Below are 144,179 nucleotides of genomic sequence, written 5' to 3'. Positions count from 1 at the left end.
ATCAAATGGCAGTAGAGGGAGAGAAAGCATTGTCTCCAGGTATCCAGAACATTTTGATGCTGCGTCAGTAGAATATTCTTCAGAAAATTTCTCAAGAAAATTTAGAAGGTTTTCATAGTTCTTTAAGATCTGTTGCACACTGGAGGCTCTCAACGTTCACCGATTAGGGCAAAGTGGTCGCAGTCCAGTGTGGCCAGCCTTCTCATTCACATCAATAATATTCATAAATATTTGAATTCTTTTAGGGGATTCCCAAACAGTCTTTAACAAGTCGTTGGCTAAATTCATTATGTATCTGATTAATATATGTATAATAGTAAATAATAATTATATACTTAGTATTTAGTAATAAGTCACGTGTTTTGCTGTCTCCGGCCATAGCCCCACCCCCCAAAGTTGATGGTTTAGCGGTCTCAGCCCCCCAAAGTTGATGGTCTAGAACATTTCTAATGTGTGTTTAAAGTTAAGTTCATGCGGCACAATTCAGAGTAAACTTTACAAGAAAAAAAATTATTACTCTTAAGCAAAATTATTCGGGGGGCTCTGCCCCCACATCATTAACATTGGGGGGGCTCGAGCCCCCCTAAGCCCCATGGAGTCGACGCCTATGCATGGCGCCCTGTGAAATTATTTGCGTCATATTAAATCAATATTGTTTTCAGTTTGTAAAAATTGGATCTAAAAATGTTCTTGCTCGCTTCGCTAGCAATATACTTCTTTTCTGTAATGTATTTAAATAATATATGTTGTGTATATATATATTGAATAAACTTTGAATACGTACACAATTTAGCGTTAGCATGTTGCATATGTATTTTTTTATTTTATGATTTTATGTCGCTCTATGTTGCATATGTGTAAAACATATCTTGTACGTACATGAAAGTTATACATGTACAAAAGATTTATCTTCGGAATGCAATTACCAGTCATTTTCTGCCATTCAAAAATACAGTTTGTGTGCTTGTTTTTCATTATTAGCTAATGTGAAATTGAACGTGTTGGAAAAATATTTCATAGTTTGTTCCAAACATATGCTTTAGCACCGACTTTACCCCCTTTTTGCGTAGTTTATGAGGATAATAATACTACTAATTCTTGATACTACTACTACTAATAATAATAAGAATAATAAGAATAATAATAGTAGTAGTAGTAGTAATGTAATTATTATTATTATTATTACTATTATTATTATTATTATTATTATTATTATTATTATTATTGGTACGTTTATCCTGGTACAGTACTTGCCCCTCCCCAGACAAAAAATTGTGGTTGCGCCTCTGATGGTGATATCTCGAGCTGCACATCAATGATCTCTCTCTTATTTACATTGATTTTCTACCTCTTGTGTTAATCGCTACGATGATGAGCTGATGAAAATGTTAGAGACAACAATACACCTTAACCAGAATGTTAACCTCGGATCACTTGTTACCGAAAACCTGGTTGGCCAGGCTCGGGGAAGCTTGGTTCAAGGTCGTTTCCAGAGTTCGTTGTTTTTGCAGGAAGAGCAACGGGAACAAAGTTGTGTTTGTGTTTGGTATCGGCTAGTAATTCCATTTTTCAACTGATCACTCTCCACTTCGGTATCGAGAGAAGCAACTGAAGAAAGTGGACTTTCACATTTAACCAAACTGTTGAAATTTCGGAAGTAGAGTTTTGCAGTCTAATATTCTAGGTTCAAATCCTGGTCAAGCACCCTCATAGTTCATAGGTTTATGATTTTATAAGCCTTGTAATCAAGAGATCCCGAGATCGATTCCCCTTGGTGGCACGTTTGACTAATTCGTATCCCACCGTAAATTGTAGTCCTCGTTCTAATCTCTACATTTAGTGGTGTTACAAGAAATGTTCATACTATAAGCAAATCCTTTGAGAAATACACGACATTCAAGAAGTATTACCCATATTCAATGATACAGACCGGAACTAACAAAGTTTGATTGGATTGGATTTTTGTTACTTAGACTTGCTTTCTGCCAATTTGGCTAATCGTGACAATGAGTTCACTGGTAGCCGACATCCGTGGCGAAATGGTAATGAAGTAAAATAAATCACATCAATCAATCGGACCACTGCTTTCACCACCACGTAGGCCGGCTCATATTTGAAGCACTAATGCAAATTTGAGCTTGTAAAATATATATATATATATATATATATATATATATATATATATATATATATATATATATATATATATATATATATATATATATAATTGCCTGTATTGAGAATAAGAACAATTAAAAAACCCTGGAATCGAATTCATCTTCGGAGCTTCCTGATTTTTCGTCTAAATGCTTGGAAATAATTGATAGGGTCAAGTCCTGTAATACGGCCAGTCTTGTAAAATGGCCAGAAATTATATTTTGTACTGCTGTGCCTCGACGACTGAAGAGACATCTGTTCGGGTACTACCGAACTGTTAGTGAGAGTTATGGCGACCGTCCTGCGCAGTGAATGTTGATCCCCGTGCTTTGTTCAGCCGCACGCGTGTTTTAATGAAACAACTGTGTCTGAAGGTGCATGAAGAACAGCCATATTGTTTTTTGTGATTTGAATTCTTACGTAGCATTAGTGTTAGATGTGTGTTGTAAACGGGAGCGTCCTGTGTCGGAAATATGTGCTCATTGTAGTATACAAAGGCACTGTGTGAATGAAATAGGTGCTGCCATCTATGAGCCACAAACGGAACTGTGTATTTTTACATAGTCTTGTGTATAATGGCCACGCTTATGCAGCAGTTATGCCCTATCCTTCAATACCCAGAAAGAGAGCTACAGCAAGATGCCAAAGAGCAGCAGTCCTGACGTCACCAGACCACATAAGGAAGATGTCAGAGAAGAAAGTGGATAAATTAAAGAAAAAAAAGTAACAGAAAGCAGAAAGGGTTCGATAAAGTTACCCAACAAAAATCAAAATATGGAGATAACGATTCACATTGCACTTACTGTAACAGGTTTTACGGCGATGATCATGGAGGTGAAACATGGGTTTCTTGTACTCACTGTGGGAACTGGTGTCACGAGGAATGTGCACATGCTGAAAATGTGGACATTTTCGTGTGTAAAGACTGTAGTACTCATTGAGAACATCACATGTAATACCTTGGCCATATTGAAGGACTGCGGTGGAGGCACATATTGGTTCGGATCCCACGATAAACTGTAGGTCCAGTCCCGATTAGCCTTACTGTGCATAAAGTGGACTTAAAACACAAAATCAATCAGTATTGAAGGACTGTTTTGTAAAATGACCAATTTACTGTTTTTGTGAATATATTAATATTAGTGTGTGTAGAAAAATTTCAACATAAACCATTTTTCATGATTTATTACTTACTGTATTGCCTTTCATATTAAACCTAATTCAAGGTATTTTCGATTTTAATTTACCATGTATTGTGGAAAGAAAATTTACATGGCCTTATTCCAGGACTTGACCCAATCATTTCACTGCAATACAGTAAACGCACTACAAAGCAGGGTTGTTGAAGGTCCACGAATTTTAAATAAATTCAATTCCGGTCCAGGAGAGAAAATCAGCAAGCGTAAATAGGTTCTGGTAAGTAATGAACCTTTTTATGTGTAAAGTATTTCAATTCGGTCCAAGAAATTATATCCAGATGAATTTAAATACGGTCCAGGAACCTTTTTCCCGGATGAATTTAAATTAGTGGGATCGGAACGATGAAAAATATTTCACTTCCGGCGGAGAACGTGCCTTTTCGAGGGCGGATACTAAATTAATTCCCGGACCAAAAAGGCCCCAGACCCCAAGTTTTTAAGCCCTCGTTTGTCTGTAATGGCCTCTTTTAAATGGCGGTCATGACGAAGATTCTAAACCTGAAACCTGTTAGTTTATTGCAGTTATTTATCATTCATGACATCTTATTTTCACCTAATTTGCAGTTTATGACTGTATTATGATAATAAGAAATTAGAAGACCCACTTTATCAAATAATATTAGATATGTCGGTCAATATGGCCGCGAAAAGTATAAAAATAACAATTCCAGCTATTTCATCATGTTTTGGATCAAACCTTATGCTTTGGATGTGCCAGAACTCAACGGTAGCATCGAAAATAGTGTCAGACTAAACCCATGAAATAAAAATAGTTCAATTTTTGACAATCTGTATATGTACAGGGTGTTTCAAAAGTCTTGGACACCACAGGACAGCTGCGTTATTAGTGCAGATCGCGAAAAATGGAATGAGGGGAAAGTTGTTGGAAATATGAGATTGTCTATATAATGGGCTTGAATTTTCAACGTAGCATGCACCGTTGAGGCAGTTCGCTGGTACGAGCCTCAATGAGAACTGGCATTGCCTTGTTGCCACATGCTTCGTCCTTAAGGGGGGATTTACGTTATCGCAACACCATACTGTACTTGGTAAATTGAGAATGATGACGCAAAATTAGTGGCAAAGTAAGAACTGTGTGTGTGCGTGTGTGTGTGTGTGTGTGTGTGTGTGCAGAAACACACACGCACACATACGCACAAGCACACAACTACAAAATCTGTAATTGTGGCTAATGTAATCTGAAATAGAGGTTGTTCATTAGGGCATAGTGATATGAACAGAGGATAAAATTTCAAAACGAAAAGGGATCTTCATTTTTCCCTTCTAATCAAGGTACAGGGTGGTTCATAGGTCTTGTTACCCCCATAATTTTACATAACCTGATAATAATACAACTTTATAATAATACAATATAATATAATGAAGTGTAAGGGAGCCATTCATTCCATATGTCGTGTGACACCAACAATTTTACATAATTTTATATTATGATAATAACAATATAACAATTTGTAAGACGTATGGATTCACCGTCAACCAGGATGTTGTTCACGCATCCAGAAGGTCAGTATAACCACCATTATTTTCATGGCACAAAATGACACGGCGCCATGATCTGTGTGAGATTTTACGAAGCAAATGTTTCGTGATTGTTGTCTGAAAGGCTGCCCTAATAGCGTCCTTTAATTGTTCTGTTGTTTGGTATCGTTGTTGTGATACCTTTTCCTTAATAATGCCCCAGAGGGCATTGTCACAAGACGAGAGATCAGGGCTTATGGGAGGCCAATCCAGAGGCGCCGGATAATGTACCGATCCGCGTCCTATCCACCTATTGGGAAACACTTCACTTAAATATTCCCTGACAGCGATGGCATAGTGGGGCGGTGCTCCATCCTGTTGAAACCAGGAACGTCGCAGGAGATTCATTCTTTGGAGCTGTGGAACAAGAAATGCCCGCAACATGGCGAGATAGGAGTGTTGATTGACTACGCCATCGAAGAAATAGGGACCTATCAAGTGTTTAGCGGACATAACGACCCAGAGCATCACATGTGGGGGGTTGTTTTCCATCTCTTCGTAATAATACGGATTTTCCTTGGACCAGAAATACACATTCCTTGCACGTGCACTTCGATATATTGCGCATTCATCGGAGAAGAAAAGGTCAGCCCGCTGCGGGAGTGTCGGAAATACCTCCAACATTCTTCCACATGCTGCATGTCGTCTACGCATGTCATCATCACTGAGCTCGTTGACGCTAGCTGGTTTAAAAGATTTCAATCCAAGATCCTTCTTCATGTGCCGTAACATTGTTGTTTTCGGGATTCCAAGCTCAGCAGACCGTTTGCGCAGTGACTTCTGTGGTGACCGAAGCACAGATGCCTCCACTCCTGCACATGTGTTCTGTCTTTTGGTTGATGCACCAGGCCTCGGTTTGTCCTTGATACATCCCAACATAAACAGTTTCTTTTCCCAACGCAGTATTGTCACTTTTGGTGGTGCATTTATTTGGAATCGTCTTGTGAAATCTCGTCGCACATCCTCCATGGTCTTGCCGGTATGTGGACTTTCATGGGCCCAAACACTGACAACAAGGTGCTCTTCAACATCGTAGGAGCTTGTGTCAGCCATCTCTGCAAAAGAAACACTGAATTAGAGATAACAAGATATTGATTCGGGAGGTGGGGGGGGTAACAAGACATATGTAGATCACCACCCTGTAGATCACCACTAAAATATATTTGTGCTCAGACAATATCTTCTGTTGGCGCAAACCGGAAATACCAACAATAATTACGAATAAGAGGGTAACGGTCCACGCAAACTTCGCCTTCGGTGTCCTAGGTTCGCCGTATCGAGTAAGTTGTGTGTCTCAATGAATAAGGAAAGACATCTGGTACCGTTCATCAAAAGGAAAGAGGCAGTGGAGTGGACATTAATTAATTCTCAAACTATTTTCATCTTCGTACTTAAGCGACTTGCACCAGTTCCAAAATTCACACATACATAATACATGGATGCGTTGGTAAGACACTTCATGACTTTTCTAAAAAGAAAGAGCTTTATTTATAAAGTACAATTTAAAACTTTACTTTCATGGCAATATATATTTATCTCTCGAAAAATAAATTAAGCTAACTCGTGCATTCTTCGTAATTTCCTTGTCGAATTAGTGTTATTCCCCACGCCAATCTTCTGTCAATCAATTACGTTTTCCCTGATTTATTTACAAATATCATTTTGTTGATTCCACGGGGTGGAAACACATGAAAACGTTTCATTTGTTCTGACCCATAAAACGATTTAGAGCACAAAAAACCTGAACAGTAGACCTTACTCTTCCGCATATTCCCCATGCTTTAAACGACTTCAACATAACGTATCGTATTTAGACTAGTTCTTGAAAGTCCCACCAGATGGCATATCGGTTAATTTTAATAGCAAATAGCTGTGCATAAACCGGACTTTAAAATCAAATCAAAGTCGACGTCCATTCTTGGTTGATTCATCACCATTAGCAAGCTCTCATCTTCCAATGGAAGCAGAGGTGTTGAGATGTAACCTTCAACACAGACAAGATGTAGTTGTCGAAGGGGAGGAACAGCAGTTTAGTGACGTGACAGAGCTTGTTCTAGAAGATAACAAGAAATTGTGGGCGAGAGTATCCATTTCCACAGTCCGCAATGGAAGAATCCGCCAGCTTCCGAAGAAAATGCATCATAAACTGAGAGAATTTTGGGGAAGTTAAACTACGAGAATTGAGGCTCCAGAGGATGAAACAGTTTCTGAAGAAAGTGGAGTCATTTTAAACGTATACAGAGAGGAAGTTTTTTTTTTTTTACACTTCATCATGCAAATGTGAGAACTATACTAAGTGTCGTGAAATTTCTGAAAATAGAGTGTGACTTCTTACAAGATCAGAGATCCAAGAGACTGCTGCACATGATAGAAACAAATGCTAAGAGCATCCAGAAGAACTTGATGGCACTGCAAGGCATCGTGAGTCCGTAGCCAGAATTGATCTCCAGGGAGGGGGGGTTGACGGTTTATGAGGGAGGGCTTTGTAAATCAAGTCCACTTTTCAAAAGTTTAACTGTGTTAAATGAAGGTAAATTATGTGTGGGGGGGAGGGGGTCATTATGTTACATAAAGTTTAGAAATATCACACAAATACTACATTTTTCTATACTATGATTTAAAATATCACTCGAAGTGTTAATTGGCTGCTACTGAAATCATCCCTTACTACACATTCCATACTACGTTCGATGATACAGATATTTATATTACACAAGACAAGATGGACAATATTCAATCATAGGGCCTACCGTACATTCCACTCCCTGGCCGAAACAATAAAACTCCCCTTCGTTCCCAAACCTTGGGAGCTGTTAATCTTTGACGCAGATGCGGAGGGAATTTTCATAATGACGTCAAAGTCACAGATTTCTGTATAAATGGGAGGTCGCAACAGGGGCAACGAAGGTACAGATAAAGAAGCTCCCCCCTGAAGAAACTTTCTTAAGTCTAGAGAAGAGAATCTCCTAAATACAATACTTGTCGCTACTTAAGACTTCTTCTTATAAATAAGATGAACGAATGTACATAATAGCTGCTGTTCATGCTCCCTGAATATAACCTTCATCAAAGTTGTGACGAACATAATATTTGCTGTCTACATTTTCACTTTTCACTGAAAACAAATTACACAAAATAGTTTTGCCTAATATCAAGGGGGCTGACCTCAATGACAGAGGGGGCTGACGGTAGTTCCAGGGGGGCTCAGCCCCCCCCCCCTCTGGCCACTGCCTGGCTACGGGCCTGGAGTGAGAAACAAAGGACTTAAAAATACGTGTGAGCAGGGTACTCGTTTTTATCAACGGCAAGTACAGTGTCTCTCAAAAGTTTTAGGACAACGACATTTTAAATTAGACAACCAAATTTGCACAAGGCGTTGGGGGGTTGCGTGTAGAGTTAGGCTCAATTTCAGGGTTGCCACATGCACAATAGATATTTGTGAAATACGCGAAAGAAATGAAAAGAAGTATTTTTGTATAAAATGATTAAAAATATCAATATTATATCGCAAATGACGAATTTCTTTCTAAAAGAAAGAAACTAGATTTTCTTGTATTTCATCGCTGATGAGCCTAAGGAAAGGATAAGGGGTTAGAGGAAACGAAAGACGACAAAGGAGAGGAGAAAGAGAAAGCGAAAGGAGAAGAGGAAAAGTAGAGGAGAGAAGAAAGAGAGGATAGACGAGGAGAGGAGAAGTAGTGAGAAGAAAGGAAAATCGAGGAGGATGAGCTAAATGGAACAAAGAAGAGAGGATGAAACCAAGAGGAGAGGAGAGGAGGAGACGAGAAGAGGGGAGTGGAGAGCAGAGTAAAAGAGAGTGAATGGGAAGAATGAAAAGAAGAGGAGAAGAGTGCAGTGGAGTCGGAAATCTAAGACAGGAAAGGAGATAAGAGGAGTGGGATGGAGAAAAGATGCGAGAAAAATAGAGACCGTGATATGAGATAAAAGCAGAGGAGAAGGAGGGGAGAGAAGAATAAGAAAGAGAAGAGAAAATGAAAGAGAATGGAAACGAAAGGAGAGAAGAGGTAGTTGGAGAAAATATCGTCTCGGCGTCAAGAATTGATGCATTGATCAAATTATAGACATGAAACAAAACACTCAATAACGTTTTGAAACATATTGGAGAATGTATTAGATCGGTGCCATATGCCTATTGGCTGAGTTCAGAGCAAGATGAAATCTTTCACGTAAGATCATTGATTTTACCTGCGATTATAAAATTAATATATCCTGAATTGCCACAAATATAAAGAGTTATTTCATTAATATTTGTCAATGTCTTTAAACGAGTACAGAATTATCGTTAGAGTATCATAATTCATGATCTTATACATGAAAATATCCAATTGAACGTGTGTCAATTCATTTATTTGTTTTTTTTTTTATATATACATTCCAGATGCAGAACAATGTAGCCACTTTACACTGCTATTACAAATAATTTTACCATGCTCTTGTTTAATAGAAGGGGAAATATGTTTTCTAGTGTGGAGGATCGAACCTTTGACCGCAATCAATGCTTTCAAGGACTCGAACCAATACACTACGCCCTTCGTTTCCCTTGAAGCAACAATTCTTAATCATTCTCTCGCCTCAATATTGTAAACGTTATCTTGCAAAAGAAAAGTTCAATACTCTGATATACATAGCTCTGTACTTCTAGAATTACTTTATACACATGCATTTTACTCTGAATTTCTTTCTGCGTATTAGTATATCTAAGCTTGTGAATAATTTATTTTTAATTTCATAACGGTTACATGAACATTTACGAAATAGTTCCATACAACTTGGAATCTAGTAAATAGATACTTTCAAGTCTTCAAATTAGTTTTAGACTACTAGATTTTTGCAAGGGAATTGTATATGTGATCCGTATCCAGTCATTCATTGCTGAAGCAAACGTTTTAAAACTCTGTGGAATTTTCATTCTGAGATAAGTTTCTTTACTTGTTACATATATGCGAACTACACTCTGTCCCACTTATCTCTGGAGCAGGTGAACGAAAACAAGTCTCTGAGCAGCGATGAACACGTGAGAGGAACGGGATTGCGTGGAGGGAGAAAAGCCACTGCAGTTACCAGCCTTCCCAGCAGAGTGCACTGTTTCGCTCTGTCCAGTCGATCCCCCCCTTCTCCCCTTTCGTTTCTGCTATGCGCGGCTTTGCTCCAGAGATGCTGGGATAGGACACAATTAATTGTTTTCGCAAAAAGTATCTCTGTGTGCCACACATTTCATTCTTACTCACATGAAAAAATGTCAATTTGCATTCAGGGCTAGTTTCCCAGTTACAAACTCTTTTGTCCTCGATGAGAAGTTTAGTATAAATAGGCATTTTGTTTATAACTTTGAAATTGAGGTCTAAGGCTAAAATCCTCAAATTTTGGGCTTAAACTCGTAATCTAAGAGGTTTGAAGATCCGTCCTCTTCTTTGTGCGTGACCTTTTTTATTTCTTTCTCTATTCATTATTCATCCTCATCGTCGCGATTAGCCAAAAGTAAAATAAGAAATGTCCCCCTCCTTGACTGTGCGGTCTAAAGCGATGTGCTTTGGACTCCGAATGCGGGACGTTATGGGTTCGAGTCCGCCTGTGTTCAGTCTTTGGGTTCTCGGCCTGGGTATAAGACCGGTAGCAACCCACCATCGTGAGGAAATTGGGGAGCTACGAGTGAGTAGCGTAATCGGGTCTGGGAAATCTCCTACGTATAACGGCTGGGGTTCGACGTGCTGATCCCACGTCACCCCATTACCGGTTGAAGAACTCCACACCTCTAGGTAGGACTGTGGGAGGGAGACTGGCAGTCGGGAGATAGGTCAAGGCCCTTCGAGGATTGTCGAGCCATGGATTATTATTATTATTATTAAAATAAGAAAATACAAAGGAATGAAGGAAAATATATTTTTATCTATAATAAAGCAACCATTCAGTTTTATTTTGTTCTTCATGGATCTATTGCCACCACTACGCTGTAATCCCGATAAGTATCTTACATGTTACAGGTTAAAGCACGTGTTACTATTCGAATACTTATTTAATAAGCTTTATGTTTGTCAGGAATTATGACTTAAACTTATGCATGTTGAGCTAGTGCCCACCTAGCAGCCTCTGATGAAATCTAACATTCTTCAGGTTCTTTGTAAAATTCGACTCTGGTCACTTGTAACTTGTTGAGTGCAGACGTTGTGCATCGACGCACAGTGTTTTGCGATAAGAAGCGGCCTTGAATATAGCGTGAGTCACTTTGAACGCGAGCTATGCTACCAAGCTTGCCTGCCTTTGAAACCAAAGCCATTTTTTTCACCGTTTCCGAACGCGATTCCTATTGTAGAAGTATATATTGTCTCAAAAGAGCAAGAAAGGAAATTCGACCAATGTTGCACCGTCGTTTTCTAAACATAGAACTATAATGAATTTTCAATGGCGCTCGGACAATTTGAACTGTTTTGTAATCTCTCTCCCTCTCTCTCTCTCTCTCTCTCTCTCTCTTGTGTGTATGTGTGTGTATATATATATATATATATATATATATATATATATATATATATATATACATTATATCTAATTTTGTGTCTGGCCCCTTCCTCAAAGAAATCCTGGATACGTGCCTGGTCTACGTCAATGACAGAAATGCAAGCAATATTTTTATTTATTTTTAACCCAATTAAAGGAATGTGTTAGAATTTAAAAGAAATTAGAAAGAGTGGAACTACTGTTTCTCTATCTTAAAAATTGTTGTTCTTCGATGAAGAAAAATAAGAAGCATTTAGTCCAGCACCTTAACATAGTGTCCCACGAGTATGTCTTGACAAACACTGTCAAATGTGATGTGATTTCATGAATAAAATTTTTCCCCTGTCTACGTGTAACATTTCTCACATTTGGCAGTTCGCAAAAATTTTTGCAAACGGTGTAATTATTTCGTGTTACCTTGCGTAACAGCAAATGCATTTCATAAGACTGTTCTGGACACGAGACTTGCGTCAGTAAACAAGGATTTCGTCTGTTACAGTATCACAGGAAGAGAGCATCGTTCTGCAATGTTCAAGGATCTAGGTATTTTCCATTCCCATTCATAATATCTAATCACAATAATAAGTTAGAAGAAATAACTCGTATTTTCACAACTACTAATATTCTAGTTTTTAATCATCACATCAAATTATTTCTCGAAGATAGCTGCTATTGATTGATTGATTTACTGTTTTAAGTCCACTTTATGCACAGTAAGGCTAATCGGGACTGGACCTACAGTTTAAAGTGGGATCCGAACCACTATGTGACTCCACCGGGAATCGAACCCTTGACCCCTTGATTACAAGGCAACGCGGAAAGAATTTACAATACCGGACCCTTCTGTAATTTCTATGCTACGTCTTATACTCACGAAATAATTAGCCGTGATGATTTATCTCAGGTCAACATGTTTGGGTGAGGTGAAGAAATTGTTCATTAACGTGTAGAAGTTGTAAAATAAGCTTTTCAATTCTCGCAATGACTCTCCGTATACAAGTATGGGAGCCATATTTGGAGATATGAACAATTGACGTTCGCAATTAGTTACGCTGTCTACAGCGTTGCCACACTGTTGATTTCATACTTGGAGAGCATGGAAATGCGTCGAGGATGACGAAGACGACAGTGACAGTGACAATCACGATGTAGAAGAACATGTGGAATGTGGACTGATTAGATTACAGGTAAGTTTGGCAACACTGCATCGATCTTAAAATTGCAGGATACGAAAATGGCGTCTTCGATGATGAACGTTTGCCGTTAAAGTGCTACGAAAATAAGATTTTTTATCGGTTCGTTTTCACAATTAGCGCACAATCTTTCATGGATAGCTCCACTAACCATTCTCGGTAAGGTTAGGTTAGGTTAGGTTAGGCAAACATAGTTAAAATTTGGGGTCGTAAAACCATGCACGGGTAGACCCACACACCATTGACGGATAGCCCCATGAACCATTCACGGTGGTTAGATTAGGTTGAGTTAGGCAAGGCAAGCATAATTAAAATCAGGAATGTGTATTTATTTTTTTTAAGTATTGGAAACACAAAATTTTCCTGTAAATAATGAGCAATCGTGCCTATCGCGGACCACTCAATTTCGCCTATTTTGCAATTTCTACACGTGACCCCCAAATTTTAATTTCAAATTCGTGATTAGGAGGCCTCAAGTAGTGAGTATGCGAAATATTACAAAAATCGGGGATTGGTCCGGTATTGTAAATTCTGCGCCATCGGGGAGGCTGATAGCTGCTATACTATAAGAAAGCAAGTCAAAAATTAAAGTAAAAGTTTAACTAAATGTATACCAAACGACATTTACAATATTGGAAGGACAGAATACTTAATAATTGATGCTTCAACGAAAGGTATAAACGTGGTGTAGTGGCTAGTATTCTCGATTGGGTTGCTAGCGGTCCTAGGATCGATCCTCCTTACGAAGTGTTCTCTTTTGTTTCGATTCTCATTTTATTAAACAACATCATAGTGGCATTATTTGTAATAGCAGTGTATAGTGGCTACATTGTTCTGCATCTGGAATGTATATATAAAAAAAACAAATAATTGAATTGACACACGTTCAAAGGGATATTTTCATGTATAAGATCATGCATTATGACACTCTAACGATAATTCTGTACTCGTTTAATGACATTGACAAATATTAACTCTTTATATTTGTGGCAATTCAGAATATACTAATTTTATTGTTTGCACATTACATGTAGGAGGAGAGATGCATTTACATTTCACGTTCGTCAGCTCCTTCTACCTGGTTAAAGGAGCGACAGCTTGTAGGGTAATGGTTAAGGATTGTCAACCTGCTGGTCGTAGGTTCAAACCCCTCCGGTGGCAGAAAATTGTCGTAAGTTTTAGACATATCCCATTGTGTTCATTGACCACGCTGTGTGAAACTGAATGATTCAGTTTGGAATTAACGATGGGGGAGGGGAAATATTAAATTACAACATCTTCATTTCAACGAAGCGAGAAGTGGAGAAAAATTGGATAATTCTTATAAATGTTAAAATTACATTCATGTTTTTAGTGGTATAATCGCAGGTAAAATCAATGATCTTACGTGAAAGATTTCATCTTAGTAGTGTAAAATACTATAGGATAAGGACAACAAATGAAGAGCCCATTTGATTAACAGACCCGATTTGGCTACACTTAAAACTATGTCAAGATGCCCATATGGGTCAATTGCCCCAAGTGTGCTATGCTGTCAATCACAAGAATCCTGAATCCTAGTGTACAAATGAAGAACCCTCAATAGATTAATTTGGCTACACTTAAAATTATGTCAAGTTGTCCATATGATCTTATTGCTTACAGTGTGCTATGCTGTCAAAATTCCAAGAATCCCGAATTCTAGTGTACAAATGAAGAAGCCTCAACAGATTGATTTGGCCATGTGTGCAAAAGCTGAATCTGTGAGATTGTTGTCCATAAGCTTGTCAAAAATATGCCCCTCTTGATATTGTTTTGGCCACACTTAAAACTAAGCCAAAAATGCTCATGTAGGTGCCTCTAACAACTTACAGATCTAATACAATACAGGATTACCTTGGACAAAGGCAGGCTGCAAATTGAACTGTTAGCTGCTTCCTTCCTAATCTTTGATCGGTTTTATGCCCGGGGCAGTAATTACTTAGCTCAGAAATACTTCAGTCTGTCAGACAGTTTCGATCGGGGGGATCGATGCATTGCTTGGCCTGGAAATAAATTATGTAGGCTTGGGACTTTCATTCCATTTTGCTGGCACGCATGGGAGATAATCTACACAGAAAAATAAGCTGAAAGGGGGCATTATTGATATTTCTGTGTAATAGGGAAAATTCTTACTAAAAGGACATTACCCCGTTGCATGATAGCATGCAGGCCTGACACATGCTACTGACTCCAATTCACTGGAAGAACAAGAAACTTTAATTGATATTTCTGTGTAATAGGGAAAATTCTTACTAAAAGGACATTACCCCGTTGCATGAGAGCATGCAGACCTGACTCCAATTCCACAAGTCTATGCTCTGAAATAATATATACACACGTGAGACTTTGAGAATATTCACTGCAAATCCAAAGTTGGATTTTGACTGTATTAGCTGATATCCAGCTCATAGCTCCCGGGTCTGATACCTGGTAGAGTGTGGGCCTAGCCCCATGGCTTATATGCCTTGTAATCAAGAGCTCCCGGGTCTGATACCTAATAGAGTGTGTGGGCCTCCCTGATGGCAAAGTGTTGGTATTATTGCCTTGTAATCAAGAGGCTCCCGGTTTTGAGGCCTGGTAGAGTGTGTGAGATTGAAATACATGTGGCAGAATAATATCCCCACACGTGAGACTTTGAGAATATTCACTGCAGATTTGAAAGTCCAACTTTGACTGTATTTAGCTGATATCCAGCTGATAGCTCCCGGGGTTTGATACCTGGTAGAGTGTGTTATACAACAGCATAATAGAGCAAAACTACTCTATATTGGGGATCACCAGAGCCTAGTTATTGCTGTTGTCTGGGTATAAAAGCACCAGCTCAGCCACTAACTGCTGTTATAATTGTTTTGGCATACTATCCATAGTTCTGTTTTTTTTGGACCAAGAAATTTTATATAAATAAACAATAAAAATGCCAAACTTGAAATATTGCAATCAGTGTAATAAAATATATCTAGTTCTAATTGGGCTAGGCACCGGCATAATTGTGATCCTAAGAAATGCAGAACACCCACAAAAATATGCCCAAGATGCCATAAAATATTAAGCAAAGCATATTACAATAGGCATAAGTGTACTTGTTATGTACAGTCATCAACATTGCCCTCACAGCAATCTACATCTGGTCTGAAAAGGAAGCTTGAAACACCTGTTAATGCTAGAGCAGCAAAGCAGCGGCGCTGTCCCCCTGTTCATAGCAGTTTTGCTGGCCAACTAAGGGATCACTGTTTTGTATCAGAGCCAAGATGTGATATTAAGAATTTTTTGAACAGTATAAATTCTGATGTGCAGGCTATTCTAAATGCACAAAATGGCTCTTATAAGCTGTCCCTCAAATTGTTTACACAATATAAGAAACCAAATGGCACAAAATTTACACAGCCCCACATAACAGAAACTGTAGCTATATATTCAAATACAAATTCAGACAAAATAATAAGCAGTTTGATAGATCAATTGAATATTAAACACTCTGAATTTGCTGCAAAAGAATCGGGTTGGAGCCTATGTGGATCTTCACACAAGTTATATATTAATATTTCTAAATTCAGCCCACTACAAGGTTCTACATATCTGCCATTACCTGCCAATATCAAAAACAAAAAAGCCGTGGTTAACATAGAAAATAATGATGAGAAATGTTTTCTGTGGTGTATTTTAGCTGCTTTGTTTCCAGTTTTAAGGCATCCTGAGAGAATAACTTATTATAAACAACATGAACACGATTTTGATGATGCTATGGAGGGCTTAGAATATCCAATGTCTGTTCAGAATATTGATAAATTTGGAAAAAAAAGGCCAGAGATAACAATGGTAGGCAATTATCTATTAATATATTTATTTGTTCTACTGGCCGTGGCAATTGCTTGATAGATCCTCTCAGAATCAATACACTTGATGATGATTCTGCTGTTCCGATTGATCTGCTCTTAATTGAAGAGGATGGCATATATCATTACACTCTGATACATAGTCTTGAAGCTTTAGTCAGAAAACAACTAGACAAATCTAAGACAATATTCAAGTTGTGTAGAAGATGTTTGACTGTATTTGATGGTCAAAAAATAATAAATGGGGTGCTAGAAACAAGTTAATTGAACATTTAAAATACTGTGGCAACCATAAACCTGTTCATATGGTTATGCCTAAGCCAAATGAAAATGCCAAATTCAAAAAATTTGAAGCATTGTTGGAACATCCAGCATATATAGTCTGTGATTGTGAATCAAACCTCAAACCCCTTGCATTATGCAGCCCAGATCCTGATGAATCTTCAATTACATCATACCAGTTACATGAGCCTTCTAGTTTTTATTATGTTGTTGTACAGTATGGTGTTGTTAGTGTAGAATATTTATACATGGGACCAGATGCCATCAAAGAATTTGCACACAGAATAGAAAATGAATGCCATGACATAGCATCTAATGTCTTATTAAAATCAAAACCTATGTTGCCTTTAACAGAGGATCAGATTGAAGATTTCAACAATGCAGAAAAATGCCCGGTATGTGATTCTGAATTTTCAGATACAAATATCAAGGTGCATCACCATTCTCATACAGATGGTAAATTCTTAATGGCCCTGTGTAATAGCTGTAATATTAAGATCCAGAGACCAAAATTTGTCCCCATATTTTGCCATGGTGCATCTAATTATGATTTTCATCATCTGATCAGGTACGAGGGGTTTGACAAGCAGAATTTAAATATTTTAGCAGAAAATGATGAGAAATATATAGCTATTAGCAAGATAATTAAAGTTAATGGTGTTCCCATTCACTTAAGATTTCTTGATTCCTACAGAATTCTGTCCGCTAGCTTGGCTACACTGGCCAATCAATAATCTGATGATCAATTCAAAATCACATGTGCTTTGTTTCCAAATCAGGACCTGAAATTAATTAGGCGGAAGGGTGTATACCCATATGACTATGTTACAGATTTTTCTAAATTTGATAAGTGTGCTCTGCCACCACAACAAGCGTTCTACAGTAAACTCAGGGCATCTGGAATTACTGATGAAGATTATCACCATGCCCAGTTGATGTGGAACAATTTAAAATGCCAGACATTTGGTGATTATCATAAGGCATATTTAAAACTTGATGTGACTCTCTTAGCTGATATACTTCAGGCATTTAGAAAATCTTCCATAGAAAATTATAAACTGGATCCAATGTATTTCTACAGTGCTCCAGGCCTAGCATGGTCTGCAATGTTTTTAAACACTAAAATGCAGTTGGATCTGATCCAAGATCAAGATATGTATCTGTTTATGGAGCAATGTATAAGAGGAGGTATGGTGCAATGTTCTCAGAGATCTGCCAGAGCAAATAACAAGTATATTCCCAATTATGATCCAGCACTGCCATCAAATTATATACTGTATGTAGATGCCAACAGCCTGTATGGTTATGCTATGATGGATAAATTGCCATATGCAGGGCTTGAGTGGGTTGAAGATTTCAATATTGAAGATCTTCAGGATATTGATGACAGTGACTATGGCCTGTTCTTAGAAGTTGATCTGACAATTCCTGATGATTTACACAACAAATTTTCTGATCTGCCCCCAATTCCTGAGGTTAAGTGTTCACCTGGCTCTAAACAGAAGAAGCTAATGATGACTCTAGAGCCAAAACAGGGTTATGTCATATATTACAAAAACCTTCAGTTCCTATTGCATCATGGTGTTCAAGTGACCAAGGTTGGCAAAGTCTTCAAAGGTTCAGGCACTCAAGATGGTTGAAGCCATACATTGATACAAACACCGAGCTTCGAACATCTGCGGTAAGCAAATTTGATAAGACCTTGTTTAAATTGATGGTCAATTCAGTGTATGGCAAAACCATAGAAAATGTCAAAAAACATACTGATGTTAAATTAATTACTGACCCCAGCCTGAGCAAAAAATTGATAGCAAAGCCTAATTTCAACTACAGAAGAATTTATGATGGCAATATGGCACTCTTCAACATGAAAAAAACAAAGATTAAGTTTGATAAGCCTATTTATGTAGGGGCTGTGATATTAGAATGGCCAAATTACACATGCTAAAGCTCTATTATGATGTGCTGAAGCCTTTTTATGGTGATTGTGTAAAACTGATGTACAGTGTCTCTCAAAAGTTTTAGGACAACGACATTATAAAGTAGGCAACCCAATTTACACAAGCCGTTGGTGGGTTGCGTGCAGAGTTAGGCTCAATTTCAGGGTTGCCACATGCACAATAGATATTTATAAAATACGCGAAAGAAATATAAACAAGTATTATTGTATAAAATTATTAAAAATATCACTATTATATCGCAAATGACAAAATTCTTTCTGAAAGAAAAAAATAGGTTTTCTAGTATTTCATCGCTGATGAGTCTACAGTAAGGAAAAGAGGTGAGAGGAAACGAAAGGTTACAAAAGAGAGGAGAAAGAGAAAGCGAAAGGAGAAGAGGAAAAGTAGAGGAGAGAAGAAAGATAGGACAGACGAGGAGAGGAGATGTAGTGAGGAGAATGGAAAAAGATTCGAGGAGAGATGAGGAAAAAAGAACAAAGAAGAGAAAAGAGGAGGAAAACGAGAGGAGAGGAAAGGAGGAGACGAGAAGACGGAAGTGGAGAGTAGAGTAAAGGAGAGAAAAAAAAAGAACGAAAAAAGAGAGAATAGTGCAGTGGAGTCGGAAATGTAAGACAGGAAAGGAGATAAGAGGTGTGGAGAAGAGTGGGATGGAGATAAGATGCGAGAAAAGTAGGGAAGGCGATATGAGATAAAAGCAGAACGGAAAGAGGGGAGAGAAGAAGGAGAAGGAACTGGAGAGAAGAGGTAGTTGCAGAAAATATCGTCTGAGCGTCAAGAATAGATGCATTGGTCAAATTATCGACATGAAACATTCAATAACATTTTGAAATGTACTGGAGAATATATTAGATCGGTGCGAAATGCCTTTTGGCTGAGTTCAGAGCAAATTAAAATCTTCCATGTAAGATCTTTGATTTTACCTGCGATTACACCACTAAAAAAATGAATGTAATTTTTAACATTTATAAGAAATATTCAATTTTTCTCCACTTCTCGGTCTGTTGAAATGGAGATTTTGTAATTCAATATTTCCCCTCCCCCCATCGTTAATTCCAAACTGAATCATTCCGTTTCACACGGCGTGAACAATGAACACAATGGGATATGTCTAAAACTTACGAAAATTTTCTGCCACCGGAAGGGTTTGAACCTACGACCATCAGATTGACAATCCTGAACGGTAGCCACTACCCTACAAGCTTTAGCTCCTTAAACCAGGTAGAAGAACCACTACACCACGCCTTTACCTTCGAATGAAACAACAATTTTTTTTAAGTATTCTGTCCCTCCAATATTGTAAATGTCGTTTGGTATACGTGTAGTTGAACTTTTACTTTACTTTTGATTTGCTTTCTTGTAGTATAACCGATATATTCGAGAAATAATTTTCGAAGTGATTAAAAACAAGAATATTGCTAGTTGTGAAAATGCGAGTTATTTCTTCTAACTTATTATTTTGATTAGACATTACTAATGGAAAATAACTAGAGGCTTGAACATTACAGGACGATGTTCTTTTCCTGTGATACTGTAACAGACAAAATGCTTGTTTACTGATGCAAGTCTTGTGTCCAGAACAGTCTTATGAAATGTATTTGCTGTTGCGTAAGATAACACGAAATAATTACACCGTGTGCGAACTACCAAATCTGTGCAACGTTATATGTAAACAGGCGGAAAATTTTATTCATAAAATCACTTCACATTTGACAGTGTTAGTTAAGAGAGACTCGTGGGACACTGTGTTAAGGTGCTGGACTAAATCCTTCTAATTTTTCTTCCTCGAAGAACAACAATTACTAAGGAAGAGCAACAGTGATGATCTTTCTTATTTCTTTTAAATGCTTAGACTTTCCATTAATTGGGTTAAAAATAAATAAGAATATTGCTTGCATTTCTGTCATTGACGTAGATCAGAGAGAGACAGACAGACAGACATGACAAAATAGTTCATATAGTGCGAGCGCCATTAAAAAGTCATGATAATTCTATGTTGCGTACTTAGAATTATTCATACAATAAAGAACATGTCTAATTGTGAGTTAACAAAAAAACAATAATAAAGATACATTTTCGCATCACGATTGCAGTTCGAAAAAGTCGGGACAGGGATTGAAAGTAACGCACTGTCCTGACTAAATCGGTGAATCGGACGTCTGGTAGCCTTGCATCAATGATTATAAAACTAATACCACCCAATATTGCAGCTTGAAGACTTTTGCGCAAGAAACAGATTCATTTATGCAAGAGCAAAATTGAAATTTTTATTCATTTAAAAAATCGACGATGTTATTTTCGTATTTCTTTATTTATATGTTCACATTTAAATATTTTAGGGTTCGAGGGGGAAGCATGGCCCACATGGCCCCTCCCCTGGGTACTGACCTTACGTAGACAGTGGAAGAGAAATTTTGGAGAACCTTTCTATTAAATTTAGTATTTACATTCACCTTATGCTCAGATAGGTTAAACCGTTTATTGACAATCGTGAACTTTTCGTTTAATAGATAATATTTGGTTTTAAACTACGGGAGAACATTGGTCGAATTTCCTTTCTTGCTCTTTTGAGAGAATATATACTTCTACAATAGCAATCGCGTTCGGAAACCGTGAAAAAAATGACTTGGTTTTCAAAGGCAGACAAGCTTGGTAGTCTAGCTTGCTCGCGATCAAAGTGACTCACTCACGCTATTCAAGGCCGCTTCTTATCGCAAAACACTGTGCTTGGATGCACAGTGTCTGCACCCAGCACGTTACAAGTGACCCGAGTCGAATTTTAAAGAGAATCTGAAGAATGGTAGATTTCATCAGAGGCGGCTAGGTAGGCACCAGCTCAACATGCAATATCTTAAGTAATAATTCCTGACAAAGAAAAAACCTTATTGAATAATTATTGGGATAATAATACTTGTATCCGCTCCTTTTTAACAATGTAACCTCGAAGACAATCTGTATTCCATTTATTTATATTGGCAACTTGGTCAACCGGAGGTTATTTTATCGCCTTCGATAATCGAATTGTCTGATCGATTATTTTCTGTTTACCCAGGAACATGCCCCTTAGGAGATTTCCGAGACCGGGTTACGCTACTCACTCGTAGCTCCCCAATTTTTTCACGATGGTGGGTTGTCACCGGTCCCGTACACAGGCCGAGAACCTAGAGAGTGAGCATAGGCGGACTCGAATCCATGCCGTCCTGTAGTCGGAGGCCACGGAGGAGGACTTTTCTTATTTTGGATAATCGCGACGATGAGGATGAATAATGAATATAAAAATAAAGAAGGTCACGCACAAAGTAGAGGACGATCTTCAACCTCTTAAGTGACGAGTTCAAGCACCAAATATGAGGATTTCAACCTTACACGACCTCAATTTCAAAATTATAAACAAAATGCCTACTTACACTAAACTTCTCATTAAGGCCAAAATAGTTTGTAACTGTGAAACTACCCCTGAATACAAATTGACATTTTTTTTCCATGGGAGTAAGAATTAAATGTGTGGTATACAGAGATAGATGATACCTTTTGTGAAACAATTAACTGTACCCTGTCCCAGCATCTCTGGAGCAAAGCCGCGCATAGCGGAAGAGAAGTGGAGAGAGGGGAGAGGGGATCGAGTGGACAGAGCGAATCAGTGCACGCTGCTGGGAAGGCTGGTAACTGCAGTGGCTTTCCTCCCTCCACGCAATCCCATTCCTCTCACGTGTTCATCGCTGCTCAGAGACTTGTTTTCGTTCACCTGCTCCAGAGATAAGTGGGACAGAGTGTAGTTCGCATACATGTAGCAAGTAAAGAAACTTATCCCAGAATGAAAATTCCACATAGTTTTAAAACGTTTGTTTAAGCAATGAATAACTGGAAACGGATCACACATAATTTCCTTGTCAAAATCTAGTGGTCGAAAATTAATTTCAAGACATTTCATATCTATTCATCATATTCCAAGTTATAAGGAACTATTTCGTAGATGTTCATGAAACCGTTATAAAATTACAAATAAAATATATTCACAAGCTTAGATATACTAATACGAAGAAAGTAATCCAGAGTTAAATTTCAAATGCATGTGTATAAAGTAATTCTAGAAGTACAGAGCTATATCTGAGTATTTAACTTCTTTTTTGCAGACAACGTTTACAATAGTGAGGCGAAAGAATAATTAGGAACAGTAGCTCCAAGAAAACAAAGGGCGTAGTGTATTGGTTAGAGTTCTTGAAAGCATTGCGGTCCCACGTTCGATCCTCCATACTAGATCCCTTCTATTAAACAAGAGCATGGTAACATTATTTGTAATAGCAGTATATAGTGGCTACATTGTTCTGCATATGGAATTTATAAAAAAAAGTAAACAAATAAATGAATTGACACGCGTTCAAGGGGATATTTTTATATGTAACATCATGGATTATGATACTCTAACGATAATTGTGTACTGCTTCAAAGACATTGACAAATATTAATGAAATAACTACTTATATGTGTGGCAATTCAGGACATGCTAATTTTACCCCTTTTCCCACTTGAGTTCAATGGAAGGATGTGTAAAAATTTCAATTTTGCTCTTATATAAATCAATCTGTTTCTTGCGCAAAAGTCTTCAAGCTGCAATATTGGGTGGTTTTAGTTTTATAATCATTGATGCAAGGCTACCAGACGTCCGATTCACCGATTTAGTCAGGACAGTGCGTTACTTTCAATCCCTGTCCCGACTTTTTCGAACTGCAATCGTGATGCGAAAATGTATCTTTATTATTGTTTTTTTGTTAACTCACAATTAGACATGTTCTTTATTGTATGAATAATTCTAAGTACGCAACATAGAATTATCATGACTTTTTAATGGCGCTCGCACTATATGAACTATTTTGTCATGTCTGTCTGTCTGTCTCTCTCTGATCTACGTCAATGACAGAAATGCAAGCAATATTCTTATTTATTTTTAACCCAATTAATGGAAAGTCTAAGCATTTAAAAGAAATAAGAAAGATCATCACTGTTGCTCTTCCTTAGTAATTGTTGTTCTTCGAGGAAGAAAAATTAGAAGGATTTAGTCCAGCACCTTAACACAGTGTCCCACGAGTCTCTCTTAACTAACACTGTCAAATGTGAAGTGATTTTATGAATAAAATTTTCCGCCTGTTTACGTATATCGTTGCACAGATTTGGTAGTTCGCACACGGTGTAATTATTTCGTGTTATCTTACGCAACAGCAAATACATTTCATAAGACTGTTTTGGACACAAGACTTGCATCAGTAAACAAGCATTTTGTCTGTTACAGTATCACAGGAAAAGAACATCGTCCTGTAATGTTCAAGCCTCTAGTTATTTTCCATTAGTAATGTCTAATCAAAATAATAAGTTAGAAGAAATAACTCGCATTTTCACAACTAGCAATATTCTTGTTTTTAATCACTTCGAAAATTATTTCTCGAATATATCGGTTATACTACAAGAAAGCAAATCAAAAGTAAAGTAAAAGTTCAACTACACGTATACCAAACGACATTTACAATATTGGAGGGACAGAATACTTAAAAAAAATTGTTGTTTCATTCGAAGGTAAAGGCGTGGTGTAGTGGTTCTTCTACCTGGTTTAAGGAGCTAAAGCTTGTAGGGTAGTGGCTACCGTTCAGGATTGTCAATCTGATGGTCGTAGGTTCAAACCCTTCCGGTGGCAGAAAATTTTCGTAAGTTTTAGACATATCCCATTGTGTTCATTGTTCACGCCGTGTGAAACGGAATGATTCAGTTTGGAATTAACGATGGGGGGAGGGGAAATATTGAATTACAAAATCTCCATTTCAACGGACCGAGAAGTGGAGAAAAATTGAATAATTCTTATAAATATTAAAAATTACATTCATTTTTTTAGTGGTGTAATCGCAGGTGAAATCAAAGATCTTACATGGAAGATTTTAATTTGCTCTGAACTCAGCCAAAAGGCATTTCGCACCGATCTAATATATTCTCCAGTACATTTCAAAATGTTATTGAATGTTTCATGTCGATAATTTGACCAATGCATCCATTCTTGACGCTCAGACGATATTTTCTGCAACTACCTCTTCTCTCCAGTTCCTTCTCCTTCTTCTCTCCCCTCTTTCCGTTCTGCTTTTATCTCATATCGCCTTACCTACTTTTCTCGCATCTTATCTCCATCCCACTCTTCTCCACACCTCTTATCTCCTTTCCTGTCTTACATTTCCGACTCCACTGCACTATTCTCTCTTTTTCGTTCTTCTCTTTTTCTCTCCTTTACTCTACTCTCCCCTTCCGTCTTCTCGTCTCCTCCTTTCCTCTCCTCTCGTTTTCCTCCTCTTTTCTCTTCTTTGTTCTTTTTTCCTCATCTCTCCTCGAATCTTTTTCCATTCTCCTCACTACATCTCCTCTCCTCGTCTGTCCTATCTTTCTTCTCTCCTCTACTTTTCCTCTTCTCCTTTCGCTTTCTCTTTCTCCTCTCTTTTGTAACCTTTCGTTTCCTCTCACCTCTTTTCCTTACTGTAGACTCATCAGCGATGAAATACTAGAAAACCTATTTTTTTCTTTCAGAAAGAATTTTGTCATTTGCGATATAATAGTGATATTTTTAATAATTTTATACAATAATACTTGTTTATATTTCTTTCGCGTATTTTATAAATATATATTGTGCATGTGGCAACCCTGAAATTGAGCCTAACTCTGCACGCAACCCACCAACGGCTTGTGTAAATTGGGTTGCCTACTTTAAAATGTCGTTGAGACACTGTACATGGACACAGATAGTTTTATTCTTGATATTCAGACAGAAGATGTTTATCAAGATATGTCACAGCCTGCATTGCTTGAATATTTTGATACCAGTGAACGTACAAAGATTCAACCCCACAACAAAAAGGTGCCTGGCAAGTTAAAAGATGAGACACTTGGTGATGTTATTGTGGCATTTGCTGGGTTAAGGGCCAAGATGTACAGTTTTGAAACATGTAGTGGTGCTGTTGCCAAAAAAGCCAAGGGCATTGGCAGAGTAACTGTGGACAAAGAGCTCCAATTTAAAGATTATGAAGATTGTCTCAAATCACAGAGTTTAATCAGAACATCAGAATGCAGAATTCAGAGTGTCGATCACTTGTTGACTACCAATATTGTAAGAAAAGTGGCTCTGGACCCACATGATGATAAGAGATGTATTTTGTCATGTGGCATACATACTCTACCATGGGGGGCATTGTGACTTGAGAAGTGGTAATCAATGCCCAATTACAGAGCATGATTTGAAATAAATAAACATGCCAATGAACTTATTTGGGTTCAAAAAACAGGCTATTATGGACCTGCCAACACCAGCACCCTCTTCTGATATACAATCTATGATATCTAAACTAAGTGGTTTGTTAATTATTCATCTGAACAGCATACTTACAGATGTTGATGATAAAACAGGTAAAACATTATACATATTTAATAATAATTTAAATCATTACCAATTACCTGTAGGTGGTCAATTACAATTTATTACAACTCCCGAGGGCAATGTCAAAGATTCAGTAGGGAGAAATATTTATAGAATTAAGCACTCAAACATGATTTCTGGCACTGTATATACTGTTTCTGCTGGTGATTGTTTATATAATGAGGTCCCAGGATCCTATGACAAGCTTACACCTTTTTTTATAGAATTAAGAATTAGATATTTTATAAAAAATAACCACTAAAACAAAAATGCCTAATGATATATTTGGCCATACAAGGCATGAAGATCACAGTGATGAGATTCTGATGCTTGATGTCAGAGTCAAAAAATTAAGAAGTGATTTACAAGCTTTACAAACCACACTGAATGCCAGTCTTCAACTAGAGATTACAAATTTACAATCACAATGCATGGACCCTCTTCTTAAAATTGATTCAGAACTCAAATTGCTGCTTCAAAAATATACTGACTTGGCTACATTAGATAATTTTCAAAATTTAGAGGAGGCTGTAGCAGCTCTTCAAGCCAAATTTAAGACTCAGGCTACCAACTCTGAGCAATTGAAACAACAATTAGAAGAACAGATTAATAATGTCCAGACACAGCTCCAAACAATTGTCAAAAGCATAAAGTCACAAGAAGATTTTGATCTAGTAATTTCCACTCTAAAGGAACAGATTCAATCACTACAGATACCTAATCTGGACCCCTTGAACAATGCCATAGCCGAGGTTAAAGAAAAAATTGAGACACTTGAAAATTTTATGAACAACCTACCTATGAGTGCTATAACTCGTAGTGTTGCCAACATCAAGCTGCAACTTGAAACATATGAAGATTTTGGAAAAATTCAGAGTACCATAACCCACCTTGAGGGTACCATAGCAGCAGTGCAAAGTGATTTGACAAATGTACAAGAAACTCTAGAATCTCGCCTGCCTGGTATTGTAGACACCCTTGTCAGTGTTCAGCAACAGATCATCAAACTTGAAAACCTCAACACTGAATCTGAGCTATCTCATTTTCATCACTTGATCGATGATATCCAAACAAAGCTTGAAATTTTACAACAATCCACACCTACTCAGGCAGACATAACCCTGCTTCAAGATGCTATGCGTAGTGTGGCTGATGCTTCTGAATTAAATGATGTGAAATTGGCACTTGAATCTTTGCAGAATACTGTAGCAAATCTGCCTACATCACAGGAACTTAAAAATATTAAGAGAGCTGTCAATCGCATATTGAAATCAGAAGATATCAAGAATATCCAGACAGAGATCAAACAACTTACTCAGACAGTGGCCACTCTACCAACTAATCAACATATTAATGAACTTTATGCTTTGTTTGAGGATATCAGAAGACAAGTCCATGATCTTACTGCTCAAAATTCAAAATTGGCAGTTGTTGAAAATCTACAGCAAATTGTAGCCAACATCAAGCAACAGCTAGGGACCATGGAATCCAACCAAGCAAATGCTCTGTCGGTTTTTGCCACCCAGCTTCAAGAAATTGTGCAACAATACAAGAAATTTGCAGTGGACATAAGAATTAAAGCAGGGCACGATGAGATTGTTAGGACTATCAATGAGCATCTTGAATCTGTAACAAATAGATTGCTTACAGCAGAAAAAGAAATAACTGGCCTAATCGAGAATCCTAAATATACAGTAATCCTTGAATTGTACAGTATCCCCAACAAAGAATATGATTCACCATTTACACCAGGTGGCAAAATATATACGCTGTCCCCTGCACAATTTTATTACCAGTTTTTTTTGTTGGGGGCACACTTAGACCAATCAAGATCAAATATTGGCTACAACCACAGGCACACCACTACCCTACCTTATCAATAACTAATGCTGACAACAAACCAAAGGTCACCAGTGTAGAGTTAGAGGATTTTACAGACCCCAATACATTAGAAACATCTTATGCTGAAGATGATGGTTCTCTGGAATTTAATATACAAATAGGAGACAAATTATATTTAGAAAATCCTGTAGTATCAGCTGCTGAACACCCCATAGTTGCAATATTCTTGTTTACATACTATGTCTAGACAAATTATTGTTGATGAATTACACAGAGAAGCCAGACATAATTTTAAGAGACTGCCAGTAGTCACAAAAGGCATAGATGATTTATGGCAGTGTGACTTGGTTGAGATGGCAAGTGGACAGCTGAAAAACTTAGACAAGATCAGCAAGGGCTACAAGTATCTACTCACTGTCATAGACACATTTTCAAAATATGCCTGGGCTGTGTCACTCAAATCTAAGACTGGAGCATGTGTTACAGAAGCCTTCAGGACAATCATCAATCAGAGTGGAAGATCACCGCGCTATCTACAAACAGATAATGGCAAAGAATTCTATAATTTGGTGTTCCAACAATTTATTAAAAGCCAGTCAATACAACATTACTCGAGTTACAGTGATCTCAAGGCCTCAATTGTAGAAAGATTCAACAAAACCCTAAAAAATCATATGTATAAACAATTTACCCTTCAAGGTAATTATAAATGGCTTACAATCCTACCAGAACTTTTAGATAGATATAACAACTCGGTCCATTCCACAATCAACATGAAACCCTCTGAGGTAACTTAATCTGATGTGCAAAAATTGATCAGTACTGTTTATTATCCTAGATACCAGCCAACAACAAGAAAAGCCAAATACAAGGTAGGTGATCAGGTAAGAATCAGCAAATATAAGCACATATTCAAAAGAGGCTTTACCAGAAACTGGAGCACTGAATTATTTACAGTGGATCAAGTTAAACCTGGGACCCGTAACACATATATAATAAAAGACCATCGAGGAGAAATTCTCAAAGGCAGGTTCTATGAAGAAGAACTCAACAAAACTAAACAGCCTGACACATATCTTATAGAAAAAATCATCCGCAGAAAAGGAAAAAAGATATTGGTGAAATGGCTAGGTCTCCCAGAACACAGCTGGATCGAGGCAGACAAAGTGATACTATGAACACCTGGGATGTTATAAAGAGACTACCAGAGCCTGAACAGCAGAATAAGAGAAATGGAAAGCTGCTGCCTGATAATATTAGATGTCTCATTGTTGGGCCATCGGCTTGTGGTAAAACTACACTAATGATTGATAATTTTTTATTGGCACCCAACTGGTTAGACTGGAAAAACAGGCACTTGTATGTTTTCTCTAAGAGCTTGGAACAATTAAAATATCAGCAGCTGATGAAGCTATATGATGGACTGGATATAGCCACTTTTGAATCAGATATTAAGCCACTCCATGATTGTCTTGATAACTCTGTTGTTGTGTTTGATGACATTATACTGGATAATCAAAACAAGGTTAGAAATTTTTTTACACAGGGCCGACACAAAAATATAGATTGCTTCTACCTGGCACAGACTTTTTCTAAAATACCGAAGCAGCTGATCCGAGACAACAGCAATTTTATATGTGTGTTTCATCAAGATCATACCAACCTCAAACACATACATGATGAATATGTAGGTGGGGACTTGAGCTACAATGATTTTTCCAAGTTTTGCAGTAGGTGCTGGAACCAGGACAGCTATGGGTTTGTCACAATTGATATGACAAGGAAACCCAATAGTGGTAAATACAGAAATAAAATCAACAATTTTCTAGACATTGAGGCATATATAAATAACCATGAAAAGGCCAATCATTGATGATCTTAAATTAAGAGATTATCTTGTGAAAAGATTTAAGGGATTGAAATCAGAGAACCGAGGAATCTATGAACAACACAAGCAAACAGAACAGCCTATTATTGATGCTATTAGTGAATTAGGTAAAAATATCAAAACTGTTACAGAGCAAAATCAAAATTTGATCACAGAGCTTGTACCTGTAGCTGCTAGGAACATATTAGATTATCCAATCACCCCACATTCTAGTATTCATACTCCTAGTCCTGTTGCTCCTCGAAGAATTGAAGCTACTCAGGATCCTATTGAATTGGGTCTTCTTGCTCAAAAATATTTAAGCACACCTAAAGACAACAAAGATGAGGTGTTTGGTTTATATGCTGACACAGAGCATGATGGTAGCATCATACATAGAATTGGTAATTTTAGAGTAACATTTATGGGAGATGATCTAATTGTATATTCAGAATCTCATCTTGGAGAAAGAGGTGCTTTTGTTAAGTATCCTGGCACACCTGGATTGTGGGAACTGATGACTCGGAAGAGACCTGGCAGCTATACAGATCAAGATTATGAGCATTACAAAGAAATATTAATAAAATCAGATGCTCTATTCGAGAACAATGATCCCACACAAAAAAGAGTCAAGTCTAGCAGTGGAGCAAAATACAACAACTTAATCAAGCCCATATGGTCACAGATCAAGACTGGTAGTGGAATCAAACATTACAACACCCTGCCTAAAGAATTTGTGTGGGTTGATGATGTCAGGAAACTTGTAGATAGGTTGCTGGTCATAGCTGGGGAAGAAAATGCTGGCAACCACAATTTTTACAATGAAAAAGTTGGAATTATGGACATGATAAGCACAAAATTGTCTAATTTTATAGTGAATGACACTAAGGGCATTGGATATCTTATAAAAATTATTAATACTCTACCCCCCAAATTTTGGAATATTTCTGAGGGTCGAGGGCTGGTTAATGACATCATAAACAAGCTGCCATTTGAACTACACATACCAGGCTATCAGCATTGTGGTCCCGGTACAAAATTGGACCATAGATTAAACAGAGGTGACCCTGGTGTTAATCCTCTAGATGCTGCTTGTAGAGACCATGACATAGCATACAACACACATACCGATCTTGAGAAGAGACATGTGGCAGACAAAAAATTAGAAGAGGCTGCATTTGGTAGATTTGTAAGCAAAGATGCTTCTTTGGGTGAGAGAATAGCAGCATTGGGGACCACCATAGCTATGAACACCAAACAAAAACTGGGGTGGGGGTTGTGATAAATTAAATAAATTTAAGCCACTTAATTAAGCTATGTAAACCCAGAATATGTATATAATAAACCTAGGATGAAGGCCAAGGGTGTTATGTATCAGATACCTTATGCAGGTCTTAAATCTCTTAAAACTATTGATAGTCTTGTAACCAGAAAGCAGCGCAAGAAAAAAAATTCTTGTCTTGCCAAGGGCCATGGTATGAAATTATTACTTAGTACCCCTCAATTAAAAAAATTACAGCATTCCAGGAAAAAATTGCATACAGGGGGCTTCATATTTAGTATCCCAGCTATTTTAGCAGCACTTGGTGCTGTTGGGAGCTTGGCTGGGGGATCAGCTGCTATAGCAAAAACAGTAATAGATGCCAAAAAAAATAAGGCAGAATTAGATGAATTGAAGCGCCACAATCTGGCCATGGAGAAACAAGGCAAAGGTCTTAAGAGAGCCATGAATAAGTTTTAAAAAAACAAGAGCCTCTTACAAACCAAGATATTGAAGCTTTAATCAAGCCACTGGGCATCAAACATTTTAGAGGTGTGTACATGTCTGATTCTTTACCAGACCAACCACTCAACAAAGAGTGTGGCATAGTTCATTTGGATAAGTACAAAAATCAGGGCACTCTCTGGATCTACTATCTTAAATATTTAAACAATGAGGCATTTGTGTTTGATTCATTTGGAGGTATTCCACCTGAAAATTTAGTAAAATATCTAAAATAAACTAATCTTTATTACAATAATGCCCGTGTTCAAAATTTCAAAGATGTTAATTGTGGACATCTGTGTTTATCTGTTCTTAGATATCTGTCTCAAATAAATAAACCATCAATTGAAAATTTTCAAAAAGCCTTGTGGTATCTGAAACATCATGGGAGTATTCCATCTCACCAGCCAAAATTCAATATTGAAACTCAGATTACATGATGACATAGTATATCCCAAAACAATAGCTCTCAGAGCATTTTATGTCATGTACTTAATCCCCAATATTACACACCATAACAACAAGATTGCAGTTGGGGATCAAAAAATTGTCATCACTCCAGGGCAGTATAATCTGTCTACTTTAAATGCTCAGTTACCCAGAGGTATAGTATTAACTCAAAATTCTGACACTCACAGAGTAGAGATTGTGTCTGCTACAGAGACAGTGGATCTGGGTACTATAGGAGAATAGTTAGGATTTGAGAACAACACAAAACTTGTACCAGCCATTAAACACACTGCTATTAATATACCTAAATTCTTAGCTATAGAAACTCTAAATATTCACTGTAATGTGGCCGAGGGCATGATCACCAAATCAGATGGCATAGGCACTCACAAACAAACTGGGATCATTGCAACATTCAAACCTAACTCTGAATTTATGGAACCGATCATCTACACTCCATCACCAACATTATATTTTCCTGTGTGCCATAATAGAATAGATTATATTGAGTTGATGGTCACTAATGAAAAAGAAGAATTAGTTGATTTTGCTGGAACCACAACAACTGCTATCATAGAAATTAATATTTAAATAAAAATACATACAAAAAAATGGAAAATATTGAGAGTTATGAGCTAGAATCATTCCCCCCAAACAGGAGGACCTTTGCAAATTTAAATCAACCCAACACAGAGATTGAGGTTGACCTTGATGTAGGGGATGGCTTTATACACTCTCACAGAGCAGATCTATACATCAAATTTGATGTTGTAAAGCTCGATGGTACAGATTATCCTGCTAACTCAAATATAAGATTGGTAGACAATTTTGTGCCACATCTGTTCTCTGAAATTGAGATCAGAAAACATGGTGTTGTTATAAACAGAGTAGATTACCCTGGTATTACTTCTACAGCTTTGGCCACACTAAAATTATCCAAGACCGAGGCTTCTTACTACAAAATAGGTGGATTTGAGGCTGGTGATAAAATAATATCTAAGAGCCACACTGTGCTGTTTCCTATGCGCCTGTTGCCAGGATTCTTCTCAGATTACAAAGATATTATGTGGCTGGGTGGTTTAAGAATTACATTTAGAAGAGCTGCCAATGATAATAATGCTTTGATGAGGTACAGTACATTAAACTCTACTGGGGCAGCTCTGCCTAATACCCTACCTGATGAAGACAAATGCCTTATTCAGACTATGGAGCTAAGAATCCCGGTTGTTGAATATGAGGCCAGCTATGCTCTTAAATACAAAGCAGATATCCTAAAAAATCCACAGGTGCCTTTACAATTTTATACATATCAATGTGTGCAGAAGCCTGCCACTGGAAGCTATTATGAATTTGATGCTACAAACTCATTCTCTAGTATACAATATGACATGCCAGATTTTGTGGTGGTACTGTTTCAAACTGGAAGACACAATAATCCGGAAAAAAATTCAAGTAAATTTGATAACTGCAACATCAAAAACATATATCTTAAAAATGGCAGAAATGAGGTGTTCCCCAGAGAAAATTATAATTTAAACATGTCCAAGGATGATTTCCTCAAATTATACGAGGCATTTACAGCATACAAAAGGGTTACAACCGGGAATACAGACATGTATTACTCACCAGATGAATTCAAAACACAGAGACCCATGTTTGTCATCAACACCTCAAAAAGAAAACAATTTGTGGTTAATGACAGGACAAACATTAAAATTATCTGTGAATTCCATGATACACTTCCTGCCGACACCATATGTAGTGTTATTCTTATAGGTGAAAAATCATATGTTTGTGATGTAAGAAATGAGAGAGTCACAGAGCAATTCTAGAAAGCCTCTGCATATTAATTCTCTGAACTTAAACCGGAAGTGGACCGGAAGTGGACCGGAAGTAAATATGTGTGGGTGTGGGTGTATGTGGGTGGCTCTTTGGCTTAGTTTTAAGTGTGGCCAAAACAATATCAAGAGGGGCATATTTTTGACAAGCTTATGGACAACAATCTCACAGATTCAGCTTTTGCACACATGGCCAAATCAATCTGTTGAGGCTTCTTCATTTGTACACTAGAATTCGGGATTCTTGGGATTTTGACAGCATAGCACACTGTAAGCAATAAGATCATATGGACAACTTGACATAATTTTAAGTGTAGCCAAATTAATCTATTGAGGGTTCTTCATTTGTACACTAGGATTCAGGATTCTTGTGACTGACAGCATAGCACTTGGGGCAATTGACCCATATGGGCATCTTGACATAGTTTTAAGTGTAGTCAAATCGGGTCTGTTAATCAAATGGACTCTTCATTTGTTGTCCTTATCCTATAGTATTTTACACTACTCATCTTGCTCTGAACTCAGCCAAAAGGCATATGGCACCGATCTAATACATTCTCCAATATTTTTCAAAACGTTATTGAATGTTTTGTTTCATGTCGATAATTTGATCAATGCATCAATTGTTGACGCCGAGACGATATTTTCTCCAACTACCTCTTCTCTCCTTTCGTTTCCATTCTCTTCTATTTTCTCTTCTCCTTCTTATTCTTCTCTCCCCTCCTTCTCCTCTGCTTTTATCTCATATCACGATCTCTATTTTTCTCGCATCTTGTCTCCATCCCACTCTTCTCCACTCCTCTTATCTCCTTTCCTGTCTTAGATTTCCGACTGCACTGCACTCTTCTCCTCTTCTTTTCATTCTTCCCATTTACTCTCTTTTACTCTGCTCTCCACTCCCCTCTTCTCGTCTCCTCCTCTCCTCTCCTCTCGGTTTCATCCTCTCTTCTTTGCTCCATTTTCCTCATCCTCCTCGATTTTTCCTTTCTTCTCACTACTTCTCCTCTCCTCGTCTATCCTCTCTTTCTTCTCTCCTCTACTTTTCCTCTTCTCCTTTCGCTTTCTCTTTCTCCTCTCCTTTGTCGTCTTTCGTTTCCTCTAACCCCTTATCCTTTCCTTAGGCTCATCAGCGATGAAATACAAGAAAATCTAGTTTCTTTCTTTTAGAAAGAAATTCGTCATTTGCGATATAATATTGATATTTTTAATCATTTTATACAAAAATACTTCTTTTCATTTCTTTCGCGTATTTCACAAATATCTATTGTGCATGTGGCAACCCTGAAATTGAGCCTAACTCTTCACGCAACCCACCAACGTCTTGTGTAAATTGGGTTGCCAGTTTAAAATGTCGTTGTCCTAAAACTTTTGAGAGACACTGTACCTTACTTCCAGGAAGTCACTGTCATTTCGGGAGATGAAGGTGTAGATGATCCAGACTACGTTCCCTCTACGCGGAGAAGACAAAATAAAAACCAAAATTGTTGCGGCGGCGAGGGAGGTTCCATGTACACTCGCCTCAATTAGTAGGACTACTCCGGCAGTTTGTTTCTTTATACAGTATATTTGCAGAAGATACAGTTCAAAATACAAGTGTATGAATATACGTTGTATAAAACACAACTTATTACTAATTTCGCTGACCCTGTACTACATCAGCAACATAGCCACAGCAGCCGTTGTGACAGAAGCCCTACAGGACCACCGGACAGTGACGTAGAGGACACCTCGAAGGTCAGAGAAGCAAGATGTTGGGACAAGGAAAGATAACGTAAACATCAGAGGTTAACGTCCCCAGTTGTCCAGAGTATCTCCTAAAATGGGACTAAAGATTGGATATGGATATCGACGCCCTCCATGCATGTCACTGGCCCTTTTTGTCTGCGTGCCAAAGGCGTCTGGAAGAGAAGCAGCGTGATGACGGAAGATAGCAACCCGTAACACACGAATCATTCCATTTTAATTATTTTTTTCTGCTGGTTTTGGTCCACTCCACTGCCTCCTTCCTTTTGATGAACGGTACCAGATGTATTTCCTTATTCATTGAAACACACAACTTACTCGATACGGCGAACCTAGGACACCGAAGGCGAAGTTTGCGTGGACCGTTACCCTCTTATTCGTCATTATTGTTGATATTTCCGGTTTGCTAAAACAGAAGATATTGCCTGAGCACAAATATATTTTAGTGGCGATCTACCTTGATTAGAAGGGAAAAATTAAGATCCCTTTTCGTTTCGAAATTTTATCCTCTGTTCATATCACTATGCCCTAATGAACAACCTCTATTTCAGATTACATTAGCCACAATTACAGATTTTGTAGTTGTGTGCTTGTGCGTATGTGTGCGTGTATGTTTCTGCACACACACACAGTTCTTACTTTGCCACTAATTTTGCGTCATCATTCTCAATTTACCGAGAACAGTACGGTGTTGCGATAACGTAAATCCCCCCTTAAGGACGAAGCATGTGGCAACAAGGCAATGCCAGTTCTCATTGAGGCTCGTACCAGCGAACTGCCTCAACGGTGCATGCTACGTTGAAAATTCAAGTCCATTATATTGAAAACCTCATATTTCCAACAACTTTCCCCTCATTCCATTTTTCGCGATCTGCACTAATAACGCAGTTGTCCTATGGTGTCAAGATTTTTTAAACACCCTGTACATATACAGATTGTCAAAAATTGAACTATTTTTATTTCATGGGTTTATTCGGACACTATTTTCGATGCTACCGTTGAGTTCTGGCACATCCAAAAGATAAGGTTTGATCCAAAACATGATGAAATAGCTGGAATTGTTATTTTTATACTTTTCGCGGCCAATATGGCCGCCATATCTAATATTATTTGATAAAATGGGTTTTTTTAATTTCTTATTATCATAATACAGTCATAAACTGCAAATTAGGTGAAAATAAGATGTCATGAATGATAAATAACTGCAATAAACTAACAGGTTTCAGGTTTAGAATCTTCGTCATGACCGCCATTTTGAAGACGCCATTACAGACAAACGAGGGCTTAAAAACTTGGGATCTCGGGCGTTTTTGGTCCGGGAATTAATCTAGTATCCGCCCTCGAAAAGGCACATTCTCCGCCGGAAGTGAAATATTCTTCTATTTTTTCCTGCTTTCCCACCGCACTAAATTCTGTTCAGGAACCTTTTATCCGGATCAGTTTAAATAGGGTCCAAGTTCTGTATTGAAATGAAACATCTGTGGGCCGACTTTCCTGAGGAGAGGATACAATGGCCCTACGACTCCATTCCAAACCAAATCGGCGCATGTGTCAAGGCCGAAGGGGGTGCGACATCCTACTCACATGGGGTCAGCAGTATGCCCGTAGTGCACATCAGTGGCGTACGAAAGAGGGGGGTTACGGGTTTTAACCCTCTCCCCCCTTGAGCTTGTGAAATATTATGAAAAATGCTGTGGAAAAAATTTAAATGGCTAATTTATCACAGTCAAAGATCTGAGAAAATACTATTACTACTTCTACTACTACTAATAATAATAATTTGAATTATTATTTCCATGCAGCATGGAGAAAAGCACAGCATTCCAAACACACGCGTCTTTCAGAGTGATGCCTTGAAAATAAACAAGAGTACTTGAAAATAAAATATGAGTGTAACTATGATTTAAAAGAGAAAAAAAAATTTTGTATCTCAGTTGCAACAATGTTCAATACACTGGCATACGCAGGATTTTTTTTTTTTTTCGGGAGGGGCTGGAATAGTAAATGTGGATAGCACATGGCTTCTTTTTGGAGGGCAGGATGCATAATAAAATACTTCGTATTTTTGGAGCTTTTCGGTCTATTAAAATTGTATTCAAAGACAAAAATGGTAATCGGGACTCACTTGAATAAAGGTTTCGCATTTACACATTTTGATTTTTTAAGGTTCTTAACGGATTTTTATTTGAAAATTCTGATTTTCTCAAAATTTCAGAAGGGGCTGGAACACCCCTCTACGTACGCCAGTGTTCAAGGTACATGTATTTTTTTGTGTGTGTGAACAATGAGAATTAACTAAATAAAGTTCTTGGTTCGTTGTAAGAGACTAATGTATAGACAAAGGCTAGGCGGACAAGAATACAGTCATCAGTTCGCCTTCCCATTGTATTGTTTACCGCAGCACGTTTGAATGTCTCTCTTTAAAATGTCTCACCTTGTTGACTAGACAATTATTAAAACGACAATAAGCTTAACTATTGTAAAATGTTTTGTTGGTAAGAACAGCGAGACAATCCAGATGTGAATTATCGGGGACATTTATGCGGGGAAGAAGCCGGAAAAATTCCAACCAATTTCGTGAATCGAATCCGGATCTCCCGCGTGATTGTCTCCTTGGATGAATTCCATACTTTGATTATTTCAATTTATTTTAATATATTTTCTTGATTTTATGGATTTTCTTCACCCTTAAAATGTCTCACCTCGTTGACCAGACAATTATTTCGTAACAAAGAAACAAAAAAATGCTCCCAGAATTTGATAAAAATCGAATGACTAGAAACTAATTTCGTTCCATTGTTTTCATAAATACTACTTCATAGTAGTATTGTTAGTAGTAATTCAGCTAATTAATTAATTATAATTATTATTAATTAATTGTAATTATTATTATTTAATTAAAGTATAATAAAACAATGGTAATGTGAATTTGGAGAAAGTTTTAGAAATAACCCCCCTTGATGAAATCCTGCGTATGTTACTGGTGCACATATGTTGTCCGTTTGATCTGATTTTGTAATCATTGCAATACAGTCACATAACCTGTCAGCAGGTGGAGTTTCATTTTATTTCCACCACTCCTTCTAGGTGCTTCATTAATTTTTATTTTTTGTCGTCGTCATCGTCAATGAGTGTATGATCAGGTAGAGCACATGATTTGATTGTACTTGGTTCCCTTTACTACTTTACCACAATTCAGGAGACAATCGAGCAATAGAACCAAGGATACCTCTCTCTGATGTAGGATCATACATCTTCCTTGGCATCTAGAATGAAAAGAAAAACAGGAAAGAGGTGATCAAATATCGAATATCTGATATATGGCACCCTTGTGTATCTGATATTAGGGCACTGCCTCTTCACACACATATGTGGCACTATGTCACACAAAGGAAACTTCGTAGAACTCTTAAACCAAGAAAAACCTAAATTGGCATCTCACACTTAACATTGTGCATTTCAAATACTAAACTCTTGCTACCCTTTTCAGTCAGAAATCAGGCAAAAATGAGACTTCAAAAACTCCCAACTAGGAAATTCAACATCTTTCACAAAAGAACACTACAATAGCACCCAGTCGTCTCACACAAAAACTGACACTATGGTAACATAAGTCCTATTCTTTACATTTACTGCCACTCAAGTGCAACACTTGTTTGAAAAGAAACGGTGGTATCCAATACTCGAGCTCTACCCAATAATGAAGCTCTTTTCCTTACTCTAATCAATTGTGATGTGTGGTGATATTTTTAGTGTGTGTGTGTCTCTTTGTAGAAATTCATTACAACAACAACATAGAGTACAAGCACGTAGCCAGGGGAAGGACTAAGGGGGGTGAAGCCCCCAAAATCTTACAAATATCAAATTTAAATAGGGTCCTTCGACCCCCCCCCCCCTTCCTGGATATTGACATCGTTCAAGTTTTAAAAGGCAGAAGTTCGTTAATTTTATTAATAACAGAAATAAGGTTATAACCAAAGTAAAAAGTGCATTGGATCCAAAAAATTTAGTAAATAATAGAAGAACGAGGTTATATTTTTATATTCTACCATTTAATCTAAAGAATAAATGGATCCACAGCTTCCAAAATTTATATTTTCCTTTGCGAGTAAAATTTACCCCTAAATTTTAAAGCATTTTTTTTAACGGAACGTGTAAAAGTTAATAACAAACTACAATAACAGTGAATTTCAGTACACTAACTGTACAAAAAGTAAGAAAATATTGGACGACAGTTTTGTTGGATATTCGTGGTGGATCGAGTATCAAAGTATCTCCATTTATATAATAATAAAAAATTTGAATTAAAATTGGTTTATTTTTAATAACTTATAATAGTTATTATTGTAAAATAACAATTATAACCGTTGTAATAATTATTGTCATTATTATTTCTTAGTAGAAAGTATCGTTTTATCAGTAGCCTGCACCCTCTACAAATATTTCTGGCGAAGCCCATGCTAATAAGAGATGATCCCCCCCCAAAAAAAAATTCTGGCTATGGATCTGATGGGAGTATTAACTAGAAATTCATCAGCCTCTGTGGTCGAGTCGTTAATCTGTCATCCTATGACACCTGGTGTCCAAGGTTCAATCCTTGGCAAGAAACAGATTCATGTGTGTCCTATTCTTTATTTCATAATTCTCTTCATTATATTTGTATTTTTCTTATCTAATTTTGTTTTCTGCCACTTTCGGCTAATCATGATGAGGTTGGATGGATGACGATTAGACGAGACTGAAGGTACAATCATGAATAACACCCTTGCCCAGTGTGGGTGTAAGGTACTAAACAGTTTTCTTATTCACTTATACCAGTCTTTTATGAATACCCTGTATACAGATTGGATCCAAACTGACACTTTAGGTTTCACAGATCCAGATAGAGATGCAAACATTAGGACATGAAGTGTATTCAGCCAGGCTTTATCATGCTGTAACAAAGAACTGAACAGGTTTAAAGTTGCTCTGAAACAGATTATAATATGATTTACTGTTGATCCCATGGACATGTAATATTCCAGGATCAGAACTTTTGATTCATGCAGGTGCGTGAGCATAAATTTCTTAGTTCATTTAGGTGAGGAAGATTATCACCACTTTTGGTTGCCTCACAGTCTATTGCTGCAAACAGTGAACCCAGCATTCATCAGTAGCTATCGGTACTACCCTGTGTAGAAAGCCACCTCTTGAGCTTCATAGCATTGTTTTTTTCACAACTTCTATATTATTTTGGTACCCACTTTGGTATCAACTTTGTGGTGCTGGAGCATGTAGTGAATAAATTAGCACATGGAGATATGATTTGCCCTGCCAAATTGTCAATTGTTCCCCACCTATTTTACTATCGGTCACTGCACTGCAGCAATAGCTTCAGGTGTAGTCACAGTGCGAGGCTGGCTGGTAACACATATCATGATGAAGCAAAATACATGCATCACCATACTCCTTCTTCATGCTCTAATGAATATCTGCTGGTTCTTCACCATTACTACCCAAAAATCAGGTAAATAAAATATCTCCTCTCTCATGCATGCTTCCAATGTGGCAGCCTTTTGGCATTGATTTTGCTAACATCATATTTCACCCCAGACTGGCTGGCCTGTGTATACTGGTAATAAGTGTAGGGTGTAAAGTATGTATTGATGAAGGAATTGGGAGAATAAAATTCAAGATCTCCATTTATTAAAATGTCATCCTGAAGCTAGCCAGTTGAATGCTCATTCACCCCAACTTCCAGAGCCAAGTGATAAGAAATTTCCACTCGGTTCTGCACAGTCGGCTAGGCAATGGCCCTTGCCGGTGGTGAGTACACCTCCACTGTAACTTTCCACCTCCACCGAGAGATATCCCAGGTGAACAGCTGGAGGTGCAAAGTCCACCACATCGGGAGGATTATCTGAACGACAAAAAACCCCTGGAGATGGAAAATCGAGGCAGAACACCTCCAAAAACTTTCAGAGAACATTGACGCAGCTTGACAAGAACACACCAAGAGATCGTGACTCTGCAAGGCAGCATCCAGACTACGCTTCCACTACAGCGGTACCAGTCTTACAAGAGAGCAATAAGCCAAGGATCCAGCCCGAGTCTGGAGAATAACGCATAGTGCAATAGACTGCCAAATCACCTGCTGCCTCCTGTCGCAATCTACATCCAGGAAAGCAATCTCTCTGGTGCCTCCCACCATCTCCAGGATGGCAGCTTCCTGCTGATCATCGCCGACAACAGCAGCTCAGGGCCGAGAACACTGAGTAAGGGTGAGTAGCCTTCAGCAGACTATAGCTCCCAATCTCCTTCATCCATACCTCTCAGGGTAGAGGTGGTTCACCGAGTCCTAAATTTGAAATCTGTACCTCATTTCACTGAGCCACGTCCCAGTGTGACTCAATCCTGTGCCTAAGCCCGAAGTCACACTGCAATATAGACAAACATTCTACTACAAGAATTTGGATTTCTATTACAAAATTAAGGATACCATTTTACTCGCCTTCAAACTTTTAGTCGATAATTTGCTTTTGTACTTATTTTGACAAATTGATATCAAACATTTTGCCTCATACAAGCAAGAATACCCATATAATATTGGATGACAAGAAAAGCACATTCTGTTAGGCACAATGCAGTGAAAACTGTAGGTCCAGTTCTGATTAGTCTATCTGAGCACAAACATGGGAGGAAGGATTTAATTTTATCAAATAAGAATGCACCACACTTCTAGTCCTGAGTGTTTTATTATAAAACTACTATACGAAAACACTTTGAAACATATTAGCAACAAACAATGTTTATAAAAACTTTAGAAACTTTTCTGAATTAACATAACATTTTCTGCAGAACACACTAAAACGTTTTAAAACTACTCAGGTACAAATAAATGCATATAACATTTGAAGGAACAAATGCATATAATATTTGAAGGAACAAATGCATATAACATTTGAAGGAACTCTAGTTAAAAAAATATGTAACTTTGGTTATGTATCACAACATTGTAGAAAATATCACACAAGATAAATGCAAGTCTTCCTACCTTCTATATTATTTTGTTCAATTTTTAACTATAACCACATTATGAGATAAAAATACTAATAAAAAACCGGTGACGATTACTTTTCATTCAATACTTCTGAGCAAATAATTTATTTACATTGTCCATGAAAATATTTGAATTTGAGTGAGGAATTAAAAAAAAATGGAATGACTAATCCTTCATACCGGCATTAATGAACACACTTAGCTGCTTCTAGAAGGATCATTTAGAGTACATTTATCAGTGTGTTTATCAGCTCCACTAACGTAGAATTAAATGTTATGAAAGGAAATTGGAAACATGTATGCATCCATGTTAGAATGTAATGGAAAAGGAAATACAATTTATAAAATAATATGTTCTCGAAAGTGCAAATTATTACAAATATATTAATAGAAATTTAAATTTCTAAACTTTCTCGTAATAAAAGGAAAAAATGGATGCATGCAGAACACATGCCAGTTATCTTGAATTAGATGTTACAAATTTGCTCATCATTATGCAACAACAATTGTGCAGACTGGGCATTAGTACTAGAATACCATCACACTGAATACAAATAATCACAGGTACTTTTGAGAATCTTATCACATTCTAACTGGTTCAATCAAACAATTACACAGAGCATATATACACAGAGCAATAGCATTTTCTAAAGTAATTTAAATATATTCAACACTCTTAATACTATGAAGTAAACTCGTCAATTTGACACTGGTATGGCTCTAAATTCCAGAGATAGAATTGTAGCATCATTTAATCATTCTTTTAGGAAAAGATTATATCCTAAAATCATGCAAATTTACAATTTTGCACAGCCACTTTACGGAATAAACATACCAATAAAAAACATCTGGTATCAATTACTTTTCATTCAATACTCCTGAACTAATAATTTCCTCTACATTTTATATGAAAATATTTGGAAATATCGTTAACTACCGATTAAAAAATGAAATGACAAATTCTTCATATTAACATTAATCAGACACTTAGCTGCTTTTAGAGGCATCACACACAGTACACTTAAAATTCCTATTTGATTACTGGTTATCCATTAACATAGAATTAAATGTTATGAAAGGAAATTGGAAACATGTACGCATCCATGTTACAATGCAATAGAGAAGTAATACAATTTATCAAATAATCAGTTTTGAAAGTGCAAATTATTACAAATATATTAATAGAAATAGAAATTTCTGAACTTTCTTGCACAAAGGAATAAAAATGAATGCATTCAGAACAAGTGCCATTTATCTTCAGTTAGATGTTAAAAATTTGCTCATCATTATGCACCAACAATTTTACAGACTAGACATCAGTGTGTGTATATATATATATATACACACACACACACACACACACATTGCACTTAATACAAGTATATCACAGGTACTTTTGAGAATCATATCACATTCTAACGGGTCCAATCAAACAATTACAGAGATATTATACCACTTGCAGAGCAATAACATTGTTTTTACTGGAAGTCTGGATAGTTATGTTAACTCACTTGTTCTTATGTGCACTTTGTTCATATCCTTTCCAATATCTACAGAATTATAAAGTGGAATCACTCTACTGTTGCCATGCAAGGCATCTGACCAAACAAACAAGGCAATACTTTCACTGTCAATATTTCTACTTAGCTTGTTGATGAAAACAACAGACCATTAACATATCATTAGATGTTATGAAAAGAGATTGGAAACATGTGCCCTTCCATGTTACAATGTGATGGACAAAAAAATACAATTAATCAAATAATAAGATTTTGAAAATGCAGATTATTACAAAAATATTAATAGAAATATACATTTCTGAACTTTCTTGTAAAAAAGGAAAAAAACTGACACACACAGATCACAAAGTTTCATAAGTATGCCAGTTATCTTTAGTTACAAGTTAAAAATTTTGCTCATCATTATGCACCAACAATTTTGCAGACTGGATGTCAATACTAACATAACATCACACTTAATACAAGAAATCACAGGTACTTTTGGGAATCATATCACATTCTAACTGACCCAATCAAACAATTACACAGAGCTTATATCGTATGTAAAGCAACAGTTTTTTTTTTCTTTAAAGTAAGTAATTCAATGATATCTGACACACACATACTATGAAGTAAATTCGTCCATTTGACATGGGCATGCCTCTAAATTCTAGAGACACAATTGTTGCATCATTTAATCATTCTTTTAAGGAAAAAATCTATCATAAAATCATGCAATTTTAAATGTTACACACAACCATTTTATGAAATAAACATAGCCTACTAATAAGAAACATCTGGTGACAATTATTTTTCATTCAATACTAATGAACTAATAATTTCATATAGGCTACATTTTATGTGAAAATATTTAGATACATCTACTGAGTTAGTAATTAAAAAATGGATGACTAGTTCTTCATATCAACATTAATCAGACGCTTAGCTGATTTTAGAGGCATCACACACAGTACACTTAACAATTATACTTTTATCACTAGTTATCCATTAACATAGAATTAAATATTATGAAAGGAAATTAGAACATGTGCCCATGCATGTTACAATTCAATGGAAAACTAATACAATTTATCAAATAATCAGTTTTTAAAAATTCAAATTATTACAAAAATATTAATAGAAATATACATTTCTGAACTTCCTTGTAAAAAAGAAAAAATTAATGCATGCAGAACATGTGTCAGTTATCTTGAGTTAGATGTTAAAAATTTGCTCATCAATATGCACCAAAAAATTTGCAGGCTGGACATCAGTACTAGAATACCATCACACTTAATGCAAGAAATCACAGGTACTTCTGGGAATCATATCACATTCTAACTGGTCCAATCAAACAATTACAGAGAGCTTATACTGTTTACAGAGCAATAAAGTTTTTACTGGAAGTCCAGAAAGTAATAGTAACTCACTTGTTTTTACATGCACAAATGTTCAATCCCTTCCTATATATAAATAATTATAAAGTGGAATCACTATACTGTTCCCATATACAAGACACCTGACCATAGAAACAAAACAAAATTTTAACTCAATATTTGTTTTTAGCTTGTTGATGAAAACAACAGACCAATTATCACAAAAACTCTTCTGGTTCCATGCCACAATGCACTCAGTGTTAATCAGATTTCCTTGGCTGCCACTTCCACTTCCTTACGTTCAGACTCCATTAGTTGCTTTGGCATCCGATGCACTGCTCCGTTCTCAGGAGCCAAATCATCTTTGATGACATCGACATCTTCAAATAATTGGTTTTCTGCTGCATTTCCCTTGACATCATCATCTTTCTAAGCCTGTACTGCTGGTTTTGGCAATGGCTTTGATAGATAAATGGAATCAATTACATCAAAATCAGTCCCAGAAGAGCTCCAATCATTATAGTTGAAAATGTCAATGACATAGGAATCCCACGTTGGCAAACCATAATCCTCAATTAGTTTTGTGTGCACAGACCAGAGAACAATAGTTAATTTTTAAAAGTAACTGACAACCAACATTTGAACAGACAAAGGTGACTTCCACCCTGAAATGGATTCAATAGTTTTTCCATTTATGATCCTCTAAAATTAAATTAAAATTAAATCATCTTTGTCACGTGATCCTGTGAGGATGACGTGTCTTGTGTTAATTCGTGCATGTCTGCAGTTAGGAACTAATCCTTGCAAATTAGAATGGTCTTTCATTGAGTCTTCACGACAATATTCGTTAACCCATTTGTCCACTTGTACGCCACAAGAATGTAAACAACACATACTGAACTTAATCCACACATCTAACAGTACAAGCACACCATCAACGTCAGAAAGCCAAACTTTTCGAATTTGAAATTAAGTGCAAATGATAGCAGAAATCTAAGTGTCATGAGTAACACTTTGCATGTAAAAAATATAGCAATAATATGCAGCCACACAGGCCACTCATGTTGCACAGGTGAAGGAGTCACTGATGGTACTAATGTTAGTAGAGGGGGCTTCATAATATTAGATCCCAGTTTTAGTGATGTGGTTTCCTCTTACCACCACCAAACCGAAAACAAGGATCTGGATATCTTAAGCGAGAACACTGAAAGAGAAATAATGAATTATTACAATTCGCATGGTCTCAAACAATAGCCTGTCTTAAAAAGCACTAAGTAATTGCAATTCAATTACATGTTTTAATTTTCTTAATACAGGATGTCATTAAAATTGTGACTGTGCAGACCACAGAAATGTATAGAGGACATCAAAATAAACATCCAGTCTTGGTACTCTATTCCAAAGGAATTATGGCAGGTAGAAAAGAAAGGATACTTGTTTTTCCACGATTTTTCAAATCATTGGGTTACTGGATGAGTTCCTTACTAAATATTACAACACATAATGTGGTCAGTAGTACATAACTTTTCACAGATTATGTGTTCCTTTCAACACTGGAAGCAATGTCACAGATGAGATTAAATGTTGTGTTGGGTTATAAGCATACAGGAAATAAAATAGCCTATTTGGAATATTTGAAGTGCTGAAGTGGCAACAATGGTACTAAAACCTATTGTTTGTTTTAATGTCCTGTGTGTTTCTGTGGTCTGTGAGTGCCAATTAAATGACACCCTGTATAAACAAGGTGTCACTCAACCCACAATTTCAATTTTCCAATGTTACATGTATTTCATCACAGAACTATAATGGGAATTTCACAATGAAGCAACAAGTAACATGTGTTGCACTGTCAGGAATGATCAACCAATCAAATGCAGGTTAATGCACCACGTCAAGTTGCGGCAGTATGAACCATTGGTATTCATTGATTCAGTCTCAAGTGACAGGTGTTGTGTGTAGCTTGTCACTTTGGTGTGAAATCTCCCCAAGGATAGCACCATGGAAGTGTAAAACTACACCTATTAACTATTCATTTTGAGTTTTTGCAATTTTAACCACTGTGTTAAACCTTTAATTACCTACATTTCCGAGGCTGATTCTGCCTCCATCTTCAGGGTAGCACGTTATTTAATAAATGGTAGTTCAGTGCCTGGACACATGATGTGTTTGGGAACAGTGTCTATTATGGAGAATAAAAAATAATAAATTTATCTTTATTTTTATAGTATTATTTAACTATTTACTATTATTTTAAATAAAAAATAATAAATTATTTATAATTTATTTTTTATTATGATTTAATTATTTACTTTTATTTTTTATTATTTATTTTATTTTCCATAATAGACACTGTTTCCAAACACATCATGTGTCCAGGGACTGAACTATGATTTATTAGATAACATGCTACCCTGAAGATGGAGGCAGAATCAGCCTCCGAACCATAGTTAATTAAAGATTTAACACAGTGGTTAAAGTCCAAAAACTCAAAATGAATGAATCACCACTGATCAGCTACAAAGAAGAACCTATTAACTAGTATCATAAAATGTCATGATTTGGTGTTATGTTCATTTTGGATTCCATAATATTATCCCATCAAAACTTACACACTCACACTCCCAATACTATAGTCCAGACAATGGGTCAATTTTCAATACCAAACCCAGGATAATCTACCACTGACTGCAAATCTTATGGACATCTCAGGAAGTTTTCAGATAGAAGTGACATGTGACAAGCTACAAATGACAAGCGAAAAGTGACATGGGGTTTCACACTGTAGTGAAAAGTGATGCAACTCCCTCAGTTTGTAAAAAAAAAAAGACTTCAATGCACATGCAACCAATAGATTCAGGCAACATGAGCCTATTGAGAAACTAACCCAGTCTAAGTGACACACAAGTGAAAAGTGACACATGGAGGCTTGTGTTATTTTGGTACAAAAGGATGCACTGATTTCTGTAGGTTCACTTTCAAATGACAAGTGTCACTTGTCAGTTTGGTCTCAAAGCTCCCATAGTCCATATCAACCCAAAATAAAATCACATTCTTACAACAGCAACAGAAGCAGGTGAAAAAAACGTATGCCATACCACCCCAGTATGGGCTGTGGTGATCTAGTCGGTAGGATATCTGACTGCCATGTGGGAGACCCGGGTTTGATTTTTTCTCAGGATTTTACATTTTCACAAATTTTAAGTTTCTTTCAGCCACAGGTCCCTGATAAATGTACAAAATTACTTCCACTGGAACCGCAAAATCATATCCCTGCTTCTACATTCTCTAATGTTCAATTAGTCTGCTATTATCACTACCCTCAGATCTAAATAACAAAAACAAGAAACAATGTAAAATTATGCATCTTGTTAAAAATGAAGAATGCCATTTGTTACACTTCTTGTACATACCTTACTCTGTGCACGGGCATGGCATGCTGTCAGCATCAACTTTGTCATGGCTTCTATTCTGGTATCAAACTTCGGGTGCTCAGAGGTCCATTCAATTGGGCTTTTTATGTAACGATCTTCCTTGCTCATGTGACGTGCTCTTTTCAACAGCAGCAGGGCTTGATGACCATCGAAGCAGGCCTAGAAATGAGAAAGAAATTACTTAAACTTCATCCGTTTTATTTTCTCACACAAAAAAGTTCCTACAATTTATAGAAAAACTAAACAAAGCATAAATTTACACTTCGAATGCAGCTTTACTAATGCAGAATGAAACTGAAATTAACCTGAGATTACATTCTAAGATTATGTTTATCCTTATTTAACAGGATTCTTGTCTTGGATTATTAAAATTGTTCATTAAAAGAGACCCACATCAAAATAAAAAGTTCTTCATTTGATTTGTATCTTAATCATTCTCAGTATTGAAACTGATTGTCCCAAACAACTGTGTTCTGGATTGTTCACAGCTGAGTACAAAGATGCCAGTACAATGACCAGATAATCCTACTAAAATCACTATATTTTGATATCGACACTTGAATATTACAATATAATTAAGCCTTGTTTAATTCAATATAATTAAGACCCTGATACGGGGTTGAAACGTTACGTGTTAAGTTTTTATCTTAATAAACTGCCTTGGTCAGCAACTTATTGTTTTTGAATATTACAGTACAAAAAAAATTAAATTATTCTGAATGAATTATGTAAGTATCTGAACAAAAGTATGAAACTGTGTGCATGTCTATGATATTCCACATTTTGTATTTAAAAAGATGTACATAAAACTTTTATTTTTAAACAGAATCATTTTGGCAATCGACTTTTACACGAAACTAATCAAATTTTTCATATCTCACCTAAAATCCAAATATGTGCTAGAAAAAGAGAAGAGAAATATGAGTGTTCATATTTTAAAAAATATATTAGTGTTGTTAGTTGACATTATTATTATTAATATCATTGTTGGCACTTGTGTTGGTAAATTTGAAAATACAAAATTGCAGTTCCCACACAAGCCAAAAAAATTATTGATTTTCTAACATTTACAACATACAGCAATACAAAGGAATGCACATGTTTATTTCAACCATACCTTCATGACAGTGTAGATAAGCCCTTTGTTTGAAAGAATTTGTGATCTTTCATGAATTTGAGGAGAAAGTCATGAGCTTCAACCTGATATATTTATGACAATGGGATGACAAAAAAGTCTTCCTGTCTCTAAAAGAAAAGTGTGCTGTTTATCTCATGTTTCAAAACTCAAGGGCATAGGCGCAGACTCCATGGGGTATGGGGGGGCTCAAGCTCCCCCCCACAATGTTAACAATGTGGGGGCAGAGCCCTCAAATCATTTTGCTTAACTCTTTCGTTGCGGAATTCTCTGGCACACAATTTCCCTTGGCCGCGTAATTAAATTTGAAAATATATTTTTTTAACAAAAAATTAGTTTTCACAATTACATTGCATTATATATGAGAGAGAACTTACAAAAGTCATTCCTTGCACTGGAAAACCATTCTGTAGTCCCTTGTGGTATGATATTTTGAAAAAGTTTGAAATTTTGAAAAAAAAAAAACATTTTTTTAGAAACAATAAGTTTACAAACATTTTTTTAGAAACAATAATTTTACAAACATTTTTTAGAAACAATAATTTTACAAAATTACATTGCAAAATATGTTATAGAGAACTTACAAAAGTCATTCCTTGCACTGGCAAACCATTCTGTAGTCCCTGGTGGTATGATATTTTGAAAAATTTTGAAATTCCCGCACATAGATCAATGCTGTTTTGCACTCTGCTCCATGACGGCGGTACAAATTCTTCATCAGACACTACACAATCACTGTCACCACTTGAAGTCTCATAAAAACAGTCGCTATTATTGTCACAACTTAATTCACCTTCTGATTCTGAGTAACAAATAACAGTTGAGTAACATCATTATCAGACAAGTGTTGACGACTTGACGAAGCCATGTTGTTTACAATCGAACATGCATTTGAAACTGACATGTCAGAGCACTCAACGCTCGTATGTCAAAGAATTCTGAACAGAGGCGTAATTAGCGACATCATATGGATAAAAACAAAACTACAAGTTCAAATAGTTCCAAATACTATCAACAGATGTCAGAAAGCTACTAAAAGCGACGTACTGCGGAAATGCGACACCCGCAGCGAGTGGAAGTATGAACTCGCAATAATGCGACTTCCACGGAACAAGGCACCTGGCATGCTGTGCATAAAAGCGACGACCGCAGTGAAAGAGTTAAGAGGATCTAATGTATTATTTTGCTTCTCCTTTAAAGTTTACTCTGAATTGTGCTACATGAACTTAACTTTAAATACACATTTGAAATGTTCTAGACCATCAACTTTGGAGGGCTATGACCAGAGACAGCAAAACACATGACATATTACTATATACTAAGTATATAATTATGAGTATTGTTAAAATTTTTACTAAAAAGAGTTTCAAAAGGCGATGTGCATGAACTAGGGGAGTGGATGGGACATTCGGGCTACAAATGGCTCTCACATGAAATTCAGAACGAGATCATTGATATATTAGGGAGATTGTTTTGCACTCCGTGGTAGCAGATATTAAAAGTCGGGAATATTTTTCTGATGAAACTTGTGACATATCCATCCATGAATAATTGATATTCTGCATTCGAATTGTGAATGAAAATGTTGATATTTTTGAGGAATTCATGGGCTTTTACGAGATTCCGAACACTGAGGCCAAAACTCTTTTTGACGTTGTAAAATAGATTCTGGTGTGTCTGGACTTGACCATACAGAATCTGAGGGAACAGTGTTACGATGATGCCTCTTGTATGAGGGGAAGATTTAAAGGGCTGCAAAAGTTAGTTACAGATGTGCAGCCACAGTCTATTTATGTACACTGTGCAGTGCAGCTCTTAGCTTGAACTTGGCAGTTGAGGACAGCTTGCGTCATCTGTCCTGTATCAGAGACATAATGAATTTAGCCAACGACTTGTTAAAGACTGTTAGGGAATCCCCTAAAGGAATGCAAATATTTAGAAATAATATTGATGTGAACGAGAAGACTCGCCATACTGGACTGCAACCACTTTGCCCTCATCGGTGGATGTTAAGAGCCTCCAGAATCCAACAGATCTTAAAGAACTTTGAAAACCTTCTCAATTTTTATGAGAAATTTCTGAAGAAGATTCTACTAATGCAGCATCAAAATGTGCTGGATACCTGGAGACAATGCTTCACTTCAAGACATTTTTCTTTCTCTTCCTCTACTGCAATGTAATGGGTCCAATAAAAAAGGTAAACTGTGAGATTCAGTCTCCACACATTGGTGCTACAGAGGTGGAATCAAAACTAAAATACTTGACTGACATCTTTCAAGAAAAGCAAATGGGTTTTGAGCAGTTCTGGCAGAAATGCACAGAGAGCAAACCCAGCCTCGTTGATGAGCCAGAACTGACCCGGCAACATCACGTCCCTAAGAGACTTGTAAATCCTGATGCTGCCAAACCTCACAAGTTCTACACTCCAAGAGAGTATTATAAATCAATATACACTGACGTGTGTGACACAGTAAAATCATGTGTTAAACAAAGACATGAATCTACAGGACTACAAAAAGTAACAGCCATAGAAAAAAGAATGCATCTCAGCTTGAACAGTTGCACAACAAACTTTGAGCAAACGCGAGAATTCTTTCGCCAAGATTTGGATGCCGATAGGCTCTCCTTACACCTGTCCATGCTTGATGATATCGCCAAACAGAAGAAAGTGGTTCTAACTACCATGCGTGACATAAGGAAGTTTCTTTTGGAAGACAGCATCCTCCAGGAGTTTCTGCCAGCAGTTACCAAATTCATGATGCTCCTCCGCACTGTGCCAGTGACGACAGTCAAAAAAGTCATTCAGTGCTCTTCGCCGACTGAAGACATATTTGAGATCTACAATGGGGCAGAAGAGACTAAGCAGCTTAGCGTATTCCACATACATCAAACTGTGCTTGATAATTTGGACCTGAGACCGCTCGTTAATGAGTTCATAAGGAATAACTGAAGCAACATGAGTCGCAAGTACATTAGATCTGAAAACTTTATTTCATTATTTGAGGCCACAAGCAACACGCGCTCCTTCAGTTTGAAGCAAAAATATTAAACGTGCATGCGCCACCAACGCCTAGGCGGTATTAAGAAAATGACCCAGCCCGAGCAACACGTGCAGCTTGGCGTGTCGCTTCGGTTTGGAATGTCTCATTTATTTCTGATGGTTGGTTTCCTAGCGACACATCTTTTTTCATGTCTGAAGTCTCTCTTTGTTCGTTCAATGAATTTACATTCCACAAAGTTCTCAACACATATAAACATTTGCAATAGTTACCTTTATGAAACGTGTGAACAATTTTCGCTAATCCGATATGTCACAATTTTGAATTCAAAATTGTATACATACCATTAATAATAACACCACTAATAAAATCACAACAGAAATGCATGTATAATAAACGTAAATATGTTGTATGTATGTTTATTTGGGGACCTCTCAATTACTTCTTTTTTTAAAAAAATTTCTTGCCACTTTTATTGTTGCATCCGAAAGGTGCACTATAAACGAACATTCCACGCTCAAATCCCTACTTCCACCACTGTATCAGCTGTAACTGTGGCACATCCCAAGATGGCGGTTTTACCTCACGCCCTTCCCCTCTCGGCTTCATTCCCCTCACCCAGAAAACAAGCTTGCACTCTCTCTATTCCCTTCTATACTCTAAGTTGCAACCTCAATAACCACTTCTGCCATTTTCAAACATCTAAGTTAAATCAATCTTATCTTTTCATTAGAGTTATTTTTAAAGCACTTTGAGCTCATATTTAATATCAAATTGTACCTTTGCTGCAAGCTTTATCCCAATTTCATCTGCTTCCAATTCGACTTCTCTGCTATTAGGTAGCAGAAAAAGAACAGCTGTCATGTAGGAAGACAGAAGGTAAAACAGTAGGGCAGAAACACGTGGAAAAATTGACCAGAGAACAACATCAGGGTGAAGCAGGATCATCTCGTAAAGACTAAGCTTGCTTAGTTGATCAGCCTAAAAGAAAAAAAAAGACAGTCTCACACATAATTTACAAATTTTACATCTATTCATCTGTTTTACTCACTGTGACAAAATATGCTGGAACTCAGATTTTACAATTTATGAACCATAGGAACAGGTCACTAAAATTTATAGTAGGGATGGCTCATGGTAAAAAGATGGCAACTTTGAAAAATAATTTCTTCAAATAGTAAATTTTATAATTGGTTTAGAAAATTCATCATAGTCGGAAAAACAAAAGTTGGGAGAATGTACAAATAAAATTCTAATTGGTGTTGGTCTTGTGTCATCAAGTGTAACACTAAATCAAAGTTGTGGTTAAGACCTCTTTCAAATGACATACTGCATCATAATGAATATAGTTCTGTATATATCACACACACATGCACACAGTCGATTATGTGTTATCAGAAATCACCACAGCACTCACATCACATTTTTCATTCTTATTGGCATGCCAAAGTCCTTAAATCATAAATAATACAGCTAACTAGCAGTGACAATTTCAAATTACAATGAAATATGAGTCAAATAGGCACACACAAACTTATATAAGGAAAATCAGAAAAAATAGATATACTATACCCTGTCTGAGCTGTGGAGCAGGGCCATGCATTGCGGCAGAGAAGGAGGAGAGAAGTTGAGTGGTGAAAGCGCAACATTGCCAACCCTACGGTCATTACTGTACATGTACGGAAATTTCATGGCATGTATGAATGTACGGTCCAGACCTTGGTCTGTATGCTAAATGTATGGCTCGTCAAAATTTGCACTTTGTTTTATCCCAACTTCAAATGGTGACTGAACGTATTTTCAGTAAAAACAAATCTGATAAAATTGAAGAACAGGAACCTCTTTTCTACATCAACCATTAATTGGTGTATGTTGTTTTTCAGTGCATCAACAGTAATGTACATGCGTGAACTTTGTTTGATTTGTTGTTTTAAGTTCCCTTTATGCACAGAACGAATAATCAGGACTGGACCTACAGTTTCAAGTGGGATCCGAACCAATGTGCCACGTACCTCCACAGTGTATTGAAACCGGGACACCTTGATTACAAGGCAATGACGTTACCTCTACAAATCTGGGAGGCATACATGAACTATAAAAACCAACAGGAAAAATGAAACTGTCTGTGTCAAGAGACGTCATTATATGATACTAAACCTGGGCCCAATTCTTCCGATGCAATATTCCAAGATGATCAAGAGTTGCATCAGCTTTGATTGCTAATGTTTGGTAAGTCAATCTTTTCCATTTACAGAGGCAGTAGTAGCTATGTTTGGTGCCAAAAGTGGGGGCACAAGGATGGTACAGTTTAACCTTGATTTTAAGTATTTCAGGGGACCAAGCTGGAAAAAAACTTAAAATGTGGGAAAATGTAAAATCGAGGAAAATCTTATAACATTTTGCTGTGTTGGGACCATCAAAATTGAATGTATAATGCAAAAAATGTAAGATCTGGGAACATAAAATCAGGGTTCCACTGTATACTTTTCCTTGGCAGACAAGCCACCATACAGATATATATTTACCATTTCACTCCGAGTGCTAATTTCTTGTAATTTTTTTTATTTTGTTCAGATACAATTCTTTGCAGATGTCCCTGATTCATTATACTATACAGACAGTATATGGCAAATTAGAAATTTTAAGTCAATTTATTACAACCACAAATTACAAGATTCGAGGACATCAACTTCGATTCTTCCCATCTAAAATATACCACTTGTCTGTTACGTTATTAGGATGGAGTTTGTCAACATTTTTTGACTATATATCATGTTTCCTTCGAGATTAACTACCATATAATGCTATACAAGTTATTAATTTAATGCTAAAAATATATATATAATCAACCTTGATAAACAGATGCACGTGTGCGGTGTGCACGTAAAGGTGGTGGGGGGAGTAAATATTTCCCTAAGAAATTCTTAAACCAAGCGTATGGACCAGGAGACAAAAATACAGCCCGTTTGCCAAGTGAGTATGGTATTATCATTTTCAAAAGTTGACAATGCTGCCAGAGCAAACCACGAAAAGCTGGTAACTCGTCACCCATTATGCAATCCCATTCCTCTCACTGTTCATTGCTGGAGCAGTCTCGCGTCACTACTTGTGCAGAGACTTGTTCTTCTTTTGCCTGGTCTACAGTTAGCTGGTGCAGGGTATAGATCTAATACCACTTTGAACTGATACTGATGTCACAGATTCACTGGTGCCTGGAATTTACATTTCCAAATTTTTCATTTTATTGCATTATGAATGCAATCTTTAGGGCCACAATAGAAAAATATAATAAATTTTCCTGAAATTTAAAGTTTCCCACCTTGGGCTTCACAGATCTGCCAAAATGAAAAACCCTGGGAAACTTACAAAAGTAGACAGTCATCTGTTTTCTCCTTTTGCTTGCCCTCCATTCATGCCTGTGTGCTCTGAGTTGCCACAGGTTGGCTACTTGATAAAATTCAATTCCCGGTTCTCAAGGTGAACTTTCCAAAAATTCAACGGTAAAAGCAGATGTTTGATCTATTTTAGCTTTATGTATTACCTCCTCTCACCACCCACATACACACACACACACACACACAAATACATTAACAATATAAAGGGTCTGTGAGATTCCAATTTATCCTAGAATTATAATTTAAATCAATTGAACGGCATATATATATTTAAAATATTTAATTTAAGGTATGGAGTTGACATTTGCCATTTCACATACTCAGACTTGAAATACATCTACAAACACAAGTCACAAATTTTACGGGATATATTAACCTATAAAAAAAATTGTTAATTGTATGAAAATTTCAATCTCAAATTTACCTATCAACTTCAAGAAATCTTGCAATAATCTTCCGTCTGTCCAATATGCAGATTGTTCTGCAAAGGACACTAACAAAGCAAATGAACTGAGAGAATTCTGTTTTATTTTCCATGCAGCTTTCTTTTCTTTTCCTTCCTTGATAAAAAAAAAAACCTAAACTGTGCATTAATAAATATGTTAAATTCAATAGGATTTGTATTAATAAAAGTTGCAATTTTTCATGTCTAACGTAGAATTCATGCATAATTTCTGGAGCCAATAATTCATGCATAATTCCCAGAATTCAAGTAATTCCTGGTTAAGTAGCCAACTTGTGATTTTACTTTGACTTTGCTTTCTTAGTTTTGTTTTAAAAACTGCACAATTACACAAAATAAGCATATCCCTTCTAATAGCACATTTATGTCGTTACCAGAATATTAAGTTTATTCCTGTATAAAGGGGTCCATTTTTGCTTCTCAAATATTTACAGCAGAATTAATAAAATTTCTATGAATTGCATAACTCACAGGATAATTCAGAAAGTGTCCCGTTGGTAAATAAACACTAAATTTCGTGTTTAAGAGTCTATTTCGCATTATTTCGTGACAAAACATGGTAGGAAAATGCACCTCACACTTTCAGAAACATGAAAAATTAACATTACAATGTGTTATTTCACATTTTGTGTTTTCATCAAAAACTAAATATGCATGCCTCTACTTAACATATATTCCAGAGATAGACTGAACAAGAGTGGTGCCAATCCATCTCCTTGTTTGAAACCTTGTTTCACTGGAAAGCTTTCTCCCATATGTGCTTGTATCTTCACACATGCTGTTGGTGTTCTGCATAGTCATTTCTACCAATCAAATTAATTTTGCGGGTATTCTGAATGTTCTCAATATGTTTCCAATTTTAGTTCTATTAATGGAGTCATGCTTGTTTAAAATCGACAAAGACTTGTGTTATTTCTATGTTCCCTTCCCAACACTTCTCCAGTATCTGTCTGACTGTATGTGTTTGATCTGTTGTAGACCTGCCTTTTTCTGAAGCCGGCTTGGTACTCTCCCAATGCTTCTACTGCATATGGTTGTTGTCTTTCCCTAAGTATGCTTGTCAATATCTTATATGATATACCCTGTCCCAGCTAACTGTAGAGCAGGGCTGCCCATATCGGCAGAGGAGGAGGAGGAAAATAGTGTGGTGAAAGTGCAGCGTTGCCAACTGTATGGTCCTGACCGTACATGTACGGACGTATGGTGCAGACCTTAGTCTGTACGCTAGATGCACGGCTTGTCAAAATTTGCTCTTGCAGTTTTGTCCCTAATATTTCCCTAAGAAATTCAAAAACCAATTGTACGGACCTTGAGACAAAAATACGGTCAGTTTGCCATGTGGGTTCAGTATTATCCTTTTCAAAAGTTTGCAACGCTGCATAGCAAAGGAGGAAATCAAGACTACTTGCACAGAGACTCGTTCTCGTTTGCATGGTCTACAGTTAGTTGGTACGGAGTTTACACACAGCAAGGATATTCCCTTGTAATTTTTGCACATTTGTTTATCTCCTTTCTTGAATATAGGGCAAATTATACTCTCTTTCCAGTCATCTGGCATATGTTCTAAGCTCCAGACTTTGCATAGGAGTAAGTGTAGGGATTCTAAGAACTTCTTCTCACCGTAATTCCATATGTCTGCTGGTATCCCGTCTTTCCTGGTGTTTTGTTGTTTTTTAGATTCTGAATAGCTTTATGAATTTCTGTTAATGTGGGTGGCTCTTCTGGTTCTTCTTCCCTATTTGGTCTCATTTCTCAGTCCTCATTTTGTAGGTCTGTGTTGTTCAGTAACTGTTCAAAATATTCAGTCCATCTATTTAGTATTTGTTTTTCATTTCCCAGTAATTTTCCATCTCTATCTTTGCAGATGTTTTTTCTTGGTTTAAATCCTTCCCTTATATTCTTTATTTCCTTGCTTGCCATATATGTATTTCTTTGTTTAAAGTCTTGTAATTTTATTTATTTTCTGTTACATGTTTTCTTTTCTTCCTACGGCATATATTATACACTTTTTCCTAGCTCCTCCAGCTTTTGTTTCTTTGCTCTTGTTGGTCTATCTAGATATGACTGATATACTGTATCTGTTTCTTGGTTGGCCCTTTTAAATTCTTCATCAAACCATTCCTTCTTGTACTGCATTGGTCCTAGCACCATCTTTGCTGTTTCCTCAATATTTGATTTCATTTTCTTCCACTTCTGCTTCTGTTGTTTGCATAGTGGTTGTGCCTACTTGTTCTAGATTATGCACCAATTCCTTCTTAAACCTCTCACTATCTTTATTTTCTGTCAGTTTCTTAATATTGTACTTCTGATTCGGTTGTTTTGTTTCTTGGGTGATTTTGTTATTCATCCTCTGAATACTATTTTGACTAGGTAATGGTCTGTTCCACAACTGGCCCCTCTCTATGATCATAAATTTAGAATGCCTGTTGCCCTCCTTCGATCTATCAAAACATGGTCTATTTGGTTGTTGGTTTTCCATCAGGTGATCTACATGTATATTGGGAAACATTGTGGATGCTGTTATCATATTTTACTACTTGCCAGGTCAATGAATCTATGACCATTATCGTTGGAATTTCCATGTAAGCTGTGCCTTCCAATTATTTCTTTATAAATTTCTTTTTTGCCTATCTGTGCGTTCAGTTCCCCCATTATTATATTCACATCACTGGATGGTACACTCTCTATTGTCTTTTCTGGTTTATCATAGAATTCATCTTTTATTAGTTGTTCTTTTTCTTCTGTAGATGCATACAAACTCTCTTTCTTATTTTACATATTCTCTCATCTATAGGTTTAAAATCAATTATATTCTCTTTCATTCTTCTCTCTACTATGAAGGCCACCCCTGCTTCTTTATTTCCTTTCATTTTGCCACTACTGCATATAACATGTGTCTTTGTTTCCCATATGTTATTTGTCCATCAGCTATCTGTATGTTATATTTATTCAGTTGGTCTGTGACTACACTGATGAACAAATTCAAACTTTTTTTTGCTCCTTTGAACAAAAATAGGTGATTATTTATAATTCGACCCCGCTGAATCCAAATCTGAAAGTAGAAATGCTGTATCACCTATCGTTTTCCTTGGATTTTCATTTTTTTTTTAATAAAAATTTAATTCCCTTTGTAATAATACATCGAAATTTGAAATTATTTTTGTTTGCTTGCTCATGAAATAAGATTTAAATATTAAAGTGAATAACTATGAAATATAAAAAAATAAATATATATATATAGGACCGATTTTGACTGTTCAATGAAGAAATTTCATGCAAGAAAAAGGAAAAACATACATTTTTACTCGCATTTTCAAAATTTCTTTATTGAACTCTGCCGTTTGTAACTGCCACCAGAAACCTGTTCTTTGAGGTTCCAACAGTAGTCTGCTCACATGTTCTGTCCCGATTTTCCTGCATATCATTTCTCCATGACAGAAATATCCTGGTGAAATCTCTCGCCGCATTCGTCACTAACTGTGCCCAAGTTAAGGGGGAAAAAGTCCAAATGTGAACGTAAAAAGTGAATTTTCAAGTACATATGCACTGATAACAACACTTCAACAAGTTCTTAACAAGTTCCTTGTAGTTGTCATCTTTCACATTTCCAAGAAAATTACATCATACTTGTCTGAAAGCTAACCAGGCGCATTTTCTCTTTTTTGTTAGCAATTCCACAAAGTTGTCATCATGAATGATCTCACGGATTTGCAGCCCAATAAATATGCCTTCTTTTAACTTACTATCACTGAGTTTATGAAATATTTTTCTCAAGTACCCAAAACCCTCACCGTGTTTATCCAAAGCCTTAACAAAATTTTTCATCAGCCCTAACTTTATATGCAACGGTGGTAACAAAATCTTGTCTTTCTTAAGTAGAGGGTGATTCCTAACACTCTTTTCTCCAGGACTTAAGTTTTTTCGTATGGGCCAATCCACAATGTTGTAATGTTTATCTTCTGCCCAGTTGTCCCATTCGCAAAGAAAGCAACAAAATTTTGTAAACCCAGATTGCATGCTTAACAGTATACCAATCATTTTGAGGTCTCCGCATATCTGCCAACCATATTTTTCATAATTTATCACTCTTAATATTGTATCCATATTTTCATACGTTTCCTTCATGGTGGAAGAATAGGTAAGGGGTACTGATGGGTATATATTCCCATTATGCAACAATACTACTTTTAAACTATTCTTAGATGAATCTAAATATAGTCTCCACTCATTTGGGTTGTGACTCCTACCAAGTTCTTGCGGAAGGCCTTCTTCATCATTGCAGTAAGTTAACTCATTACTAACAGAAAAAAATGTGTCCGTGATTGTTGGTGTTTCTGATATGACACCTTAACACCATCTTGTAATGAATTCCACCCTCGGAGACGAGAACCTAATAATTCCACTTGAACTTTAGAAAGGTTGAGGTCTCTGACTAGATCATTTAGTTCGGATTGGGAAATAAACTGAGGCATATTTGGATCGGTGTTTGAATATGAGGGGCCAGGTTTGTCATCTGGAGAAGCACTGCTTGGTTCTGTTTCATCCACTGTCCATTCTTTAGGAAGCTTAGGAATTGGTATAAAATCATAACTCGTAGGTTTCGTGGCTGAAGGAACAATCAGGATAAAATATAGAATGTTTTGATTTAGAACTATATCCCACTATGTTTGTTAAACAGAAGTAACAATCCGTAGTATGATCTTTCTGTTCTGTCCATATTACAGGGTTTCCGAGGGGCATTGATTTGTGAGTGTCATTAAGCCAACCACGTAAAGTTCGCGAACAATTACAACAAATTTTACCTGGTGCTCAGCTTTTTCCCTTCTCTACTTTACTTCCAAAATACAACTCATATGCTTTTTTCACTATAGGAGTGATAGTATTTCTCTCTGACTTCGGAGTAAATACCCTGCAAACATAACTAAACAAGTTCGGGTTATTCACACATTTGCATGACATGGCGAACTCATTAATTGACTTATAATATATTTCTTTAAAAAACAATTATGAATGCTCTTATCGTTTTGTTAAAATACAACTTACACTTCACTTCACTATACACAATATTACATTCACAATTTCACGAACATACACAAACATAAGATACGGCTACTCGCGAAGCTATCGGAAAGGAAGTTAAGACTCGACTAACCCACAAAAGAACAAATTTTAACAGAGAAACAGGAAATTTCTCTACTGCCAGATGTTTCCTCCACTAAATATTAAGTGCCAGTCATAAACACACAAGGTCGCTGAAAAGTTCTTATCCATTTGCTAGGAACCAAACGTTAAGCCGGATTCGGAGTAGGGTGCGGAGACCTGAAACCATAAAACTATAAAATGTGGGTGTTCTGCAAAAAATTTCGGTGATACAGGAAAACGGATGCGATATTCGTTATCAGCACATCTGAATACATAAAGATCACTTAGTTTTATTTAAAGGAGTATTTCATTGTTTATCAGTGCTATTTTCAGAGTCTCTGGTTAGAGAAGTGTTCTGATGTTCCATGTACCCATCACAATGTCCATATCCTTTCGCCTTGGTCATCTTAGTTTATGTCCATCAGTGGCGAAGAGTGACATTTTTACGAAGTCATTGCAAGATTTGCCAAATGTCAGGGTTGATCTTTTAATGCAATTTAAACTCATCAGGCCCCCACATTGGCAATGTAGGGTGTAATGGTTCAAACTGTACCTGCATATTGCCTCATGTGTGTTTCATTCTTGTTGCAAGAATTGTGCACTTGCTGCTGATACTTGTGGAGAAAAAAACAAATTTTCATGAAAAAGAAGTGATTGGGGGGGGGGGGAATTGCCCCCTCCCCAAATTTATCCAGAATCAAATGGAACTTCACTAATTAGTAAAAGGATTCCTCATGACTCGTGTAGCACTCAAAACATGTATCTCCAAGCATTACCAGAGCCACTGTATGTTCCACAAGTACAAAAAACCAAATGTCACATCCTGGCATTTAAGAGTTAAAAGAAGTGGCTTAGAGTGGTGCCTTGGCTGGCCAAGGATTTCTATAATTCCCAACTTGAATCTGGTGCTCCTTAGTCTACCAAAAAACTTCGCTGATAAATTCCATGGGACAGAATGATGTTATCCACCTCTGCAACAAAAATGGTGCTGCTGCTTCTGCAATTGTTGCTTTCCAGCTGTCCACATTCCCACAGTTCTCCACAACCAATCATCTGGCATGTTTAAATTTTCCTGTACAGAAGAAGGCCCTTGGAGTTTCGGGTCAAAAGATAAACTTACACAAACACACAAAGAAAAGAGCCAGATGAGTGGATAAATAAAAATGGAAGGAAACAGCAAACACCACTAAATTTATAATTACAGCAGAACCTCGATTTTAAGTAAAATGTAAAATCTAGGAAAATGTTACACTTTGCTATGTTGGAACCATCAAAAGTGAATGTACAAATGTGCGGAAATGTAAAATCCGAGAACATAAAATTGGGCTACGCAGTATCTTGTGGTGCAAAAAGGTAATGACCTAACAGGCCATTATGTTTAAATGCTTCATAAAACAAACAATAAAAATGCAAACAACACAACCTCCAAAAAATTTTACCTCCTTCATCACTAAATGCCAGCACACTCAACAAGAGAGTATCCTAAAACTACTTCAAGAAAATTAAATACAATATTTTTTTTTTTCAACTTACTGTGTGACCCTTAATGATGTGGGCAAGTTCATGAGCCAATACAAATGCCAACTGGTGATCATTGCGAATCAATTTAAAGAGGCCCGTGAATACAAAAAAACTTCCATCCTTCAAGAAACAAACAGAAACAAAACATCAGTGAAATGAACATTGAATATTCAAAAGTTCAAACTATATTCAACACTAGGTACATATAAACAAACACATGTGTTTCCTTATTATCAGGTACACAGGCTCATACCCTTTTCAGGGGATAAGTACAATATGCTATGGTACAGCCAGCAACAAAGACGCATGGTGTTATGTGTGTTGCCTAACTCTACGGCGATGTAAGAAAGTCTCTACAAGCGTTCTTTTTACACTCAAGTGAGAAACCTAATATGCAGTGTTTCAAATGTCACGCAATTCTAACTTTGATTGCCTCTAAATCGAAAGATGTGAAACATATTGACACCAGGTATTCTACGTTTTTCTAATACTTTTAATTGCAAATTTGTGCCATAGAGAAACCTCTTGATATTAATTAATGGAAAATTTAGAATATTTTTTTTGTGATACTAATGTCAGGAGAAAGTGAAACTACCACAGAGTTAGGAAATAGCTAATTTCATAATAAAGTGGCCACCTTATGATACCTTGCAACTAATATTGACCTTTTATTTAGATTCAGACACCCAAATTGTCATTTTCTACAACGGTGCAGACTAAGATTGGCCCAATTGTTACTAACATGTGTTTTGCAGAATTTATCTCAAATATTGGGCGTTCAACCTCCTCCTTTCCAGTCGCCGTTCTGAGACACTTTTCCGTACATGTTCAGTTTCATATTTCGGTTTCTGTTCATTATGACAACATTCACCTAGAGCTACCAGCCTCAGTCAATATTTCCTTTCTTTTTTAATAACCATGTTTCAGTTTCCAGAAGGAGATACGAAGGATTGGGCGATGTTTATGTAAACACACAAAAATTATATGAACCATAACTGTTCGTATTTTCTCATTACAAGCAAAATTCAATATATATAAATACAAATGATGAAGGAGACAGTAAACACGGAAGCAGTTATTGAAGGTGGTGTTATGGTTGTTGGTGTGGATGGCAACTGTGAAATCAGAGTTTTGGGTGGAGGAACGGTGATTATTGATCCTTAGGTTCAAGGGGGTGGAGGTTTCGCCTAAGTAGAAGTTGTCTAAGATTTGGCAGATGAGGATTATGGGGCAGGTCTTGCATCTGGGTTTGTTGCACCTGTGAGCTGGGGGAGTGGTGTGGAAGGGGTGGGAGTGTTTCGGACCAAGATGTTTTGGAGGTTGGGGGAGGGGGGCGACAGAAGACGACCCTTGGTTTATCCCAAAAGATGTCCCTGGTGTCAGGATCACTGTGCAGGATGGGGAGGAGGGAGTGGAGGGTATGTCTGATTTTCGTAACGTGGGGGTGGTATTGGGTGATCAGAGTTGGAGGGTTGGTTTTGGGTTGTTTGGTGCGGTTGTGGGAGTTGGCTCTAGTGATTTGTTTGTTGATGAGGGTGGAGGGGTAGCCAAGGTTGGTTAGGGCTTGGTGCAGGCATAGGTTGTACTTTTGGCAGGATGAGGGGGATGAGTTGAGGCGCTGGCCTCAGAGCAAGGGAAAATGGGATGGCTTTTTTGGAGTGGTAGGGGTGTGAGCTGGAGTAGTGGAGATACTGGAGGTGGTTGGTCAGTTTGATGTGTATGGAAGTTTCCAAGTGGTCTCCCACAAGCAATGTGGATGTCCATATCTAGGAAGGTCACTTGGTCTTTGGAGTGGAACCAGGTGAATTTGAGGGTAGTGAAGTCGTTCAGTTGGTTTAGGAATGTAATGAGGGAGGGTTCGCCATGTGTCCAGAGGAGGAAAATGTAATCTATGAATCTTAGCCAGAGGAGAGGTTTCAGTTGTTCGGAGTCAAGGAATTCCTGTTCCAGCCTGCCCATTAACAGGTTGGCATAAGAGGGGGCCATGCAGGTACCCATAGCACAGCTATAATTATTCTAAATTTCCATATTTATTAATTTGGAGGGGGTTATAGCACAAATTGGCAATTACAAGTATTACAAATACGTATAAACATAAAAATCCAGGTGTATGTATGTTTTACAGATTTTGAAATTGAAGCGATCAAAGTTAGAATTGCGTGATGTTTGAAACACTGCATATTAGGTTTCTCACTTGAGTGTAAAAAGAACGTTTCGTAACAACCTTCTCATAACACCGTAGAGTTAGGCAATACACATAATGCCATGCAGGCTAGCGAGCATTTCAGGATCTATGTGTCCCATTATTTTTGCCGGTGGCTGTACATTACACAATCATACAATTAGCTCAAGTTACTTGAAAGAGAGGATCCTAATAATGAAGATTTTTAGCTTAACACTGAAAAGAAATGTTTATCTGTTGCAACGTAGGGTGACTGATCTTTATGAAGTATTATTTGACCAAAGAAGGATTTGGGAGTTTCTGTAAGCAGAAGTATTACTAACAGGGATATGGATTAATGTACTTTCTTGGAAATCTCAATAGAGTGGTGTATAGCAAGTGTGAAAACATTCAAAATGCTATTTACACAGCAACAGATTTGAAACAGCATGACAGAAAATTGACCTTGTGTGAATATAAAACACACAAATGAAATTTGCTGCTGTAACTAGTTCCTCTAATGGGAAAATATACAGAGTATTAAACATTGCAGTATTAACATTGAAATAGCACAATTATTACTAATACCCATGTTATATGGTTCCTGCTGCAGTTACATGTCTTGATAAGAACTTAAGAAAATACATGAATGCCCCTCATTTTCTTCAACTAAGAATATACATTACCTTTCACGGCCAAGGTGGCCACCGAGTGTTGACTAGCATGCCTGGAAGTAAGAGTGCATCTGCCGGCATTTAGACCCACAGCTGCATGCTAACCTTCGCACTGAACATGTCAGCTTCAGTATACAGGTATGTCCAGTTTGCACATGTTTGTGAAGTGCTAAGGTGTTAACAAGTGTTTTAAATTGTTTAGTTTGAATATACATATTACTGGTGCTTTCCAGCAGTCTAATATTGCCACGCAATCCATACAATTTTTAAAAAAAACATATTCGTGTGTGACTCTTATGTCATTACGAATGTGTTTTGCAGCAGAATACCCAGTGTTCCTGTTCCACAAAGAGACAGTGTTCAAAAATTTGTGAACAAATTACGGAAACAGGGTCTATTCTTGGTAAGAAGTGAATGGTAAAATGGCATGTACTTATTGAAGAGAAACTAGACAATGTTGGAGCACGAAATACTCCTCAAAAATCTCTCCGGCATCTTGCACAAGAAAAAAAAATAATAAATAAATAAAAGACATTTTCATAACATCTGATTGGCAACTTACCAAGCTTTTAAATCTAAAGCCATACATTAGAAGAATTGAAAGAAAATATCAGAAGAGAAATTGAAGCAATTTTGGAAGACAAACTGATATGTATTAGTGAAAATTCCCTATAAATATGCCATAAATGTGTGGATGCAGGAGGACATCATTTCTAACACCTCTTGTAACAAGGTACGTGCTCATTTTAATTGTAACTGTGAATGTAATTGTATGAGATTTTTTCATTATACGGATGTTGCATCCAGCAGATGCGATCTTACTTCCCGGTGCTAGATGCCAATCCACATCTTCCTCGGCAATGAAAAGCACTGTAGCATATCTATTCATTGCCTGTGTGTCTTAATTATTTCATGTAGATATAAAAAGCACAAATTCAATATTAGCAGCACAACAGCTTTTTATTAAGTAACAGCTCACTGGCTGTACTATAATTAAGTTAACACTTAACTTTTAGTGGACTGCTGAGAATAGGTATTCCCACAAGGTGGCAACAGCTAAAGAACAGTTTAATGAAAACTACACATGATATTTCAGTTCGGTCTTTCTTGTTCAATTTGTAAGCATGTGAAGGTATGACATACTTGAATCATAAAACAATATATTCAATATTAATATTATTAACAAACAAGAGTTCGAAAATGTCTGTTTTTTCCCTTGCAGTATTATGGAATGGATCTCGTAAATCAGGGGGCAATTCCTCAACCACAGCTTTTCTCTGATGTATTTCACTTTTACATGTAATAATGAGAATAAGAGAGCATGTTTACAATGGGAGACAATTAGGGGGCCAGCAGGCAAAAACCAAAATTTCAAAATTTTCAGAAAATTACAACTTCTGTATATGTTGCATAATTTAGTTTCATTTTTTTAAAAATTGGAGGGCATTAAATGTCTGCAAAGAGGAGTCTTCTCTCATGCTTCCCTGCAAATTTGATCCATCCTGTATCCATATGGCCGATGCTAAAACTAATATTCTGGATTTTTTCCATAAGTTCGCAATACTGCCCCAAGAAGTATCAGCCCATTTTTAACCATTTGGCAGGGATTTCCCCAGTTTAGGCCTTAATGCCAGGAGCATTTTCATGCAGAAAATTTAAAATTCACCAAGATCTTAATAATATTTTTTATCATTGAAATTACGAATGCTAGGGTTACAAATGATACCTCGTTTTGTTCAGTAAAGATTAGGCTATAAGCTTGTAGTCTGACAACCCTAATTTTCCTTTACCAAATAAAAGAAGAAAGTAAAAAATCTCATTTTTTAAATACATTTTAATTTCATCCCCCCCTTCCCTTAAGTAACACCAGAACATGTTGGCTGAAAACTATACCAGTGTATTACCTGATATGTGTTCCATTCTTGTGGCAAGAATTTCACACTTCAAATTACACTTTCAGAGGTGAAAAATATTTTCATATATAATAGCTTTGTATTTTTTCGAAGCGAACTTTAAAATTCTCAACTTTTTCAATGAAAAATATATTTAGGTAACTTCAAATGGTAGAGTTACATATTATAGCTTATTTTCTTCAATATATATAGAGACTACAAGTCTATGTCAAAAACAACTTATTTTCATTTGGCAAATAGAAGAAATTTTGAAAATTTTATTTTCTTTTTATGAAAATTGAACTGTCGAACCTCCATGTAGGCAAAACCAGAACGTGAGATATGTAAAAGATGTGCATTTTTCGCAAGACATTCAAAATTCAGATTAATTTTAATACATTGGATACTATGTTGAAAAATTAGGATTCTTTGACCATAGACCTATAGCCTACTTTGTAGGTCTATGGTCAAAGAATCCTAATTTTTCATTTATCAAGTAGAAGAAAACTATTTTTTTTACTCAATTTAAACCACGTTGGTCCCTACATAGGCAATGCCGGAACATGATTGTTCAAAACGGTACGTATTGCCTGATATGTGTTCCTCTCTCATGGCAAGAATTGCACACTTGCTGCTGATACTTTCAGAGAAAGAAAAATATTCTAATGTAAAATCTGTGTGTTTTCAGCAGGAGATTTAATATTACATCAAGGTTTTAAAATATTTGAGTTACAAATTATATCTTGCTTTCTTCAGAACAATTCTACTCAATTTAAACCACGTTAGTCCCTAAATAGGCAATGCCGGAACATGATTGTTCAAAACGGTACGTATTGCCTGATATGTGTTCCTCTCTCATGGCAAGAATTGCACACTTGCTGCTGATACTTTCAGAGAAAAAGAAATATCCTAATGTAAAATCTGTGTGTTTTCAGCAGGAGATTTAAAATTACATCAAGGTTTTAAAATATTTGAGTTACAAATTATATCTTGTTTTCTTCAGAACAGACTATGTTGTAAGCTTGTGTAAGCACAGGTTCTTCCCAAAATGTGACAACACTCCTTGGAACATCGGTGTCCCAGCTGGTGTTTAAAGTTTAATGAAAATGTGCATGGTTCTAGGAATTGTAAGAATTACTACACACTGCATTTTTTTACATTCGCTTTGATCTATTGTGTCAGCCACAGGGCTGTGCCAAAAAGTTGATTTTTTTTTTATTTCAAAATTCTTGTCCCTTTAGCTTTTGTTATTTGGAGGTTTAACATAAACATTTCAGCTCTGCTAAAAACCCTGTCATTAAAAAAAAATTAAAAAAAGATTTCATCTCTCTACAACAATTAGTTCTCGAGTTATGATTCATTTGTACAGCATGGCAAGTTTGATTGATTGAATTTGGTTATTTTACATCGCTTTTCTGTAACTTTTTGCTAATCACGAACATGGTAAAGAAACAATGTTTTGCAATATTACACAACACAATACAATTTTTGTACCAGAAGATGTAAAAATAATTTGGGCACATCACTTCCAAAGCAAAATGATTCATGTTCCATGGACAATCCATGGAGAGATGGTGTTTTAAGTCCACTTCATGCACAGTAAGGCTAATCGGGACTGGATCTAGAGTTAAAGTGGGATCCAAACAACTATGTGCATCCACCGGGTATCAAACCCAGAACGCCTTGATCACAAGGTGATGATGCAATTACTGCGCCATCGGGGAGGCTCACAATCCATGGAGGCACATGCTACAGAACAACCTCTTTCCTAGACCTCAACATTTTCTCTGCTTATTGTGGTCAGAAATAAAACCTTAACTAATCAAAACACACAGCAGCACACATTTGTTTATGTATAAAATAATGTACTTACTGGCAAAATAAAAGCGTTCCTTGAGTTGGACTCTATAACATAAAATCTCCAGCGACGTGTTCCGGTCATATCCTGATTAATATCTAATAGCTTGTAAGCAACACGGACAACCCTGTTGCGGAGAGCATGTCCACGAGGCAGCACCTTCCCTTGATATTTATGAACAAGCTGTAACAGAAAGATAAATGTTAACATAATAACTAGGGCTAGGATTTTGATGACCTAAAAATTCGTAAAAAATGCCCTTAAAAAGATGCATTTATGACCTAAAAATTGCCAAAAAATGACTAAAAATGACCTAAAAACCGTTAAAAATTCCAAAGTAAAATTTTATTTGCACTTCAAATTACAGCAACTCTAGTATGCAACTTTTGACAAATTATGAGAGGTTACTGTTCAGTTTTGAGTTGCAGTGTGTAACGAATATTTTCTGTAAATTTTCAAAAAGTAATGAATGACGATTGTCAGCTAGCACACTTTTATACATAGAAAAGCTTCTTTCAACATCAACAGAGGTAATAGGGGCATATTTAAAACATACAATGTCACTTGGTTCTAATTCGGTTTCAGAGTCTGGCAATGAAAACGTTTTCCCACACAATACGTCATGAATAGAACATATTATTGTGTATCCTGCATTTTTCCCTAGCACTTTCTGCATCTTTTCTCTCACTTGTATTCCAACAGTACCTGGAACTGCTTCCAAATTATCCTTAAGGACATTAACTTGATCAACCAATGTAGCTCCAATGTCTCGAGTGAAGTTATGGCAGAAGGTAGGAAGCCGAAGTTGGACTTTATATAGCATAATTTTCCCTCCATTTCGGGATCAGCCAAGAGTTCCTGTGCGTGTCTTATACACAATGCTTCACTGCTGTCGAACGAGGTTACAACTTCTTTCACAACTTTATAATTTTCACAATAGTAACCACAAGCCTCTAACCATGTACCCCATCTAGTAAGAATAGGAGCTGGTGGCAAAGGCACATCAGGTGCATGAGACCTAAAAGCTAACACTCATGATGGGGACTTGAGGAAAATCTTCTTAATGTTTGCAATCAGTTGGTCTACATCAGGAAAGTGACTTCGCAGTTCTTCAGCAATACGGTGACATGCATGTGCAAGACATGTTACATGTACCATTTTCGAGTACAGACGTTTCAGATAATTCCCTGCTTTAACCATGTACAGTGCCGCATCTGTTACGAAAAGCAACACCTTGTCATATCGAATGCCGTCGGGCCACAATAACTGCATCGCATTATTGAAAACTTTGCTGATCGTTGAATAATTCACTTTTTCTAGACATTCACAATTTATTAGAAACACTTGAGTAGACTCAGATTCCTGCATCGTACCAATCACTACATTTGCATGTACCGTCCGAGTGAGTCGGTACTTTTGTCAATTAAGTCAATTAACACCCATATTTTTTTACCATGAATTTTCTGCCGAATTTGATCCATTGTTTGGTTGTAGCATTTCTTGACATAATTTTTCCTTAGCGTGGAAGAATCTGGTATCGATTTCCCAGTATGTTTTTCCAAAAATGCTCGAAGTTTAGGATTATTTAGTTTACTTAGAGGAATGTCAGCAGAAATAAAAGCGCCGCACAGTTCTTCAGAAATAACAGAGGATTTGGAGGAACACTCACCCATTAACAATTGCACTGTCCTCTTCTGATCTCGAATTTGCTTCAGAGCTGCCTTGTGTTTCTCGCGGTTGACATGTTGCTCCACCGTGAATTTCTTTTCCACAGCAACTTTTACACCACAAAGCTGACAGAATAATACTGATCCGTCCGTACTGAACGTATTTTCACCATACTGGGACAGAAACTGTTTTAATTTGTACTGTGTACTTTGCTTGGTTTTTGGCATCTTGTCCAATGCTTCGAAAACCTGCTCTACTGAACACTCCACCAAAGTAAATTCTCGCAATAAACAGGAACTTCGACAATGGCCAGATCACACGTTCCATCCATTCACTTTCAAGGAACACAACAATTGGTCTGAGCAGATTAGAAGATAAGATTAGGCAGGGCAACGACTTTCTTCTCCTGGGGCAAAATTGCGAGCTGTTTTGAACTTCTAAACAATTGAATTTCATTGTAAGGAAATCGTTATATTCGTGTTGTTTATTTTCTTCTGAGACGGATGGAAGGTAGCTGCGGTTTCATATATTTTAAATTGTCTAGGGAAGATATGAAAAAAATAGGATATTTATTCATCTTAATCCTTTCACGTTAATGCTGCCCATGTACTCGCAACATACAAGTGCTCTGGAAAACTAAGAAAATAAAAAAAATGACCAAAAAATGACTTAAAATGCCAAAAAATGACTTATACAACCATAATGGCAAAAAATGCAAAAAAAATGCCCCAACAAATAGTGCTTAAAAGTTTCAGCACGACATGAAACATATAAATATTAAAAGATTTGGGTTTCTTATTCACCAGAAAAAAATATGCAATTTCATCAAAATACTAGCCCTAATAATAACATATTCACAACAGCATCAGTTACAACATGATGTGGAGATTTATCTGGAGATATGTTGGGTAATTTTTACATAGTAGAATTGTATAAATAGGGAGGTTAGGGTAGAATACAGTAAGTGCCTCACTTCCAACACAGTACATAACACAAACAATAATGTTAATTCACAAAATCTAACATTATAAAATACATCTTAGCAAAAATTATTACACTCTAAGGTACCAGTGGTGTATTCTGAAAATTTGACATGTTTACTGCTACAATTCTTATTTATTGTATATATTTATTATTCATTCCCTCTTGATTTATTAGATATAACAGAAATAAAACACCAATGCAACAGAAGTCAACAACTTCAAACTTTCCAGCATTTTGATATTTTCATTTCTATTGTCAGAAGGGTGGGATGGAGAATGATCAGTGGCAAAATCAAACCAGTCCTAATTTACTTAAATTCTGGTTTAGAAGTTTGTTTTAATAGTCTGCATAATATATGTATAATGAGCAATTACACATATATTAAAGGTAAATGTGTAGTAATATATAGGCATTTAGGGGTGTGGGGGTTAGGGCCCAACACTTCCTTGATGTCGGCCGAGCTGAGGTTGGTGTGATCAGCACCACGCCCATGGCTATCTTTACTCCCCAGAGTTTCCTCCAGGTACTCACTTTATATGATGCTGGATGGGCACTGGAGCTGCTTGAACAGGTTGAAAAAAGTCCCGGTTCTCTCCCACCGGGTATCAAACCCGGGTGTCTTGCATAGTAGTCAGATGCCCTAACGACTGAGCTACTGCAGCTTCTTAATGTGTAGCAGTATATTTTAAAAAGTTGGCTTACCAGCAGTAAACATGGTAACATGGGGAATATGCCACCGCAGAGCACACAGGTTGCATACATATGAAATTTACAATGTGATATTTAAATGATGATATGTGAATTTCTGCCTGTAAAAACCAGAATAAAAGCCACTGCAAAAATATAACAATAAAATTCTTAGGTTTCACATCCACTTTTCACGAAGGAAATGGAGGGTAACTAAAACCATGAGAGGTTTTCTCACCAGCTGCAGTAAACCAGAAATCATGTGAACAAGGTAGGTGACTCGCACAAATATTTTTATCTCCCTAGTTCCTTCACTATGTGCATGTATGTAAGTATGTACGTGGGTTAAGTCATAAGTCATGGCAACTATTCTTTTTCTCATGAACAGGGGACAACACGAGATAATCTAAGATATATGTTTAAAAGTGTATGGAATGTACTTTCGAAAGAAGATACTAGATGTTGTATGTGAACAAAGGTGGGGTAGTAAGCACGCACCCAAGTTCAGTCGGTGAGTGACAACGTTCGAAAATGGAGGTCATGAAGCAGCCGTAATGTTCGTAAGTTAAAATAGCAGTTCTCCATGGCAGAAATGCATGGGAAGCACTGGGTGTGCATGCCATAATAAAACAAAAGTGAATAACCTGGGTGAATACTTTGAAGGTTGTTGAACAGTGTAGTCTTGTCTACTTGTTGTTCATGCCATAATGAAACACTGTTGTCTAATGTCCTGTGTTCTTTCTATTGTGACTGTCATCTTTTTATAACATTCACAATTAAGTTGTATTAATGATAAAAATCTTTGATAAGAAGAAAGACATTTCATTATCACTGTTACTGTTCTAATTATGTATTATGGGATATAGTGTAATATATACCAATTCGTAAGTACATTTCTGTATTTTTCTTTCATAAAACAAATAATATATTGGTACTAGTTGCTGATACAAAACTAACAGCAACAATTATGGCGACCTTCAGCCAGGATTTGTGAATATATAGTATGGAAGTTATCTTTTGATTACTTTAAATAATGGATCGGAAACAACATTCTTACAACTTAAGAACGGCAGTTTTCTTAAGATCCGATGTCGTCGATAGTTTCAGGGAAAATGAAACTATTGAAGAAAATGCTGACCCAATGAAGAATATTATTTGTTGCAGTAACATTGAAGCAGATTCTCGTCTTGTGAAGTGCAATAGCTGCAATAAATGGGAACATTTGGAGTGCAGAGGTTTCACTGTAATGCACTGGGTAATATTTAGTTCTTCTAATGAAAGCTATTTTTGTAAATCTTGTAAACCAGATTTCGAACCTTTTTTGTTAAAATCTTTTACAAGTACAGTGAATCCAAACTTGGACAAGATTATTGCTGCATTTCAAGTAACGGTTACCCAAAGTTTGCAGCAAAATAATGAAAATCTTCAAGAAAAGTTGCAACAGAACATTAGCTGTGAATTGCAACAAAATAATGAAATGTTGCAAAAGGAGTTGCAAAAGGATATGCAACAAAATAATGAAATGTTACAAAAGGAGCTGCAAGAGGATATGCAACAAAATAATGAAATGTTGCAAAAGGAGTTGCAAAAGGATATGCAACAAAATAATGAAATGTTGAACAAGGAGTTGCTAAGGGATATGCAACAAAATAATGAAATGTTACAAAGGGAATTGCAACAAAATAATGAAAATCTGGAAGAGAAGTTTCAAGCCATTCGAAATGAATTACAGCAGCATAATGTTAGGTTTAACGGCTGGCTTGATCATATTGAACATTCGTTACAAGATGTTGCCCACACTTGTCAAAATCTTAGCAGTGAGTTGAGGTGTAAATTGGATGAAGGTATTAGTACAATGCATGTCGAAGTTTCAGTTATTCAAGAACAAATGAAGAGTCATGATGGAAAGTTGGCAAGGTTGGAAGTCTGCAATGAGGAAATTATGGAGAAATTTACCAACATGAGGTTAGGTTTGAAACATTAAATGCGGAATTAGATAGAATGAAGAATTAGATAGAATGAAGGTAGTTCAGACTGCTACATGTAGCTCTGAAACCTTGGTAAATGACCTTAGAGATAGGGTTATTTCTTTGGAGCAAGGCAATGCCATCAGCAACAGTGTTGCTAACGAAACTTTCAATGGAAGACGAGAACTGAGCGAAGAGGATGGAAATAGTAAACAAACTGAGCATGTGGCTTGTCAAACAAATAATGCAAATTCAAATCGAAGATCACGAAATGTTAAATTTCGGGCTAGTGACAAACGTGGTGTTGGTTCTTCGGGTTATGATTCATCTGATATTGATGTACCTGTAATTACTGAACGTAAATCAGGTCAGAACGCTACTTCTTTTGGAACTGATTTTACCTATAGGCTTTCCAATACATCTTATTTGTGGGATCCTCCATCACGTAACGAATCACCTGCTCATTTCACTACACATCCGTTGGCCAATAGGGACTTCGCACTTTCGGAGAATGCATATAGAGTGCATTACAATGAACCTTGTTCTACTAACCATTATGGTTATGAAGTCCTCTGAATGCCAGTTTTCATAATGAAACTCAGTGTTGTACAACGAAAGCTTATTCAAATAATCCAATTTCACAAATGTATTTTCAGCATACACCTTCATGTGAGAAGCCATTATATACTGTAGCTGGTAATACAAATACTACAACTTCAATGAGTCCGATGTTTTGTAATCAAAATTACATTCCCAGAAATGACATTTTGAATGATCCAATTAACATTGCTTCTAAGAATTCTGAGTCTCCAAATTTTTAATCAAACCAGTTTTGTAAACCTGCACGTGCAGAATGTAATACAAATATTTCTGCAAGAAACCCATTTGGAGAATGCCCGGGTAAAGTTATTCATGTAAATGAGCTAAGCCAGTTACCACGTTTTGGAGGTGACGTCTCAAAACAATCAGCTAGGGAGTTTATAGACCAGCTAACAACAATGTTAAATTTGATTGGTGTATATTCTCAATATCGCCTGCAAGTTATTCACAAATGTTTCTACAATACTGCAGCTTATTGGTTCAATAGTGAAAGACGGAATTTCTCATCATATGATGATTTTGTGTGCAAGTTTCTTGAACAATTTGCTTCGAATGATTTGTTAGAAAGCCAACTGGCAGTTTTGCATTCTCGTAAATACAACACATCTTCTGGTTTATCATTAGAAGCGTACGCATTGAAGGTATATTCATCTTATTGCAACCTTGTAGAAAAGCCTAAACAAGCTGAGATAATAAGAGTAATTCTGAAGCAATTGCCGGAAACAGTTTCTAAGAATGTGGGTTGTCACGAAATTTCCAACCTTAAACAATTAACACAAAAACTCAAGACAATAGACTTATATTCTAGTGATAAAACCAAATCTTTGTCACTACCTGGTGATTATATAAGTGGGGAGTACAACTCGAATAGGTTCGAAAAATCTAGGCATTTTGTAAGGCAAGTGTCTATGGAAAATAAGTCATGCAGTGATTCATCTACCCAAACAGTAGCTTCAGAGAGACTTATGGGCCAACCAGCTGCTAGGAATCCCAGAAACAACTATAGGCAATCTGGAGCTAACCAAGAGAGCTATTGGCGACAAGGTAACGATCGAAGTTTGTACTTTCATAATAACAATCAAAGAACAAACACTCAAAGGAACGCTAGTAATGGCAATAATACAGATGCACCTAGATACAACAGGAATAGAAGATTTCAAAGTCCGACCAATACAGAATTCCGAGGTGACTCCATTATCACTAACTCAGATATTTAAGCAAGGAACAATGGAAATTTCCGAAATGGAATGAATTGCAATGACATTAGTTTAAATCAAGAATGTTCCTCAGTAACTAATGTTACTAGTGGGAGCCCTCCGAGAACATTAAACAACTAAGGCGGGGAAATGCCCTCCAATTCACCATGCCAAAGGATGACCGCATGGAGCTTACTTGTAATTATGATCCTTACCTTTTGCATGTAAAGTCTTGTCTTGGTGACTTTAATAGAGTTAAATATTTAGGCATTGATAAAGAAGATGTTTTACCTGTTGCATTTTTGCTGGAGTGGTTTGATTCAGAGCCTGAGTGGACTGTTACAGATAAAGGAACTCCTACACCTTTACTTGAAGCACCAGAAATACAGGGAAGAATTTGTGACTTGTTTCTTAATTGTTTAATTGACACTGGTAGTCAATGTAATTTGTTAGATTACAAGGTTTGGATCACTCTAAGTTCTTTATTGCCAAGTATAAAGCTGGAACCAATAGAAGGAATTCAGTTGGCTTGTTTCGCTGGTGAGCAACGTATAAAAGTTGTAGGTTTTAAATATGTCATTATGCAGTTGGAAGATGAAGTTTTCCACGTGGGTTTATATGTAGTTAAACAATTACATGCCGATTTGATCTTGGGAGCACCATTTTTGTGGCAGTACACGGCTATAATTAATTATCGTATGTCTACTGTTGAACTAATTCATTCAAGTGGTAAGGAAGTATCAGCTCCTTTTGTTCCGAATTCCACAAATAATACTTGCTCGCAAAATTCCATAATTGAATCTTGTAAAATTTGAACATTTGAATCTTCTCATGTTAATGATTCTGCTTATCTATCTTCCGAAGAAGACAGCCATAAGGAAGTTTATGGCAACGAATATTGTGAAGCTGAAGTTAATCATTTAATTTATTGCTCAAATACCAAATGTATCATTTAATATTTGGGTTACTTACAAATGTTGCTTTAAAGGAAGTAAAGAACAATTTTGTGACCTTGGTGTCTTTAGATGGACAACAGAAAGTTTAGACACAATTTACAAAATATCAAACCCTTCCACTGTTCATTGGAGAAGAAACACGAGTTGTTGTTGAATGTTAACAAATAGGTACGCGCAATGGTAACAACGTAGTTTCGAATTGATTGTCATTCTTTGAAAGATTTGTTATAGTATTAAATGTTGTTTTGAATGTTGAATATTTTAAAGTTATGTAACTGTTCGATGTGCATATTTAAGATCTTGTATCTTTTTAAGCCACCAAAGTATGATGTCTATATTTTCTTCACCCCAGGAGGGGAGGTTATTGTGACTCATCTTTTTATAACATTCACAATTAAGTTGTATTAATGATAAAAATCTTTGATAAGAAGAAAGACATATCATTATCACTGTTACTGTTCTAATTATGTATTATGGGATATACTGTAATATATATACCAATTCGTAAGTAGATTTCTGTATTTTTCTTTCATAAAACAAATAATATATTGGTACTAGTTGCTGATACAAAACTAACAGCAACACTCTTCCGTACAAGAGTCTCCTGCATCCAGACTTCATCTAGTGGCTTCATTCGAAGGTACATTCAATGCACTTCAAACATATATCTGAGATTTTTCGAGTTGCCCCTGTTCGCAAGGAAAAAAAAATAGTTGCCATAACGTATGACTTACGTATGCATTTGTGTGTGTGTGCATATAGGGGAGACCGGGGTAGCGTGAACCCCTTGAAATGTGTACTGAACGGTGGTGCTTTCTGATGGCAAAAATGTCAGCTGCACATCAGTTAAGACATCATGTACCACAGACGTGGTTTCCATTTCGATTTGTGTTGTTACTATTATCCTATTATCCGTACCAGCTAACTTAGATTATCTCGAAAACGACTCGTTTCCAGACCCATGTTTACTGAGATTTTCTTGCTTCTATTATCATGTACTTTCACCTGTTTCCGTTTGTGCTATTACTTATGAGACATATATATTTATACAGGGAAGTTATTTAAATCTTTTACCGCGAGAGCGTTGGCTGCCCGGTGGCACCGGCAAATTGCGTTACAGGAAGTCCGTAACAGACACCGCTTGTATTGTAATGTTTCCACTTTTCACAATTACAGTTACAATTAATTGAAATAAGCACATACCTTATCGCAAGGATGCTGGAAAAGGTGTCCTCCCAAATACAAATATTTCTGGCACCTTATTTCTGACATCTAATCTTAGATTAGACATCGCTACTTTATCCTCAGGTGTCGCAAGAGTGCCGGCAGCTAATCGGAGGAGTTGTCAGCCACGAGAGGGTGCTTCATACTGCACGAATGCAACACCTGTAGGCAGTGATGCCAACTGCAGGGACATGTCTCTACAGTATAAGGACTCTTCACTATATTTCGCCTGCATAGGGACGTAGGGACAGATTTTGCCAAATGAGGGAAAACGTAGCGACTTTTATCAATCTTGGAAAATAACATTTTATTGTGCAAAGGTGCAAAAGCTTACTCGCCAGTCAGTTGCACTTTCTTCGTGCTCGTTTTGGAATGAATGGATTAGTTTATCTGGATACTTTAGAGAGGAGGAGAAAAAAAAAACTAACTAGCAAATCTCAATCAGAATTTTGGAACATGTTATTGGTTACCAAGAACTTTCAAGGCAAGTTCCTTTTTTTAAACATTTCCACTCTCGCAAAAATAGTACTAACATTGCAACATTCTAATGCGGAAACGGAAAGAATATTTTCAATTTTAAGTGATACAAAAACAAAAAAGAGAAATAAAATGGGACCAGAATTGTTCAAGGCTGCAGGAAATACAGCACATCACCAACCAACATCTATCTCTTCACAGCAGCAGCATGTATGACTTCAAATAACATAATCAACAGTAAATGACTCAACGTTATTCATAAAGGCAAGAATTTACAATACCGGATCCTTCTGTAATTTCCATGCTACGTCTTATACTCACGAAATAATTAGTTGTGATGATTTATCTCAAGTTAACATGTTGGGATGAGGTGAAAAAATTGTTCATTAACGTGTAGAAGTTGTAAAATAAGCTTTTCAATTCTCGCAATGATTCTCCGTATACAAGTATGATAGCCATATTTGTTGATATGAACAATTGACGTTCGCAATTAGTTATGCTGTCTACAGCATTGCCACACTGTTGATTTTATACTTGGAGAGCATGGATCATGTAAGAATGGTGGAAGAGAACAGTAAAAAAAGTTGTTTATGTTATACAGATTGTTAAGTGGAGTGTGCAGGAGGATGGCCATGGGATAATTAATAAACTTATGGATTTCGGTCTTTTGCTCAAAGAAGGTGCTTACATGTGACAGTGACAATCACGATGTAAAAGAACATGTGGAATGTGTACTGATTTGATTACAGGTAAGTTTGGCAACAGTGCATTGATCGTAAAATTGCAGGATACGAAAATGGCGTCTTCGATGATCAACGATTGCCGTTAAAGTGATACAGAAATAAGATTTTTTATTAGTTCGTAATCACAATTAGCGCAAAAACATTCATGGATAGCCCCACTGACCATTCTTGGTAAGGTTAGTTAGGTTAAGCATGGCAAACAGTTAAAATTTGGGGTCGAAAACCATGCACAGGTAGCCTCACAAACCATTGACAGATAGCCCCATGAACCATTCACGGTAAGGTTAGGTTAGGTTAGGCAAACAGTTAAAATTTTGGGGTCGTAGTAATATCAGGAATGTATATTTCGTTTTTTAAGTATTGGAAGCACAAAATCTTCTGGTAAATAATGAGCATTCGTGGACCACTCAATTTCGCATATTTTGCAATTTGTACATGTGACCCCCAAATTTTAACTTGAAATTCGTGATTAGGAGGCCTCAATTAGTGAGTATGCAGAATATTACAAAAATTGTAATATTGTAAATTCGCTCCTTCATTAATTGTGGAAGCACCGAGCAGAAAGATTTGGTATGTAAATGTGTATATTTTATCTTCTGTTTTGCATGCTCATTAGGTGTTGTTTTTTTTAGTCGCTTTACTTGGCATAGGGACATTTTGACTACGTCTGTAGCAGTGGCGTGGCGTGGATTTTTAAAAGTGTTACCGGTTATCAGTAGGACATTTAAGGGAGACTTGGGCGCCTCCCCACCTCATGCCCCCCCCCCCCCCCAAGTCTTCCAAGTAGTTCATATAATATTAATCTGGTACGTATGAAATTCAATACTAGATTTTGGTAAAGTTATTAATCAGGAAAAAAAATGTTGACATAAGGACTAAAGTGAAATCGCAAACATTGGTTGTTGACACAATAATACGTAATTTGATACTTACAGAAACATTGAAGGCTACTTATAGAGCAGATCAATCCGACTTTGAAAATAGTTATATGATGCTGGGATCCCAGGTTCGAAACCTAGCTTGGGCATGGGCGTTTGTGATGTCTATTCATCAATTTAATCATATCATCACTCATCCCCATCTTCGCAAATTAGCCAAAAGCGGCACAAGTGAAGCAAAATCAATCAAATCAAATCAAAAAAACTTCTATGATGCTGTCATAAAGAGAAGTTTTTCATTTGAATTTGAATTTTTGGGTGCGTCATGGTCATGGTCCATGTTATCCACATCTGAATTCGACACTTTTTTTTTTACCCGAAAATAGAGTACATGGCCAAGAAAAGAGTTTCGACAACTGCACACATCCACATAACCACAGATAGTCATTATACCACGAAACACTGAAATGTCGGTCATATCCAGCAGACGACTTGGTTCTTAAATCGTTCAAAATAGGCTTTGGCCTCCCTTTCGCCACAATTTCGATTTTTTCTGCAAAATAACGAACCGAAAGATTGCTTCAAAATATCTTCTATCGCACGATTACACACACTGTCCAGATAGGATGAACCCGCCACTTCGGAACTCGGTGCAAGATTCATTAATTAATTGACAATGCCCGAAAACAACATAAGACGAAAGACACCAGTCACAAAACTCCCACTGCACAGTCCCTCCCACAAACCGTTGTTTACTTTTGTAACACGTGAAGCAAACTCCTTGCCCCCTCCCCTCTCAGCATCGACCCTTCCCCAATATTTCCTTCGGAACCTGCAAGAAGTCCAGTTCTACTAATGTTGCCATCTTAGTTCTTTTGAAACCAGATTTGCCCAAATCGCGAAACTTTTCGTTTCAAATAAGATGTACGTAGAGTAGATGTAGTCTTCATCTGTTTCCTAACTACTCCCACTCCCATGTTTCGCTAAATCCACTGAAATCTCATTTCTGACACCACTACATTTCGTATATTTTACGTCCTTTGCTACCTTTAAGGCTTTCGCTTTATAGGATAATCGTGACGATGAGGATGAATGGTGAATTATTGAAATAAAATTATTATTTCTTTGTGTATGTAATTATTATTTTTTATAATTACGTAAGTAAAATAATAACAACGACCAATGAAATAACCATTTCTTGCTGAGGATTCGAACCTGCGACACCTGACACTTCAGAGCGTGCTAAGATAACAATCGGGAAATTATGCTTGTAAGTATTGTTTTCACACAAAACAGTTCTACCACCTCAGAAACATTGCTTCAATCCGAAATTATTGCATTCCTGCGACAACGTATGTCAATCTCAATCAGTATTATCAACAATTATCACAAATTCCTGTAACCGAAATAATATTATATGTGTGAAATATAGAATTTTAGGTTGACATTTTTAGAAGGACAGCTCACCTCTTGACCATACCCATCCCTCTCCTCTCCTTCTCGCCCATGATGTCGAAGAAGGTCAAAGAGGACTTTCATAATCGCTGATATTTAGTGTAAATACAAAATATCACTTGGTAGTTTGCTTTTGCCACAGTGTGATTTGATTTTTTTAAATTTTGATTTGGCGATTTAAGTCCACTTCATGAACAGTAATGCTAATCGGGACAGTTTAAAGTTGGATCCGAACCACTTGTGCCTCCACCAGGTATCGAACCCAGAATCCCTTGATTATAAGGTGGCGACGCTACCACTGCGCCATCGTTCCCCAGTGAGACTGGACACCTTCAGAATAAGATAGACCCGATTAGGCGACTTAGCTCTTTTCTGTCAATTGGATATGGCAACACTGGTATGTTTCCGGTAAGTATCACCGGCAACTGCGGCGGCTAAACAGTCATGCCATTAACCTGCCTCCTCCTCCCGCCGAAACAGTCTTTGCTGCGACGGAAAGTCTTCCTTGGGTGGGCTCAGGGCCCTTTCCTCATGTTGCCTGTGGAGGGTACCGGATCAGTCCTCCTCTTCGCTTTTGCCGGTGTCAGAAAAAATGTCAGTCTGCAATGTTTACTTTACGACAATATTACCAGTTTATGTACGTAATAATATTTTAAGACGGGTTCTTCAATTCTTTACATTTTGGTGTTACCTGCGGTAACAGTGGCTACATACACGCCACGCCTCTGGTCTGTAGGGACATTGCCGAAAAAAGGTTGGCAACACTGTCGGCTACCAGACGTAGTGAATGCACGCTTTTGTTCACTTCTGTTTGCGTTTATCAGTACGCGTGTTATTTATACTGTGTTATTGAGTTTGTGTGCTATTCAGTGCTAGTGCTTTATTGCATGTTAATTGTTATTCATTCATGAGTTATGCCACTAAACAAATATAGTCTTGAACAAAGAGTTCTTATGTATGATAATTACATGAAAACAAACTCTTGCAGAAAAGTGGTCAGGCCATTACGAGAGACAGGATCATTTGAACCTAAGAAACGTGTTGTATTGCTGTTGAAGGAGGTCATTTTCAACACCTCTGATAACACAGGATATTAGTGAACATCATTACTTTTAAATATCTTTTTACACTTCCGGTTTGCTTTATGTGCCGGGATGCTGTCTTCACTTTCTGTCAACTGAGGATAAAGTAGCGACGTCTAATCTAAGATTAGATGTCAGAAATAAGGTGCCAGAAATATTTGTATTTGGGAGGACTACTTTTCCAGCATCCTTGCGACAAGGTACGTGCTTATTTCAATTGTAATTGTAACTGTAATTGTGAAAAGTGAAAACATTACAAAACAATTGGTTTCTGTTACGGACTTCCTGTAACGCAATTTGCCGATACCTATTGCACGACGGGACCACCAAGCGGCCAACGCTCTCGCAGTAAAATACTTAAATAACCTCCCCGTATATATATCACACATATATGGATAAAAGGATGGAGGGCCACAAGGGCTAAATATAAAGGAAAAAGGAAACACTTGCCAGACAGTGGAAAAAAATCAAATTTTTGCAGCCGCAAGCTGCATCATAGGTGGTAGAAGAAAAGACAGTCCATTATGGTACACATACAAGGTGCATTCAATAAATAACTGGAAAAGTAGTATAAGAAATCTAAAATACGACTGTTGGGCTGAGAAGTTCAAACAGGGCATAACCAGTGTTGAAGATTCTCCACGTCTCTGTCACTGCAGTTACGGAAAGCAATATTGCTCAAGTGGGAGACTTGATATGGGAGAACCAGTGTATTACTGTCAGTGAAATTGCTTCCCAGATGGAAGCATAATGTAAACAGTACCACCTACTTCAACCTTTTGTGTGAAAAAGTGACACCAGCCATTCTGCAGAGATGATGTGGTTTGGTGTCCACTGGTGTGCTTTTGCTCCATGACAATGCGAGACCACACACTGCCAGTGTCACATTGTCTACCATCGAGGACCTAAAGTGAGAATGCTTACCTCATCCTCCATATTTGCCGGATCTCCCACCTTCCGACTTCCACACCTTTGGCCCACTGAAAGATGGACTAAGTGGATCGAGGTTCCAGAATGACGACAAGTCCAGTCAGTGGTGCATGAGTGTCATGCGCGTGTCCAAAAGAATTTCTTCCCTATGGAATCAGTGCCATTATCAAGCACTGGTGTAGGTGCATTAAAACCTAGTACTGCAGTTCTTTTGGTGCTTGTAATAAATATCTGTTACAACATATTTCTGGTTATATATTGAATGAGCCTTGTACATATAAAAATTACAAACAAATTTTATATCAGTGGAGGCAAGTCATAAAATCTAGACTTCCAATCTTTATTTAAGATTCAAAACAAACAACAAAAAAAAACCTGAAACCACAAAAACGTTTTTAAAGAAAATAATGGGAATTTTTTCACTCTCATTCAAAGATTGTAAAGAAGGAAACAAGAAAAAGATTTTGTAAAACATCTTGTGTGGTTTTGAATGTGAAGAGCTAAAGGTTGGAAGGGAGAGGTAGAAAGAGAGAGAGAGTGTGCATGCAGACATGAGGAATATACCAATGTAACTGACTTTGCAAACACCAAATATCAACATGCTTTGCAAAGTTACTACTTACCCTATCAGCCAGTGAACGAGAATAGTCACCCATCCGCACATCGCTCAGAAGCATAAGTCGCAAGCGATTACGCATATGACTCTCCGCAAGTGCTGATAAATAGGACAGGAGCGACACAATGCCAAAACCAACAATAGTCCCTGCAAAAATAAATAAATAAATAAATGTACACAAACACACACATATTTTATATATATACATGTGTATATGCAGCGTGTCCCAAAATGATTATCTGGGTTTCATAGTCATTTCATTTTCATTATATGTGAGGTACAAGGACAAAACTTATGTGGGAGTAAAGAACAACTCAAGAAAAATACCTAGTGTACATTGTAATAATTGAATGTGAACACCTTTCGTAACAGGGCACACATCCATCTGGTAGCCCAATTCTTCCCAAACATGGGTAAGCATACAGATTGAACAGTTGCAACAATCCTGTTCGAAACTTATTAAACCATTGACAAATGTTAATATCGGATGGAGGATCACTTCCAAATAGCTGTCAAAATGCTCACTTAACTGAAACAGCAGAAACACAACTTGCAAATTCAATGACACAAAAGGACATCTGCACAGGAGTTGGCATCTTGTAATTCAACTATACCACTGTGATTGATGGGAAAGTTAGGATATTTTTATGTACAGTAAAACCTCGTTAATCCAGACTAATGGGGGGGGATAAATTGACTGGTTTAACGAAAGTCCGGATTAACTGAAATAACCTAAAAGAACAGTAGGAAGTTCATTAAAACTCCGTTTATAGCAACAAAACACATTTATTATGGTGTATTTAAAGGGTATAGGACTAAATACACTATACAGTACAGTAGGGATATGCTGAAGCCGATTACAGATGTATGAAAATCGGCAGAAATTGACATATCGGCATCGGCAAAAATCCGATATTTAAACCGGTACAGATTATATTAGAGTTTTACCTTCTAATAAGTTTTATATTTTAGCTTTGTAAGATTTATTGACAATTAGGTTATGATTCATCATTATTGTAGAGTTTTGTAATAAAATTATTGCGAACTCTCATTCAGAAGATCAACCTAACTCAAAATCGGAAATAAAACAGTACATTGCTGAACCAGGATCTGCGGTTGTATTGGAAATTCAAAAAAGTATTCAAACCTGAAGCAAGTGCTAAGAAAATACTTGGGCATACTTGCTGCATCAGTATTCAGTGATTGAGTGTTCAGTGTTGCTGAACAGATTTGTGATAAGAGAAGAAGTAGGTTACTTCCTGAAGTGCTTCAAAAACTCTTGTTTCTTCCAACATTAAGAACAGGAATTCATTTTGCATTTCAAAGGACTGCTTGTGTACTAATGTTAAATCTCTTGAGAATCCATGTTCTTAAAAGGTTCGCATAACCACCAGTTGTAGATGCAAATGTACATTTGCATCTCTTGATATTTTTTATGTATGTACATATAATATGCAATAGAAATGTACATAGCAAATTTATTTTTGTCATGCTTTAAATAACATCCCATTTCTGTTTAATAATCTTATGTATCGGAATCGGTTAAATATCGGCATCGGTATCGGTTCCAAAAATTATCGGTGAGTACATCGGCATCGGTAAATTTTCAGCTTCGTCACATCCCTGCAGTACAGTACAAAGTTTGCGGGAAACAGAATTCCATCACATATCTTCTAGCCACATTTAAAACCTTGTTGTTGTTTTTTTCCTGTCGGGATTTAGCAAATCTGGCTTATCGGGTTCCGGGTTAACGAAGTTTTACCGTATTTGTATTTTTCAAGAACACAGTGAAAGCTGCAACAGACAATCAACCAAACATACCACAGTGATCGACAATTTGAATGTGGTTAACTTGTTGGTCAGGCTTGCTATAAGATATGCATAGTTAAATTTAGCAAGCACATCAATAATTTAATACTAAACACAAGAACAAAATAAAATGATCAAATTTTGTAAAATATGAACACTTTTAAAACATACCTACTAGTGTTAGCCACCTTTGTCTCATTTTCTTCAGATATTTTCTTCGAATGGTCACTTCCTGTGTGGGCCATGTTTTTGTAATCTTTGCAAGCACAAAGCCAAAAAATATCACAATGGGCCTGTAGAGGTAAAAAATAAATGAACTCTGCTGAACTGAAGCTGCCACTAGTCTCTTGTTATGATGTATCAGTTTAGATGCTTGTTTCACTACGAAGACACCAAACATACAAATTATTTGGCCATAACTGTAACAGGAAGAATTGAAATGATGCAACAGATGTTTGTCTTTAATGATTCGAGCTGGTATCCATTGGCGCACTGCAGTTTTTAACATAGGCACTTCATTCAATAGATCAATCAACTTACTGATCCTCTGGTCATGATAACTATAACGAGAGGACTTGAAATGAGGAAACAGCTGTTTGTCTTTACTGATTCGAGGTGGTATCCATTGGCGCACTGCAGTTTTCAACATAGGCACTTCTTTCACTACAAGATCATTGAACTTAGAGATCCATTGACCATGATAACTATAAGGAGAAGACCTGAAATGAGGCCATGACTGTTTGTCTGTGTTAGACTGTGCCTGATTGCAATTAGGCATCACTCTTGGCACATTAGAATGGGCTTTTATTGAAAAATACTCATGAGCCCATTTTCTCACTTGTATACCATAAGAACGTACACGAAACATTCTGGGCTTTAAAAGTTCACCTTTAAAAGTTCAAGCACACCAGCAATGCAAGGAAGTGCATTTTGTCATGCTTGAAGTAAAGTACAAATGCAAGTAGCAATTTGAGTGCAGTAAGTAACATTTTGCGTGTAAAGAAAATAGCTATTAAATGCAACCACACAGGCCTCTCACGTCGCTGAGTCACTGATTGTACAGATGTCACTGTGGGAAGATTAGAGCTACTCTGATAGGCCACGGTCCTAATGAGTGAGATTCCTTTTGTAAATCCCGAAATGAAAGATCCACTCAGCCACATCGTTACATCTCAACCTAGAAAGTAAAGAAAACTGTCTTTAGCATTAATACGTTATTGCTGAAGGCAAACATTACATTTTTCCTGAAAAAATACTAAAGGATACAACACTCCTGCAGTCAACTTGATGGCCAAGTGCATTAAGTGGATGACTTTTGATCTTGCCATCAGGCCCGTAGCTAGAGGGGGGGCAAAGGCCCCCCTGAGTGTCTGCTCTGCCCCCCCCCCTGTGAAAAATACAGAAGACAATCCTTCCTGGAATTCTCACTACTCTTTACAATTATATCCTGTATTACTCTAGCAACATAACAAAGACATTTATTGATTTTGTGATTTATGAAGGTGTGGGGGATTCCGTGTAATGTATCAGTATCGGGGGAAAAAATTATCTTCCAGATTCAGATTTTGGGAAATGATCTCGCAATTTTAAGTATCTACAACAGTTGTGACATTTTGAATGTGAATGTGTTTGGATGCTTTTCTTGGATGTGTTGCTATCAAGTTTGAACTGCATAATTTTTTATTTCCCCTGTCTACCTTTTAGTAATAGTGATTCATGTGATAGAGAGACAGAAGCGGATATTTTTTTTTTTTACTTAACTTTGCTTTTCTACCACATCTAGCTAATTGTGACAATGAGTGATGACGGGAAATTGATGAAGACACACACTCAAACAGTGCTACAACCACAGGGGGGGGAGCAGGGGCATTGCACCCCCAAACCAGGGGGGGGGGGGGGCAAACAATGAAGTAAAGAAACATGACTAGCAGAATCTAAGGATAGCAGGACAAATGGACACTCAAGATGAAATTAGTTTTAAAGTGTGTCTTGCATTTTTCATCCAGACAGTTAAAGGGCACTTGCAGGAGGCACAGAGGGGCAATTGCCCCTTCGATATCAAATTTTAAACAAATAAAAGTACATTTCGTAAAATTTTCTTGCTCACTTTGCTCACAAAAGTGGTGCGTGCACATTTGAGAGACAATTTGGCGGATGAATTGATCATGTAATGTATTAAAATAATATATATATATATATATATTAAAGAAACTTTGAATATGTACACAATTTAGTGTCAACATGTTGCACATGTATTTTCTTATTTTACGTTGCTCCATGTTGCATATGTATAAAATATATGTTGCACATGAAAGTTATACATGTCATATGTACAAAAAGAATAATGTTCGTCATGCATATTCTGTCTTTCAAAAATACAGTTTGTGTGCTTGTTTTCCATTATTAGCTAATATGAAATTGAACGTGTTGGAAAAATTATTTCAAATCATTTGTTTAACCCTAGAACACTACCGTACGTAAAATTTACGTATGCTTCACGCTCAATTCCCTCCCCTACCTCCCACATCCCACCCACCTACCCCTCCACCTATGGTATTCCTCGGGCATTCTGTCAGGCACGTGGCAGCACTGTGGTAAGGAGGGCGGAAGCAGTGAACGTCTTTAGTTTGTGCATTATGTGGGACTCTGTACGTCAATAATACGTAGCGATAGTAACAGAAGAAAAATCTTGCACGTAATTTTGATGTGCATGTAGTAATAATGCCATTTGTATTCACGTAAGATTTGCGTGAATTTTTCTATAATATCTCATTTTTCTATAATATGATCAACATCGCAGCGATCAATGGATACATTAATCACACTCACAACTTCTACAACAATCAGGGCAACTCAAAAAAGAGACCATTCTCACAACTTCAGTTCATGCTTCACCTCCATGAGAACTTGACCAAAATCTGGCAGGAGCAAAGGCTAATAAATCCAGGACTGTCACAGGAATTAAGAAAGTCAATTTTGAAGGTACTGGGGAAGGAAGAGACAAGTACAGTAGCAGCCACGTCACAAGGGAACAGAAAGTATTGCAGTTTCTGCAACTACAAGAAAAGGAGGATGACAACTACGTACTGCTCCTGTGGGAAGCCAATTTGTGGAACACTACCGTACGTAAAATTTACGTATGCTTTGCGCTCAAATCACTCCCCTACCTCCCACCTCGCACCCACTCACCCCTCTGCCTAGCAGTGCCTCAAGTTGTCTGTCGGACATAAGGCAGCACTGTGATAAGGAGGGTGCAAGCGCTGATCGTCTTGATTTCGTTTGTTATGTTGTGCACTGTACGTCAATTTTACGTATCTGTGTAAAACCAGAAATATCTTCCACGTAATTTTGACATTTGTAAATTCGATTTGGATACTTAGATTTTGAAAACAAAAGTTTAGAAGCATGCACTATTTTCTTGCAAGACTTTAAAATTACATTTGTTCCTTATTTACAGCGTTGTGAATATTACTATTGTTTGATTTTCATTGTTCGAACTTTTCGCCTTCATTCTTAATGTACGAACAGGCTTGTCAAGCAAGACCGTCTCTTAAAATATTCTATGTTTAATAAAACCATGCTTATACATTTTAAAATGAAGAATAAAATTCCAATATAAGGAAAAATAAACAAAATAATGTTCACAATTAATAGAAATTTGTTTTCATGATGTAGAGGTTGTTTTAAAAATAGATTTCTTCATGTACGTAAAATTTACGTAGCGGTAGTTATACTGTAATATTGGAACACGGTAGTGTTCTAGGGTTAAACACAAATGCTTTAGCACAGACTTCTACCCTCTTTTGCATGATTTACGACGATAATAACATCGTTTAATGCTACTATTATTACTACCACCACTATATTACTATTATTGGCATGTTTGTCCTGGTACTTGACCCCTTCTCCAGATAAAAAATTGTGGTTTCGCCTCTGCTCACAAAGAACACTCATGCCCAGGCTCGAACCTGGAAGCCCTGGCTTTGTAGTGTGTTATATAACCATCCCACCATGGAGGTCAGCTAGTGAAAGATGTAGGACAGCTTACTGGCTCAAATTATTATCAAACACGATGAAAATGTGATAGTGTTTCACATTTATTATTTCAGCTAGAAAGCAATAAAATGTGTAGTTTGATATGGGTTAAACTAAGCATCTTGTGGAGTGTATATACCAATTTCAAATCTTATGAGCCGGCCCCTGTGGTGGAGTGGTTAGCCCATCATGCTACGATGCCAGGGGTCCCGGGTTCGAATCCCAGCCTGAGCATGGATGTTTTTATGAGTGCCCATTCATAAATTTCATCATATCACCACTCATCCTCATCTTTGCAAATTTGCCAAAAGTGGCACAAAAGGCGATGTAAAATAAAGCAAGTCAATCAATCAAATCTTATGGATCATTTCTCTATGCAAACACATCAAATATGATAAGCAACACAGGTGTGTGTTATGATATCCATTTTATAAAGGAAAAGTTAAGTTTTAACAATGACTGTTCGCATGATATCGTTTCCATAGCATGTTATATATTGCTCTAAGAATTTTAAATGGCAGTAAAAATAGATGACATTTGCAACTCCGAAGCTATCAATGGGATTGCATACATTAAGGACAAAAGATGTGCCATATTTCGATTGCTTGTAACATCAAAAGAAGAATTAAGATGAGCAAATAATGACTGAGAAAAGTTGCTTGGCTTTTGCAAATTTGCCAAAAGTGGCACAAAAGGCGATGTAAAATAAAGCAAGTCAATCAATCAAATCTTATGGATCATTTCTCTATGCAAACACATCAAATATGATAAGCAACATAGGTGTGTGTTATGATATCCATTTTATAAAGGAAAAGTTAAGTTTTAACCCTGACTGTTCGCATGATATATTTTCCATAGCATGTTATATATTGCTCTAAGAATTTTAAATGGCAGTAAAAATAGATGACATTTGCAACTCCGAAGCTATCAACGGGATTGCATACATTAAGGACAAAAGATGCCATATTTCAATTGCTTGTAACAACAAAAGAAGAATTAGATGAGCAAATAGTGACTGAGAAAAGTTGCTTGGCTTGATGTCTTGTACACAATGTGAAAGTTATCAGTGTTCATCAGGCGGCACCCTATGAAAATAGGTTCAAGAAAATGACAAAAAGAAAAAAGCTGCAGTCAAATAAATACGATTGAAAATCTCTTAAATTATATTCTATTTATTTTCTTATATTTATAATATTACATTGTGTGTGTAGCAGACATTGTCTGTGAAAGTCCCTCAGGCACAATCTAATTTTTTGACAAATGACAAAAAGAAAAAAAGCTGCAGTCAAATAAATACGATTGAAAATCTCTTAAATTATATTCTATTTATTTTCTTATAGTTATAATATTACATTGTGTCTGTAGCAGACATTGTCTGTTAAAGTCCCTCAGACACAATCTAATTTTTTGACAAACTCTTCTGCTATGAGTGGATTCTCCTAATTTTATTCATATATCTTAAGTCATTCTGTGACTGGAAGAAATCATTATCAGCATAAAAATACTCTGATATTTGGGGTTTGTATGCTTCTGCTCAAAAAGTGATGGTGATAAGTGGCCCCGAGACCTTGTGCCGCAGAAATGGGGTAAGGCGAAGGAGGCCTCTTATATCATTCGGTTTCGTACCACAGTCATTAAGGAAGGTATATTTCATAATGTAAAGAGGATACAACATTTCCCTCTATAAAACGTGATATGAAATATTAATGACGACACTAATCCAAAAAGTCATTGATCAATCAATCAATTTGGTCTCAAACACAGTATTGCAAGAACACAATATTTTGCAAAATGGTTAACATAACCAATAGGCAAAAATTGTCTGTAATGATGCTAAAGTATTTCATTTGAAGCAAATAGAATTCGTGGTGGACTACATGGGTTCTATTTGCTTCAAATGAAAGACTTTAGCTAAATGTCCTGGGTTCGATCCCAGGCCGGTTCAAATCCAGGAACTTTTCTAACGTTGGAAGGGGCCCTGGCACCCACCCAGTGTAGAATGCCATGCGTACCTGGGAGAAACCCTGGGGAGTAAAGGTGGTCAGGGGCATGATGCTGATCACATCACCCCCAACCTCAACCAGACCAAGAAAGTGTGGGGCATTACCCCCACACCCCCTATATGCCTTCATGGCATGGTGCTAAGCACAGGGGAACACTTTACCTTTACCAAGAAGGCCTACAAAAAATGTATTACAAATTTGTACACAATTCATCAAAGTGTAGATAATATGTAACCATTATTACATAATTTATTCGATTTTTCTTGCATAACACAGCACAATGGTGTTGTTGGATTCTCGTTACATTCCTTTGTGCGTAAAAATCTTGCATACTGGAAACTAGAGGGAAACATTATGAAGCACGATTTATAAAGGACTTCCTTAATCAGCTCTGCAGAGAAGCCCCAAGCTGTTGGTAAATATTAATTGTCTATTAACATTATTGACCTTTAAATATAAAGTAGATACCACCCTGATTAGTCTATTTATGTTAAACTTCATTCTTATACTCTTTGTTAGTCCGATAGGAGATTATCGAAATATTGTTATTTGATGTTGCTCAAACCTTTTTTGTTCATTGGAGTTTCAAGATATCACTCCTTTCCTGTTAGTTATCACTGTTGGAGGAGGGGGCAAGTGCCCCTCTGTACCTTGCTATATCTGCCAATGCAACACAATATATTACAAATTTGCCCCCTCTAGGATTGACTTGCCCCCCCCCCCCCACCAACCTACTAAGAATTTCTGGCTACGGGCCTGCTTGCCATCAAAATTCTCAGGTTCGATCCCAGCCTGGGCACAGGCATTCTTTGTGGGAGGGTCCTATCATCAATTTCATATCATCACTGTAATTTTGTAATTAGCCAAAAGTGGTAGATAGAGTATGTTACCAAAGAAACATACAAAATGTAATTGTGGAGTAGCTTCAATGAAGGATATCCTTTTGACTATTCCATAAAAATGGAAAATTTAATACAAAATGTTTATTTTTTCTTCCTTTGGTTTTTCAAACAATTGCTCATATTTATTCATTAATATATATTAGTGTTAGATCTTTATGAAAGAAAAAAGACGAAGCATGTGTAAGTTTTATTTTTTTGCATGGTATAACTTTCATAAGATGTTCACATTATCTCGTATTTTAGTGGCCTGTAACTTTGATTTGATTTTTGTTATGTCATGTCATTTTTGGCTAATCGTTACCATGAGGTCGAGATTGGTATGATGAAAGGACACTCACAAAGAACATCCATGCCCAGACTGGGATTCAAATCCAGGACTGTTGAAGTCGTAGTGCACTGTGCTAACTACTCCACTATGGAGGTTGACCTGTAACTTTGCTATCTAGAGCTACGTGAAAAAATACTTCAGAACCCACTGTATGTATGAAAACATTATTCTCGCATCTAAAATTTATGGGTAAAAAAACATCTGCAGTCTACTTTGTGATCTGTAATTATGTCAAAATTACTTCTGTCTGTGAATTAAAATGCACATGTATGTAATATGAAAGGAAAACTGATTTTAAATCTGCAAACCGTGACTAACGCAGCAGTAGTTGATTTCATTGGCATTTGATGGCAAATTGTCACTAGCTGGAGCAGTACAATCTTTCTACAAGAAAAACTTAGCAGGGATGGGACAAATTAAATGGTACTCTATCGGTATCAGCCGATATAATCATACTGGTAACATTGCCGAAACTTTTACCGATCTGATACATCTATAAATATTTAGTGCAAAATGTGCAAAATTCTGCCATTTTGTTATAATTTTAATGGCTAATCTCCATTCCCTACCTTTAAAAAAGTAAATGTCTAAATATGCAACTTCTTTTTCACTGCAGTCAGATGGAATCAAACATTTATTAAGGAAGTCAATGAATTATTCAGGTTCTTTAAGAACCATTTGGAATTTTAGATGGGTATTGTCCGATATTTTACATTGGCCCATCCCTAAAATCTTGTAAGTATTTAGCAAGCATTATTGTAGTACTTGCATAAGTCATGTAGCTGCACATATGATGTAGAATCATGTCAAGAAACATGAAGAGATGATTAGCAACCAGATATTGACAGTTTAATCCATGGCTAAATTTACATTCTAAAGAGCCATGCAAAATGCTACATTTCCTGCAAAATTATTCTATTTTTGTCCTGTATGTTTATATACAGTGGTACATCGCATAATGAATGTCCCACATAACTAACACATGCACAGGCTGGAAAATGTACCTCATAACAATCCCAGTTCCACATTACAAATTGAACACTAATATCGTCACACATGATTAATCTCTCAGCAGGCGGGTTGCTGCTCCAATTCATATGAAAACAATTGCTGTAAATGCAGTACAGGAAACACCTATCAGTGCATTGAAGCCCAAAATAACAATCAACAGGAGACTGCATGCACTGCAGTGTACCTAATATCTATAACTTATAAATTTGAACATTCCTATAATTTCCAACATTAGTGGTGTTTTTCATTTTCCATGCAATTTTCTTAAGATGCTTCACAATTTTGGCCCAGGATATGGAACTGATTAATATTATTACTGTAGTAAACTATGGAAAACAGCAGTCTGCATAACCAACGACTTGCAAAATGAATGCCATATTGGTATGGATTGAATTTGTCATGCAAGGCACCACTGTACTTAGCAGACATTTGCTAAGTATGTGCTAATTATGCCATTCTTTAAGCAAGTTCCATAAATTTCTCAGAAAGAAACTAAATAATTTGCGAGAGTATAAACTTATCCTTTGCAGAATTAAATTCAATTTTCAGTATGTATTTCAGTTTTCTTGAGTGAAAATGTCACTCCTGTTTCAAATTGCTTACCTAAGTACACTGGGCAGATTTGTCTTAATACTGCTACAGTTCCTTCTACACTTCTATCTTGTTCTATACATTTAACAACTTTTTGAATAAATAAAATATTGTTTAGCAATCCAAACTTTCTTATGCTTGTAAATCTTTCAGTACATCAATTTTTTAAATGTTCAATGATGTACAATTCCATCTCTGGATTGGAATACATGGAAGACATGAACCTGTCAGTATTAAATCATGGGAAGCAGTCCTTTGTTAAAATCTTGGACTAACCAACAATTGCAGGAGTTGTAGCACTCATTACTAGATGTGCATTTTTAGTATTAAAGAAATACTATGCATAGAAAAAAGAAGGAACTTCAGAATATATCTCAACTTAAATATTTACAAATAGGCTATGTAGTCGGTAACAGCTTACTATCCTTCGGACACCTATAACTTCTTAGTTTCATTAATTTTTGACATTCGTACTTACCTATCTGCTTCGCGGAACATTCTGTGAATGGTTTTTGGGGCTATCCATCCCAGAATCGGTGGGAAATTTAAACTAAAAAATTATTTTTGTTTGAAATTTCGGAGTCCAAATTTCCCACCGATTCTGGGCTCCGCCCCTGGGGTAATTGACCTACCGCCCCTAACCACTAACGTGGCCCCCAGCTTTCTCTATAGACTCCCTGTTAAAGGCATGTTAGATTTTGGTCGGAGTCCCCTGCCCCAAAACTTTTAAATTTGAAGTAATCAGTTTCCAGGATATGGAAAACTTACCTGAATTTCACACAAACACCTTCCCGATGTTAGGCAATACTACAGGAACTTATTACAGTAAGTAGTTTCTTCTGTAGAAATGAATAAATCTGTCCGAAGGATAGTAAACTAGTGCCCAGATGAGTGTACCACAGCGGAATAAGTTGATACAAACAGTGATGTTCACAACAGAAACCGACATCTAGTAAGGTGTGTGGTCTCCTTGAACTGCTAACACTGCTGCATGTCCGTTTGGTATGGAATCATTAAGATTAAAGATAAGTTCTTGGGGGCCCTTCGCCACTCTTTTAGGACAGCAATTTCCAGCTGTTGAAGAGTCAGTAGGTCCTGGCCTTCTGATATGCATCTTCCCAGACATACTTTATTGGATTAAGATCTGCAGAACACGTACGTCAAAACAACCTGTCAATGCCCTCATCCTGAAGCATGTCATTCACCATCCACCCTTGGTGGAGGTAGGCATTATCATCCATAAAAATGAACGGTTCACCAATTTCTGCAGCCAGAGGCAGAACATGAGGCCTCAGAATCTCGTGATGATACTGCTGGGCTGTCAAGATACCATTCCAGATGACATGGAGGTCAGTATGTTTGCCATTGGTGATTCCTTTCCACACCATAATCCCACCACCACCATACATACTTCACACACATTAACTGGGAAATGATGGGTTCCACATTCCCTCCTTGATACCTTGCATGGTGTGGCCATTAGAAGCTCACATTTCTGGTCAGTCGCAGTTTTGCCTATTCTGATGAGCCATTAACAGTACATACCGGTCGTCGCCCATCGACGGCCTTGTGCTGGCCTCCACCACACATTTCCCATCTCCTGTAACCATGTACACAGGCAAGAAATGACACTTCGAGATATGTCAAGGGCTTCTGCTACCTGCCTTTGCATCTGTCCTGTCACCATCCTTCCAGTGGCTCTACATGCGATAGATTCTTATAAATCATGCTCTACAGGCATTGTTCATATTGAATACTCCACTACACAAGCCCACACACTCTCTCTCACAGTCAGAATCACACTACTGGGGTGTCCGTGTAGCTGGTACATTTCACCTCTTATCATTTTTTGAGTCCTGCCTCGTGACATCACTCCTGAAGCTGCTGCTGCCACACTCACGTGGATTGTTACAGAAAGGGTCATTGAGTCCAAATAAATCATAGTTGCACAGTTTTTCTGGTTGTGCATGCAATTTCTGACTTAATCCCCTAAGTGTTTGACCATTGTATTTCTCAAGAGACAAAAATACAATGAAATCTAATACAATAGATAACAATATCGTAACAGCCCTGGTTCTCATTGTATAACTCTCACTAATCATTAAACTCATGCATTTTCACACATCATTTGATTTCAATTAATGTACATAAACACACAATGAACAGTCACACTCATTACTTTCTGTAAGCTTCATGGAGAATGATTTCTCCCTTCCATACACTCCAATTAAAAATCTGTTAAGGGCATGTCATCAGCAGTTTTGTCAAAATATTTGAAGATTTAGGAGAAATATGGAACAGATATCAACTGTATTAAGCTTGAAGAAACTGCTGTTACTGCACTCCCTCAAGAATTATGTTGACTTTTTTCAATCGACAGATATCAATGTTTTACATAATGGAACATTGGTTTCAGCACATGATTTTGATTGATTTAGGTTATTTTACTTCGTGTTTTGTGCCTCTTGGCTAATTTGCGAAGATGGCGATGAGTGATGAAACTGATGAATGGACATTCACAAACAACCAAGCCCGACCGGGATTCAAACCCGGGACCCTTGGCGTCGCAGCGCGATGTACTAACCACTCGGCCACAGGGTCGGGCTTTTTAGCACATGAAAAATGCAAATATTGGAGATGTTTGATCCCAAAGTATGGCTCGGGCAAGTAAAAAAAAAAAAACTGCCATCTTGGAATCTTTCACCACTTTTGACTAGTAAAAACTGTTCATATGCACACCAAAATAGCATAAGAACATGGAAATTGCTATCAGCTCAAAACCTAATGATATAAAACTATAGCTGCTGTTGTGGAATGTCATGTTGGGTACTATATTAACTTATGTAAAGCCTTCGTGCAGTCCTGCTTCATGTTAAGGTAACAGATCAACTTTGCTACACAACACCACATTTCCATGAACTAAAAACAACTGAAAATGTTCTTAAGCAATGTAACCTTCATAAACCATGCAAAATAGTTCACTTTACAGAGGGTCAAGGTTACCGAAACTGTCTGGTAGTGGTGTGTGAATAATAGATTCACATCCTACATGGGTTGGGCAGGTCAGGTTTGGTACAAACATACCTAATACCTAAATGTAAATAAGTTAGGCAGATCAAGTTTGCAACTTTCAACTGCACTCTCTCCCAAAGCTTTAAACTTACTTCTACAATCATTTCAAACATTCCAAAAGACTTCATAATGCTCCAACAAAACTTATGAAAATCATTACACAATCAGAACCATTACCAAAAACTCATTCTGCATATTGAAGTCAAATCTAGGCATGTATCCAAACTGTATAATGTACAATAGTTACAACAACCAAGCTGATAAGTCCTATATTACTCATATAATGATCTAAGGGATAAAAAAAAAAAGATTAGTATCCAGCCATTGGAAGTTGGGTTTGTGCTCTTGGCAGTGTCGTCAATACGTATGATGTAGATGGGGCACAAATATAATGTAAAAGATACAAATCAGCGATTGGAAGTTGTAACTGCAGTTGAAGTAGATAATAAACCAAGTATTTTCACACAATTAGTACACACAAACACAAGATGTGACCTTGTAAAACATTTTCCCTGCAAGCACAAAAATTCAGACTCTCCATTTGTGATCACAGCTGCTTAACAAATACATGGTACTACTTTACTATACCGGAGACACCTATCAATGATTTATTTCGCAATTTTGTCATTGCTAACGTACCATTCTGCATTGCGGAACATTTCATTAGGTGAAATAATGAATTTCTAACGAAAATAATGCATATTTCTTATATTAACGAGTACTTACTGTTGTTCCTTATTTCCAACAAACCATCCACGGGTAGCCCCAAAAACCATTGACGTTAGCCCAAAAATTCACGATAACCCCACGAACCATCACGGGGACGAGGTATGAGTACTAGGTTAGGTTAGGCCTATTAGGTTAGGTTCCATTAGCACTCCTTTCGTTCAATTTAGCATATACGGACAATACAAGAGCGTATCGTGCTCTCCTGCAGAAAGCAAATGGCGGCAGCAGCAATAGCGCGTCGGAAATAGATTTTCGTAGAAAACCATATGCATTCCCATTAAAATGGATCAAAAGTACATTCCCGAACACCAACAACGCTACAGAAAATGATTTGCTTAAGTACTTTCTCCTGTAAATTTGAAGAAATCCGTCTCCGGTATAGTAAAGTGTTACTAAATACATTAAAGTGAACGCTAATCTAGGCCTTATGTAAGACTGCAGAATATGGGCTGCTTAGGAGGAACGCGGTTCATAATTTTTTGGTAACGTTCTGTAGTTAATAATCGGGAAAAGTAAGTTTTAAGGTGTGGAAAAAATTTTTCCTTTAAAAAAAAAACAGAAAAACGTGTCCAGGTTGGGTGGTATTGAAATCGTAGCAATGAAGAAAAAGGCATATTCCTGCACAAATCTAGTGAAAGCAAAAAATGCCTATGTTGTTAGTTAGCTAGGTTTAGTTCACTTAGCGTAAGTAATAATTAGTCATTGTATTTATGCTAATGAAACCTAACCTAACCTTGTAGGCATTCCTCGAAGAAATAATGAAAGAAACTGTGTGTAAACAATACGGACACGAACGAATGGAGAAATGCATTGCTTTTAGTAGCAGGAAAAACATTTTTCATTGTATTAATGCTATTGGAACCCAACGTATACTACCGTTACTACAAAGGTAACTGATGATAGTAATTAAAAAAATAATCTTATACCAAAAAAGTCGATGATAAACTTACATGAATATTCAGAGGTGACAACTACATTTGATAATATGTAGCAGACGAAATTTAAAGAGACAGGAAGATCGAAAAATTCGTTGTCTCAATTGCATTACCAACTTCACGAACTTACAATTACGCATGAAAGGAACTGTAAGTAGCGTTTTGTGGTAATACATTATTATATTACAAACCTTAATAAATAATCAAACCTTATTTGAAAACCACAACTTATCACTACAATAAATTCATACCTCCTTCGCCATCCTTCACCAGTGACTCGTTTCAGTGTTGCCTGAGACATGCGCACAGAATCCACTGGAGCTGGTTATGAAAATAAACACATATTCCACAATGCACTTGGGGTGTGCGGGATTCCGAAATACGAGACCGGGATCGGGAAAAAAAAATTCCCGTCCCGATCCCTACTTCGGAAAATGACTTCCCGACTTTTCGGGATTGCGAGCACTCGGGAAATACCGATTGGTCATTTTAAAAAGTTGTTAATGGGGCTGTTCATTGCCAAAATTTTGAGCGAGTTGACAATATAGAGAAAGTCTCCAATTTTGTTAATTTTCGGTATACTAACTAATTTTGGCCTCCTAATCACGAATCTGTTGTAAGAAACCGGGGGTCACGTCTGGAAATTTGAAAAAAAGCTAATTTATATATATATATATATATATATATATATATATATATATATATATATATATATATATATATATATATATATAAGTGTATATGTAACGAAAATGTAATATCCTGTCATTGTTTCCAACTACGCCTTTGTTTTACAAGAAAATGATTTATGACGTTCAATTGTATTACGAACCCTATTTTTTCGATGAATTTAGGGGTGAAATGAGTTCTAATGGAACCTAACATAACAGGCCTTACCTAACCTCGTGTGAATGGTTCGTGGGGCTACCCGTGGATGTTTTTAGGGGCTAACGTCAATGGTTTGTAAGGCTACCCGTGGATGTTTTTTGTGGTTAACGTCAATGGTTTGTGGGGCTACCCGTGCATGGTTTTTGGGGCTAACGTCAATGGTTTGTGGGGCTACCCGGGGATGTTTTTTGAGGCTACCGAACAATATTTCATCTAAATGTACAATGGACATTTCCACTTTGACATGAAAAACATTTTAAATCCATTCATTTTACAGATAATGACACAAACATGAGATGTGCAAAATATCTCGGCGATATTTGTTTTGGTTTTCGAGAAACACGCCTTCAAACACCGCTGAAATTCACCTCCTACGTCACAGATTTCAAAACGTTCTCTCCACAGACACGAGGTCCTCTGACGTCATCACTTCGTGCAGGCAGAGCTTCTGCTCGTCTCGTCAACTTAGCATGAGCCGCGGAAGCAACAACAAAGTCACTTGTAAAGCCCCTATCGCACGGAACTGGATTTCTAGTAGGAATGCCCTAGTTGGTGCAGAACTAAAGCCCCTATCACACGGAACTGGATTTCTAGTTGGAATGCCCTAGTTGGCGATGAACTGACTTTCTGGGTAGTAATCATGGCCGCCTGGCTGACTGCTTGACTGGTTTTGTGGAATAGGACATGTTCTAATTACTACTAACTTCTTCGACTAGATTCTGTGGAACAGCCAATCAGAGCAAAGTTTGGCCATGCGAAGATAATCTGTGAGTTTGTAAAGTAGCCTTATTTTGTCTGTGGCTTTTGAGTGCATACAACACGAAAGGCATGTCTACAATTGAAAAAGCTAAAATATTCTTCCATACGTGTATAGTAAACATTGTAATGTATGTATTTTATCAGCGCCGTTCTTCTCTACCTAAAACCATTTAATGCGATGCGATATTTTTCTCGGTTGGATAGTTATCGTATTTTAAAAGTGTGAAGTGATACGTTGTTTACATCTCGCGCGGCCGCCATTATGGGAACGAAAGACTATCGACAAGTACGGTATAACAAGTTCCGTGTGAGGCGAAAACTAGCAAATGGGTAGCCAGTCCAGCGTCAACTAGAGCATTCCAACTAGAAATCCAGTTCCGTGTGATAGGGGCTTAACTTTCTACGTAGCAATAATGGCCGCCTGGCTGACTGCTTGACTGGTTTGGAGGAATAGGACATGTTTTAAATGCTACTTGCTTTCCTCGACTGGATTCTGTGGAACAGCCAATCAGAGCAAAGTTTCACCATGTGAAGATAATCTGTCAGTGTCCAAAGGAGCGCTTTTGTCTGTGGTTTCCGAGTGTTGTTCCAGCAATGTATAACGTATACAGCATGAAAGGCGCGTTGAGTTACACCATCTATGCTGACTGCACGGAGTTTACATTTAAAACATCTAAAATATTCTTCCATACGTGTACAGTAAACGTTGTTTCCTCGTATGGGAACAAAAGTCTATCGATAAGTACGCTGATAAGTATCGTGTGAGGCGAAAACTAGCAAATTGGTAGCCAGTCCAGCGCCAACTAGAGCATACCTACTGGAAATCCAGTTCCGTGTGATGCGGGCTTTACTGTGTTAAACAAGTATCTTGCAACTTCCAGTGCAAAAATCTGTGCTCCATTTCTTGGAGATGAATTATGCCCTAGCAGCATTTACTATAATTCAGCCACTCGGTAGAGGGTTTTCCCATTAGTGTGACAAAGCAAACCTTGTAACAGTCAATGGCTGAACACGTGAACAGCCTTGTTCATTGTGAATACATAGGTTGGTTCTGACTGGCAAGAACTTAATGTTACAGGCATGCCTTTTCTGGAATTACAATTATTTTCGTCATAATATTTTTTTCGCAAATTTTAAGATAATACTTTTAGAACACTGGTTTACACGCAAATTTCTGCAATATAAGTGGTGATACGGTATAAAAAGGTACGGTGAGTTTTTAAATTTCCTGCAGTAAATGACAGTTTTCTTCAGTTAAATATATATTGCAAATTTTTGTATTTAGCCTACTTTTACGTCGCTTTTCCGTTCACTTTGTTTAACCGCAACGATGAGAACGCATGTTTAATTTATTATGTATCATCTCTAACATCACATTTCTTCCCACTTTTGGCTAATCGCTACAATGAAGATGAATGACTACAAGCAGTATTCGAAGTCGGGGTGCAGGAGTACACCCCCCCTCCCCACACACACACACTACCACCAACTGCACAATCTAAGTATCACCCAACCTGCCACGATACGAGACGAACTTTTTCTTCTGTCCCATCATTGTCTCATCTCCTTTTATGAGACGAGACGGAAAATGTCTCGTCTCATGAGCAACACTAACATTAACAATAGAAGCGTCCCCCTAGCTGTCCCCAAAGTCTCGAGCAAACATCCTCCCATGTAACAATTTCCAGTTCAATGAAATGTCACTCACAAGGAGACAGTCATGCCCAGGTCGAGAGTCAAACCTGGAACATGTGACTTCCTCAGATAAATCATGAATTTTGTGTATAATAATTACAACGCCAGTTCATTCCTGGTAATTCTGAATCTGCAGTTTGGTTTGCATATATAAGCAGGATAATATTCAGTTTTCGAGTGTTGGACCGTCGAAACGAGGAGTCAAAAAATAAAATATTAAGAAAGGTTGTTTTTTTTTGTATTTAGAATGATAAGTCTTTGCATACGTTCTTAATTCTATATTTTTCGAGACTTGAGACGAGAATTTCCCTCCCAAACCGAGACGAATGTTTATAAACTGAGATGAGACTGTCAATGAGACATTTACAAATAAACACGAGACAGACATTTACAACTCTCAACGAGAACGAGACCAAGGCTGCCATGTCTCGTCTCGATAGGATCCTTGGTGGTGAAGTTGTGAACCAACCAATTAATGCGTTCGGGGTAACGAGATGAGGCGGTATTTTTCGCAGTACAAAATTCAAAATATATCGTACCATTTCAGTATGGGATATTGTTATACACATGGGCGTATACTCTATGTGATCAGAAGTATCCGGACACCCACCTGAATATAAAGTGCAAGTTTGGGCAACCCTCCATCGGGAACACTGGCAGTCAATACAGTGTTGGCCCACCCTTAGTCTTGATGACAGCGTTCACTCTCAATCAGGTGCCGAAAGGTTTCCTGAGGAATGGCAGCCCATTCCTCGCAGAGCTCCAAAATGAGAAGATGTATTGATGTGGATCGGTGTGGTCTAGTACGAAGTCGGCATTCCAAAACATCCCACAGATGTTCTATGGGTTTCAAATCAGGACTCCGCGCAGGCCAGTCCATTAGCGGGATGTTGTTGTCGTCAAACCACTCCCCCACAAGCCCTGCAGTACGGACGGGTGCTCCGTCGCGTTGAAAGACACAATGGTCATCCCCGAACTGGTCTTCGACGGTAGGTAGCATGAAAGCTGTTAAAATGTCAACGTAAGCTTGTGCCGTGACATTGCCATGTAAAGGAACAAGGGGGCTTTCTCCCCCTCCAGGAGAAACATGACCACACTGTATCCCCAACACCTCCGAATTTCACTGTCAGCACTATACAGGCTGGTAGATGTCGTTCACCAGGCATTCGCCACATCCACACTATACCATCGGATCGCCACATTGTGTACTGTGATTCATCACTCCACACAACGGTTTTCCACTGTTCTATGGTCCAGTTTCGACGCTCCTTGCACCACACGAGGCGGCGTTTGGCATTTGTCTGTGTGATGTTTGACTTATGGGCAGCTGCTCGGCCATGGAAACCAAGTTGCTGCACCTTGCGCCAAACAGTAATGGTGCTCTAAGTAGATCCTGATCCAGTTCGGAATTCCTGTGTGATGGTGGCGATGGATGATTGACGATAATGCTGTACGACCCTCTTCAACACTCGATGATCTCTGGAGGTCAACATGGGAGGTTGGCCTGCACGCGTTTGGGTTTTACACATCCCTTCACTATAACATTGGAAATAGTGGACAGAGGGATGTTTAGGAGGGTGGAATTCTCACATACAGACTTCCTACACAAGTGGCACCCAACCAACTGACCACGTTGAAAGTCTGCGAGTTCCTCAGACCATCCCATACTGCTGTCTCACACTGTCTGCAGACTACTGAGTTCGCTGACTATATGTTCCACGCGGAAGATTGCAGTACTGTGTCGCCCTCTATGATAAACACACTTTTCGCGGTGTGTCCGGATACTTTTGATCACATAGAGTATATAGCTTACGTGTGGGGGGGGGGGGGATGGATCAACTTTTGGTATGATTAGGGTTGCTTTATTTCGTAAGTGAAAATCCAGGACACTGCTGGCCCGAAGCTTGTTGGGGAGCAGAGGGTGCTGGACCCGACAAAGTTGTGTGTATGTATAGTATTGATACTTTTTTGTTCATCTTGTGTCACTGCGTTTTTAAAAACCAAAAATCTTTAAGATGACTCGGGGGGGGGGGAATTACTGATTTTACAGTCTCAATGCAGTTTCTTATCGCAGAAATTCCGAAACTATCAGGAAAATGTAGACATTGGTCTGCAGTCCCATTTGATGTGTGGAATTACTAAATTTCCTTCTAATCCGTATTCCGTCCTATTCGTCTCTAATTTAAGAGAATTAAATAAGTCCGAAGAAATTTTTATGAACAAACTGATAGAACAGGTAACTCTGGTAATTTTACTGAACCAAAAAAAGAGGGGAATGGACCCGTTGTATCCCCCTTAAATACTCCCATGGTTATATTGTACATATTATTTTATTGTAATAATTATGCATAAACTAAGTATAGATATGTACTGTGCAACTAATGTAATCTTCTCAGTGTATTTTCTCTTATCTGCATAAAAATATTTGATCATAATTTGCGCAACAGAAATGGAACAAAAACTGAAATTGCTTTACGGAAAATAAAGATAAATAGGCTTTATAAATAAAGTGAAGAATGTGAAAATTCTTATTTTGCACTACATAGGTTACGGTAAATTTTGATAAATATAAGTTTAAAAAATATTTTTGAATGTCTGGTCAGCAACCAATTTTATAAGCAATATTTTTCGCATGGCCTGAGAACACACACGCAGCTGAACCCTTTCATTTATCTTGCACGTGAGCAGCACGGATATTTCATAGAAGAATGATCATTACAAAGCATAGCTTTCCTTTCTCCTATCGCTCCTTCTTCCATTATTTAAATCGGTACAGATTTGTAAAACTGCTGCACGTGTTCGCTCACCCTGGGCTACCCATCCGGAACTGGACGCTCGAAGCAGACGACAAACGAGCTCTCCCTAAGTAGTGACGTAGAAACATGGCGGCTCGCTCTCGTTTCTGCCTTAAACTTAAACTGGACGCAGAGAAACGCGAGAACTTGCATAGGTTATTTTTCCAGGGTGTAGTTTTTAAAATTGTTGTAAAAAAAATGAGTGGAAATGTCCATTTACAGACGTGACCCCAGGTTTTTTACAACAGATTTGTGATTAGGAGACCAAAATTAGTTAGTATACCGAAAATTAAAAATATTACAGACTTTCTCTATATTGTCAATTCTTACCCAAACTTTTCCGGTGGCGGCGCCACCCCTGTTGTGTCCCTAAAGAATTTCGTTCGTCATTTGGTTGCCCTAAGCTTTACATTGGAGCGCGATTGGGTGGCTATTCAAACGTTATTTTTAATGATGGTAAGAATTTCTCGTGTAAATTGATAATAAAAATGGGTTTAGCAAAATTTTAAGATTACGTAGCCAGTCATAAGTTTCCGAAAATTACATTCTCCTGAACCTAAGAATTAATATATTAAAGCGCAACGGGGGCTAAATATAGTGTGTTTATGCACAAAGAGCAGAGCACTAAACCTGACGTCATTTAGGTCTTCCCCAGCTGCCATGCGTTGATAATACAAAATTTAAATTTTTACACTACACTTTGTTTTTTCTTCTGGTTGAGGGTATGTGTAATTCAACGGCAGGAGTAGGAGTCGGAGAAACTCCCAAAATTGTAAAGAATGTATTAATTGCGTATGCGCATGAAATTTATTAATATAAATATATTTATATTTATTAATATACATATCCGATAACAAAATATTAACGTATGTTTTTATTGTATTAAGCAGATATTTTCCCCTGGAATTTCGCCCTTTGTTTTTTTGGCAACAACAATTTTAAAATTATCATTCCTGTAAATAAGAATACCCAGTAGTTGCCAGACATGAAGCAGAAGATAAAATATTATATGTAATAACTATTATTCTTGATAAATATGTGTATATAAAACAAATAACCATATTTACTAGCCATGTGGAAAAGTATGATAACACGTGAAAAAAAAGAGTCAGTTATTAATAACAACTATAAAAATTAAAGTACATTCGCGTGGAATTATTATGTATTATTCCTGAGCGGATTCACAAGAAAATAGCAATTAAATTGTGAAAATTGCAAGTGACACAAACAAGAGTGTGCAATTTTTAGGCTTTTTTGAGTTCCGATATCTTTTCTGTTGTTGATGATTGTCTTTTCAAAAACCTTCTTTTTACAGCACTGATTATTCAACTACCATGTTTCGACACAATTTCTGAGGTTAAGATGAAATTAAACTTGAAATTTAATGTAATAACAGCACCTTCAGCATCAAATTCCCCATGTCTTTAAATGGGAGAAGATATGGAGTCCAATAGTGTGACGTCACAGCAGACGACGCTCTGGAACTGAGTCTTCGCAAGGAGAGAACTTGTTTTCTTCCTATCCATTTCAATGCTATTTTCCTTTGGAAGGGGTAGCTTTAATTATTGTGACAGCAATTAAGAAACAAAATTGAGATGTGCATCGTACATCAATGTAAAGATGAGATTTCGGAGAATACGTCTATATCTAACATATACCTTACAGATGGGAATGTAAATAATAAATAGAGTAGGAAATCGATTAAAGCGAATGGTCCAAAAGAAATCTCAGCCAATGGGTGTCGTCGGTTCAATCGCTTCAGGCAGCTGGTTTCCATTGTTTCCCATCATCCATAAGGCAGCGTGGCCAACTTTAGATCGGATGAGCTTCGGCTCGACTTCGGCTGTGCTCAGAACTGATATGTTTTGAAAATGCATGATTTTCATTATTCTTTACCTTATCCTCTGTACGATATGTGCGATATATATCTTTTCATTGATGTACGATGCGCACCATAATTTTGTTTCATAACTGCTGTCACAATAATTAAAGTTACCCCTTCCGAAGGAAAATAGCATTGAAATGGATAGGAAGAAAACAAGTTTTCTCGTTGGGAAGACTCAGTCCCAGAGCGTCGTCTGCTGTGACGTCACCACTAATGGACTCCATTGCACATCAAAAGCATGGGTACACAACAGAGGTGCCGCCACCTACAATAATTTGCTCTGACCAGGCATATCCTTGACGTTCTCAGCATTGCAAGTGTCTGGAAGTTATCGGAAATTGTTAGTTTTTATTCCAGAAATGCAAAAACAATCACTTAAGGTGAAAATTACGTGTAGAATTCGAGATGTCCAGAAATTTCAAACATTCACCGCGCTTTCCAAAATCCACCGGTGGACGCGCTGGTGCACCGTTGATGCATGCTTTGGCTTTCCATATTTCACCGGGACGCACCACAGCTTTCACCAGGTTAAACCATGACGTCATCAATTTACACCAGCCTCAAGAGCTGGTGCGGCTGCCGGGTGGAGAATCAAAATGGCGTCGTCTGTACTCAAGTTTATTCTGATTCGTGATATGCGTTCTGTAGGCATATTGTACGGAATGTCAAGTCGATTTTGTTGCACGGAGGACGAATAAACTGGATGCAGACATAAACTGTCAACATTTTAAATACTACTACTCCTTCACTTCCACGCAAAGTGAAATATAGTATGCCGATGCATCAAAACATGCGTCCATCTTCTGCTGCAACATGCAGGAAAGCATCCATTTGCAAAATTCGATATCATTACAAAAGAATACCACTTAAATTCGTACTGCACATGCTAAATAAGATGTTGTTAAGTGAAAATGTATAATATTTATGAAATATTTTCTGTGATTTAGTTACAATCAGTAATATTTTCCCTAATAAACATGAATATGCGCGCGCATTATGAATCTACCATTCACTTGCTGAAGCATGAAGCTTTCCGTATTTCACAGAAATTGACATAATTTTTGGAGCACTAGTCTGATGCACGCTGGTGAAATCTGGAAAGCGCGGACTGATCCAACCCATAAGAAGAGTCTTACTGCTTCCTCTACCCACCATCGAACACAGCGCCACTTCGGTATGCACCCGTGTGCACTTCCCAATTTTGTTCATGCACATTTGACGCGCGTTACACAGGTAAAAAGGCTGGCGTAAGGCAGTAAATGTAAAGTGATGCGGCCCGGAAACATTTAATGTTTTGAAGAAATGGCCTTCAATGAATGAATATAATATAAATTGATTACATTGCACATTTATTTGGGTGTGCACGTGCGAGTGCGCGAATAGGCAGCAGCCGCTACTGCTGGGGATGCTTTATGACAATTTTCTTTACTGGGGGAAAGCATCACGACCTCACTTTTCTCCCAGTTTAAGCACAGTTGCTTCCCTGAGAATAATCCTGCGGGTGGCTTGCTACCACAGATAAACAGTACGTTTTTCTGTGTGAAATTAAGATCTAGAAGGCAAGAATGTGTTCACTTTTACATGCGTGGAAGGTTTCGACGTTCTGAGGTTGGCAACTCTGGAAAGTTGCAGATAAAAAAAAGGTAAAGTGCTAACCTGTGCATAGCACCACGCCATGAAGGCGTATAGGGGGTGTGGGTGGTAACGCCCCACACTTTCTTGATCCGGACGTGATTGGGGTGATGTGATCAGCATCACGCCCCTGATCGCCTTTACCCCCCAGGGTTTCCCCCAGGTATCCATGTTATTCGACACTGGGTGGGCGCCGGGGCCGCTTCCAACGTTAGAAAAGTTCCCGGATTTGAACCGGCCTGGGGATCGAACCCGGGACCTTTAGCATGGTAGTCACACGCGTTACCGACTGAGCCACCAAGGTGGAAAGTTGCAGGCAAGTTGCAACCACCCGGCGCCCATACACTGGTATAGAGAAAAATATAGGTATACGAGTAGCGCATGAAACGCGTGTAAAATAATACGGAGGCCTCCAGTGCCTTCTTGAAGTGGCAGATGCTGAGTACACCACCTCACGGAAAGACGGAGGTTTGCATCCCATGCCTAGGCACACAAGAACAGAAAATGCTCTGGAAGAAATTTCTCTCATGATTACTTTATATAACTGTTATTCTATACAAAATAAGTGTAATAATTATCTATGTAAGTCCAGGAATATGTGATGGTTGCGCAATTTTGAAACTTTAAGCAGCAGCCGCCTTTGGTAACTAGTTATTTCCAAACACTGTCTCAGGTTCTTCTCGGTACTAACCCTACTTACAACCAAATGTTCCAGATCTGACTCTCGACCGACCTGAGCATGACTGTCCCTCTGTGAATGTCTTTTCATTGAAGTGGAAATTTTTAAGTGGGGGATGTTTGTTCGGGTCTTTGGGAACAGCTGCTGGGGGTTGGGGAGAGGGGTTAATGATTAATTGAATTTGAAATTTTGTGCCCGTCAGCACTTAGGCTATTTTGCATCCGTCACATTGTACGGGGTCCAGTCCCTTACCATAACTAAAATATACATAGTAGTAATAGCGGCTCTTTGGTTCACTACATCCGGTGTCATGTTACATCCGGTGGCCTTGACGTTATCCATGGTTGAGAGCAGGGATCAATGACGCAGCATAAATTTGATCCCCTGTTGACCTTGAAGACATCCGTCTCAGAGCCCGGTGTCGATGTGGAAGTGGGAGGGGGTAAATGACCCCCTGACGTTGTTTCTGAGTGTTTACTAAACTAACATGTGTGTGTGTGTATGTGTGTGTGTGTGTGTGTGTGTGTGTGTGGTCGAGAACAGCCCAGGATTTTTCACGAAGTTGCTAGAGTCAAGGCGAAATCGTCGACTAAGTCTCTCCAAGAACCGGCAGCATCCCAGAACCAGAAAGAGGTTGCGACTTGAGCCTACGTCTGCATAATTGGTAATACGCATAACAAGGATTACGCTCAAAATGCCAAAAAAAAAGACCTTTTCCCTGATATGCTATAGCAAAGATGTCAAGAGTTCCTGCAGTCGTTATCACGCACAGAACAGGAACGCCAAGGGCTCGAAAGGAGCACTGTAATGCAGAGGAACTGCAGGCTTTGGAAGCAAGAGAGGCGTAAGTTACAGCATCCCATTTCGGGGTAGTGTGCAAGAGAAAGCCCTACACTGGCTGCGAGAAACTAGTCAAAACCCTACTCTACCGTGACTGGGACTGTGAAGCAATGCGGTACGGTAGGGAAAAAGAACTCGCTGCCATTGAACATGTGGAAAAGGAGGTTAACGTGACGGTAACACCGTGCGGCCTGTTTGTTGACCCCACCGTTCCATATTTAGGAGCGTCCCCAGACGGCCTGGTAGGCGAGGATGGCATTATCGAAATTAAGTGTCCCTTTTCTGTCAAACATGTAACACCTGCACATGCCATCAAGACGAAGAAAGTAACTTTCTGGAAATTTGACGAAGAGCTTAACGTCAATATCGTGAACACCAAACATAACACATAATTACTATTACCAAGTGTAGGTAATAGTAATTATTACACGGAGAAGGTACTGTATCTTTGGTCTGTGGACAGAGAAAGGTGTTAAAATAGAATACATCCAGAGAGATGATCAATTCTGGAAGAATAATATGGAAACGCACCTACAACAATTCTATGTTGAGTGTCTACTACCAGAACTTGTCTATCCACGGCACACACGCTCAATGCAGATCCGAAATCCCACGAGAATAATCCCAGCCCAAAACAGAAGGAAGGCGAAGTTGGAAGTCGTTATTTCTGGGAGGCCTACAAATAACGTACAGCAACAGGTTTCATTTTGTAAGTATTTAGAGGCTAATTTCTTCATGAATTTGATCTTATTTATGTATTGCAGTGCACAGGAGGCGTTTTGTATAGCAACAGAGAATATGTTTACCTTTGAGACTGATTTTGTCATATAAATTGTTCGCAAAGTATTATTAGCTTATGTAACCTAATGTACAGAAACACAGGGTGCTTTCCAATTATTGTGAGAGTTTCGTTCTTATGTATTAGTTCTTATTATATTACATAGTGTATCTACGTGCACTGCTGTTCATGAATTTTTAAGAATCTCATTGCTTGTGTCCGTGTATGATTTTTTGTAGCCCAGTAATTTTTTACCTGTTTGGCAGAATTTTTTTCTTTTCTTGTTATTTGTACTTCAAATAAGCAAAAATTGGAATAGTATACAGGGTGGGCCAGACTCAATTGGGCAGTTTTCGAACATTAGCAACCAATAAATCCAACAGCACAAGGAAAAATTGGAAAGTACATTTTGTTGTCGATAGATGGCTGCATCATACGGTATGCTGTGAACGAGCTTGATCGCTGGATTGGCCGTCGAGGGCCTGTGGAGTGGCCAGCCCGATCACCCGACATCAACCCACCAGACTTTTTTCCTTTGGGTTACCTCACACACAAGGTGTACGCTAATCCCATTGACAGTGAGCAACATATGCGTGAGGTGATTGTTAAGGAGTAAGGCCTGTGAAAATGTTGCCTTGCGTCTACAAGCCTGTGTTGACTTAGATGGTGACCAGGTCGACCACTATCTTGAAAATCAATGACTTATGTTTGTGTGTGATTCCATTTTTGTAACAATTTTGTAGCAATTGGAATTGTTAACATTTGTCAATAAAAATAAAATAAATAAAAAATAAAAATAACATCTATTCAAAAACTGCATTACTGAGTCTGACCCACCTGGTATATACAGGGTGACTGGTAATTAGATATATTCCCTGAAAGGGGTTGAAGTAGAGACAATTTGCAATAAATTTGACCATATGATACCCCGTCCGAAAATTAGTAGTTTTCGAGATAATCGAATTTCTATTGTTTTTTTTTTTTAAGTGACAATTTTCCCCATAAAAAGATGAATTGAGAAAAAACTGCTCATTGTATGGCACATATTTCAGCGTTTTCTGATAGCTAACAAATAAGTGGTTCGTTGAAAAAAAGGTTTTCCCAAATAACAATCACATGTAAGAAACGGGTGGGTCTAAACTTACAAGTGATGATAAAAAAAATGCACTCTTAGTTTACTTGGCAACGTATTAATAACAAAAATGTATGACACGAAACGTACAAATTACTTGAATTACTTCCTTTGGTCATCTGCTATCCAACAAGGTACAAATGTTGCTAACATTCACATTTGTGTACAAGCAGTGACGTGCACTGAGGAGTAGCTAGTCTAGCAGAGATAGATCAATCAATCTCACATCTCGAATTATATTCAAATCACAATATTTATTGTCTTGTTAAAGCCACCACAGCTCATATGCAACACCATTTTTTCTACGCTCTTCTCGCCCATCGGTGTTCTCCGCGGGCAAAGCTGGCTGGATACCCTAGCTCGCTCTTCTTCCGCCTGACCAGTTTCCAGGTAGAAACGGTCGATCGAAAAAAAGGGAAGATTTCTACCTCTACCTCCCTTGCCCCCTGCCCCCGCTTCAATGGTTGAAAACCCGTGCTTTCAGGTCGCCCAGTCTATCTGCTATAGGACAGATAGGGGATTGGTTTCTCATAGATTTTTTTGTAAATCCTCTAAAGAACTCAGGGTAAAATTTTCTGCAGTTCTCTGTATTTACACATTTTACACGTTGTACAATATGTATGTATAATATGGGATGTAGTTTTATTATTTATGAAATGGGAATGTGTTATGTGCAGACAATAATGTTATGCTTTCTTTCTTTTTTTTCAAGTATGGAATATATAATGATTAAATTACAAATATGTGCTCGGGCTCTCTCTCACTCTCGTTTTAGTAGTTTTTATTTAAATATACTACTCTTGGCCTCTAACAGTCATAAATTATGGATGTATTTATTTGTGCAGGAGAACGCGCGTTCATATTGTTGTTGGATTGGTTTATTTTACTTCGCTTTTCTGCCACATTTGGTTGTCGCGAAAATGAGGATGAGTGATGATATGATTAAATTGATGAAGAGACCTCATATGAACAATCCAGGCCAGGATTCGAACCCGTGATGAGTGCGCATTCTTGTCCTATGTGTTGTACTCTGCAGTGAATAATGAAATAATTTGGAATGAAAAATGTATCTCAGAACTCAAAAAGTCAAATGAATATTATTGAAGAAACTACAAAAAAGTGTGATTTGTTTCCTGTTTTGTTTGTGTGCATAAAGTGGACTTAAAACACCAAATCAACCAACTGTGCGGGAGTGGTTATCACAGCGCGCTACGACACCATGAGTTCCGGGTTCGAACCCCGTCCTGGACATGGGTGTTCTTTGTGTTTGTACCTTCATTAATTTTATCGTATCATCTTCGCAATTAACTAAATGTGACAAAAAAGCGACGCTAAGTAAAAAAATGAAATGAAATCATTGATTGATTGCTCGATTTGGTTTATTTTACTTCGTTTTTCCGCCACTTTTGGCTAATCGCGATTGTCTTCGAGCTTACATTGTTAAAAGGAGCGGATACACGTATTATTATCCCAATACTTATTCAATAAGATTTCTTGTTTGTCAGAAATTATGACTTAAACTATTGCATGTTGAGCTAGTGCCCACCTAGCCGCCTCTGATGAAATCTATCATTCTTCAGATTCTCTTTAAAATTCGACTCTGGTCTAGGGTGACCAGACGTCCTCTTTTATCCGGACATGTCCTCCTTTTTAGATGTCTGTCCGGCGTCCGGGCGGATTTTTCAGAATTCTGTAAATGTCCTCCTTTTCTGGAAAGAGCAAACCATCGACCATAGCAAATGTGCTGCATAGAGAATGCTTCCACACATAACGATCATCATTTAAGGCATATTACGTAGGGTGAGTTAAGTGTTCGAGCAATGCTCAAATAACATCTGTGAACTGAACACGATCACTTTCCTAACTGAATCATTAGTAGGGTGCGGATTTATAGGCACTAAAAACCTCTGAAATAGGCACCAAACTGATGAAAATAGGCACTTAAAAAGACACTATAAATTAGGAACGGTACGAAAATAGGCACCCTGAAATTTAAAAAAGACATTAAAACAGACAATGAATGTGAACTTATTTCAATTTTCTATTTACAATGCACAATTATACTGTATTGGCACTTCAGTTCATTATAAAAATGGGATAACGATTAACAAACTATGATCGAAATTCACATTTGCGGGGAATCGTCAATTAAAGTAATTCTCACAAAAAGAGCTTGTGCTAACGACTGTGCGAATTTAAACAATTGATGAAAAAACAATTTGCACCATTGTAAGAAAAAAAATATTTTAAACAATGTTCCAATTGAGACCCTCAAGTCTATCGAATACCAGATTTCAGTCAGTACAACATAAACAAAGCCTTCCATCCTTCAATGTAGGGAAAGCCAAAGGAACGTAAAAAAAGCTGAAGTATGCAAATATTGCAGAAGGGCCATTTTTTGGCACAATAGAGCAAAATAGGAATTTATAGGCACTATTAAAATGCCTTTTCGGACTAGAAACACCATGAAACGAACTTTAGATATTAAAACCTATGTTTTACTACAAAGGAATATAAAAGGCAAATAGGCAAAATTCCTCAGCCTAGTCGTTAGTATTATTCTAACTCGTTGCTTCGCCTTCTGAAACGGCTGGAACGCACGTATTCTGTGCAGTTCCTTTTCGATTGATTGATTTGTTTTATTTTACTTCGCTTTTCTGCCACTTTTAGCTAATCGCGAAGATAAGGATGAACAATGATATGATGATTTTGATGAAGGGGCACTCACAAAGAACACCCATGCCCAGGCCGGGATTCGAATCCGGGACCGTTGGCGTTGTGTGGCACGGTGTGCTAACCACTCCGTCACGGGGGTCGGTCAGTTCCTTTTCGAGTTATGCATACGCGATACAGAAACGCGTAGGGAGAATTTTGATTATTAAGTAATATTTTCTCTCATGAAATTACGAAGCGGAAGTGTAAATTCAACAATGATCGTGCCAGAAAATATCCAGCTTTTAAAGGATGGAAGAAACGAATATGAGATAAAGTGTACGGTGGCTCTCACTTTCCCCTGCTGTTGAAAGAGAGCTAGAAATGTTCGTGGCATTAAAATCATATTTCTCTACCCAATCTAAACTACCCAAAATTTTAATTCGGTTTTTGGAAATAAGTTAGAGCGAATCTTACTTGTTACATTTGCATTCACTTGTTGGTATATTACGTTCTAATATCCAAGAATTATAAAAAGGAGTAAAATTCTGTGCTTCAAATTCTAGATATTCTTTGTCATTTGTTAAATAACATATTACAAGATTCTTTCTTTGCTTAAAGGTAAGAGAAAGTTATTGAAAGAGATCACCTGAAAAGTATCTGTGAGCAAAATGTTAGAAGATTTATTTATATTGATTAAGTTATGAATAATGGCAAATGTTTTGCCATTTTTTGCGGTGTCCTCCTTTTTATGGCTTTGTCCTCCTTTTTCGCCTGCTCTGTCCTCTTTTTTGAATGCGTGTGTCTGGTCACCCTACTCTGGTCACTTGTAACTTGCTGGGTGCAGATACTGTGCAGCGACGCACAGTGTTTTGCGATAAGAAGCAGCCTTGAATAGCGTGAGTGAGTCACTTTGAACGCGAGCAAGCTGCGCTACCAAGCTTGTCTGCCTTTGAAAACCAAGTCCATTTTTTTCACCGTTTCCGAACGCGATTGCTATTGTAGAAGTATATATTCTCTGAAAAGAGCACGAAAGGAAAGTTGACCAATATTCTCCTGTCGTTTAAAACCAAATATTATCTACTAAAAGAAAAAGTTCACGATTGTCAATAAACCTATCTGAGCATAAGGTGGATGTAAATAATACATTTAATAGAAAGATTCTCCAAAATTTCTCTCCCACTGTTTACGTCTTGCCAGTGCCCACGGGGGGGGGGGGGTGGCATGGGGGCCATACCCCTCTCGAACCCTGAAAAAATATTTAAATGTGAACTTATCAATAACTACGAAAATAACATCGTCGATTTTAGAAATGTGTAAAAATTTCAACTTTGTTCTTACATAAATGAATCTGTTTCTTGCGCAAAAGTCTTCACGCTGCAATACTGGGTAGTTTTAGTTTTATAATCATTGATGCAAGGCTACCAGACGTCCGATTCAGCGATTTTGTCAGGACAGTGCGTTACTTTCAATCCCTGTCCCGACTTTTTCGAACTGCAATCGTGATGCGAGAATGTCTCTTTATTATTGCTTTTTCTTAACTCACAATTAGACATGTTCTTTATTGTAATAATAATTCCTAGTACGCAATATTTAATTTATAAATATATTATTTTCTAAACATAGAATTATCATGACTTTTCAATGGCGCTCGCACTATTTGAACTATTTTATAATATCTCTCTCTCTCTCTCTCTCTCTCTCTCTCTCTCATATATATATATATATATATATATATATATATATATATATATATATATAAATTTGGGTCTGGCCCATTCCTCAAAGAAATCCTGCGTATGGGCCTGGTCTACGTCAATGACAGAAATGCAAGCAATCTTTTTATTTATTTTTAACCCAATTAAAGGAATGTGGAAGAATTTAAAAGAAATAAGAAAAAGCAGAACGACTGTTACTCTACTTTAAAAAATGTTGTTCTTCGAGGAAGGAAAATAAGAAGTATTTACTTCAGCACCTTAACACAGTGTCCCACAAGTCTCTCTTGACTAATACTGTCAAATGTGATACTGTTTTTGTCTCACCTCCTTTCCTTTCTGTAGACTCATCAGCGATGAAATATTAGAAAACCTATTTTTTTTCTTTCAGAAAGAATGTTGTCACTTGCTATATAATAGTGATATTTTTAATAATATTATACAATATTACTTGTTTTTATTTCTTTCCCGTATTTTATAAATATCTATTGTGCATGTGGCAACCCTGAAATTGAGCCTAACTCTACACGCAACCAGTGGCGGAGCGTGACCTTTCCAACAGTGTAAGCCTAGCATGACGAAGGCTATTTCCCGTTGTGCTTATTTTTGGTCTGACATGGTTAGTGATTTATCAACACACATCGACCCCCCCCCCCCCATTTTTTCCAGAACACTTCCCTGGAATTTTTCACCAAATTAAAAATTCTGGATATCTGATAATTAAGTCAGTATTATTCCTATCACAATGAGTAACGTATCGATAAAAAATATGCAAAGTTAGATAAAATGAATAATAATAATAATAAACAAACGAAAACAGAAGGAAACAGAAAAGTGCTGAATACTTTTTACAACCGCATAACCAAGTATCATCTCCGTATCATGAATCGCAAAATCGGCGAACTTTATTTTTCGTTTCTGTTACTATGTCTGCTAGAGAATGAAGGGGTGGGCCTACCTATATCCGCAAGTTTCTTCTTGGCAGCAAAATCCTTGCTGGACAACGGCGTCTTCAACAAGTTCTCCACCCCGCCACACAATCACACTCATTTTATTCCATAATGCACTTCACTACAGTATCACACCACAGCACAGGAACGACAGTCCGCTTTTCAATAGATGGAATTCGCAAAAGCAATACCTCGAGACTTTACCAAACACACAGCAAGAAGGGGGAAACAAAAAGAAACCAGATCCAAAATCGGTCACTGCTCAAAGCAGTGATCTTTCGGACTGTGAGGGGAATATCCCTTTCGGATATAAATAAATTCCCTCTCTTGCCTTAAAATTCCCTATATTTAGTAAAAAAAAAATACAATATAAAATATAAAATAAATGCTCACAAATTGTAGGGATATATCCAGAAATTTCTATCAAAGGACATGTAAGTGCTTTCTTAGGATAGTGTAAAAGCAAATCTAGCACCTAAAAGATCATAAACAGGCTTCTCGTACGTTGTTCGAAGAGTGTTTGAATCACGGACTATGTAATTAATAATATTTGGTTCACATTTGATATGAAATTTGTAAAATTGTAATTTTTTTGTAATTTGTAATCTTCAGTTTTGATTAACATTTATTTACTTATTTATTTCCCTTTTTAGCTCAATTATTAGTAAGTTCATACATAAACAGAAAACAGAGTTTTAATATGTCTAATGTTTACGCTCTCCTACAAGCGAAAAACAGAAACAACAAGAATTTAGCACATCAATGTGTATCTAGTTTTCCCGTATCCCGCTCATTTCTAGGTTTCTCCTTTTTTTCCCTTCCTGTTAGTTTTTTTGCTTCAGAATTCCCTGTTCCTGGGGAAAAAAACCTCCTTGAAGCACCACCGGCTCAAATTTCCTTTGCAGTCAACCATTCATACCCGACAACGCTGGAGCCCCTCCTCTTGCAGGACCTGTGTCTCGCTGGCGCGTATTCAGTGAAGCCAGCCAACCCAAGCATAATGGTGCTAAATCTCGCACAAGTTTAAAAAGTCGTTTGTAAGTTGGAGATATAAATAAAATAACAGGGCCGCTTTTCGTTGTGGTTGAATTTTCTCAAACTTTTCACATAACGTGGAACCCATGCCGTTGGTTGAACCATTCGAATTTATATTTGTTTTTGTTATAAATTAATATTTATAATATGAAAATCCCAGAACAATTTAGTAGTATGAAGCATAATTTCGGAGTTTAAACGACACCATGGATGTCCAGAAGGGGCAAGGGGAGGAGACACTTCCTGAAAAATGAATGTCAACCATTTTCACACATATAATTTCATTTCAGTCACATCAAATTGTTAATTATTGTAAGGGCGTTGCAGAATAATGTTAACATCAAATTGAAGTAGTATATTTTGAGAAGGGAAATATACCTAGTTTACCCCAACTCCTGAAAAAAATACTTTGCTTAATCCTCCCTGGTGGAAAGAAATACTGCGGACGTCCATGAACACCACTTTTTCTAAACATGAGGTTTGCAACGCTGCTGTAAGCCTCTGCCCGTAGGTTTACACACCTAGGGTTTCGACGCGCTCTTCTCCCTATATTCCTTGCTCTTCTCCTTCCAGATACGGTGGGCGACCTTCGCGGTCAGAAATTTGTAAGGCAACATTCAGACGGCTTACAACTTTCCCCAAGCAAAAGGCGGGAGTTCTCATGTGCCATCTGGTGCTGAAGTGTTGCAATCTAACAAACAGGATCTCGAAGACTGGTATCGGGCCGAGATGAACTTTGAAGTTTTTACGAATTTTGCCATATAATTACATACATTTTACTAGAACTAATAAAGTGTAAGCCCGGCTTACACGGCTTACATGGACGCTCCGCGCCTGCACGCAACCCACCAACACCTTGTGTAAATTGGGTTGCCTGGTTTAAAATGTCGTTGTCCTAAAACTTTTGAGAGACACTGTACAAGAAATAATACTTCATTCATCTTCATGTGAATGGAATCAATGAACAATACAATTAAAGAACATTACACGTCTTGCTCAAAGTGGGCACCTCCGTTACGAATGCAGGCACGCAGGTTTTACGGACATTTGGTCTCTTAACTCGTGATGTGATTATGTCCTTGATGTGTTGACCAGATGTTAAGATCCTCTCCCTGAGCTCTTCTTGCGAGTTTACAGGTGTCTTGTCATGTGGCTCCTAACAAGCAGCCTCACATTGCCTCATTAACTGCTCCTATTGGCTGCGGTTCCTGGATCGGATGCCGGAGCAACACGTGACGGGTTTGTTTGAACTCAATGAGACGCCACACTAATATAGTCCATTGCGTTATGTACAATAACTCTTCGACAAGGGAGTTTTTGAACATGGCCCACGAGAGAACATCAGCGTTTTGATTTATTCCCTGCGCTACGTTTTCTACTACCGCAGTGTGACATTCCAATGTAAAACGTACTTGCTTGCATTTTTAGAAGGCAACTTTTAATCGATCAACCCTGGTCCAGGAATTGAAAATAAATTCAATCCCGGACTGGGAGAGAAAATCAGCAAATGTAAATGAGTTCTAGACAATGTATAACTTTTTCATATTTAAATCATTTCAATTCAGTCCAGGAACCATTTTTCCGGATCGATTTAAATACGACTCAGGAACCTTTTTTCTGGATGAATTTAAATCAGGTCCAGGAACCTTTTTACAGGAACTTTTTTACTTGACAAAATTATTGGGGGGGGGGGGGGGGGCTCTGATCACTGAAATAAATGAATGAATGACTCACTCACTCCCTTTTTTAAAAAATAAAAATTACGTCCTCATATAGCAATGTTTAAGTAGCTATTATATTCCTCAAGCAAATGAAATTTAACAGGAAAAACGTTTAGAAAATGTTTCAAAGTTTCTTTACGTCTTTTGTGTCTGCTCATTTGTTTTTTAGATAACAATTAACATTTTTATTGAAAAGTATGTATTTACATTAAGAGACCAACCTAACAGTTTTATGCTGGCCTCGGTAGCCGAGCGTGTTGGGTGGTCGACTCAACTCGCTTTGATCCAGAGGTCTCAGGTTCGAGTCCCGTCGAGGGCATGGGTGTGTTTTAATGTCCGGAACAGACATGTGATGGATTGCAAATAACGAATATTTAACAGTTTTATTTAATTATTTACATAAATGCTAACACAAATCGCAGGAAAATAGTTTTACATGTTTTTTCTTGCTACAATATTTTACTTTTTAAATTTAATTTTGCAATAATAAAAAAAATAGCATGTACACTAAGATATAAAGTGACATACACAACAAAACATCTGAACATGATTTAAAAATAAAGCAAAAGTTGCTCTACGCAGTGGGTTATTTTTATGAACTTATCAACGAGCGGTCTCAGGTCCAAATTATCAAGCACAGTTTGATGTATGTGGAGTACCGCTAAGCTGCTTAGTCTCTTCTGCCCCATTGTAGATCTCAAATATGTCTTTAGTCGGCTAATAGCACTGAATGACCTTTCGGCTGTGGCTGTCGTCACTGGCACAGTGCGGAGGACCATCATGAATTTGACTTCTGGAGGGTGGTGTCTTCCAAAAGAAACTTCCTTATGTCACGCATGGTAGTTAGAACCACTTTCTTCTGTATGGCGATATCACGAAGCATGGACATGTGTAAGGAGAGCCTATCGGCATCCAAATCTTGCCGAAAGAATTCTCGCGTTTGCTGAAAGTTTGTTGTGCAACTGTTCACAGCTGAGATGCATTCTTTCTCTACGGCTGTTACTTTTTGTAGTCCTGTAGATTCATGTCCTTGTTTAACACATGATTTTGCTGTGTCACACACGTCAGTGTATATTGATTTATAATACTATTTTGGAGTGTAGAACTTGTGATGTTTGGCAGCATCAGGATTTTCAAGTCTTAGGGACGTGACGTTGCTGGTTCAATTCTGGCTCATCAACGAGGCTTGATTTGCCCTCTGTGCATTTCAGCCAGAACTGCTCAAAACTCATTCGCTTTTCTTGAAAGATGTCAGTCAAGTATTTTAGTTTTGATTCCACTTCTGTAGAACCAATGCGTGGAGACTGAATCATACAGTTTACCTCTTCTATTGGACCCATCACATGGCAGTAGAGGGAGAGAAAGAAACATGTCTTGAAGTGAAGCATTGTCTCCAGGTATCCAGCACATTTTAATGCTGCGTCAGTAGAATCTTCTTCAGAAAATTTCTCAAGAAATTTGAGAAGGTTTTCATAGTTCCTTAAGATCTGTTGCATACTAGAGGCTCTCAACATCCACCGACGAGGGCAAAGTGGACGCAGTCCAGTATGGCCAGCCTTCTCATTCACATCAATAATATTCCTAAATATTTGCATTCTTTTAGGGGATTCCCAAACAGTCTTTAACAGGTCGTTGGCTAAATTCATTACGTGTCTGATTAATATATGTAAAATAGTAAATAATAATTATATACTTAGTATATAGTAATAAGTCATGTGTTTTGCTGTTTCCGGTCATAGCCCCCCCAAAGTTGATGGTTTAACGGTCTCAGCCCCCCCCAAAGTTGATGGTCTAGAACATTTCAAATGTGTATTTAAAGTTAAGTTCATGTGGCACAATTCGGAGTAAACTTTACAAGATAAGAAAAATAATACATTAGATCCTCTTAAGCAAAATTAATTAGGGGGCTAAGCCCACACATCATTAACATTGGGGGGGAACTCGAGCCCCCCTAAGCCCCATGGAGTCGGCGACTATGGGAACAATTAAAATACGGTCCAGGAATATTTTTTCAATGTGACAATACGCAACTTGCACCGAATTTAAATTGTGCGAGAAAAAAGGTTCCGGTACTGCAGCGGAACCCAACAGTGGAAATTCATGGGTTCCTGAACCTTTAACAACCTTGGTGTAAACTGAAAAAATCCTGGGGGGGGGGGAGGTTGAACCACCTCATCCCACCTTGGATACCCGCTATAACAATAGCAGGGTTATAGAACATTCTCCGTCTTTTCTCGATAATATTTTCTCTCAAATTATCAGCACATTATTCAAGAAGCCAAAAACCTAATTTTATCTAGTGTAAACTGAAAATTTTCCTGGAGGGGGGAGGTAGGTACCCGACTTTGGATACATGCAGTAGAGAGGCGTTCCTACGCGTCAGCAAAAATTCGATGCGACTGGTGTTATGTTACATCCGGTGTAGCGGGGTACGAGCTGTTTTATTGTTGAGTCAGCAGAACGTGTCTGATCACGTTGAAGACATCGGAAGCGGTGGGGGGAGGGGGTCAATGGATTTGTCACGTTGTTTCTTGATGTATGCTAACCTAACACGTGCATATGTTTGTGTGTGTGTGTGTGTGTGGAGGAAATGCGCGCGCAACCATTGCGTATGATTCAAAGACATGAAGAAATGATTTAAAGATGGCGCCGAAGGTGCTTTACCCCGAAAGCTTAGCGGCTAAGGTTATTGCTCTGTAAAACAAGAGGCGTCGAGGGTTCGATTCCTGGTAGAGTCAATATTGATTGATTGATAGATTGAGTTAGTTTTTTTAAGTCCTTTTATGCACGGCAAAACTAATCAGGATTGGAGCTACAGTTGAAAAGTGGTGATTCGGACCACTATGTGCCTCCACCGAGTATCGAACCTGGGACCCCTTGATTACAAGGCGACGATGTCAATATTGAATGGTCTCGATTAGCCTGTGTGTAAATAAAGGCAACAAAATGGTTGAGTTCGAAAATCGATTTGGGTTAGTGGTTAATGTTGTCACCTGGCAATGAAGAGGTCGCGGGTTCGATTCTCTAGGTAGTTAAATTAGGCCAATTGTTTAGTCCCGCCATTATAGGTCCCCGATTAGTCCATCTGTGCATAAATAGTGTTTGAATAAAATCAATATGGCGGCCTTTTGTTAGTGGTTATTGTTGTCGCCTGGTAATGAAGAGGTCGCGGATTCGATTTTCTAGGTAGTTAAATGAGGCCAATTGTTTTGTCCCGCCATTATAGGTCCCGATTAGTCCATCTGTGCATACATAGTATTTCAATAAAATCAAAATGGCGGCCGCGTTTTGTGTTTAGCGGCGGCGGCGGCGGCGACCGGGGCGCGGCGCGGCGCGGGGCGGGGCGGCGCGGCGCGGGGGATATTTTTTATTCCGCGAGATGTTTTAACCAAGTGGTTGAGGGTTCGATTCCCAATGTTGGTGAAAATTGGATATTCAATTGTATTTGTTTAAAAGTTCCGATTAGCTTTTTGTGCCCAAAGAGAAAATGAACTAATTGGAAATAGGATGTTTATGCTGTAATGAAAAGGTCCCCGGGTTCGATTCACAATGTCAAATTGGCTGATAATGATGTTGTTTTTAAAAGAAAAAAAAAAGAAAAGAAGTGTGAATAAATTAGAATCTGTTGTTTTGCCGTGTGGGGCCCCAGTAACGATTATCTTAAATGCATAAAGAGTAGGTAAAATAAGCAATATGGCCGTCACTATTGTTTTGTGATCAAAGAGGAGTCACAGGTTCGATTCAATCAAAGGAGGCAACATTCTATGTTTCAATTCCATGTAAAAGTCTAAAGTTATGTTTCGATTAACCTCAATGCATAAAGAGGAATTAAACAAAAACAAGCAAAATGGCGACAGATGTGATAAAAGAAAAATTGAATTAGTTTTTATATAGTGACAAGAAAAAATAGCGAATCACTGTTAGAAATAGAATGAAAAGAAAGATACTTGCCTTTGCGTGTCCAGCGCTGTGCAGAAAAGCTCTCATGCTTTATCTCCGACAAGTCCACAATACACATTTTTTTTTATTGTATAGTTAATTATTAATGTTGTTATTAACACAGATTCTTACCAGTGTGAAGAAAAGCTCTCATGCTTTATCTCCGACAAGTCCACAATACACACTTTTTCATTATATAGTTAATTATTAATGTTGTTATTAACACCGATTTTTACCAGTGTGAAGAAAAGCTCTCATGCTTTATCTTCGACAAGTCCACAATACACATTTTTTTCATTATATAGTTAATTATTAATGTTGTTATTAACGATTGTTACCAGTAAAAATATAAACCATGAGGATTTTTAAAGGGGTGATAAATGAAAAAAAAGCCAAGACATATATTCTATCCCTGTTTATTACCAATATTTACAAAATTCAAAAGAGCCGCACACACACACATACATATGTAAAATGTTTATATTGTGTCACCAGTTTATCAGCATGTTATTTAACAAGTTTTTATTCTTCAAGTTTGTTCACTCACCCACATAAGGAATTGTGTCACTATCATATCCATTTTCTGCTGCAACCACTGAATTAAAATGTTTCACTATTTTTTCCACAAGCATGTTCTCGCAAAAAAGAAACACTTCTTTGGAAAGTCTTTTTCCGTCGATGTTCTGTATAGACAAAGGCTCAGGTTTTGTACATCCATGTAGATGGGAAAGCACAAACTTCTCCTTATTACATGCATGGACAGGGGAAATATCTGTGCAACCGAAACATTGTTCGCGAAGGTCGAGAATGCAAGATTCCACACAGTTTCCAAAATATGATTTCAGATACGGCGACACTGTTTCACACATAACTTTCGCATGCTCGATGCACACAAATATCTTCATAAAGTTCCGCCACGAACTTTCTGCGATGAACACTATCTCCAGGGAACCGTAAGCTGGTTTTTTTCTTATAATGATCTGACAACGATTGTACAGTGTGGTTATCAGCAATTCATGTTGCTCACTTAGTGGGTAGGAAACACGAGGCTGCTCACCTGGAATAGCGATGTAATTGTCGATTACTGGAAACAATTCCTGAAGAGCGTGCCACTCCTGCAACTGTAGTTCAACACCGGCCGCCCCGCTTCTGTGTAGCCTGACCACAGGTTGGAAATCCAGATGAGAGGGAAGTCCGATTGAGATAACCTTTGTTTTCGAAGCATTCAAATAGTAGACGTGATCAAATAATATCGACTGGCGTATAAGACTAGTTACTTGTTTTTGTTCTTCAGGTAAATGCTGATCGCTCTCTTTCTGAAGAACCCCCTTGAAATTAGTGTACGGTTGAATTTTTTTTTTCAGCGGCATCGAAATAGAGGATTCCATGACTAAGAACTGCGAGATACTGCATGTCGCAGCGTGCAGATATACATTTGAAGAAATGCGTGGGTGTGTTTTTGAGACGCATGCGCGCGTAGCAAACCAAGCATGTGCTGGACAAAAAAGGTGGAGGGGGCGGGGCGTTACAAAGATCAATGGTGAGAGAAAAATCAGCAGAATATCATAAACGTCATATTGAGGAAATATTGGATAACAAATATTAATTAATTTAATTAAAGCATCAACCGCATTGTCGATCTGAAATTAGGTTTATAGACAGGGGGCAAAATAGAAAATATCGACGATGTTCTAGTATTGGATTGTTTCTGTATTTACATCGGTATAATCCTCCACCACATTTGAAGCATACTGTTTTATCCTCTTTTTGAATGTAAAATAATCCTGGTTCGGACAGAGCTTCTACAAACGGGAATTCTTTTGATTGCCAGTTTCTGAAAGAGGACAATCTAGCATTGAAAGATCCCATCTCTGGATATTGCGTCATTGTTCTGTAAAGACACAAAACAAGATAAAGATTATAAGTAAGCTGTTGTAAACTGTAACGCTACAAAATTATTAATATACTATTAGGACTATATGTAACTTGTATAAAATTTCAAACAGTATTTACTGTCAATATTTTCTAGTATACGTACCGAGTATTATAAATTTAATTTACGAGTCAGCAAATAAGTTGTTATAATATTGTCGTTTTTTATCGGTACTGGGAATAAAATTTGAAATTTATGCATGGGTTTACCAGAGGCTCTATGGAATAAATACAGAAAACAGTAATGCCCACAGTACACAGACCCGTAACTTTGTATCTGATGAGTGTTGTACGTATAGAATTTAGAGTTACTTTCCAAAAATCGCAAATGGTTATGCACATGTGGAGGTTTTCCGTAACTATCAAAAAATTCCCCCCGGGAGTTACTGTCTATGTAAATTGCTACCCAGTGCTTCCCGGGGCTATCTTTGGGGTCTGTATTTACAATCAACGCTGCTGGTAGTTCCACATGTACAGGTAATTCATTAGCTGCGAAAACCCCAACATGGTGATTGTCAAAGGCTCTATTTGATATTAACCCGTGAAGCAAATTTAAAGTCGACAGCATTGCTGGACACTAAATAGTAATATTGTGCAACTCACCTTGTTATACAATTAATCCAGATGAATATCTCTTTGATTATTAATTTCCATGAGAGCGTCAAATTCAGAGTAGATAACACAAGTCACAGTAGATTCCAAAGCCGATTTGAAGTGGACTTCCAAGCTAACAGCCCCTTGCCGTTGAAGACTCAGTGGGATATGGCACTTGCAGCTGCGTCTGGTGTTATATCAAAAACAAGTAATGCGTATCCCTGGGGGTATTCCTCACGCGATATATTGTTTCCTTCATCCATATAGTGTATCCCTGTTCCAGAGAATAATGTGTGATATGCTGTTATGTACTTGTTGTTTTCAAAGTCTGGTTGAAGTGGTTTGCCGGGAATTTGGACTCCATCAACATATAAAGTAAAGAAGTTGTAATTGAAATGTTGAAAATTGAATGGGTTTGTAGACAGAGTGCCGTTGAATGCATCGTTGGTAACAAACCCCACAACTAATCGTTTCGGAAGACGTCCAAGTATCACATTGTCAATTGTTTTTGAAACAATATCTTTTGGAATAGTTACAGCTTTAAGTTGTACTCTTGTTAGAGGGTATTTTGCTGTATGTTTTTGCAGTATGCGATTGTGACTAAGTTTGATGGATGAACTGACCGATACTTTTCTCACATATAGTGTAGCATCCAGAATTTCCACTTTGCCTTCACTGTCATCTACTCCCATCAAGCAGAAAGTGTTTTTCGAAGGAATCAGTTTTATTCGCATTTCCACTCCATTGATCAAAAATTTCTCTTGATTGAAAATATCAGAATGCAAGTAACCTAACATATCAAATGTTTTACTCTGTTTTGTTAGTTGGTTACGTTTTGTAAAGCCTTTGTTGTCTTCCGAAACGTTATCAAAAGCGCCTGCTGTATCCTTGTACCACAATGCACTTTGGAGATGTGATGATTTTGCAGATATGTCATAGTTCAGTGCTTTTTCAAAATAAGACCTGTATGGGTGCATGTGAGATGGAAACGAGATGAGTTTGTTATTTAAGTAGATTTGTACTTCGCTGAACATTGCATTGAGAAAATCATTGACAGGCCCAATTGTTTTATCTGTGGGTAGCAATAACTGACCATTCGCTTTTACAATTCTGGCATCTATATTCAACATTGTGTGTGCTAAATCCATATAATCATCACCATGTCCAGGTATTACAAACTCGGTGGGAGCATTATCTGCCAGAGAACTAACAGGTTTGTATCCGATGGTGTGGTGTTCTAAGATGCTTGCTTTACCGAGAAAATATCCAATTCAGTTTTAAAACACTCACATGATTTCTTCCTAATTAGCGCCATATCTAATCAAAAATATCTGATGTTATTTGAATTTTTTTACGGTTGCGTTTCGTTGTTTTCTTGGTGTTTGTATTGGCACTGGATCTCTTCTTTCTCTGAGCGGTCCTTCCAGTTCGCTGTCCCGAAGCAGAGTGATTCCTTTTGAAATGTTTATGCCCCTGATAACCTGAACCAATCATTTCCTTTAGCTTTGTTTCAGCTTTTCTTTTAAGATTTGATCTGGCATCCGAAATTCTGGATTGTAGTGACTGTTTTAGGGGTGTTTTGTCTACAACATCACCTAACACATTTACCCCTGTTTTTAACATTTCTTTCCCTACAGCTTTCGCTCCTTTCTTGATAAGAGGTAAAGCTGACCGAAAAAGTCCTCCAAGAAAACTTCCAATGCCATGTCCTTTTTGATAGGCAGCACCGTAATATATGTTACCCACACCAGATCCAGCTTGTTGATGGTAGTATTGAAAATATGGATCATTCATAATTACAGCTTTTCACCACAACATCTAAAATGAAGTTTCAAACACACTAGTCCGAAGGAGAATGGGATGTGTGCACCAGTGCTGTCCCTTAAGTCAATTTCTATTTGTTCGAAATTATGTTTCTGCACTGGGATGTAATGTGGTGAATCGAAAATTTGCACACCATCACTTCCAAAAGTATGTTCCATAGGATTAATGTTTATAATACGTAATAGAGGGGCGATAGCATCCCCCACCATATGTGATTCCACAATATCTGTGTAAATATACATCTGGGAAGGAATCTCTCTCACAACATTTGGAGGCGAGCGTCCAATTTTTACTTCTGATAGATCATCGGTCGGTTTAAAACCTAATATCCGTGCCAGTTGAGGTGACAATTGTACATTTATATTTCTCTGCTTGGTAGATATATCAACAGTCACATGTTTGTACGCAGGATGATTTCGGAGACTAAAATTTAATGTTTCAGAATATTTATTGATTTCTGCAACAATGCTGTTTATAGATGCGTAATAGCCTTCGGATATTCGAAGTTCGTTCCATTTGACATCATCCATAGATTTATATTGAATATAGTTGTTAAATCTTGTAATGTTTAGTATTGAATAAGGATAACGCACTTCTACCAATGCCATCTCCCATTTGTTGGTGTCCAACTCCACACGGTTCTGAAGCTTTGTGGTGTAATTAGTTAGAGTATTACTTGGGAAATATTTCATGGAACTGTTACTAGGCAAAGTAATGTAGAAAGCGTTTGCTTTTCTCATGATGTGTTATAAAGGTTATTTGTACCACTGATGAGAATATCTACAAAAATTTATGCCTCTCTCTCTCTTTTTTTGACTCCAAAAACGATGCGCTAATCCAACTGTCAAATAATCTGGAGTAACCTTTCCAATGAACTAACAACTTTTTACTGGCTCCTTTACCTTTGGTCGCAAGGATTTTATCAATTTCATGCATATCCGGTAAGCGGACCAGTTGCAACTCTTCCGTATAAAATGTTCCATCGATTTTATGTCCTTGTAGATCTTTTAATTCATACACTTAAGGATTTCTTTTCAAAATACGTTCCACCACAAATATTTCTCTTGTCCAATTTTCCATGTAACCTTTGTCAAAGCGTTTTTTGGTTTTTGTTATTCTCACTGTATCTCCTATTTTGAATGGCATCTTCAATGACAATAGTGGAGATGAATCAGATTTGAGTTTTTTGTCATACATATTGTGCCATACTTTCAAAACCTTCTCAGGAGTAACATCTGCTGGTGCCATTTTAATACTCGAGTGAATTTTATGATTATAAGCTTTCAAAAGCTTTGGGAGTACATTAACATAGCAGCTGGTTCTTTGCTTAGTAAAATACTTGCACATGCGTTCCTTTAAAGTTCTGTTGAATCTTTCAACAATACTAGCTTTAATATCAGGATTCTTTGTTGTAAAATAAATTACATTTTGTTTTTAGAGATATTCCTGCACAATACTGTTGGTAAACTCGCGCCCTTTGTCAGTTTGTAATTTCAAAGGTTTTCTTTTGCTTTGTTTGAAAATTTGCTGGAAAGCCTTTTTTATACATACACCAGTTTTATTTTTTACAGGGACAGCCCAAGCATGCCTGCTAAAAATATCGATAACTGTGAGTATATATCTGTACCCTTTGTTGTGATTCCGCAAACTCTGCATGTAATTCAAGTCAGCCTGCCATTGGTCATCAATATTATGCACAAAATAAAAGTTTCTCGGAAATCGACGCTTTACAGGTCTATGCAAAGTGTATGCAGTTTGCTTTGTCAACCAATGTTTGATTGTTGACAATGGTATGGATTTTTTTACAGCTTTCCATAGTGTTGAAGCTGTAGAATAGGATGCTGGATGAGATGGATTGTACCAGATATTCTCTAATATTTTTTCGCTCATGGTTTGTATCTTGACCAAACTGGAACAGTACGTTTACGTTTGTACCCTGGAAATGATGATACAAAAGAAATTGGTTCTTTTTCTTCTTCTTCTTCTGCTTCTGTTAATTCTTGTGCCTCTTCTTGGTTAGCTCCTGACAGCGGAATATGGCGTCCAGGGTTGCCAAACACAATCTGTCTCCGGGGGTTTCCAATATATTCTTGAGGAATATTAGATAACGCCGGAGCTCTATTGAACAGTTGCCAACCAACAGGATTGCTTGTTTTTCGTGGTCGAATTATATCCGATACTAGATCGACAATATTTGAGCCATCAATTTTATTATTGTTAATAAAAACTTCCCCATATTTATCCCAATCAATATTACTATTATGTAAAAGACGTTCATACAACAGTTCGGCTTTTCTACGATACATGCTAGGTGTAGCAGCTAGAATTTCTTCTTTCATATCAGTCAACTTCTCAGTAGATTCTGTAATCGGTAGCGACACAGGTTCTCTTTGTTTTCGAGTAATAGATAGAAATTTTTGGAGCACAATGCTGTAACGATTCCATTTTTCATCATCCGAAAGACCTTTGAGATTCAAAATTACTTGCATATCCTGATCCAATTGCGATAAGGATGTAGACGGTGCAGACATAACAGGATGTCTTATGTTATCCATAAATTCTTGAGGTATTATAACCATTTTTTTGGCATGCTCCATGTTCAGATTTTTTTTTCACTTAAATAAACTTGATAACACACCTCCTATTAAAGGGGCTAATAACGCAGGTAGAAATCCTCCGTGTTGCACTAGTATCTGTTTCTTCTGCTTTGTAGAGTGTCCTTTGGCAGAGAGATTACGTATCACCTTCTTGTACCGGCTCAATCTTTTTTTCTGAGGTGTTGAAAGAGGAACATTCCCTTTTAGAACATTGTAACAACACTCACAGATTGAATTAACCCATTAGTGCATAGTGTGCAATATATTGTACATTCATTAATATTCTTCTATTCTTCTATCAAATTCTTAAAATGATTCTGTATTTGTATAAGACGGTTTTCGGAACATCAAGAATCACATTTTTAATAACGTCCTGGTAATTGTGATTGTTGAAGCTGAAGAAGAAGAAGAAGTTTTAAAAATGGCTCAAAGAGATTTTCAAGTAACATGCACTGGGTAAGCAAATTTCAAATTATAAATTTTATTTTACATTTCATGTAACTATTTTTTGTTTACCAGGAAGCTGTGTATTGTATGTTTGTGTACAGTCAATATTTGCACAAAGAATCGGTTTACATAGATATTTGAAAACAATAAAAGTTAGGTGTACAATATATTGTACGCTATGCATATCAACCTCTTTGAAATCCATTGTTTCATGATTGTGGCTTGCATTCTGCTTGAAATGTTGCACTAGCTTTTCCTTCATGATTTCTTTATGTAATTGTTGAGCCTTGTTATAGAACAATGTATGTAGCTTGTTATTGTTTTTTGTTGGAAAATAATGAAATTTATTCATAAAGAGGGCATATACTGTTCTCGTTTTTCACTTCAAAAACTAATTTATCAATATGTGCATATGTTCTTTTTTCTCAATATTTTTTTTTCCTTTTTTCAGGTTGAATGTGCACGAAATTCTACCGAGTGATCAAAAAGTCACGCAACCCATGTAACATTTGTTTGAATCTGTGTTACCTGGGCGCATCATTACGAAGCCACTATGGCCGCCCAGGTCTCCCGATCTCACTCCGCCGGACTATTTCCTCTGGAGATTTCTGAAGTCTGCGGCCTATACATATTGTACGGTGGAACGACAATAGCGTCGTTACCCTAGCTACAAACTTTGAGGAACTCTCAATTGGCCAAGCCAATCGTTGGTCTCAGGCAAAAAGAGCAAAAATTACAGTCACGCAACCGATTCTTATATCTCGCTACAATAAAGGGATGGGAGGAGTGGACCAAATGGACCAAAATGTTGCTGCCTACCGCACACGAATTAGGCAAAAAAAGTGGTGGTGGCCCATATTTGCATATTTTTGGATGTTTCTGTTTCCAACGCTTGGATTTTGGCTAAAAAGGTGAATTCAAGAAACAGTACAGAATCCCTTCTCTCTTTTCGAAGATACATAGCTCTTGCTTTGTTAAAAATGTTTGGAACAGCTACACACCAGGGAAAGCAAGCAGCAACTCCATTAGTCGATGAGCGGTATGACAGGATGAATCACTGGCCAGTGAAAATACCTAAAGTCAGGAGATGTGCAAATGAAAAGTGTTCAGGGAGAGCTAAAAACGTATGTAACAAATGTAACGTGGGACTCCATCCAGAGTGTTTCCTACAATACCAAGTGAAAACTGATAACCAGTTATAATATATGATTATAATTATTGTTATTTTTTAAAAAATGTTAAAGTGTGCAAATGGTTAAAGCTTGTAACAATTTGTAGTATTAAGTAAAGTCATAGGCTTCAGTGAAAAAATGTTCTGAGTTGAAACCAAGTTCTTAATTGTGATGTGAATATCAATACACATGTTAACTATGCATAGCGTGCAATATATTGCACACCCCGTAGTTCCATTGTTACCAACAATAAAACTGAAATTATGGAATTTGTTTCATATTTGCACCCCATGAGTACCAAAATTATGAAAAAATACAAAAAACATTATTAATAAACTTTATGCACTAATGGGTTAACTAAGGAAGAATCAGCAGCTTGTAATATCGCTGTGCGAAGAGCTGGTTTAGCATCCGACAAAACTTGGAGCACTTTAGCGTGTTTCACTCTTGGAGCCATGATGACAGAATAAACGACTAGTGATTATGCTTGCTTTTTTTTTGTAGGAATATATACATAATTGATATCATCGTCGGAAAATATCCGCGACCGAAAACGTACTTCTTCCGGAGTGTTCTGCTTCAGATCAAACAGCAAATATCCATGGGGTTCAGCGGTGGCATTGTAATATGCATCTTTTATAAAATTTGGATTCTCCGGGTATACTTGTCTAGATAAATAATTAATTTGGGCTCTGTCTCTTGGATTTTTGAAGCATACAATATAATGACTATTTAAAGATATATCCCTATTCCCTTTTCCCTGATGGAATAGATTTTGAGTGATAAAGAAAAGACTAATATCACGATGATGACACCCTTTTGTGAATAAATATGTGACTCTTTGATCGCATTCCCTCATCTGATCATCGATAATAATAAGATGAGGTCCAGAATTTGGCACAAATTGGTCAATATTAGGCATTCCTTCCCGAAATTGTACAAAACCAGGGAAATCATTGTATGCAGATTGCCATTCCCCGTAGCACACCAAAATATTGTTGAATTTTACATTTACCATTTGGGGTAAACACTGGAGAAAATGCTTCACAAAATATGTCTTTCCGCATCCTGATGGACCAGCCAATATTGCAGAGAACGGGTGTTTCCACAAGAACTCCATTTCTCAAACTGTGAAGAATGTTTTAAATTACATATAATATAAAAGTCGAATGTTATGAATATTTTTCTAGTTGTTAGATTTTACTGATATGTTGTATCTTCAAATTACGTATATATATATATTATATTGTATTGTATTATATATATATATATATATATATATATATATATATATATATATATATATATATATATATATATATATATATATATACTTCATCAATAAATAAATATGTGTGTGTGTGTTTGTATATATATATATACACACACACACACAAACAATTTTCTTATAGTACAAAGTTCACTTTACAACAGCACAACAAAATGCCAGGTAGCATTACCACTGTACGCATGCGCCTTTGTAAACCCCGCCTACATATTCCGAGCATCAGCGTTGTGTTAGATAGCTCTCCAATGTTTCAACAACGATAAACAGCTTGGTGGTCCAGATCAAATTGGTTCTGGAATCTACTGTGACGTGTACCGTCTACTTTGAAGTATAAAAAGGTGAGTTGCACAATATTACTATTTAGTGTCCAGCAATGCTGTCGACTTTAAATTTGCTTCACGGGTTAATATCAAATAGAGCCTTTGACAATCACCATGTTGGGGTTTTCGCAGCTAATGAATTACCTGTACATGTGGAACTACCAGCAGCGTTGATTGTAAATACAGACCCCAAAGATAGCCCCGGGAAGCACTGGGTAGCAATTTACATAGACAGTAACTCCCGGGGGGAATTTTTTGATAGTTACGGAAAACCTCCACATGTGCATAACCATTTGCGATTTTTGGAAAGTAACTCTAAATTCTATACGTACAACACTCATCAGATACAAAGTTACGGGTCTGTGTACTGTGGGCATTACTGTTTTCTGTATTTATTCCATAGAGCCTCTGGTAAACCCATGCATAAATTTCAAATTTTATTCCCAGTACCGATAAAAAACGACAATATTATAACAACTTATTTGCTGACTCGTAAATTAAATTTATAATACTCGGTACGTATACTAGAAAATATTGACAGTAAATACTGTTTGAAATTTTATACAAGTTACATATAGTCCTAATAGTATATTAATAATTTTGTAGCGTTACAGTTTACAACAGCTTACTTATAATCTTTATCTTGTTTTGTGTCTTTACAGAACAATGACGCAATATCCAGAGATGGGATCTTTCAATGCTAGATTGTCCTCTTTCAGAAACTGGCAATCAAAAGAATTCCCGTTTGTAGAAGCTCTGTCCGAACCAGGATTATTTTACATTCAAAAAGAGGATAAAACAGTATGCTTCAAATGTGGTGGAGGATTATACCGATGTAAATACAGAAACAATCCAATACTAGAACATCGTCGATATTTTCTATTTTGCCCCCTGTCTATAAACCTAATTTCAGATCGACAATGCGGTTGATGCTTTAATTAAATTAATTAATATTTGTTATCCAATATTTCCTCAATATGACGTTTATGATATTCTGCTGATTTTTCTCTCACCATTGATCTTTGTAACGCCCCGCCCCCTCCACCTTTTTTGTCCAGCACATGCTTGGTTTGCTACGCGCGCATGCGTCTCAAAAACACACCCACGCATTTCTTCAAATGTATATCTGCACGCTGCGACATGCAGTATCTCGCAGTTCTTAGTCATGGAATCCTCTATTTCGATGCCGCTGAAAAAAAAATTCAACCGTACACTAATTTCAAGGGGGTTCTTCAGAAAGAGAGCGATCAGCATTTACCTGAAGAACAAAAACAAGTAACTAGTCTTATACGCCAGTCGATATTATTTGATCACGTCTACTATTTGAATGCTTCGAAAACAAAGGTTATCTCAATCGGACTTCCCTCTCATCTGGATTTCCAACCTGTGGTCAGGCTACACAGAAGCGGGGCGGCCGGTGTTGAACTACAGTTGCAGGAGTGGCACGCTCTTCAGGAATTGTTTCCAGTAATCGACAATTACATCGCTATTCCAGGTGAGCAGCCTCGTGTTTCCTACCCACTAAGTGAGCAACATGAATTGCTGATAACCACACTGTACAATCGTTGTCAGATCATTATAAGAAAAAAACCAGCTTACGGTTCCCTGGAGATAGTGTTCATCGCAGAAAGTTCGTGGCGGAACTTTATGAAGATATTTGTGTGCATCGAGCATGCGAAAGTTATGTGTGAAACAGTGTCGCCGTATCTGAATCATATTTTGGAAACTGTGTGGAATCTTGCATTCTCGACCTTCGCGAACAATGTTTCGGTTGCACAGATATTTCCCCTGTCCATGCATGTAATAAGGAGAAGTTTGTGCTTTCCCATCTACATGGATGTACAAAACCTGAGCCTTTGTCTATACAGAACATCGACGGAAAAAGACTTTCCAAAGAAGTGTTTCTTTTTTGCGAGAACATGCTTGTGGAAAAAATAGTGAAACATTTTAATTCAGTGGTTGCAGCAGAAAATGGATATGATAGTGACACAATTCCTTATGTGGGTGAGTGAACAAACTTGAAGAATAAAAACTTGTTAAATAACATGCTGATAAACTGGTGACACAATATAAACATTTTACATATGTATGTGTGTGTGTGCGGCTCTTTTGAATTTTGTAAATATTGGTAATAAACAGGGATAAAATATATGTCTTGGCTTTTTTTTCATTTATCACCCCTTTAAAAATCCTCATGGTTTATATTTTTACTGGTAACAATCGTTAATAACAACATTAATAATTAACTATATAATGAAAAAAATGTGTATTGTGGACTTGTCGAAGATAAAGCATGAGAGCTTTTCTTCACACTGGTAAAAATCGGTGTTAATAACAACATTAATAATTAACTATATAATGAAAAAGTGTGTATTGTGGACTTGTCGGAGATAAAGCATGAGAGCTTTTCTTCACACTGGTAAGAATCTGTGTTAATAACAACATTAATAATTAACTATACAATAAAAAAAAATGTGTATTGTGGACTTGTCGGAGATAAAGCATGAGAGCTTTTCTGCACAGCGCTGGACACGCAAAGGCAAGTATCTTTCTTTTCATTCTATTTCTAACAGTGATTCGCTATTTTTTCTTGTCACTATATAAAAACTAATTCAATTTTTCTTTTATCACATCTGTCGCCATTTTGCTTGTTTTTGTTTAATTCCTCTTTATGCATTGAGGTTAATCGAAACATAACTTTAGACTTTTACATGGAATTGAAACATAGAATGTTGCCTCCTTTGATTGAATCGAACCTGTGACTCCTCTTTGATCACAAAACAATAGTGACGGCCATATTGCTTATTTTACCTACTCTTTATGCATTTAAGATAATCGTTACTGGGGCCCCACACGGCAAAACAACAGATTCTAATTTATTCACACTTCTTTTCTTTTTTTTTTCTTTTAAAAACAACATCATTATCAGCCAATTTGACATTGTGAATCGAACCCGGGGACCTTTTCATTACAGCATAAACATCCTATTTCCAATTAGTTCATTTTCTCTTTGGGCACAAAAAGCTAATCGGAACTTTTAAACAAATACAATTGAATATCCAATTTTCACCAACATTGGGAATCGAACCCTCAACCACTTGGTTAAAACATCTCGCGGAATAAAAAATATCCCCCGCGCCGCGCCGCCCCGCCCCGCGCCGCGCCGCGCCCCGGTCGCCGCCGCCGCCGCCGCTAAACACAAAACGCGGCCGCCATTTTGATTTTATTGAAATACTATGTATGCACAGATGGACTAATCGGGACCTATAATGGCGGGACAAAACAATTGGCCTCATTTAACTACCTAGAAAATCGAATCCGCGACCTCTTCATTACCAGGCGACAACAATAACCACTAACAAAAGGCCGCCATATTGATTTTATTCAAACACTATTTATGCACAGATGGACTAATCGGGGACCTATAATGGCGGGACTAAACAATTGGCCTAATTTAACTACCTAGAGAATCGAACCCGCGACCTCTTCATTGCCAGGTGACAACATTAACCACTAACCCAAATCGATTTTCGAACTCAACCATTTTGTTGCCTTTATTTACACACAGGCTAATCGAGACCATTCAATATTGACATCGTCGCCTTGTAATCAAGGGGTCCCAGGTTCGATACTCGGTGGAGGCACATAGTGGTCCGAATCACCACTTTTCAACTGTAGCTCCAATCCTGATTAGTTTTGCCGTGCATAAAACGGACTTAAAAAAACTAACTCAATCTATCAATCAATCAATATTGACTCTACCAGGAATCGAACCCTCGACGCCTCTTGTTTTACAGAACAATAACCTTAGCCGCTAAGCTTTCGGGGTAAAGCACCTTCGGCGCCATCTTTAAATCATTTCTTTATGTCTTTGAATCATACGCAATGGTTGCGCGCGCATTTCCTCCACACACACACACACACAAACATATGCACGTGTTAGGTTAGCATACATCAAGAAACAACGTGACAAATCCATTGACCCCCTCCCCCCACCGCTTCCGATGTCTTAAACGTGATCAGACACGTTCTGCTGACTCAACAATAAAACAGCTCGTACCCCGCTACACCGGATGTAACATAACACCAGTCGCATCGAATTTTTGCTGACGCGTAGGAACGAAGTGCTGCCTCTCTACTCATGCTATTATCGGGCCTCCCCCATGGCGCAGTGGTAGCGTCGTTGCCTTGTAATCAAGAGGTCCCGGTTCGATACCCGGTGGAGGCACAAGTGGTTCGGATCCCACTTTAAACTGTAGGTCCAGTTCCAATTAGCCATACTGTGCATGAAGTGGACTTAAAACACCAACTCAACAACAACAACATGCTTTATCAATAACAAGGTTACAGAACATTCTCCGTCTTGCCTCGATAATTATTTCTCCTTAAATTATCGTCACATTATTTTATTTCACACCACAAGTAACCAAAACCCTCATTTTATCATGTAAACTGAAAACTTTGGGGGGGGGGGTTGCTCGAGCCCCCTAAGGCCCCTTCCCCCTTGGATATGTGCCTGACATAATTATTTTTTTAATTGTATCAAGAAAAAAATATGAAAGCCGTGCACTACATATTTGGTTTCATGAAGCGTCTCCCTCATCAAGGAAAGATTCCTGACTGCACCACTGCATTGAAGTAAAAGAAAATATTCCCAATTTCTTCTTTCAGTTGTTCATCCGAGATTGAGATCATCTTTATTTAATTTCCAAAAGCTAAGATGCTGATACATAGGTCATTAGGAAAAATGGAAAGGCAGGGCACTTGGCGTAAAAGTTAATTTCTTGTTCAAACTTGGGGTGGGGCAGGGACTCTTGTATGTCCATTCCTCTCTGACCCCATTAATGGTATTGTATATACATTATAGTATAGTAATATTGGGTCCCCAATATTTTACTTGTGGGGGGTAGGTCAGGAAACTACGCTGCACCACTGAGTGTACCCAATGTTTCTTGTATGGTATGGGTAAGCTAGGGATAAAGATGGCTATCAACCATGAGGTGTTTCAAATTGCATAAAACCATGAATGTTAGCCAGAATTAGCCCCACCAAGTGGATGGATAAAACTCCGCCTATGTACATATCAGTGTCAAGTTACCCTCCCAGATCAGGTCATCTTCTGGTGCTGTGCACATTGCCAGGAAAATGAACCCATATACAGCAGCAAAAACTTGGATTTTACCTGCTTTTAAAGAAATACAGTAGCATGCAAATTAATCCGAACAAGATGCGTACTTTTCCAGGTATACAATGATCTTAAAATACGTTGCAGTTTTAATCTTTAGTTTCACTTTCTTTTTAATAACTGCACATTCTCTCTCGATAATTCCCTGTGCTATGAACAACGATCCATTTTTACTCAATAGTTCATTGTTGAAGACCCGAAGTGGAGTCTATTGTTGAAGTATTTTGTTATCGTCGACAGACGAAAAGTCAGTTGTGTTGCAAGTTATGTGCCAAGTGGAAGGTAAGTTTTTTTGTGTGAGTGATTCTCATTTCGGCTGCTACCCAAATGGATACAACGCCACACAAACGATAGAAAATTGTTACATTATCACAGCATACTTCAATGACACAGACAAATTGCTACAGAATGTCGTGTCGGATTGGGTACTGTTAACTCAATTTTGAAACAATACCAAAAGACTGGATCCATCGAGCCTCAAAGAAAGGGAAAATGTGGTCGCAAATGGAAGACTTCGTAGCAGGATGACCAAATTCTTATTAGAAAAAGCAAACAGAACCCCAGACTGACTGCTGTTAACACATGATTTATTGTCAAGTGGAGTGGATGTCCACGTTAGAACAGTGCATCGCAGACTGCTTGCATTGGATGAAAAGCTTGTAGGATATTGAAAAAACAGTTGCTTACAAGAAAAATGTGTAAAAAGCATGTAACGTGGGCAAAACGTCATCGGGACTGGACCGTGAGTGACTGGAAGAAAGTGCTTTTCTCAGACGAATGCCATTTTGAAGTGCATGGTCACAAGGTTTCTTTTGTTCGTAACGAACACATGCAACAAACTCCAAAACACCCCCCGAAAATAATGTTCTGGGGTTGTTTCACATCTGAAGGGCCTGGGCCAATAGTTTCTGTTAAGGGGATGATGAACAGTGATAAATATATTGACATACTGCAACGAAAAGTCATACCTCATCTGAAGAAATCTTTTCTTGATGGTGATGGTGTTTTCCAACAGGACCTAGCAAAATGTCATACATCTCGAAAAGTCAATGAGTTCTTTGATAATAACAATGTACAAGTACTCTCCTGGCCAGGAAACTCACCTGACATAAATCCAATTGAAAATTTATGGTCTATCTGCAAAACAAGGATGTCAAAATTGGATTGTTCAACCATGGGGAAAATGCTTTGTTCCCTTGTTAACGTGTGGTACCTTGATGAAGAAATTAAAAATATTTGTGAAATTTAGTGTCATCCATGCCTAAACATGTAAAAGATGTGATTACAAACAAGGGAGGTCACATAAAGTACTAAGGGTATTTCTAAATACATGTATAGTTATGTATATTGCAGCAATTGCATTAAATGACAAAATGTGTATCTTGTTCGGATTAATTTGCACGCTACTGTAGTAAAATCTGTGTAAGGAGAGGTTACTAAGTGGAAAATATCAAAAGTATCTTTGTCCAATGATACTATTTCTAGCCACATAGTGAACATGTCCTGTGACATTCAGAAACAAGTAGCAGAAATAATACATGATGCTAAAAAATTTGCACTTGAACTTGATGAATCTACAGTCATAAGCTAAAAATGCCTATTACCCATACAACACACAAATATCCAAGAGGCATCTAATGGATATCTTGTGTATATTCATGTCAAAGTTCCAGATATCCAGAGGATACCCGATAAGACACCCAGGGGACATCCATTATGATAAGGCATTCTCAAAAGCAAAGTTGTAAAATATTGATGTCTTGTAATCAGTGTTCCCTCCTACAATTTCCAGTCAGGTTGCATAATGTTTCAGATTCCAATTTAAATGTATTCCCAGTCGCAATTAGCCTATGTGTGCATACAATATTAAAATGTGCTGTTGATCTTAATAATGTAATTTCTATATATTCTTTCAGCTACAGTTACCTCTTTTCTGGAAGTTACGACTCGGCTGGACCTTTGGCTGACACCAGAGCAGCCTTTCTCAAATTTTCTTCTCCTTTCAAAAAACTGCTAATACTCCAAACTTAAAAATTGCATCAGTTTAAAATTCCTTCTACAACATTCATGTAGTTTGCATCGTTTAATAGACTTACACAGCCAAAACAATTGATAATATCTACGCAACGGTGAAAGAAAAACCATGTGAAGATTGCGTAAATGTTCTACAGCCAAACTGGCCAAAAAATGAACTTCAGGAAACCCAAACTTTCTGCCTCCAGTTCAAGGGGATAAAAGCAGTGTTGCTACATGCCTGATTTTTATCCAGTCATACACGACACCTTTTTCTGTCAACATGCACCCTTCGCTCGCATTTCAGGGAGAGGCAGCGAATCGGAGACCCATGCACTTGCTACATGGCAGCAACCCTGCTCGACTTTGTTGAGGGTGACACCTGTTTCGAAAATGACTCCAAACAAAAAAAAAAAAAAAGAAAAGAAAATGGCAATATAGAATATCACAAGAATTTCCCCTCACCTCGGCTACTACACACAGCAGATGGGTTCAGTGGAAAAGATAAAAATAGAATTTTCAAGTTCATTCTATCGCTGAACAGGCTTTAGAAGGAATTCTAAGCAAATGCAATTTTGGAGTATCATAGCAATTTTTTGAAAGGAGAGA

General features: G+C 37.4%; 1 protein-coding gene across 4 annotated transcripts; it reads right to left on the bottom strand.

Moving 5' to 3' along the window:
• Positions 1-42,449: 42,449 nt before the first annotated feature.
• On the bottom strand, positions 42,450-101,433 carry LOC145984235 (uncharacterized). 4 transcript variants are annotated; one of them, XM_083117810.1, is made up of 8 exons: positions 101,355-101,433; positions 87,669-88,674; positions 85,696-85,835; positions 70,241-70,408; positions 63,653-63,760; positions 53,900-54,100; positions 48,965-49,144; positions 42,450-46,758 (listed from the first exon to the last, which is right to left on the bottom strand). In XM_083117810.1, the coding sequence occupies exons 2-8, from the start codon at positions 88,363-88,365 to the stop codon at positions 46,690-46,692; spliced, it is 1,563 nt and encodes a 520-aa protein (XP_082973936.1). In that variant the 5' UTR covers positions 88,366-88,674; positions 101,355-101,433; the 3' UTR covers positions 42,450-46,689. The 4 variants fall into 4 exon arrangements, with proteins under 4 accessions (XP_082973936.1, XP_082973938.1, XP_082973939.1 ...); XM_083117812.1 differs by lacking the exon at positions 101,355-101,433 and adding an exon at positions 101,295-101,324; XM_083117813.1 differs by lacking the exon at positions 101,355-101,433 and adding an exon at positions 101,119-101,180.
• Positions 101,434-144,179: the final 42,746 nt, after the last annotated feature.

The sequence above is a fragment of the Lepisma saccharinum genome, chromosome 2 (assembly GCF_977018435.1).
Source record: "Lepisma saccharinum chromosome 2, izLepSacc3.1, whole genome shotgun sequence".
Classification (NCBI taxonomy): domain Eukaryota; kingdom Metazoa; phylum Arthropoda; class Insecta; order Zygentoma; family Lepismatidae; genus Lepisma; species Lepisma saccharinum.
This window is presented reverse-complemented; position numbering and strand designations above follow the sequence as displayed.

What these genes read in the sequence shown, in the direction of transcription:
- LOC145984235 (XM_083117810.1), bottom strand. Translation starts at nt 88,365, where the DNA reads ATGTTTCGTGTACGTTCTTATGGTATACAAGTGAGAAAATGGGCTCAT. An exon ending in GGAACGCTTTTATTTTGCCA is followed by an intron (nt 63,761 to 70,240) that starts GTAAGTACATTA and finishes TGTTTCTTGAAG; the next exon opens with GATGGAAGTTTTTTTGTATT. An exon ending in GGATAAAGCTTGCAGCAAAG is followed by an intron (nt 49,145 to 53,899) that starts GTACAATTTGAT and finishes TCTCATTTCTAG; the next exon opens with GCCTGCTTCGATGGTCATCA.